Source organism: Ptychodera flava, chromosome 18, assembly GCF_041260155.1.
Source record: "Ptychodera flava strain L36383 chromosome 18, AS_Pfla_20210202, whole genome shotgun sequence".
Taxonomy (NCBI): Eukaryota; Metazoa; Hemichordata; class Enteropneusta; family Ptychoderidae; genus Ptychodera; species Ptychodera flava.
Genome location: NC_091945.1, coordinates 8,223,916 through 8,333,799, shown reverse-complemented (window position 1 = coordinate 8,333,799; position 109,884 = coordinate 8,223,916). Strand labels below are relative to the sequence as shown.

The following is a 109,884-nucleotide window of genomic DNA, read 5'->3' as shown; positions in this document are numbered from 1 at the left end:
CGAGCACACATTCTTCACTGAAAAAAATGATGGATGGAAAGCGAAAATATTGTGATTTTACGAATTCTGTATCTAATTTTACAAATATTTCAAAACTTTACAGAACAAGTCATTGACAATGACATAGTCCCCACTTGTAATAGGAGTATTAGTCTTGAGGGGGCAGGGAAATGAGGTCATTAAGAAGTATCACTAAAGTGTATATGTTCAGATCTATGGACACATAGGTCTATGTCATTGTTCCCAATTTGAAACAAGAGGCATGTCTAAGTTATGGTTCTAAATCGGGAAAAAAGATCAAACCTCTAGCTGTATTGGCCAGCCAAGAAATATATATGTGCATAATAAATGAGGTACAAGATGTGACATCTTAAGGTCTATTATCCTATCAAAATTGAAGCGTAAAGAACTTGTGATTACTGATTATGCATATATATGCATATTCAAGGTCAAAGGTCATCAAGGTCACGTGACATTTTGAAAAAAAACATTGTATTGCTAATTAATCCATATATGCCAAAATTCAGACCTCTAGCTCTATTGGCTTGCCCACAATTATATATGGGCATAATTAACGAGCCAAGGTCACGTGACATTTTGTCAAAAAAATTGTATTGCTAAGGTATCCCTATATACCAAAATCAGACCTCTAGCTCTATTCGCTCACTCAAAATTAGATATGTGCATAATTAATGAGGTACAATATGTGGCGTCATAAGGTGTCCCATCATACCGAATATGAGGGTGTAGCACTTGTGGTTCCTGAGTTATGCACAAATATGTATATTTGAGGTCAAAGGTCATTGACATCACTTGACATTTTGTCAAAAAAATTGTATTCCTAAGTTATCCCTATATACCAAAAATCAGACCTCTAGCTCTATTGGCTCGCTCAAAATTAGATATGCACATAATTAATGAGGTACAATATGTGGCGTCATAATGGCCCATCATACCAAATATGAAGGGTGTAGCATTAGTGATTACTGAGTTATGGACAAATATGTATATTTGAGGTTAAAGGTCACCAAGGTCATGTGACATTTTGTCAAAAAAATTGTATTGCTAAGTTATCCATATATACCAAAAATCTGACCTCTAGCTCTATTGGCTCGCTCAAAATTAGATATGCACATAATTAATGAGGTACAATATGTGGCGTCATAGGGTGTCCCATCATACCATATATGAAAGGTTTACCACTTGTGGTTACTGAGTTATGGACAAATATGTATATTCGAGGTCAAAGGTCACCAAGGTCACATGACATTTTGTCAAAGTGTCTGAGATATCTGCGTGAACGGATGGACTCACGGACTGACATGACCCAATCTATGAGCCCCCTGGACTTTATCTGTGGGGACTAAAAACTGTGTCACTGCATCCTTTTTGCAATATGAATACGATGAGAAACTAAATTTTTATTTATCTTGGGAGTCTATGGACTGCCTTATACATGGGAGTCTATGGACTGCCTTATACATGGGAGTCTATGGACTGCCTTATACATGGGAGTCTATGGACTGCCTTATACATGGGAGTCTATGGTCTGCCTTATACATGGGAGTCTATGGACTGCCTTATACATGGGGTCTATGGTCTGCCTTATACATGGGAGTCTATGGTCTGCCTTATACATGGGAGTCTACGGTCTGCCTTATACATGGGAGTCTATGGAGGTGAAAACTAAAAAGTCCTCTACCACGGCCAAATTTGATCGCATTGTGAAACAAATCGACGTGCATCTGTATGAGGTATGGTACTATCCTTGTACCAAGTTTGAACGAAATCGCTCCAGGCGTCTCTGAGATATCTGCGTGAACGGACGGACGCACGGACGCACGGACGCACGGACGCACGGACGGACGCACGGACATGACCAAACCTATAAGTCCCCCCGGACGGTGTCCGTGGGGACTAAAAATGATAGAGAAAACAGTGTGAAAATCTCAGTAATACTTTATGGGTTGCCTGTGCCAGTGTGAAAATCTCAGTAATACTTTATGGGTTGCCTGTGCTTATACATGGGAGTCTATGGACTGCCTTATACATGGGGGTCTATGGAGGTGAAAACTAAAAAGTTCTCTAACACGGCCAAATTTGATCGCATTGTGAAACAAATCGACGTGCATCTGTATGAGGTAGGTTACTATCCTTGTACCAAGTTTGAACGAAATCGCTCCAGGCGTCTCCGAGATATCTGGGTGAACGGACGGACGCACGCACGCACACACGGACGCACAGACGGACGCACAGACGGACGCACGGACATGACCAAACCTATAAGTCCCCCCGGACGGTGTCCGTGGGGACTAAAAAAGGAACAATGATCGACTTAGCAAAACGAACGTTTTCCTCAAAGTGGTGGAATGTTTAATCTTTGGTAAAATTATTGTAATTTGAGATGATTTGGGCGTGTTAATTTTGTTCCTATTGACCACTTTATGAAGTCTGTCGTCACCTCCTTGGAAATTAAAAGGCTTGCCATTTCCGGACACTATGGAAGAGTTGACCGTATAGGAGATCAGCCCATATTTAATTGTTAGGGACATGAAACCGGGTGAAATCAGTTCAAGGGGATCTTTGTGTTCATTCGCACCTTGAGAGACGGCGGAACGTTTGCGAGTACACATATCGACGTCTTAATATAATTGATCACCTCGGTAGGGATAAAAGGTGTTTCCGCTCACAATTATGCTTACCATCCCACTATAACAATTCAAAAAAAGAAGATAAACAAGTTTGAGTCGTCACTGTTGGTGTGACGTACACCTACGTCATGCCTTGTTTGTCCTCGCGTCGCACGAACGGTCTATACACCGTCCTTGATAGAGGGACCGTGGTGTAACCCTACCACTGAACACTTTCTATTGTCCTTTATTTGGTGTTTGTCGACGTTATGAACTTTCAAAAACGTCAGACAAATCTCTGTATAGGTATAATAGCGCGTTAATTCTTTGGCAAGCGAGGGTGTAAATTTACACGGACGATAAAATGTTTGCTCCGGAGACGGCGATAACAATATTATTTGGAGGAATAACTACCGTACACCTAACCGTGTCATTGCCTTTACAGACTTGCGGCATAACATGATGCGACATGACAAAATTTGGTCAAAGAAACTGTAGTAAGTTTATTACAACATGGAGAGACGCGACAGATTCCTTTATTGTTTCCGCCTGAGAATATAATATATGCCACAATTTGGAATCCACATTCGATTTCAATCGAGCAATTTAAACCTGGAATATTTTAACAGTTGAATTTAAATACTATTCTCAGTTATTTTTATTAAAGTTATAGAAGATAGTGAAAGCTGATCGCAGCTACCCTCTCGCTATAAATGGAAACCCATTTCACTCACAAGTTTTCAACTCCTACCAACACGAATACTCCCGGCCTTCTCTCGAACCCATAACAACATCAAAGCTCCTCACTAGGTACCCTTCCAACCCCGCACAATCTTGTTCCGCTTATGCACCTTCCAAAGAAACCACTTGCAAACACCTTTTCACAAGCTTTATTAGCTGCCCTTGAAATATAGATAAGTTGATGACGGGGCAGGAGACCGTGACCGTTTCTTTCAGAAATCGTTTCTGAAGTTCAAGTGTGTAAAAAGGACATTCGGTTTTCGGTAAATCTTTCTGACCGGGTTTATTGTATTCGGACATGAATAAGTTTGAGTTTTAACTCATGTCTCGTGCGAAGTGGAATTCTGTTGCGTTGTCGATTACATGACTTACACTATATTGCTTTCATCGTGAAAAATACACCGTTTGTTCAAGAGCAAATTTTCCGAAGTACAGTGATTATAGAAACACGTATTCCTTTTTTCCTATGATTTTGTCTTTCATTTCAGTCGTTGATTTGGTTTGATCCAATCACTTTTTCCGTTGGACATTGAATTTCAAGTTGTAATTAAAATCGTTCCACACAAACAATAATTTCCGTTTGCCATCCAGAGGCAAAGCAATGTAATAAATAGCTCCAGTGGACAGTACTTTTTAAAGATCAGGACTGAATAATGTTGCATGGGTTTCAAAGCCAAGAGAGCATGTTCGATTAAACCCAGAATGAATCGTGTTCAATTGTATGAGAAGAGCGATTGAACTAGTCCAATAAAAGCCACTTTCTAGCAAGTATTTGTTTACTTCACCCAAAACAAACAAACAAACAAAAACAAAACAAAACAAAAACAAAGCAAAACAAAAATAACATCCAAGTCTAATAATTTCAGAAAATGGAAAGTCCCACAGCATTATTTTGCGTTTGTTAGTAATGATAAGAAAAACGTGACTTCTTCAATTACAACAAGCTGTTGAATGCCAATGTCTTATTACCTGAATAATGTAATTCTTGATCTTAAAATACATATTGTATCGATTCTGCATCACCAATTTAGAATGACCTGTTGTATATTTTCATGGTTGTATACGAAATGGGGTTTTTATGGTATAGCGGTAGTTCAAAAACACATATAAAACGATACAACAATGGACAGTACAGTGTGAGTTTTATGACGAACGTACCACTGCTCTCAGGGTTGCTTCTCAAACACCTGTGTAGAAGTTATAGCCCCAGTGAAATTCAAATCAAGCCACTCAGAACACAAAACACTGTCTTGTTTGTGGCTGTTTACTCACGTTCCTATAACAACACCCAGGTAAGATGCTATTACGACCGCGTTGACTCCATCCACAATCGCCCACATGCTACCGTTTACAAATACATGACCCAGAGGTCATCGCGGTCGTCAAAGGGCCTACTGTTCATGATTTGCTAAGGAGTGGGAGTTTTCCGTTAAAACATTGCTTATAAGTCACATGTAAATGTCAGTAACAACACTATAGTTATGAAATGCTTAAGCTCTAACTTCTGAGACACGAGAGAGAGAGAGAGAGAGAGAGAGAGAGAGAGAGAGAGAGAGAGAGAGAGAGAGAGAGAGAGAGAATATTCATCTGCTCATGGAAAAAAGAAAAAAAACCGCTAATATTTGCCGAAAGTAAAAGTTAAGATTCAACGTGAATAAATCATTCAATTTCCATATACTGAACAAGCCATTCCGACAATCACTTCAAATTAAAAAAGTTAATGCAAACACATAAAATAACTCGATGGATCCAGTCGGTGACATTCATAGCACTTGTAAACTATTCGTAATCTTACCATATTTTTAAATTTATTCGTTTTGAGTGAAAGGGTTTATTTTAAAATCGCATATGATAAATATTGGTGAAAGAACTTCGCCGTGGCTGCTTCTCAGTTGCGTCCCTTCCCGTTTTTTTCTGAATTTGTCGAATATTGAGTACACCCGCATGTCTTGACCGCTATCAGTCCATAGCTTATTTGTTATCAAATGTGTACTTTAGACTTGTGGAGGAAAACAACACAGGACGGAGCCACTTAAGACTTATAGGTCTCAGACTGATGAAACAATGGACTAAGCTGTTCATTCTCGGGTCAAGGGGGTGCAAGTCCGTTAACGACGATAGTTGTCGTTCGCCTCCAAAATTACGCAACCCCAACAGGTATACTCACTGAAGCGTCCCTGTGTGTGATTTTCAAACAGGTAGACATTCGGTGAGAGTGAATTTCGAAAGCCTAATATATGTCAGACAAAAAATTGACCAGTAAGTGTACTTGATTAGCAGTAACGTTAAGCGGCCATTGTTTGATTCACCTCTATTAAGGTGAGCGACCTGCTGTCACTTGTTGTCGTGACGTCACAGGCTATTATGTCTACTATCGACCAATATATAGCGCGCATTTGCCGGCGATCTGCATTACAATTGGCACTGTGAAATATTAAACAGTCCGGCTTTGCCATCCTAAATAATCAGGCGCTGTCCATGTGAACAGACTGTCACCCAAAACAATTGTAAATAGTCCCGAAATAGCTGGTGCGTGTGAGAGAAGCCGTCTGAACCGTAAACAAGAATTAGGTTTGCGCTGTTTCTGGTGGATGCTTTCGGTAAGCAGTCACATCACAGTTTTCAAAACTTGGAAGCGACACTGGCTGTATGGTCTGTGGTTATCAAAAGTGAATTTCAACGGATTTTACCGTCAGGTATACTTTATCACTCGTCAGACCTGAAAACCGATAGCTGTCGGGACCCTGATCTAAGGTAAAGGACATTGGTCATATACAGTGAGCAATTGTCGACCGGGAGAATACGGTGTTTGGTTATAGGAGCCTGGCGTTCCGGTAAAACCAATTCTACCATCTCCGGTGTTCATCATTTTGCTACGTCTTTTGAAAAAAGTGGGACGTTACTCGGCAGAACCTACCGTTCACTTTCTGGTTGGTACCCGCTGACTGCCAATCCACACAGACTCTGTGAACAACAAGTCTATTGATGGATCAGTTGCTTAATAGGAAGTATACAAACGTGGCCACCGTTTGACACCGGGCACTGTAAGCAAAATTACGACTCTATTTTGCTACCCACAAAGTTTAATTCCGTCCGGATTTACTTCGGGTAAACCTTCCAACATTTCCCCCCGATTCCGTGGATTGTTACTGATTCCATCGACATTGTTTTGAGCGGGAAGGAGTACTAAAAAGGTTTCATCTGTTGTGTTCGGCGATCTCGATATCGATATGTCGAAATCCAAAACAAGTCGTGCAAAGCGGGGGACCGTGACGAGGAAAGATTCTTACGACGGCCAGACGTCGCCGATGGCGATTCCCTCCAGCAGCGGTAGCGACACCGACTCCGCCAGTGAGTCGAGTCTCTCCAGCGAGGACAGCGTCACGAAAATGATGTCGATGACGCAGATCGATTCTGACGACGATTGCGAGAGAAGGAACAATAACTATGACTACCGCAAAACTTACAGCATGCCCTGGAAGACGCAGTTACAGGTTTCGAACTCTGGACGCCTCAAGGAAAAGAAAAAATCCAAAAGTCCACGACACAGCGCTGTATTAGACAACCAGATATTCACTCCTCTCGAACATAACTCATGTAACAAGGAACACAGTAGAACTGTAACCTTTACTGTCTGAAGAATTCAAGACTATATTTTGGAACTCAGTTCCATCATTGAAAATCGATCAGCAACAGGTGCTAATATTTTATATGATCCCAGTTTTTGAGTGAAATATGAATATCTTAATGGTGTTTACAGTTATGTGATCGGCTTTGTCCAGGCACTAGATTTCGCAAACAGCAAACATGTCGGATTCTGAGAATTGATCATCGATAATGCTGATAACAAGTTTGGCGTCCAGCCACCTCAACATCTAACATGTGACGCTTACGCATGCTCCGTGTTATCAAAATAGGTTGTGCGTACCGTCAGAGTTTGAAGGTAACTGGTTTATTTGGTTAAGTTCAATCACCTCTGACGTTTTATTTTTCAATAATTTCGTGTGATTTTGACGGATTTGAGCAATTTTCAACCGCACTTGAACACGATGAGACCATTGTTGTGAAAGTAAACGCACCTAATTTCTTCGCATAACTCACCGCCAACGTGCTGTTCATTGGACAGTCGAAAAAATACTGATACAATTAACAGCATGGTTGTTAAGTACTTTGCTGCAAAACTTGCTTGTGGCGAACTCTTTTTCTCGCTGAACACAATCATGTTTTCGTGAAATCACGTCAAACGTATCAAAAGGTTAATTTATCGGAATTTTACATGTAAGAGGGTCAATCGCCTTGAGTTTCAGGGTCAATTGACCACAAAGGTAGATAAGTGAGAGCCAACCAAACCTGTAAACAACTGTAAACAGCGATCAAAGTGTACGTTTTTTCTGCAGGAATTACTGTAGAACCCTTCAGTTCTTGATTAAGAGAATATTATGGCTTCTTTTGTAGGTCTTTTGTTTTTGTTCAGTAGTGTTTTTGTAGTTTGAGTAAATCGAAAACGCAGCGGTGCACGCGCCCGACACCTGTGCTTGTGGAAACCTAAAAATTTCTATGGTTTCCCGCCAAGATTTTCTATGTTCAACGACCGACAAAACACACTAAGATAAATGTACAGCTTACTTTATACTAAAAGCTATTGAATAGCATAACAGACTAGGCAAGGTTTCAAGTATAGTCCAACTTCTGTGTCTATCACCATCGGAGAGTCAATGAAAAGACTGCGAAATTCCTTTACTTCAGAAAAATGTCACTCCGAAAAGTTATTTTCCAAATAGGGGGATACATTAACTCAATACGTAAGTACTAGACCGTAATTTAAAGACCAAGTTATCTATGATTTCAGAGAAATTTTAATTGACAGCAATCACTGGTGTTTTGAAGATTCTATTAAAGAATACTTTGTCGATTGTATTGTAAATTTGAATATCTCGGACGTTTTTATTTCTTGACTCTCCGAAATCAAAAATGGAAAATTATCCTAGAGATTTAGAGAATGTTTGGTCACATTGACATGTGTACGCACATTTTATGTCCTTCCTGATCAGTCTAGAATGTTCGCCATCAAGTTGAGCTGAACAACGCAGAATTTTGGCGGGAAACTACCTGTTTCTCTTCATGTAACTGACTTTGTCGTCGGCAGCCAACAAACGTATATGTAAATTAGGCAAATCGCGAAAGTTCATCCTCAAAGAGGTTTATATTTATATGTTTGCGACGTAAAACTATACCACCGGCAGACAACTGTCGAAATATGATTTTGTACAAAGAGAGTACTTATCAGAATATCAAAACTTAGAATAACTTCTACATTGTGGAATACATGGTTCAAAACTTACTTTTAGAGACATTTAAGACTGCTTTTCAAAAAGTTAATTTGGTTGTGTTTTTTGTGCAATGTATGACTATTTTGAGTTTTTAGACAACTCGTCATGCAGTATTTAGTGATATTTAAAATAGGATTAATGATTTGTTCGGTGCAAGCTTTTTTGCTTCGGTAATTCCTTTTCTGGATTCGCTGGCGAATATGATTAAATCAATTAAATTGTGCGTTAGAGCTAGAAAGTCAAAGAAATCTCATAAATAATTATAAGTTTTATAAAATCATGAAACTTATTTTGGTTTTTAATTTATATTTATGTGAAACATTGCGAGGGTATTAGTTGGAGCGCTTTTGTTAGCTGTCGCTAGTTGGCGCTGTTTGAATTTTACAGTAGCCAACAACAGCTTCATTGGTGTACAATTTCATATTAATTATTTAGTTAATTATAACGGTTGTTTAAAGATTAACAGACCTTCCAACCAATGTTTCAATATATCGCCCAACGAAAGAACAGTTTTTGCATTGTGATAATTCGGTTATCACGAAAACCATAGATGAAGGAACATTTTTATTTACATTTCACGTTTGGACCCAAAATACAAACACGGATGGCGTTGTTCGGATTAAACCTGGTTTACACACATATCACGTTGCCATGTGAAACAAACATAACAGCGTTTAAGTGACTGTATGCAATTATAAAAATGTCATTTTTTCTCCCTTTTTTGCTGACAAAACTGAACTACATGGTTCTATTCTTTCGGTGATTTAAGTACGCAATCACACATTTTCTGAAAATACCAAAAGGTTTAAATATTACGAATGATACGGAAACCAAAACATTTTAACGATGACCTACAAACAGTAGATAAAAAAGGATAAAATTGCTTCGAACGAGATGCGGTCATCGCTGTAATGTCTGTGTGTAAATTTCAGTTACAATTTGATGAAATTTCATTTTGTCTACAGTGTCTGTTTTCTCCGCAATATCATATCACGTTTTTTCTGTATTAACATGGCCATTTTACGAAAACTTTCTCAAAAGATATGTTTACGATGGTGATAATTTCACGTTAGCGTGAAAGGTGAAAAATAAACCGTCATGTGACACACGGTAAAGGCGCCAGTCTCTTTATCTTTGTTTTTTTTTATTAAAAATGATTGACAGACTTTTCACGTGATTCGTGCCTGATCTATGTCGGTCGGGTGACACAGATATCCCAATGTAGATGATAGGTACACGAAAATTACAAATGTAAATTATTTACATATGCAAATATGTTGATCTGCATCGGGGCACCTTACTTTGGAAGCTTCAAAATGTCAGACAAGTCCAACAATAAGTATAGCATCTATGAGCAGTATTGCATCGAAAACGTTTTACTAAGGTACAATGCGCCTCTAGGAGATATTCTAGGACTCTCAACTTTTTGCAGTACTTTTCTGGTCTATGACTTGTGTGAGCTCATTTTAAAGCTCTTCGGGCAAAAACCTTTCCCCTGTCTCAGTGTTTTGAAACTTTGAAGTGAAATCTCGGTAAATGTTATCGGTAAATGTTACGTTGGTAATTTGTTTCTCTAGTTCCAAACTTTGAACGCTGACCAATGATTTTTATTCAGCTCAATTTGTTGGCCGTTTCCGTATCATGAGCTTGTGATTCTTATTTATAAATGATGTTATCCACAGTCGTCGTGCAATTGAAAGGTGAGTACACAGTGATCCCAATTACAATATTGACTTTCTTTAGGTGTTGTCGTTTTGAAAAAAAGAGTCAAGGATACGGTACTGTACAGCGTTCCGGAAACAGCGAAACTTGTGAAAGTGTCTATTACTGAAATAAGGTGTTGATTAATTAATTAGTTGTTGGTTGTTGTAAGCTTTATGTCTTGGAGAAAATTATGACTGATTCTCAATGCAGATGCAAGCTTATGAAGAGGTTAAAAGTTCAGGTTGAACGCTGCATGAGAAAGCTCAGAATATAAAGCCCAAAATTTCTGATACGATGATATCATGAACGTTTTTTACGCATTCTTCATTCTTTGAATTTTTTTCTGTTTCTGAGCGCATAGACAGATGTAACATGATCAGATAAAATTTCTGTCAGCGTTTTTATTGTAGTCGTTATCGGTGGAAACAACTTGAACTTAAGGAAGAGTGCTGTTCACATCATGATTTTAACACAGAGGATAGCGGAGCAACAGAAAGCCGGGATTTGTCCAGTAGTCAGTCGTATCCAGGTGAGCGCTCCTCTTGCGCGCTCGCTCACGTTGTCTTGTTGAGGCGCTTCAGGGCTTTCAAGACAGATCGGGGATTAAACGATCGCCTCGAACTTACCCACTGGTAGACCTTTAGCTGAGGTGAGACTATTGGTGTGGTATATCTTAGTGACCTTCCTTCCTCTCCAAGACTATATGATTTGGTCTCCACCAACTCCTTTGGTTGGCGGAGACCCATACACTACTGATTCTTTCAGTGTACTCCCCTCCCTACCAGTAGTAAATTACGCCTATTGCGTTATCCTAAAATATATGAACTAATTGGCTAAGTCATCTCAACTGATCATCAACAGGAATAACAGGGACTGCATTCAGGTATAAATATTAATAAAAAGCAAAAAGTCTGAGTGAAACAATACGGTAAGGTGAGAAGAAGTAGTGTTCAAATTTAGAGTCAATAACTACGTCATCAAATGAACACGCCATGAAACACATAACATTTGGACATCAGCTCCATATTTTCCCGAAATTAGTCAGAAACCAAAATCTGCAAGCCATGATATTATAAAACTGTTTTTCTCTAACGAACTTATAGGGCAGATGACCCGGGTTAGCCCAAGTCAACCAAACTTGGAAACTAGTCAGTTGTTGTTGTTGGTTTATTTTTTATTTTTTTATTTTTTTTTATTTTATTTTATTTTATTTTATTTTATTTTATTTTATCTTATTTATTTATTTTTTTGGGGGGGGGGGGTGGAGTTTTCGTACTTTATTAAATGTCGAAAATGTCGGTGGAACCTTTCCGGGCATTTGTTCACTGTCCTGGAGTGCTTTGCTGACCCATGAAGATATATATAGTCCGTGAGAAACGTCGTACTTGAGTTCAGTTTTCCGATCTGCAGCCACGCTTGTGTAGCTTGAGCTTCAGATGTGAAAACTTGTGAGAAAACAGTTTTGTGCTGTGATGGAAGTGTAGAGTGAGGTGACGAGTCCTCGGAGTAGACTGAAACACCTGGCACTGCGCGGGCGGTCTTCGGCTGAGGACCTCAAACTGTGGCCGGAGCGCAAGAGCGGGAAAAGGCTGAATCCTTTCCGTCTTCAGTGAATGTAAGTATACAGCCTTTGCAGATTTTGCTTACATACAATCATATTATCGACCTGTTCCGACTACATAGCCGCCCAGCAGGTCAACTTTTTTGATGAAAAACCTCTACATATTGGTAGGCTTAAAATTACTCTAAAAGGGCTACATTCTTTGAAGAAAAACATCTGGTCACAAAAAAAATCAACCGTCGACTCAATACTATCCCGAAATAAGTCGGAAACAAAAACCGAAAACTATGATATGCATGTAATTGTTCCTTTCCAGTGATAGTGTGAGGTTGATGACTAAGGGAGACCCAACGTCAACACGACGTTGAGAGATTTCATGGTTTTGGTTTGTTTGTTTGTTTGTTCTTTTTTAGGGGGATTCGTACTTTTTCCTATGTCAGTGGAACCTTTCCGGAGATTTATTCACTGTCATGTGGAGTGTTTTGGTTACCCATGAAGGTATTCCGTAAGGGAAGAAGTACGTGAGTTCGGGTCCGTAAGGAAAGAAGTATTTGAGTGACAGTTTTTCGACTAGCAGCCACGCTTGTTTAGCTTGGGCTTCAGAATGATGTGAAAGCTTTTGTGAGAAAACAGGTTTTAGGTGCGATAGAAGTACGGAGTGAGGTGAACAATATGTAAAGATTTTTACTAGAAAAGTTATACTTGCTAGGTATACTTGCTATTTTCAAGAAAACCAAACGTTTTTTGTTTACACTGTTTGCAATTCATTGCAATTACATCGCAATATCGCTTCCGTTATGACGATTGCACAGGTAACTTTCACAAATCTATTGTAGCAATATTCATGCACTACAGTCAGTATAAGAACGCTTGGTGGTATTCTTTCTTTTTCGAATTTAAAATGCTGCAACATTTTCATTGAAACGCCTTCCATTATTCTTTATTGTTTGCGTTGAATTTTTCAGCGACAAGTATTCATTTCAATTGCAATTGTCTCTTTATTGACCAATCCCCACTTTTCAAATCAATATATCAACGTTGAAAACTAAATAAATGTTTCTGACATTTCCTGTCCTCATGTTTAATCTAAATGGTGTTGAAATATATAAAGAAACCAGCATTTTAAGCTGGCAAACGGTAATGAAAGTAAAACACAAATTTATGACGTCCAAGCTACAAACATTGAAATGTTGTATTGACATCTTCACTTTTGAAGAAAATACTATACATTGAAATATACTCAAGTCGAACAAAAGTGATATTAAAAGAAATGATCGTGCTAAGCAAACAAAATACAACAGAGCCTTCTTCGGTGACAGACAACGGTGAGAATATCATATCACAGTCCTTCCAACACTAGGGACTTTGATGATATCAATGACATTTCGCTGCGCTTGAAAACTGCTGCCTTGAAGCACGCGATTGATCACAAGAATTAAACTTTATCACACGACGTTTCTGGGATTGCAATTTTCCCAGCCTGATATCTATTTTTCTGTCAATCCTAGCACAAATATTTCGAAGTTGTAATCGCCCTCAGTCCGATTAAACTTGTATACTCTTGTAAACATTGCAAACACGTGATTTTTTGCAGTTAGTTGTTAAATACGTAAAGAAATATGAATTAAGACTGACGTATTGAATTAAAATGAATTGGACAGTAAGTTAGAGGGTTTGGTAATATTCCAATCGGATTAAGACATTCAGCCTGTTGTACATATAGTGCACCGTGCAAAGAAATCAGGGATCAAAATGAAACTCAGCTGCACGAGAAAACACTGTGAAAAACCCTGGGGAAAACCACAGATATGAATTCTCCCTGTAACTCTTCAAAGGGTCATGGCGTAATATAGTTTTCTCTTGGATCGACGTGCTATTGTTATTCAGTGAAAGCGGTAAGTGTGAATGGATGTGTTAATGACTTGCTTTTGATTTGAATCCTTTTTCTTTGTTTGTTTGCTTACAGAACAAAACAATGCGAAGAGATTTGCATTTTGATAATATTTGCATAAATTATAAATTGCGTTAATGGTTTGTTTTATTCTGTAGGTCGTAAATTTCGAGGAAACAGACCAGAATGCCTCTAAATTAAAGATATCATGACATAACGCTATTCTCTGTTTCGACAAAGGACGACCTGAGAAACTTTACCTTCCGTTGAAATCTAGTTGGTTCGTTTTTCCAGTTCCTATTTTTACTCTAATCGTAAGTAAAGTTTATAAGTTAGGGATGATCGATATAAAGGCACAAAATTCATAAGGTAAATGACAGCGGTGTCTTACCTGGGAGCGAGCCATAAGGCATTTTAAAGCCAGGGGCAGGAGTTTACCCGCTGTCTTGGAAATTACTCACTGGTAGGTTTTGGACTGAGGTGAGCCTCTATAGAGAGTTGTGGTCCATCCTTCCCTTACCGGACTAAGGCAGCGCTCATAATACCCCCTCCCCTCCCCCAGAAGTACGTGGTTTTTTTCAGGTGGCGTGGTAAAAACAAAAGTATCTTAAAGTTTTGTCAAAGCTGTCTACTGAGGGCGTCATCCCGTAAGCATCCAACGGGCCTCATGAATGAACAATTGTATGCGTTTCAAAGATTAGCATTGATTACTATCTATTCGTTACATAAGATAATTCCTTTGACTAACGCTTGTGTCACCAGACGTTGAATGAGTATATATTGGTGTCAAGGTCTTTTCTGCATCATATTCAATAAAAGTTTACCGAAGTTCATGATTTGTAAAATGAGGTTTCGACGGCTGCAAGAAAGGTTCTTTACTAAAAATAAATATCATTTTCATAAATGTTGTTGTATTCTAATATAGATAAACCACGGGAACGGATATGAAACTGTGATATCAGATGAGTACGAAAGATCTTATTGAAAAGGGATTTCATTTTCTTTTTTATGTCAGTGCTCAGGATTTCAAGCAACGAGAGGTTTGCATTAGAGGCGAAAAGCTACCCCCACGTAAACCATTCGTGAATCTCCGTTAAAAGTGACCTGCAAACACTTTCTATCCGAAACCCCTTTCACTGGTCAAATCGATGTCAATTTTGACCGTTTCAGCGGCGGCACCTGTCTTTTGTCTTCAGTCTCGGTCGAAACTCCACGATGTCGACACAACAGTCAACACTGCAGAGATACTAAGGAGCTGACTTCAACGCCACCTGGCGTAGCATCATAACTGGCAATTCGTGCCCCATCTCGACAGTTGAAGCTACCTCGCACAATTTGAGAGGAAGACCAGTTAGAATAATTCAGAAACCATTCATTACGCTGCCCATGAGGTGAGGGTGACACTTACGAAGTTCCGTAAACCATGCAACAGACCGTAGTTTGAGCACGAAGAGAGGGCATTTGATCACCTGGAAGTCTCTTTGTATGCAGTCTCCAAAGGGGAAAACGGAAAAGCAAAGAAGTCTCTGAAGTAAGGTATTTGTCTCGTTACTTATCGCATGAAATTATCTAAATTAGCAGACGAGCGAATTCGGCTGAAGGACCGTTTACGAATAGATGTCTGACGAATTAGCGTACGATACCGATGACGAGAAATGAATGCAACGCTCCGAGAGGAGAGGAGAACAAAAAATTAAGAAGATGAAACGGCGTCCCATTCCAATAGGTTTTTTCACATGAGCAGTTTATTTCAGCAACGTCAGATTCCGTGACTGTCAAAGAGTTTCTCGCAACCTTTACCGGGCATCCTGCGACCATATTTCGTCCAGTACTTCAGCTTCCAGCTTCGTATCGTTTTTTTTTTTTCAATTTCAATTCATTTTATTGCCTTTTTAAAAAAATCTTTGACAAGTTCATTATTACAAAAACTGAAAATAGGCAAAAGGCAAATATGGATCCAGAAAAATAGCTATATGCTAATCGAGTCTGGTCCCATTCTCTTAAATATTTACATTACATATTCCACCATGTGGCGCTCAGTGAAGTGAATAGTATTAAACTTTCTCAACTAGTTTCGTAACAACCACTGTTTTAATGATTTTATGAACTGATATCGTGATGTACTTATTTTAACAGTATTCGGTAAATTATTCCATAACTTTGCACCCATGTACGAAATTGCAAATTGACCAAAAGAGGTATGCATTCTAGGTTCGCTCCAAGTTTGAATCTAGTGTCATAACAATGATCTGCCATTTCATAATAATCTTGTATAGGAAAAGGAAAATTATGATGCAACAAGTCAAAAATAAATATCCCAACAAGAAGTTTGTGAAGTTTATAAACATCTAAAATTTCCAAGTTCTGGAATAAGGGTAAGGAAGGCTCTTGGAATCCAGAAAAAGTTATCGCACTTACACACATTTTTTTAGAGATATAAATAGTATTCTAGTATGATGAATATGTACTACCCCAGACTTCAAGACCGTACATTATAATAGGTAAAATGAAAGCATTGTATAATAAAACAAGTACATTTCTTGGAACATAATTTCTTAATTTGAATAAAATCCCTGCGTTTCTTCTTATGCATTTATTTATTGCGGCAATATGTTCTTTCCACGTTAGATGTTTATTAATTATCACTCCGACAAATGATGCCTCTGAAGCCTCGTTAATTACAATGTTTCTGACAGACAAAATGGGACAAACCAAATGACTACGTCACCGAGTGAACACGCTCGCAAGTGAGCTCTGCAAAGAACGTTTGTGTTATGGGCCTTCTACATCTATGTTGAGGTAATTTTTCAATTGGGCGCTTTAGTTTAGGCTTGTGAACAAGTACCCTGAAGATGAGCGTTGACATTGAGCAATACAGGGCAAAATTGGGATATTTGCCGGCGGAGACCCAGCCCGCCAACGGAAGTTACCAAAGATAGCCACCCTGCGAATTCCATTGTTCAACTGCAAGGTGTTACTCACAGTAAGGCTATGCTTATTGAGTATACTTGTGCTAGGCGGGAATGTTGAAAGGAATCCAGGCCCACCAAAGCTACGCTCAGTGACACAGGAGGCGGCAACGAAAGAAGACGAGGCAGGCATTCTGGAAAAATTGAATTTGCTGATCCGTGACACTCAAGCCATAAATGTTAAACTCGACTGTGTGCAAACTAGAATGAACAATATTGAGGACGAAATGCATGGACTCAAAGAGTTTGCAAACCAGAACAGGGACAAACTAAATTCATTGGAAGAGCAACAGAAATGTCTCGGCGATATTCAAGACTCCATAGAACAGTTGAAACGAGAAAATGAGAAACTTCGCAGAGATAAGGACGATTTAGAAAACAAGAGTCGGAGAAACAACCTTGTATTCTACGGAGTGAAACAGGATAGTCCAAACGAGACCTGGGAAGAGGCAGAAAAAAAGATAAAATCTCTTCTAGAAAATGAGCTAAATATGACAGAAGACATTGAATTTGAAAGATGCCACCGACTCAAGAATGCACGTGCTACCAGAGGACCCTTGCCAATTATTGCAATGCTGTCAAAATTCAAAGACAAAGGGAAAGTCCTGAAAAGTGCTCATAAACTACGTGGCACAGATATCAGTATCGGTGAAGATTTTTCAGAGAGAATTAGAAATGTACGTTCAAAACTAATCGCCTACCGCAAATCTCTAACAGACAGCAATAAATCTTTGAAATCTTCGTTCGCTACGATAAACTGATTTGTATTGATGAAAGTGGAAGAAGATCTGAGTTGATAGTGAACGAATCAACTGGCCAAGTAGTACAAGCTCATAACCAACAATTCTCTCCATAGGAGTGTGGCCGAAGCCCTGAGCTCGAGGAAAAAGAACTTTCATTGCTATTCTGGAACATTAGAGGTCTAAAGGCTTAGAGAAATGACAAGGATTTTATTTCTATTTGCAAAAACTACGACCTTGTTGGTTTGTTAGAAACGTTCTGTACAGCACGTGATAATATTGAGTTTTTAGAAAATTATAGTGTTAAGTTACCATGCTTCCAGACATAGCCATAGAGGACGCCCAAGTGGTAGTGTTGCTCTTTATATCAGAAATTAACTTGTTACGAAGGTTAAAAAATTGCCTAGTGACCTTGAAAATTGTATTTTCGTTCAACTTGACAAATCTCTTTTCAAACACCATAGGGATGTGATCCTTGGATGCTGCTATTTCAGACCCGACAGTTTGTTAGATAAATTTGATGCCTTAGAGTCGTTATTAATCATTTTTTGTAATTTGTATCCAGAATCACTATTTATGTTGGGTGGAGATTTTAATGCGCGTACAGGAACAAAAGATGACTACATTGCTGATGATTCTACGTGCTATCTGCCCTTTGATAACTTGCAATACATTTCAGATGATTTTACTGTCGTTGTAAAATGGATAGGAATTCGAAAAATGATGAGGTCAATGCAGCTGGGAGCGCTCTTTTGCAGTTGTGTAAATGCTTTGATATACATATTGCTAATGGTAGACTGTTCGATGACACAGCTGGTAACATTACATGACTGTAACTGCTAACGGTTGCAGTATTGTTGATTACGTTATTTTGTCATCTGAGTTATTCAAGCACATGACGTATTTCAATATCATTCCCAGAGCTGAATCGGACCACTTTCCACTCGCCGGCTGCGCGTTTCCACTGGACAGACAGCTGTAAAGATTCATTTCATCAGAATTTGCTGTCAAGAACTCCTCAGATATTGACCTCTGAGGCAAAGGATGCATTGCCGAATGTCAGTCTTGCCATTTCCAGATTAAATGATGCCTTGAAACTAGCTGGATCTGACGGTCAATGTAAAAACCGGGAATACAATCAAAGAGGTAGCCAACCTCCATGGTATGGGCAACGGTGCGTGGAGTTAAAACGTTGTTTGGTGGAGGGACTGTGGTTGTATGTATGAGAAACTCAAGCGTTTCAGAAATGTTGGTACAGATGTGGCGTTACAGGAATATAAACAGACCAAGAAAGAATTTAAAAATACCTGTAGAGAAAGTAAACTAAATTATCAAACAAGTATTAGAGCCCTATTGAATGAAGCATCGTTAAAGGGCCTAACGACTTCTGGTCAGTTCTTAAAAGAATTGTCCATAAACGTGAAAGTGTGAGTAACGAAATAGATATCCAAGACTGGTACAACCATTTTCGTAACTTATTCAATAGGTCCTGTGATTGTGCTTCGAATAGCCATGATGCAAGCTCAATAGATGAGAAGATTAGTACTTTCCTTGCCAATACTAACTGGCAAGTAGAAGAAGAAACCCCCGTAAGTGATCACAGTACACATATTAATTCTCCAATTACAGATCAGGAAATATTGCAGTCTAAAAAAACTTGAAAGAAGGGAAATCTCCGGGCCCAGATGGGATCCCAAATGAATTTTACAAATACTCAGGACGTATAATACACCCACTTTTGGTTGAGATCTTAAATTATATTTTTGATTCGGGTACATTTCCAACAGAATGGACTAGCGCCATCATAATACCACTTTTTAAAAAGGGTTTGAGTAGTGATGTAAACAATTACAGAGGGATTTCTCTCTTAAATTCATTAGGCAAAATTTTCACCACTGTTTTAAACAATCGTCTTACAAAATGGTCAGAGTCAAATAATGTAATTTCAGACTGTCAAGCTGGTTTCCGTAAAGGACATAGTACTTTGATAACATTTTCGCACTTCTGTTTGGTTTACAGAGGTGTTTGGTTTGTAGAGGTTCCATAAACATGGCATTCTATATGGGAGATGATGTTCTGTATAGACAGGTTTCCAGTTTAGACAGGGTTCACTGTACTATGTACGGCAGATGAGTAAGCCAAGTCTATAGTTTTACATATTGGGCTGGTTGAGATACACTGATAATAAGCTAATACCCAGATATACAAAGGCCGTACATACACAGAGTCAGCAGGAATAAAAGACAAAGTCATGGTCACATGGTTCAAACTAGATGTTAGAATTTTTATTGGTTGATTCAAAATGGAAACAACACAACAGTAACCATGGCATTAGGGAGAACACAATGGGATTGAAAATGTTGGCTGCTTAAGTTGACTTCACTAGTTTAAACTAAATGTAGTCCTGCTTAACCAAGTCTATAAGGTGTCTACAGTGGATTGACAGACTATACCAGCCAGACCCTTCTCACCCCTTCAAATCCAGATATAATACAACAGTCCCATGGTAAGTTTTGGCTGGATGGGCTAAACCATAGCAAAGTTGGGGGAGAGCCTTTCACGTTGAGGAGACTTATGAACTATGTTCTCTAAGTTGCAACTGCACTGTCATGGTGGTTTAACCCATTCATCAACTAAACTTTGGTTTCACCCCATTGTATGGTATGAAATTGGAAGGCTCTATGTACAGATAATGGGGGTGAGCGGGTTCAACTTGGTCCGCCAGCAAACTGGCCAAACAATTAATTTATTATAATACAAAAATAGAGCTGGGGCCATAGTTTGCCGTGTCCTATCCCCAACAAGACCGAACTCACTTGACATCGAATGCAGTGAGAAAACTGGAAGGAAATTTGTTTGAAATTATATCTTGAATCAACTTTTCTCAATGTAACTTGTAGAGTTGAGCAAATATCTGGTAGGTACTTTCATTGTTCATGGACTGAACAAAATCTGTTAGGGCATTTCATTGAATTTTACATTAATATCTCTTAACATTATATTGTTTCATGCTTTTTGTGCGACAATGATTAGAATGAAGATCAAAAAAATTCTACTGAAAAGGTTATTAAAGATATGAGGAACAAGTTATTTCAATTTTTTTTTACAGAAAATTCTACAAGAAAACACTTTTAAACCTCTCTAATGCTACTTTTGTGAGTAAATGACCATGCAAAAATCTCTATCTTGCTGTAAAACAGGAAATGTATTCTTTGAGAAAACGTTTTGAGAAAATGAAATGATTTCAATCAAACAGATGAAATTGTTTCATTTGACCATATTCATGTCTTCTGAAAATTCACAAAAATTTTCAAGAGTCATAAAATACCATCATGTTATAATCTTCACTGATGTCAAAAACATATGTTCATTAGCTAGATTTCAAATTTTTACCTTGTGGACAAAAATTCTGTCTTGAAAGTTGAAACACTGGCCAAGTTCGGCTGTCATAGACTTGTACTCTATATGGAGCCTTGCACTGGATGAAGTGAGAAATGTGACATAATCTCTAAATTTGGGGAGATTTTCTGAAATACATTCATGATAAATGCAAGTGAAACAGAATTATCGCAATGGAAGGGATTTTCATGGACTACTCCTACTGTTGATTTTTCACCTGGTATGCTTGGATGAATATGTCAGGTACAAAATTCCTCCCTAGTTGTTGGTAGAAAAGCCCATGGGTATTATGAATATTCAGTACTTATCTGATAGCTTTGATAACTACTAGACTTAACATCTACTTGCACCTCCCAAACTGCACTGTAATACTGGGTATTTCACAGTGGTCTTACTGATTGTACTTTTCAATTCAGGTGGCATATGAAAATGACTTATAAAATTCATAAAAATATTAATACTTGACAAAAATTCCCATTCAACGCAGACATACTTGCTTGCAAAACAAACATTATGGGTACCATGGTCCTTATATACAACATAGAAACCGGCAGACCAAATTGCACTGTCGTTTGCAAGCAAGCAAATTGTGACAAAACAAAAATGGACAACTTACAAAATATCACAACTTGCTGAGTACCTTTGACAAATTAAAATACAGATATCAGAAATCAGCAAAACGACCATGATTACTTTGATACAGACTTCATATTAAAGGTAGGAAAGAATACAGTACATCTTCAGAATTCTAAAAAAATCTTTTCTTTTTTCACCTGAGCCATTGAACATGTTCACCAGAGGAAAGTGTATATTGGGAACAGCAATGATAATCAGTAAAGAATACGAAAAATTATACATCAGCTGAAATTAGCTCATTTTTTCATGTGGGTGCACATGACAATTCAGGCATAAAAAAACCATCTTAATTTTCACAACAGTTTTGTAAACAATTCTTGTGACTGCAACCCACTTTCTTAATCCTCATCATATCTACAAAACATGTCCAATAAATCGGAAATCTATTTAATTCAGAAATCGCTGAACACAAAATGAAAAACCCTGTTAAAGTTTACTACAGTTTCCTATTGAAAACCCTCAAAACTTTCTTTTTTTATTTTGTTATCTTTCTGTATAAAATATTTCAAAGTTAAAAAGACTCTGCTATCAATACAATGTTACAACCTTCCAATAGTTTACAGAGAGAAGAATAAGTTATATCATCTGACCTTTGAACTTTGACCTGGGCAACGACCTCTACCATTTCAGACCTCTTTAAAACTGATAGTTTGCTAATATACACACCATCATCACAAGTCAAATATAGAAACATGAGATTTAGTAGAAAATGATAATATACATGCTTAGTCCATTGTAAAAGAGCTTGCATAACAGAATAGTTGGTAAGAGTTTTCAGTTCATTACGTCTAAATCAATTAATACTTTAAAAAGGCATTTAAAAATTTTCATTCGAAGAAAAAGGCAGTAGTCTTGATTTGGTTCTTTTCATCAAATCTAAAATGACAAAAAATGTCAAAATTTACCTATTTTCTAAGGGGACCTATACAAACACAATTTTATGGCATTAGTGGTGGGTATAATTGCCTTGATATCATCCTGAGTCATGACATCACACATATTACTTTATTATTTAACCCTTTGCACCTTGACCCCCTGGTGACCTATGACATCATGCCAACATTTTTGTCCAAGCCGGGTTCAAAGGGTTAATAGCCATATTTTGAACTGATAATCCTTCCTGAAATGGTACATGCAGATTTCATGTCAACTTTAAAAAAAAACTCTTTTCAAAGGGGACAAAAGATGTTATGTGGCTGTTCTGAGTACATTATGGGGGCATCTTGTCTTTTTCAGCACAATGATAAATACATGTTTTGCATACACTGTGTTTACACTGGTTTAGTTATGAAATACAACCACATTTCATTAAAGCTGACTTTAACTCTGGGACTGCTATGTGTTAAATGTACCATTCTTTCTTCTTTTCCACTTGCGGTTGTTGCCTGACTGCCGTGTCAGCATCTGGCGCCGATTCTGCTCCCTTGGCTTCGTTTGTGTTGTACGATCCCTTGTGCCTGGCGATGTATCGGCCAATCACAACCAGAAGAACTATAATTGCAAAGATGAGAACTGCAACAACACCTGTTAATATAAAAGGGAAATAAAAATATGAGTTTATTGTTCTTCACAAAGCACTGTGAGATGTTGTTGACTTTAATGATCTTAGTTATTACCTCAGTGAGCATGTTTAGATGATATTTAAAAACAAGAAAAAATCTCTAAAACATTACATTTTCAAAAGAACATATTGGGGCCATTTTATCATATGATACAAGTTACATGGTTCCACTACCAACAAATTGGTTGCCATTTTGAATAATGCATGATGGGTAACATTTCCATGAAGCAGACTTACAGCCAATGGCAACTCCATCATTGTTGAATGATTTCTGTGCCCCAGAAGCAGGTACAGGCATGAAAGAAACGTTCATAGAAGGCCATGCACTGCTTGGTGGGAAAGGCTCTCTGGTGGTGGGTGGCAGAGTTGATGGTTCAACGCCACACATTGACTCCTCTGCGTTTTCAAGGACAATGTTGTTTGGCCTGGGTTCCTCAAATGCTTTCTTCAAAGGATAGATGTCATTGAAGGACACTCTGGAGATGCAACCAACGAATCCAGGAGAGTTGTCATCTGCAATGTGATTGAAATGAAGATATTACTGGGAGGCATCATGGGCCAGTGGCTAGAGCAGTGGATGCACGATCACAGGATGGTGAGTTCGAGCCCCGGCATGGCCATGGTGTTTTGTCCTTGAGCAAGGCACTTTATTCCTCATTGCTTCTCCCCACCCAGGAGTGATGGGTACCTGGTAGGACAGTGGTTGTAATATGTGTGCGTTTAGCCCTGCTGCGCTTATTGGCTGCACATGTGAGCTGTTGTTTGTGCTCCAGGGAGTTGAGTGGTATCATATTAGGTCCTGTGACCAGGGGTAATAATAATTGTAAAGCGCCTTGATCACATGTACTTGTGGATATGTGCGCTATATAAGAACCCATTATTATTATTATTATTATTATTACTGTAAGGTACTTGCAGTGAAACATTTGACAACATGAGCAGAAACAGCAAGACCGCTTATTCTCATAGTATAGTGCCAGCAATCAGATCAAAATTTCTTCGACAAGATAACATTAGTCTGTCAATTCATATGAGATGATCCTCTTTGCATTAAAAAGTTATCGTGTGTAATGGCATCAGAGTAAACCAGCTTGAGGTTCAGAAACACTGTTATCATGGCAACTTGGAATACTCACCATAGCGACCAATGAAGAGAGTGCGTGGCGAGTTAAGTTGTGTCTGAGTGAGACCACTGAAGGTTTCGGTGACAATGCCGTACGTATCAACTCTAATGACAACTTGAGGGCCATCTCGGACAACTGTCAAATCATGATACAGTCCATCAGCGTAGTTTTGGGGGTCAATAAGCTCTCGGTCACCATCACCAAGATTAAAGGACACAACAATATTACCTGTAAATAATAAAATATAAATATTCATTCATTTTACATTGACAAACTCTGAAGGTTTGATCTCACAACACACACAAGATCAACCAAATGAGATAACTACTAATTCATTGACAATAATGATCAACTAACTTCAAAGAGGAAATACTACATTATGTACACTGTAGCTGTCACTTGAAGTAACATGACTTACAGTTCTTGTCAATGAGGAATTGGTTGCTTTTTGGTTCAAGTTATTCACAACCAGCGCTAAAATCAAAGTAGCCTAATTGAGATACCAAGTCAAAGAACCCACATCAAGGAATCCGGACATACGACTGTTATACTTATACTTCCAAGCTTGTTGGAAAGCTTTATATTGGAAACGTCATGTTTTACTGGTTCAGCCAACTTGACCTTATAGCTGCAGATGAACCACTTACATGTATGACTTCCTGCTACAAATGAAGGCTAACTGATTCATTTTATTGAAGGGTCGACTTTATTGAAGGGAATTTTGTAATTGCACACTCCATAGTCAGTAGTCATGTCTGGCTGTGGCTATAACCATATGCCTAATTTGTGATGACTAAACCTGTACATCCAGTGTGTCTATAAAGCAATAGTAACTCCCCTTTTCTAATTCGCTGATGAAAATTATGTCTCCTGGGATAATATATGTTCAGGCTTTCATCCCTATATCCTGACATATGGTACCAGTTACCACAGCAAGCATGGTGGTGTACCATATTAATGGGGTCAGAAGTCTGCACATTTCCACCGTATTGTGCATTGACCTAAAACTACACATCATAGGTTAATGTACCACACTGGACGGGTTAAAAGTTTGTATATTGAAAGTGATATTTACCCTGGTTATTCAAACTGATATCCAGATAATCATCAAAATCTCCACTCTGGATTCTGACCAGAGTTCCCTGTTTGACGTTGGTTACAAATCCCACACGGACTTCTTCCCTGCTGGAATCTATGGATTCGACAACCCGGAATGTGTAGCGAATTCTGCTTCCAGATGCCAGATTTGTACCAACCTCTGAAATTGGAATAAATGCGATAGTGAAGTTTAAAGGCACAATCCCTGCCTCTTGCCGTCAGAATTCAAAGAAAGCTATGGAATTCTTTTTCTAAAGTCTCCCCCTGGTGACTACTGTAGTTCTGTTGTCGCTAGGAAACACAATGGACATACAGTATTATTGTTGAAAGAGGTAATTATCAAAGAGTCAGCAGCTGTAACTTTTGAAGATATTTTCACTATTTTAAAACTCTTGTCCTACTCCTCCCAATAGCAACACTTAGCTTGTCAGACACCGTTTGTCTCTGTAAAATGCAATGTTATTGTTTACATTCAAATTCTAGTCCAGACCAGATTTCAGTGGTCATCAATAACAATGCAGTTTACATTATGTACAGGCTAAATTGACAAGCTCAATACCATGTATCTCATCATACTTTGGGGAGTACAGAAAGACCCTGTAGTTGACATTAAAAACAAAAACAGTGAAAAAAATTATCAAAAGTCACAGTTACACTTGCCCTTACACTGTCAGTAGGAATTCTCAAGTCATTTTATTCTCTTTTGGTGTTTCAAGACATGGACAGCAAAAGTGTTTCAGTTATTCCAATATTACTACATATGGTTTCTTTTTATTTTTTTTTCTGACCATAACAAAAACCAAGAACTTGAAAACAGTGCGAGGCAGTTTAAATTCATGGTATAGAATACACATAAAGAGTCTTGGGATCAAATCTTTGTTGGTAATATACAAATCTTATTTGAAACCATCATCTTCACAGTATGACATGCAAGTTTGGTTGCCTGTTTTCTTTGAGACTTGTCTGTACCCAAAGCACAAAAAGCTTTACAAGGCACTGTGCTAAAACAACTAAATCATGATGAATTGTCATTAGATTTTAGATTGAATATTGATGTGGTCTCTCTGTGACAGACCTTTTGGTACAGCAAATTTTTTACAATGTTTTACTGATATGTTGCTTGTGTGGACTTATTTCAATGCTTGTGGAGTAAATGAAGCTTTCACCACCTTAATTTTGTAAAAATCATAAATTTAATCTTTCCCCATATGGTAAACACAGGGATAGAAGCCATTTTATATCTAAATATCGGGCAGAATGCGCCTCGCGGATAGATGTTCAGACTCTCAAACTTTTACAATATTCTTTTGGCTTACCATTTGTAGGGGCTCATTTTGAAGATTATGGAGTAAATAAAGTTTTGACTAGTTCAGTCTTGTGACAATCAGGATTTTACTTTACTCATGGAGATAACACAGGGATGGCAGCCATTTTGAATTTCAAATATCGATAAATATTGGGTAATTTGTTTCTCTGGTTTTAGTCTTTCATTTTCAAGGTGTGATCTACCTTAATTGTTGGCGATTTTTTTTAAGTTTCAAATTTTGCATATTACCCCTGCTTTTTGTTCTTTACATTGTAAGAGAATGGTTTCAGCATCAAGATTTCGATGTCTTACCTGTAGAACAGATTGGACCACCAAACGCTGTGGCAGTACAGTTACACTTATATCCGGAGTATTCCTCGATGCAAATTCCGTCATTGAAGCATGGATCACTGTCACAGCGGCCAGTACATCCAGCACTCACTCCATAGGTATAGTAGGCCTTTCCAGCCAGGTCCATGACTTTGCCGTTGACCATCAAAGCACGCATGCACCCCACATACCCATCAGTGCTCAAATCAGTAGTACCTGTTGCATAAAACATCAAAGAAGTTTATTACTCTGGTTCTAAATGCTTTGCGAGGTAGAACCTAAATGGACACAAGCTGTGACTTTCATGAAAATTTTTATTATTTTTCTTTCAAAAAACAAATCAATTTTCATGTTTTCTCCCTTTTTAATGTTGAAATACATATTAGCCTGGTAAGTACAATGTCTTATGTATCATAATGCGACATTGTTGTTCACAAATTAATTCTTATTACGACTTTTATTCAGTTGTCTGCAGTCACGTTGGACATTAAAACCACACAAGCTGTATCTTGAGGATTTAAAACACACCATTCCCTGCTCCTTGGACCTGTTTTCACTCATGTTGATCATGGAATTGCCAATTTTAGTCACGGGACATGATTCTGTACATAGGTTACAATATGAAAAACAAGCCTCATTAAAATTGGCAGTTTCCATGCGTCCTTTCGTTGAATTGCCCTTGCTGCTTTACTACAATAGACAAGCAGGAATACCATCAGACATACTTTTGAGAATACTGTAACATCAGACTGTACTTACCAACATATAGGTGTCCACTTAGATTGAGTTTGTAATGGCCCTTCTGAGCAGCTATCACTGTTGGACTGCTGGTGTCAACCTGTAAAGACGCCTCTTTCATGTTTCGAGAGATTTTCACAGTGTGCCAGTCATTGTCGTTGAGTGGGGTGTTACTCTCGCTTTTCAGCTCAACTCGACCATTGCCGACATTGTAGCTGAACTGTACTACATTAGGTGCTGTACAAACCAAAGACACATACCAGCAGGATTAGGTGAAAGTAGAAAGCGCCTCGGGGACAAATATTCAGATTCTCAAAATTCCACAATTCTTTTCTGATCTACCACTTGTGGGGGCTCATTTGAAAGGTCTTGGAGAAACAAAACTTTTCACCATCTTAGGTTTTCGAAAATCCAAAATTTAATTTTTTCCCGTAAAGTTAACACAGGGATGGTTGCAATTTCAAATATCGGTAAATGTCAGGTAATATGTTTCCCTTGTAGCAAAAGTTGCATGGTAACCCCTGATTTTTATTCTTGATTTGGCAAGAGTATGGCTGAAAGTTTCATTTAGGAAAGTTTGAGCAAAAGTTTAAGTCATTCACTTTTAAGGCACATACTACCGGGTACCTAAAACCACACACATTAACTCAGCAACTTTACATAGAAGACAAAATGTGCTCAACTTTATCTCATGAATGATACCATGTTGGCCAGAAAAAAATATTTGTAGAATTGAAGAGACTCTAAGGGGTAACAAATCTTATAACAAGACTGAATCCCTGATATATCCCTGTATGACAATATCAGAACCGGCAAAGGTCCTTTAGCTTACAATATAAATACAACAGGTAGCCTACATAGTTTTCTTATGGTGCATACTTCACTGAACTTCTTTCAAAATAGGTCACTGCGACAGCATTGCCGGATGATGTTACCTCTGTCATACAACAAATAGTTATACTATATACAAGTATGAGCTGTCCTGGAAAAATTGGGAACGTTTGTGCAGACTAGACCAGGCTCATTTTTAAGGCATCTTTATAGAATGTCTGGTACATGTCCCATTACATGTCTAAAAGCCAAGACAAGGGGCCTAGCTATGTACTCCAGTACTTACAAAGAAGTTCAACTCTTATGTAGTCAACTTGTCCTCTATTGTACAGCAATACACCACTCTCTGCAGTCGTCTTGAAATCAAACGATGCATCCCCTGATACAACACCATCAAATGTTGGGAATCGAATGTGAGCTTGCTCTGTACGGAAAGTTGCCACATTGTCCAGAGTCACTGGAAATAGAGAGGTGAAATATTGTTCAATATCGATATAATTATATCACCATGGAAATGAGTTCATGCACCATCTGTATCATGAAACATGTCTTTAGCAAATGACCTACACAGCCGTACAATTCATAGATTTGATTATTTCAAGACTACACCTGGTCAGCCCTGGATTTTTTGTACGCTGAACCTTGTTTAGTTAGCATTGACAAATTTTCCTGATTTATTTAGGTACTTTTTCACTGCATAAGATGCCAATGTCAATGTCAATATCTTGATGATGAGAATCTCTCATATTGCTTCAGGAAAGTCATCTAATTTCAGAATGTTCAACATCAGTGTCCAATTGAAATCATAAATAACTGTGTCTACAGGGGTTGCATTTGAAAATTCTTCCAATATCTTTATTTCATTGGTGTTATAAATACATTAAAGGTAGTTTATTTGCTCCAAATCATTTGGTTTGAAAAACATATCCTTATTAAATTAGTTCTCAATTTTAAAGGTGTCTGTGCAAAGAAAGATTCCTCTGTATCATGTTGTGAAAAAGTGATAATTTTCATGTACCGGTACATTTCAGTTAGCGTCTGTCTCGTAATATATATCACTGTATCAAGTTGGTAAAAGCAATTACTGTATTTTCATGTTTACTTCAATCCTCTCTGTGCTCGTTCAAAATTATCAAATTGCAAGCACCTGTCCAAGTTTGGGTAAAACTGTACAATATCTGATCACATGGTTGGATCTATACTCACATAAAAGGGGGTGGGGGGAGTTACAATCGAATCAATAGGTGAAATTTGAAAAGACTAAGGTATAACAAAACCAAGTGCAGAAATATTACATAGAATTATACGTATTCCTCTGCAAGTATCTATACAAATGTATTTGTTTGCGCCACTTTAACATGATTTCTCCAGCATCTGCTTTCTGTAGAACACTGGAGAAGTCAGATTGTGACATTTCATTCTGGAGTATGGATATTGATGTGACATTCAGATTCAGTGTGACTCACCATCTCCTTTGCATTTCAGTTTTCCAAGTTCATGGTAACCAATTGAGTTAGCTCCTAGGGTGTCTCCAAATCTGAGCTGTACCACTGGCAGATATTCCTTGTCAATGAGATCACCAGAATCAACAGCCTCTATGTTGTCGTCTCTGTCACAGTTACACCAAAAATCCTTGGGTGTGCAGTCCAATTTAATACCACAGTCACACTACAATGATGGTGTAAAAAATTGCAATAAATTTTTCAGTGAGGCATAGATGAACAAGACTACAATTCAGATTGTGCTTGCTATAGAAATCCAAACTCTACTCATAATCTGCTTAAACACTACCAAAAAACTCTGAAAAACTTAGGTGAAGTCTGCTTCAATTCTTGAATCGGCTTACATATTACGAGAAAACAAAACAAAAAAAAAACATTGCATGTGTAAAATTTTCTGTGTGTTTTTGAACCTCTAACCTGCTTTATGTTTGAAAATTTTGAGTGGATGCAAAACATAGAGTTTAATTACTCTGGTCTGATCTTGACAAGCATAATGAGAGCTCTTACCTTCCTGGTTCCTGGCCCAGCTCCTCCCCAGTAGACCATCTTTTCATTGGTTCGTCCAACCCACCAACCATAAGGTTCTTCACCAGCTTGACAGAGAGGGAATAAAAAAGAAAATATTTATCTTCCCTGAGAATATCAATACAACTGTGTAAGAGGACAACATGAATGGCACTTCAGACAACCTTTAAACTGAAAATATATCTACTATTTCTGGAGGGTTTATCGAAACTGATCCTTGACCTTCAGTATTTCAAGGGTGTACCTTTCATCTTTTCTGAACTAACAGAACAAAATCATTCTCCTTTGGTATTATTTCATTCAGTTTCATTGCGGCGCTGATTGAAATTGTACGTTCATCACTAATTGTAGAAATGTGTGCACGACATTGCTGGTGCTGACAGAAATTTAGACAAAGTTGGTCTTTCTTACTGCAGCTTGTGGTTGGCACAGAACATCACAGAACCAATTTCTGAAAGTCTCTCCACAATTTTCGGAAAAATGTTCATTTTTGCATATTACTGATGGAACCCTAACATCAAGACGAATAAATCCTATGAGAAGTCAGCCACATCGTTTCAGGTTATGTTATATTTTGCATCCATGCTTTTCAGGCTATTAAACTTGACCTTTGTAATCTCTGACCACTGATTGCATTGCGATACATCTGTTTATTTCAACTTACACAAAGCATTGAGAAGTTTTGAGTTGCGACATCTGTAGGAGATGAACTGGGTACACTCCTCTGAATACTCAATCATGGCAGCAATTTGATCCACACTGGCTCCGTTGTAGTCTATGTCACGTTTGTAAGACCCTGGAGGTCCAAAGTTATTCACTTCTGTTTCTTGTTCGGTGTCATGGCTGACTTCAGTCTGGGCCAGGTCTTGGATGTCTGATACATTCAGAAGAAGAGGTGAAAACTTTATTGAAGTAAACAAGGCACATACTACCGTTTGACCTCTAGGTCCAGCATGAGGTCAATGGTAAATCAGCTGGCAGCATAAACTTCCTCAACTTTGATCTATGTCATCAGTGGGGATATATTTTGAAGTTTAAGGAGTGTATAAAGTTTTCACTGGCTTAATTTTGTGACAATGGGGAATTTATTTCCCAATAGAGATAACACAAGGAATTGGTGGCCATTTTGAATTTCAAATATTGGTAAATATTATGTAATTTGTTTCTCTGGTACCAAAGTTTGCGAGGTGACTCCTGATTCTTTATTTTTGACTTCGAAAGAGAATGGTTGAAAGTTTGCTTGAGGAAAGTTTGAGCAAGAGTTTAAGTCTTTCATTATAGAGGCAGGTACTACCCTGACTTAGCATAGGCGGATCAAAATATACACTGAGCATGTTCACAACCCTGAGGGAGCATACAGTAATACTTGCTGAAGTCAACCAGGTTGAAAGTTCATGTGAAATTGCATCCCAACATAAGTACATGTGTACCCACTCACAAATAAACACATACATACAATATGTATAAACAAGGGTTGTTGATGTGTTATCTCCTGAATCATAATTAAAGCTGTGCAAGTGTTAATTTCTGTATCTTTACCTCCGTCCATATTACAAGTCACCATAAATGGTGGCAAAGGGCCACTCAGATCTGGATCAATGTAATAGTTTCCAGTGTTCCTTCCAATCAGTTTGTACACTTCGCAAGATCTTTCATAGTTAGCTATAGAGAAAACAAAATAACCTCATGGATTGGGTTTTTCCAGCTATCATTAACATATTGCAACTTTCACGTCCAAGTAATCGCAGAGCTGCATTGTCTTTTTGTGTCATAGTTGGATGTGTTACTTGGAAGCATGGATGAAATATTTGATGTCGTAGAAAATGAAATATTAAGCCTAGCAGTAGCATCAAAGGAAAACCATTCATTTTGTCTAGACAGCACTGTATACGTAAGTAGCCTGGTCATATTGTTTGGGATTTCCTTTTGAAAGATAATTTGCTAATTCCACATATTTAATTTATATTCTGCATTGCCAGACTTTACTTTAAACACTGATAAAATTCAGAAATTCTTGCTTTTGTTCATTTATTTACACTGGAATAGCAAACTGACCTCGGTGATGTCTGATACATCTTTCTAGGTAATTTAGATTTATTTCTTCCTGATGAATACTTAGGAATAATTGACAGTGTCTTCATTAAGATGAAATATACTCACAAGTATGGCATGTGGAACCTCCATATCCAGTGTTTGAACAATCACAAGCAAAGTCATCCCAATTCTGACGACATATGCCATCGTGTTCACAGGGATCTGGGTTGCATCTGACAGACAAAACATTTTAAAACAAAGGATTGTAAAATATTTGCTCTTGAGGGCGCTAGTCCACAATAAGCACAGATTCAAATATCTTTGAGGATGCAATTTCATGAACAATATTTCTTTCTTTCAAACGCCGAAAACATTAAAAAATTCAGAAACATGCTGTCAACATGCTTTTATTTGGCAGAAACAATGCATGGAAATCAATAACTATACATGCACTAGTTAGAAAGATGAAATGAATTGTATAATGTAACACCCTCTACCACTGGTACAAGTTGAAATGAGGTCTGTCGACATGTAACAGCCAAGGCATGCCCGAGCAACATATCGGTAATAATTGCTCTATGAATCAACAATTGGAAGCAAACGAAAATCTGACAAGGATATTGAAGAAATACACAGGAAAGTAAAACTAGCATACATCTTTCAGAGGGTGCATGAAAGAAATTACACCTTTGAAGACATAGAGGGTAAATCTGACTGTCTCAGAATGAGAAATGGAAATTCTGCCAACCTGTCAACAATACCACATGTATCAATATTAACACCGCTGACTACCGCGCCAGTGATTCCACTCTGTCCCAGCTCCAAGAAATCCACTTTTTGTGGACCCATGTAAAGGTTCTTCATGCAGCCGCGGAAACCGCCCTCGTTGGTGACGTCATTGGCTGGAAGTGAATCGTCGAATGGAGGAATGTATTTGGAAAATGAGTCAATGAATGCTATGGGTGGTAAGTCAATGATTTTATAACAAAAACAGTTTGATCAATGAATGGTTCAATGAATGAAGAAACATATACAAATGAGGCAAATGAATGGATAAATGAATGAAATGAGTGAGTGCAGAAAGAGAGAAGACGAGAAATAACCGGTAAATAGATATAGAAAAGAATTTATCGAAGTCCCAAAGTCACCACACCAATTAGTTTGTTGTTAGGGGAGGGAGGGACAGAGCGAGGGAACATAAGTTTACAAGGAATGGATTAAAGTTGTGTGATTATATCCCATAATAGCACTCATGATTTGAGGGCCAGGTATGGATCATACGGCAATGTTCCATCGTTCAGGGAATCACAGAAAGTAAGAAGTTCAGTGCTCAGTGCTTCAATATTAAATGCTGATCTATAAAAAGATTATGTCAGTTTGATGTATCTTTATTAATATTTATGATTTGTAAGTGTTAAGGGAAAATGGTTTATAAAACCACATGATTTACAGCAGACAGAAGACAGTTTTGATACCAAAGTTTGAGCGCAGCAAAGTCCTTGTGCCAAGGAAGATATAAGTGTAGGTAGACAGTATTGAATTTGCTGCGCGATAGAAATACGTCAAAGGTACTGACTGAACAGCTTGAATGAAATTTGGAAGATCAAGGAGTTAGGACTGATTGAAAATGAGAAATGTCTTTAAATTGAAATGTTTGCCTGGCGATGATTTGTTGGTATGACTGATTTCAATCAAAAACATCAAAATAGACCTAACTACATTAAAATTACATACAACTACACAATTTCACCGACACAAAACATAACTTGTCATGCTTTCTAGTCAAAAATGCAAAATGCCATAACTGCAAATTATTTGAGTATAAACTTTGCAGACATGTCCATGTGTAAATCAAACCACTAGCCTTCTGGAAGTTTAAGCTGGTCAACTTTCAACCAGATTGAACTTAAGTGAGCTCAAGTATTTTGGTCTGCAAAATGCTTACCATGGCAACAGAAATGGTAACTTTGACAAATTCACAAAAAGAAAGATGACAAGTTAATTTGCACATTCACAAATTCAATTCACCATACATAGGGGATTGATATCTAGGGTTTTATGACAGTAACTATTGACCCTTTGAACCCTGACCTTTCAGTGACCCATGTCATTCTGGGATTCACCTCACACAGAGTTCAAAGGGTGAGAGACACCTAGTTACTCTTTGCCAAATACTTGACCTACCTTCAAAAATATTCCAGGACAGTGTGAGGGTTTGGGGTTTAAAAGTGTTAGTAATCAAACTTGGGAGAATGAACACACACTCAGGCATAGTTAGTAGTGTACACGCTTTGAAATCTCAAACAGACATGATTGGCACATTTTTGCTTCAGTAAACATTCCGTCACATTCAGTGAATTGAATTTCTGTATCTCCTGACTCTGCTTCATCTTTGCAACAATTCAAATTTCTGAATTTGAATTTTGCTCTCAACTGCACAACAAGGTGAGATATAATCTAGATATTAAACCTTCATTTGTGCAGAGCTGTTGTTAGAGGTTAATTCCTGATTCTTGTTCACATTGACTAATTATTTGCGTTACTGGAAGTATCATCACTCTGTTCATTAAATTTGTTTTGAGGCAAAGCTAGCAACAACCTGTGCCTTTAACCCCTTGACCACCGTGAATGCCAGAAATTCCAGGAACCACACTGAATTTATACACAATTGAGTGCTAGATTGCTGGCAAAATCCTGTATTATATTCACATTATCTTAACTTTACTTATTGGTATACGGGACAATATTGGCAATGATTGATAGTCAAGGGGTTACGAGCACTGGTATAAAAATGCCTGTAACACATTTGATAAGATGTTGTCAGTTTCTCTGATTTGGACTGAAGGACTGGCTGCTTACGTGCTCCGCCGATGTAGTTTTGTGATGTAGTCTGAATGTTGATAAGTCTGTCTGTGTTCCATTCCCTGCCGTCAATCTTCAGCTGTGCAAAGTTGTTACTGACTTCAACACGGATGGAATGCCACTGTCCATCATTCAGGCCGTCTCCAGCCTCCATCTCAACCTGGGCTGCAGTCGTGGTGATGATGTCCACGCGAAGACGGCCATCTTTTAAAGTGACAATGATCCAGCCTTTGTCTTGGAGTTCATTGTAGACGAGCAAACCATTCTGATCATATGCACGGAACTCAAATAGAACACTACAGGAAAAAGATATGCGTGTTTATGTTGCAAAAGTAATATCAACACCATATGAGACATGCCACTTAGTGTGAAGAAGTCTCATATCTTGTGAACTTTCAATGTGACATTTTTAAAAGTGGGAGAGAAGAACGAAAATGTAAATTTTTTATCAGTGTGTAATGTTAAATGACATATTTCCTTTTTCAGGTATAACATTTTGCCTTGAAACTCAACTAGTTTCCGGCACCAGCATCTGTCAATGAATATTTCATATAATGTTTTTAACTTCATCTTTCTGATACAAATTCCACCGAAGGGTGAACATGCTTGAGTTTAGCCTGGATTATACAGTCAGTAGTTGTGACACTTGATGATTGTTTTACTATTTTTGTTTTAGATATCAATTTCAAGTTCTTGTTCTACTCCTTAAAGCATATTGAAACACAAACTATTTGCCTTGTCAACACAGCATCTTTATGTGTAAAAAATGCACATGTCACTGTTTACATTTGAATTCTAGTACGGACCAGAATTCACTTGTCAACAATAGCAATACAGTCTACACATGTACAAGGCTGAGTTGACAAGCTGAATACTGTGTGTATCTCAACATGCTTAGGGGAGCAGAACAAGAAATGTAGCTGACATTAAAAACAGAAGTAGAGAAAAGAATCATATGAAGCTACAGCTACAGACCCTTTAATGTAATTTAGAGAATATGTTTATTTGAAGGCATTAAATGTGGGTGAAACATTTCATTTGATTTAAATACAACATGGACTTACGTGAAATTATTTGATGTTCTTCCAAGCATTCGTATGTATGACTCTGATGTTGGGAAGGTAATCGGAACAACCACTTCATCCTGGCAGGTGTAGTCTAGTTTACCGTGAGTTCTGAATGCCGGAACCCCTTCTGTGATGGATTTGATGATGTTATCATTGTTGTAGAAGACGTTCTCAAGACAGCCGATAAAGTTTTTCTTAACAGTTATGCCAGGTTCATCAAAGTCCACAGCTCCGCCAAAAGTTATCTGCCAAACAAGAGAGCAAATTGTGATTATATTTCTGGGTAAATGACACAGTTTTTTTGGATAATTTGTTGGCATGTTTGAACAGAAAAAATGAAAGACTTTGATACCACAAACACTGGCCTTTGTGTTCAAAGTTAAGATAAAATGGTACTTTTGTTAACAATTATGCGTCATTGTGATCAAAGTTTTCAAATATATAATCTTTAAAAAATACATGTATACAAACTTTACCAAAAAATACTGTTAAAACACGTGTTATTGCTTCAATTCATTATAGACAATGACGTTGAAATTGTATTTTAGGGAACAGTCAAACACTTTAATGACAGAAGTCATAAATCCAGCATGCATTTCCCAATGGCCAGTAATTTTAAATAGCGCCCTCAGTGTTGAAACATGCCATCATATCAACAAGGTCAATGACAACACTTACAAACTACATAAAGGAGTTTGTGGGTTACAGGGTGATATAAATCAGCAACACACACTATGACTAAAATAATATGTTTACAAACATTCATGATAATATGAAACACCCACCATTTTGTCAAGGTCAAGCCGCTCGAAGTCTCCCTCAGCTGTGCCATGTACTGTGTGTCTATCAACAGTCATGCTGATGTCCCGTTTGTCTCTTACAATTCTGATGTTATGCCAATGATTATCATCTAGCAGACTGCCAGCAGACAGCTGAGTGGACCCGCTCACCTTGGCACTGCTCCCTGAACATGAATAAATATTAAAACGATTTTACCACCATTGACTTTTCTGTGGTTCAAGAAAATTATACACTGTGTTTTAATAATAACAGTCAAGTATGACATTACTTTTTCATGTATTTTCATCGAACAAACAGTTTTTTTATATGTTGTACTGTAGTAGATTCTTCAAAACACTTACATCTATTTTTGAGTTTTTTTGAATGGTGGTTTCTGTTCTTTTCTGCACATTTTTTTGTATGTGACGCATTGTAGAGTTATCATGAGGGGAACGCTCCATTAACTTGTACGTACCCGAGTAACCCGAGTTGGTTATCAGAGGATTAATCTCTATGTCAACATATGCGAACAGATTATCTTTTAGTGTAAACAAAACATTAGCACTGCCGGAACTACTTTTAGCATGGCCCATGCCGTGACGGCTCTTGTCCGGCACTCATGATTTCCGACCAGCGTTAAAAGTGCCGTCCAGCACTTGCTGTTACTTTGAGGTCATCATTTAGTTCATAAAATTGCATGAAGAGTTTACAAAAACGATGGTACTATAGAATCCCTTTCAATAAAATGCTGTTTAAACAATACTAGCAGTTAATTAACGTACGCTGATTTTGCATCCGAAAAGCTATTTTTGTATGAGAAAGTACGGTAGCGAAAATCAGCACAACAAAACAGGACTTCAGCACAACAAAACAGGACTTTTACTAAAACGTACTCTTTCAATTTCAGTTCAGACTCACATTGCGGAAAGGTGCATGCAATGTAATGAAAGTCACGAGCAAACTTTGGTGTCAACGGATCCAGTCTTTGAATTATCAATGAACACTCACTTATTTTTCTGGTCAAAAGCCAAAGGCTACTTGTCCATCGCAACAAGCCTCTCTATTTGAATCCGCGTGTTCATTTTTAGCTGGATGCCGGCCAAATTGACCGGCTACTTCCGTATTTTGGCCGGCTACTTCTCAGCAATGTTTCGCTCTCTAGTCCCGAAATTCTGGTTTTGATAATAACATTTTGATATTTGTTGTCTTGCAAGCCGGAGATAACATTTCAGAAGTGCCTATGTGGCTATATGTAATCCGGTGAACTTGTTGCTATCTAGTATCAGCCTGTAGTACCGCGATCTGCGAACGTGTACTGTACTTGGAATCGCTCTCGAGGTCATCCTTGCTTTCCCGACTACAGCCCGAATTATTCCGACGTTCACATCGGGTGCAGCTTACCATTGCACTGACGTTACGCCCACCAATAGCCGGCCATTTCCGAATAAAGTCTACGTTTGTTTCTCTCAAACGCGAAAGAGAAGAAAGTCTCAAACGCGGAAGAGAAAGTCGACGCTTCAGAGCTTTTGTTTTCTACGTAAGAGTAGGGCCTTGTCTGATGGGTAGGTTTTTGATCAAATGTAAAGCGACCAAAAGTTACTGAGTCTCATTTGTCATACTTTTGAAACGCCACGTCAATCCATCCATAGTCGATCATAGATCTACATCGCGTTTTGTGGAGGGGCCTTGGTAAAGCGGAAGGGAAAGTCTACGCGGGAGTCTACGCTTGAAAACTTTGATTTTCTGCGTAAGAGTAGGACTTTGTCTGTTGGTTGCCGGAGGTTTTAGATCAAATCTAAATAAACAAACAATTACTTGGTCTCATTTTTCGCACTTTTGAAACGCTACGTCGATCACAGTGTAAACTTTCAGTCCCTCTATCCACCGGTCTGGAAACGCCTATTGTAAAAGGTGACAATCACCTGGATCGCACAGCCAAACCGCGATACGAGGGGCAGTCACTTGATAATGCGTAGCTTGGGTTTGTCCTGCATGCCACAGTCCCCGATTGTGCGTACGCTTTTCTCGAATTTTCGCTGTTTTTGGCCCTCTTAAGTGTTCTCTGCGTCTATCTACGACACGAAGACAGAAATTATCATATCCTGAAACCGGTGTTTGTTTTTCGTGATCCTTCTCCCATCGTAAATGATGATAGTGTGCGATAATTTCTGGGGTTGATCGCTGCGAGTGTGTTGACGCATGGATGTCTATTTTTTACATCCATGGTTGACGTAGCACAAGCAACGGCTGGAATCACACCGGAAAATTTGTCGTCGCTTTCTCTTGCAATGCTAATATTCAGTGCCTCCAAATATGATCTAAATATGTTTTCTGTGTAATATTCTGTGAAATCATGTCTGTTAACTGAGCAGAATAGGATAGACAACTGCAGAAATGCATGGATACAGCAGAGGACTGTGGGTCGACCGATATTGCATTATGTGTAAGCTTACTGTGTCACAATCGACTAATCGACTGCAGGTTGTGTTGTACACATACGGTGTCGTACAGGTTGACGTTGGGTGTCGTCAATTTGGAATTTTATCAAACATGAACACTGGAATTTAGCTCTCTTTTTCAATTATATTCAACATCACCAAAAATCAATGGTAAGCTCGCGAATTCGTTTTATTGTGAAATTAATACCGTGAATTAAATCACTGAAATTTGTGCCGTCCGCCGACCGGCCTCGTTAACTGCCTCTACTATATCTCCTTTCTTATAATATGTACGAGTGGCCATACTGTTTACAGACGGATCCGGCAAGCAATTCATTGACTTAAATTCGCTCTATAGGAGATGTAACGTCACAGGATACGCGCAGCTCTTGGAGTCCTTACTCAGTCCATGGAGGTAGCTACTACCTCCATGCTCAGTCATTACGTTTTTTGCAAGTGCAAGAAAAATCTCGTGGAAAGAACGTTCCATGCTGTTCTGATCACATTTGCATATATGATCAATGCGCGTTACTGAAGTGAAGCGTCCGAAAATAGGAAACTTGAATGAAAGTGAACGAAGAACGATATTTTGTTTCACCATATTTCTAAAACTTAGTTTAGAGCCTAAATTAAAGAATAAACTAGATTACTTGCATTGAAAAAAGGGCAGTTCACTTTTTCCTGTCAACATAGTTCCATGTGCAAGCATATGTGTGTGCCCGTGGTACTGAGTGAGTCGTTACAGCCCTGACGTTCCTATCATAGCACCAGCTCGATAAGATAATCGCAACAATGGAAAATTAACACCTTGGGGATTAAAAGTCTTCTGTTTGTCACCCGAGTTGGCAGGCAGCAACTCGGGTTTCAGGTACCATCAAAGTTAATGGAGCCTTCCCCTAATGTATTGATGGTGTCCTTTTCCTAATCAACTGACAGCCACCTTTGCCAAGGCTATTTACAGAAAGATCTTATACAGGAATTCTTAAGTGTTGATAGGAACTCCAAGTAGGGATGTGTACTTTGTATATACACTGTGCAAAAGTTCACCAGACAATGTTTAAAAATAGTTTAAGAAGGCCAAACTTTAATACTGATAAACTGATAAAATTTGAACTATTTCAAATAACCTTGTCTTGAGGGATATAAAGTTAGGGATTACAATATTTGCGCACTAAAAATATTTTTAGAAATTAGAGCTGTTACATGTCAACAAAACTTTTAAATCTTACCAAGGTTGAGATTTAAAATAAGATCACCCTCCTTGAGTTCTAAGACTATGTAGTCAGTCTGGGTACCGGATCCAGCCATCACGACTCCATCAGGGCGGTTGGTCTTCATTCTGAGTCTGATTTCGTCTCGAGTTGAAGCCAGGTGTTGTGCCCTGCTACTCACATCATAAATTGCATAGTTTGTTCCATCAAACGTAACAGTGTCAGCGTCTATTTAAGATAGAGTGATGAGAATGTAAGATATGGAGACAACATTAATGTTTTACCTTTTGTAAACACTAAAATGTTAAACAGAGAAATACATACCATATTTTTCAACTGAAGGAATACTTCCGATAGCTAAATACACATTTAGCAAATTTGATATAAAACAGTAAATTTGAATCTTTCAGTCTAGTTTGCCAGTCCTGCAGTCTGGTTTGTCAGTCCTACAGTTTGGTTTGTTAGTCCTGCAGTATAGTTTGCCAGTCCTGCAGTCTAGTTTGCCAGTCCTGCAGTCTGGTTTGTTAGTCCTACAGTTTGGTTTGCTAGTCCTGCAGTCTAGTTTGCCAGTCCTGCAGTCTGGTTTGTTAGTCCTACAGTTTGGTTTGCTAGTCCTGCAGTCTAGTTTGCTAGTCCTGCAGTCTGGTTTGTTAGTCCTACAGTTTGGTTTGCTAGTCCTGCAGTCTGGTTTGTTAGTCCTGCAGTCTGGTTTGCTAGTCCTGCAGTCTAGTTTGTTAGTCCTCTGATCCAGTTTGCTGGTCTGACAGAATAGTTTGTCAGTCCTGCAGTCTAGTTTGCTAGTCCTGCAGTCTAGTTTGCTAGTCCTGCAGTCTAGTTTGCTAGTCCTGCAGTCTAGTTTGCTTGTCCTGCAGTCTAGTTTGCTAGTCCTGCAGTCTAGTTTGCTTGTCCTGCAGTCTAGTTTGCTAGTCCTGCAGTCTAGTTTGCTAGTCCTGCAGTCTAGTTTGCTAGTCCTGCAGTCTAGTTTGCTAGTCCTGCAGTCTAGTTTGCTAGTCCTGCAGTCTAGTTTGCTAGTCCTGCAGTCTAGTTTGCTAGTCCTGCAGTCTAGTTTGCTTGTCCTGCAGTCTAGTTTGCTAGTCCTGCAGTCTAGTTTGCTAGTCCTGCAGTCTAGTTTGCTAGTCCTGCAGTCTAGTTTGCTTGTCCTGCAGTCCAGTTTATCAGCCCTGCAATCTAGTTTGTTAGTCTTGCAGTCTAGTTTGCTTGTCCTGCAGTCCAGTTTACCAGCCCTGTAATCTAGTTTGTTAGTCTTGCAGTCTAGTTTGCTAGTCCTCTGATCCAGTTTGCTGGTCTGACAGAATAGTTTGTCAGTTCTGCAGTCTAGGTTTCTAGTTCTAGTTTGCTAGTCTTGCAGTCTAGATTGCTGGTCCAGCTGTCTAGTTTATTCTGTATACATTGTCTATCATACCAGTGCATTAGAACCAACTGGTTTGTGGCAAACTCACTTTTCAGAGAAAAAACTGAATTTGCTCACACCTGATTGGTTTACTATGATGATGTCATTCCAAAATTAAAGAGAGTCATTTATTTACCATGAAGGGCACAGTTGGCTTATTACGTAAGGTTTCTTTCATGATTCAACCAAGGAACTTACTGTGAAGACATCCATAGACCTCAACTCTCATCGAAAGCTGTCTATTGAGTGCCTTTGGTCTGAAGCGGATGTGTCTTGCAATGATTGGAGCATCCAGGATGTTTTTCTTTGAAGTCCTGGCATCAGTATTGCCATCAAACACCTGAAAGAGAAAGGACACAAAAAGAGTTTTAATACCTAGTGAGGCAGATCAATTGCGATTGGTTGAAGTACTGGCCAATCAGGGAGCCTGTTAAGGTAGAAAGGTGGAGTTTGTCACCAGATGGGACTACTTCATCAGTACCCGTATAGGGAATCCAAACTTGTCTGTCATGGGAGAGGAATTACATTTACCTTCATTTTTAATCAATTTGAAATTAAATACAGGGCCTGATATCATCATTCTTTTCTCATTTGTCTCAGTAATACAACACTGCACAACAGCATGCAAAAATTGCAACAGTTCATAAACCTCACTCAACACACAACACCTGTCACCGGAAACAGCAATCAATAATATGTATGGCTCTACCCTGCTTTGGTGTTTGAATAATCACAATAACACACACTGCAGTGTTGCATAAAATAAAATACTGGATCACCTAATTTCATACAATGTTTTGGATAAAGGGCCAGTGGCTGTAATTTTGGATAATTTTTTCACTATTTTCGTTTGGTATGTCAAGAGTAAGTTCTTGTTCAACTCCCAAATCATGTTAAAACACCTACTATCTAGCTTGTTAACACAGAGTTTATACATATAAAATGCACTGTTCTTCTAGTCCAGACCAGAATTCAATTGTCAACAATAACAACACAGCTAGTTTACACATGTACAGGCTGAATTGATAAGCTGAATACTGCGCATCTCAACACATCTTGGGGAGTAGCACAAGAAACTGAAGTTGCCATTACCACAAAAGCAGTAAAAAAACATCAAAAGTTTAAAGCTACAGGCCCTAGAAATGATTTTGATACTGCCAGTGGAGTCACCTCTTTGCTATCATTCTAAATGTACGTACATTGATTAGGGTACCTCCAGATAAAACACAATTTAACAAATATTAATTTGATAAACCATACTCTGTTCACCAAATCAGAATGCGAGTAAGTGCAATAAGCCTGTGTATTCTACTGGGATACAAGTAACCCTAGCCCTGCCATTTTACCTAGTTTCCCCTACATTTAAGATCAGTACATATCAGAGATATCTCCAATCTACTGGGCTTCCACCTTCCTATGTTCCTTTCCTATGTGACACACAGTATACCATATCACATGACAGAGTATAATACCACACCCTGCTGCATTACACATCATCCTAGTATGTCTCAGTGCATCCCATCATGCAATACTGCACCAAGCCACACCTACAGCTTTATAGGCCAGATGCTGAAACTAACATACATGGGATGGATGCTACTGTATTTAGATAGTGTATTCTTAGTTTGTTTCTAAAAATCGCTCTGATCATCGATTTTTTATTATATATATAAATTTGCATATCATGTTTTAGGTGAAAGCTGTGACTGTATGATGCTTCCATATGGGGAAAAAATCAACAACAACAACAAGAAAAAAAAAAAAGCAAGAAAGAAGAAAAAATACTCACTTTACGTGAACCCCTCTCTGTGTAGTCATTCCATAGTTCGCCATCACTGCTGTATTCCAGCGAGTACTGTGTTACCCACTCTGAACTTCCACTGCGTCCCTGTGTAGCGACTGCTGTGATTTCAGTCTGTGCTCCCAAATCAATGCTGAGATACTGATCAGTGTTCTGTGTTGCTGCTGTCCAACCTCCTCCACCTAAAGTAAGGAAAATCATGATATATAAAGTAGAGTCCATTTTTTCGCTTTATTTACTCTTCGTTTTCTGGGAGTAGTAGATTCTCTGTATTAAGTAATCTCAATTTAAGTTTTGTCCTCACTTCTATAGGGAACAGTCACATTATGATAAATGTTTGCAGCAAAGTTCAATGGATTTTCGATGAGCAATGAAAGCTGTTTACTAAAAAGTCAATCAGGAAAAGACAGTGACCATGAGGTGTGCTTCATTTATAAGTGAACTTATATTCCACTTTCAACTTTCAGTTTGAAAAAGCTCTTTTATAAGGATGTCCTGACATTGACAAGACTGCTGATGTCCATAAGGACAGCTTTCACTGTACTACAGTACCGTACATTACTGCACTGGAAATGTTTTCTTCTGGATAGACAATCAGATGCTATGGGATTTGGTAAGTTTTCGCAATGGGATGAATGGCTCCCATGCACCATACATTGTACAACTGTTGATTTGTTCTTGCACAGACAAACTCACATTATGTGAATTAGGAAAATTTATATATCCATTATTTTACTTTTAAGACAAGGAAGAATGAAAAACAAAACACATTTATTTAAAACTTGTTTGTATCTTCTCAGAGGGGTAAAGTGCTCGATGCAGGGATGCAGAGCAATATTGCAATAAATATGAGAACACATCAAGTATGTTTGGTACCTATTACTAAAGTTTCACACATACGAGCGATCGTCAGATAGGTAGATTTTATTGTATTTTATTTTGATTTACAGTCTGATGGTTGCGTGTATGTGTGAAATTTGAGTATAGGTACCAAATATACTTGATGTGTCATACATACATACATGTGTGTGTATATATATATATATATATATATATATATATATATATATATAATATATATATATATATATATAATATATATATATATATATATATATATATATATTGTATTTTATTTTGATTTACAATCTGATGGTTGCGTTTATGTGTGAAATTTGAGTATAGGTACCAAATATACTTGATGTGTCATACATACATACACACATATATATATATATATATATATAATATATATATATATATATATATATATATATATTACTTCAAGTACAAAGTAATGGTATCTGTTACTTAAGTTCATGCATCCAGTAATTATCTGACAGATAAAGTTAAAGTCTGTCTGATGATTGCAGGATGCATGAACTTAAGTAACAGAATCCGTTACTTTGTACTTGAAGTAATTTTGTGTTATTATTTATAACGCTCTGCTTTAGCAGCAGCACTGTAATTTCCACAAGGACATCTGTATACTTTATATATATAAATATATATATATATATATATTATAATTATTTCTCGTCCTCTCTTTTATTTTGTTGCTGTTGTTTTGTTCTGTTGTAGTTGTTGAACCTTTATTGTACTGTATATTAAGTCCCAAATGGAGATTCAATTTCAAAAAAGGCTTTTCTTTTACTTTATATATTATTATTTGGGCCCATTCTAACTTTGTAATCCCATATCACCTTAGACAGGAACAAGGTATGCCCTGGAACACCCACAGAAAAATGACAATTTTTGGCCGATAGCAATAACGTTTATATTGGGGTTTTCACGAATGTCACATGTCAGTTCTGCAGAAGAATCTTGAGTGTTTTCCCTACAAATGGAAAATAACTACACAGTGAGATTGTGTGTATTAACAGGCATGACGATCCGTACTAAGCGTAGGAGTTAAATTTAACATGGGATTTCACAACAGCAGTAAATCATGGCCTAACACATGCCATACAAGTGTTTAAAAGAACATCAAACAGATCAAATGATGGTTTGCATTTCTGTTTTGATGGCCAAGCCTAATTCTATGGGTGTGTTCTGGTGTAGCATTACAGATGGATACGGTGTACATCTGTTTTGAACTATTCAGTTTGGATAAATACCAGAGATTTAAAAGTCACACCCAAGGAAGAAAATTCTCTCCCCTCTCTCTTGTTACAAGAAAAATACAAACACACAATGCTCTGAGGCTTTGAGCTCTATTTTTTAAGTACACTATTACTAAGTTTCTTGTTTCGATGACCCCGAAGTGATCTCTTGAGGGTATTAACAGAAATTATTTGGTAGTCCAATACACTTCGTAGTTTATCAGTGAGAATGATGAACATATAGAATAAAAATAACTGTAACCAGAATGACACAATTGACAGAAAAGGGTTCAGATTCCAGAATAGCCATAGTAAATGGAACAATTTGCAAATCCTTGCTTGAGCATATTAGACTTGGAAATTCCTAAGAGAGTTTGATAATCCTGATTGCTGATGGATTTTGAACTTACAACCACCCTGTACTCACTCTCTCCCGGCATTTAGTCCCAAGCACGAAAATTAAAAAAGTCACCATAACCTTGACCAGAAATAACACTACCAACGCTGCTACTTTCGGCAAAAGTTCCATTTTGTTACTATGTTTTATTCTTCTTGTCTTTAACACAAATACACATCAAATTTTACATTTGAAATATCACAAAATCCTCTTCAAAATAAATTTAACAGAAAGTTGTACATATCAATGCACAATAATGTTAAAGCAGATGATTATATAACAGGAAGGAAGTTTTTCTGTAAGTTAGACTATGTTAAATTTTTCATTCAGAATGCTTTCTATATTTAACCCCATTATCAACCGGAATTTTGACTACTGTAAGGTTTGACCACAGTATGGCGATCAGAAGTTTGATGTACATTTAAATAGCTGTACAAAATCATCAACACAATATCAAAAGGATAGACGAACATAAATACATTTCAGATTGATAATAATGTAAAGGCTTCATAACCTTCAATGGTTGAGTTTTTCAACAAAACTAGTGGTTACTAGTAGTATATGAAATGTGAGCTGTTTGTCTTGTAACTCAGCCTAGGTTGATCCATGATATGCGGCAAGACACAGGAATGTCTTGTGGTAAAACACAAGATGGGATCACAGTGGGAGACTTTCTCACTGGATAACTATCAAGGGAATCAACACTAGAGGTCGACCAAGGACAGCATAGCCAGAGGGGGCAGTAAAACAGCATATTGAATCCTGGTATGAGATTGTAATTTACAAGGATTAATTCACACTGTTTAATAAGCTACACGGGTCATTGCGGGTGAAATTACTACTAGGAATTCCAATTTGATCACTTTGAAATTGTCCAGTGCACTTGAAACCCCAGGCACCTGAACTTCTGCCACGGTTGATATCATGTGCATGTGTTTTGGACACATTCTCAGCATGGGGGACTTGCAAGCTAGCTACTCTATTCACCGCTGAATTTTCCGAACAAGCCATCATTCAAATAAGTGTTTGTATTCATCAGCAACTGTAGTGGCATGTATCTCATTTTGTACATTTAATGTTATCTCAATCTGAATGTGAAACGCTTTGATATTGATAAAGGCGTACTAAAATGGTCACATTTTAAGAGCTCGGTGATTCAACACACTTCAGTATCCACTCAAACGTAACTTGCGTCACTCAACAGAAAAATGTGAACTGTAATCAAGAATCTTAGCTTCTCAAAACCATGTACTGCTTTGTCAGCCTAACAGGGCACCTTTAATAAATGTAATTTTTGTGATCGTCATGGGGAATTATCATCAATATAACTAAAAATGTCAACTGAGGGTGTGCCATTTTACAAAATTGTCATGGTACTTTTCCCTCTGGTAAAATATTGTTACACAGTTACACTTTTCTCTGGTTGAGTCATTTATAAAATAATGGTACTTTCCACGTTGGGATTAATGGTTCTTCTTATCAGATTGGATTAGATAACAAAATAACAAAAGGTAATGGAAAATTACGAACAAATAAACACTAATTAAACTTAATCAAGCGATTATAATTCTTTGATGAAGGGTGTGGTTGAGGCTACCAGTAGGTTCAATAATTTGTCTGATGAATTATCTCAGCTTTGCCTGTATTGTGCAGTGTAGATGCCTGGATTTTAACATCCTGTTTCTCCCGAGAGAAATTTGTTTGAAGTATGCCTGACATGTGAAAAACTGCTGGTAGACTTTGTCTAGTCCTTGTTGGAGGTAAGGAAAATTTACCGTCACAATGTCAGGCATCTGTTGTACAGGGATTTTTTTAGGGACAAAACGGCTGGTTGGAGAAGACCCTGATAACGATATCAATACATAATGTAAAATATTTGCATATTTGGATGCTAATTAATCTTTGTACACACAAACCTTGTGTATCTGAATGTACAAAATCCACCGGCCAGCCCCTCTTGATTTGATAAGTCACTCAGTAGTACATGTACCTATCAAATTACCTCAAAGTTTACAATTAGTTTTGAATTATGCTGTAATTTGTTGTTTTTACATTGAATTTGTCCTATTATTTAAGATGTAACAGGACAAAGATATGACAAAGCAGAACAAATCACAAACTTTGTTAAAGTGGATTTTACATATTAAGTCTATACATATAATTACTTTCTTTTTTTCATGCAATCCACAGAAATAGTGGTCTGAAGTTTGCTTTATTTGTGTTAGGATGGGGGGAGGGGCCAAGCCTAATATGCAAATAGATATTGACAAATATGGGTGTTACGATTTCTGGAGGTTAACTGATGTTGCCATATGATAGCAGCGATGTAAGAAAGTCATTAAATTGACAACCAGACATCCCGGAAGGTAACTTCGAAAAGTCGTTTGTCTGAGCTGAGTATCACTTGTCCTGATAATTGTCTTTCATACTGTACAGTGTACATGTAGACCTAGTATACCTTACCTGCAATTCAAGTAGCCTGACTAATTATCAGAAGTTACTTCCGCCTTTCGATATTTTCATAAGGCTGGCAATTGTAAAAATTTATTTTACCTGCAAGTATAGGCAGGAACTTATGTACCACCAACAAACCAGGTCAACATTGCAAAAACATATTAATGACATTTCAGATGTTACACTTGTTCACTGTGTAATTTGACATTCCTTGTAACACTGCACATAGCAGCAGTTGGTAGCTATCAAACCCAGTGAGAATTGCAAGCTCCCTTTCTAGATAGGTTTGGGTCTTAACAATGACATACAGGGTCTTCCTCTACTTCAGTGGCTGCTGAACTGCATTTGATTACAACTCAGCATTTGCTTTTAACTGAGCAGTTGATAGCACAAGTGGCTTTTCGGAATGTACAGTTTGAGGTGATAGAGAAAAATATTTTGCACATTTTTCAGTTTGGCGTGCTTCACAAGTAGAAAGAATTACTTCTGAACCTTCAGGTACTGTTCATCTACCGGTATTATAGAATCCTTCTCAATACCATGGGTCAAAGGTCATGGGACAATCCGACTTCACCTACTCTAAAACTCCAATTTTAACTGCACAGAGTCTCTCTTAGTATTCCATGTTCATACCAAGACTCTAATAAAGATGGTCTTTTTTATTAGGGTCTATGGTCAATATAAAGGTTTGCTGTGTTGTTGTCAGGAAACTTGACATTTTGTCAATGGATTGGAGTTAACCACTGTGCATACACATACATGTATTGTAGTGGTATTGCTCCTTGTTTGAACACCGGACAAATTGCACGTGGAATGAGAGAAACAATAAACGATTCTCTAAAATTTCAGGAAAATTGAAGATTTATGAGGCTGATCAGGTTTGAACAAATATTTACTGAGCCATGGATATAAAATTTGATGAACAGGACACCTTTGAGGTGAATTTTGAGGTGTTTATCATCATGACATTCTGTACAGAAGACTGTGATGAGTGGGATTTGGTTCAGAAAGTCACGCCTTTATTGTAGCTGAAGGTGATTAAAAACACACACGTTCCCCCAACTCTTTGTATCTGCCCAAAGTAACATTAATTGAAACGTCAGAACTGACAAATTGCAAAGTCCTTCACTGAATGCAATTTTCTCAGAAACTGAAATCCTGGGATGAAAGTGAAGTGTTTTGATGAGTAAATGACACTGCTATGTACTTACAGTAATAACTGAAATTCCTCCGTTGATTGTACAAGACCTTTTCGGTATCAGTAACACTTCTCAAGGGAATGCAATTTACTGATGGACCAGCCTGACTGTAGACCATAACCTACATTCTCTCCTTGTGACACCGTTGTGTTTATGCACAGCTACTGAACATTTACCAAGCCTGACCCATTTACAGTGAATTTCAGAAAAATATAATTTCATATACAGTTGCAGATGTTACACACAAACTGTTTGCTATACAAAACTGATCTCTCTGTCCTCTCCCGTAGAGCATTTAATGTTAACCATATTATTTCCAGTATCTGTAGCCCTTTTGCTATATTTTACAGTATTTTTATTGTGTTTGTAAAATAAAGTGTCTTCTTCTCCCAAAATAATGTTGAAATCCTTAGTGCATTACTTGTCAACACGATCTCTCTGTGTGTAACATCCAACGAGATTGATGACACTTGAATTCATAGAATTGAATATAATTTGTTTGTCAACAATAACATTGGATATTGTCTGTGTAGTCTGTATGTGTGCTACATGTCCAATGTTATTGTTGACAACTGAATTTTAGTCAAGACTAGAATTCATTTGTCAACAATAACATTGCATATTGTATGTGTAGTCTGTATGTGTGCTACATGTCCAATGTTATTGTTGACAATTGAATTTTAGTCAAGACTAGAATTCATTTGTCAACAATAACATTGCATATTGTATGTGTTGTCTGTATGTGTGCTACATGTCCAATGTTATTGTTGACAATTGAATTTTAGTCAAGACTAGAATTCATTTGTCAACAATAACATTGCATATTGTCTGTGTAGTCTGTATGTGTGCTACATGTCCAATGTTATTGTTGACAACTGAATTTTAGTCAAGAGTAGAATTCATTTGTCAACAATAACATTGCATATTGTATGTGTAGTCTGTAAGTGTGCTACATGTCCAATGTTATTGTTGACAACTGAATTTTAGTCAAGACTAGAATTCATTTGTTAACAATAACATTGCATATTGTATTGTGTAGTCTGTGTCTATGCTACATGCCCAATGTTATTGTTGACAATTGAATTCCTAGAATTGAACAGAACTCATTTGTCAACAAAAACATTGCACATTGTGAATGCTGTGATGAAAAAACATATACATTACACTTTATTTTTCAACAAAGTTACCAGAAACAAACTTGCTATTTAGAACAAAAATAATGGATTTGAAATCTTATAAAATGTTATGTTATATAGAATGCAAGATGCAAGGTACATGAATACTAACATTGATAATGAATCATTAGGATAAAATTTTAATATAGAAACACTACTCATTTTTATATAATTTGCATAAATGAATACTGATCAACCTTGATCTTGCACTGCAAATGTTACAGCTACTCTCCCTTTAAATGAATTTTAATCGAGTTCAAATTATTGAATACATAATATTTCTCAATGTTCCATAATTTACATATGTACAGTTAATGTTTCGTATATCTGCAAACTTGTAAAACAGCCACAGAATGGCTTGCTAGATTGTAGCAGACTAGGTAGAATACATGTAGGAGTTAAACTACACTCAACCGAAGCTGTAGAGGAATTCCTACATGTAAGCCTACACTTACCTTCGTTTCTATTGAGTCGTGCAAAGTATGGCGACCTCTGGACACTGAATACTGAGCTAGCTGTGATCTTGTCATCCGTTATTGATCCGGCTTCCATTCCCAGTGGTGAATCACATGTCTGATCATCTTCCTCATCTGGTGGCAAAAGATAAGAAATCAATCAGAAAAATTATCACAAACTGTTGTTCTTTTTTATTCCAAATGCATCTATGTGTATATATGTAGATCAAGGTTTTTTTCATGTTTATCATTAATATTCAGTACATGTATCTCTGCAAAATCAACTTAAATGGATATTCTTTACAAGTACATGTATATTAGCAATATTCACATAGCTAAACTGTCTGATATTATTTGTACAGAAGGTAATTTGCCTGATCAGTTTTGCATTTGTTAAATATCAACCATGCAACATGTACATGCATGTAACAGTTTTTCTCAATGTACATTGCATTATATTATACACATTGTGAGATCTAAAACATTATTCCCTAGCCCAGGCAAACAGTTTTCATACAGTCACTCTGTTGTGGTTTTTAAATTAAGCTTTGTGTTGACATATACAGTACTAATATATCAGTGTATGAATGACCTGAAATAGTACAAGACATACGTCTTCTATATTTACTTTCAGTAATTTGATAATTGTGTAGTCTGACCTCAAACCTGGTCTCCAGCTCTTAACGAGAGCGATTTGTCATATTGTGCAATTTAAATCAGACAGGAACTTTACAAATTAAAAGGGCAGAATCTGATGGTTGGCTAGTTCTACTCAAAATTGTGAAAAATTACTTTCAACATAGAAACATTACATCATCATGCCATTTTTGTCGTCTAATATGACATACATCATATACTCAGTTGAAGCCAGCAGGCATACATGTATTGCAGTGAAAGATTTGCCATGGACAGCATATAATTTTTCCATGTCCAACTTTCCACATGTAATCTACGTAGGACTACATGTAATGTGTAGGTAAATTAATTGGGAAAGAGTTCTCCCTGGGAAATTTTATCTGAAGTTTGTAACATGACACTGATGTCATTCTGAGTAAATCATCCACTGACACATTGTAAATGCACTGTACTCCTACAGAACATTAAAATACATAAATTATATCTGACAGACGAAAATGGAATTGAGACTTGCACAACAAGTAAGGTTATCTATATATACTTCAAGTAGAAATTTTTTTATGCCACAAATCAGACTAGAAAATGAGTATAATTAAGTGAATTTTACAATTTTGTAACTTTGATGACAAGACAGTAAAAATCCTGTCAAAAACAATATTATTGACTGACCCTTGTATGTCACTTCCACAAGTTGAACAGTTCACTATCTTACTAAAAAGTACAATCATTGTCTCCTGGGAAAGTACACAGACTACTCAGAAATACGTTACATGCAACAAATCTGATATGGTAGGTACAGTATGCAAAAATATTCAGTGGATGAAAGTTTACCCTCTTGTATCAAATTTTTTTAGTGTAAACTGGACTTCCTGGATTTCTAGGCATATTCATCTAACAGTATTAAAATGTACATCTGTACGGAGAAAACGCATACTATCATAATGCTATACTTTGAAATTACTGCAGCCCAGATAATGACGGAGCTGAAGCAAAGATGAACTGCAGTTCTTTCAATATGAGAAGAAAATCGGCATAATTTCTTCAAATATGTGAAGGAAATCCAGTGTTCTCCCCAGAGCTATTATAGAATGGTGGCCGCCACTCTATAATTTTTGGTAAACAATTGAAACTCATTACCATAACGATTACATTTATTGTTATGCAAATTAGCCGCCACTCTATCAGAAAATCCTGGGGAGATCACTGGAAATCAAAGAAAACTGCTATAATTTGAAGAAGAAATTGTACATGTCTGACAGACTTCTAAGAATGGGAGCAGTGCACACAAGTGGATTTCTATCGTCGCCTGCCAAATGGCTCTCTCACCGGACTCTCAAGTAATCAACTTCACCTCTATCAGAGATGCTGGACAGATGGAAGAAGTTCCCATGGGTTACGAAGGCTACAGTTCTTGTTCCATCAAGAAGTCAACATGCCATCGAAGATGATGTTAAACATGTACATTGATGTGCAGAAAGAGGCCATACAAGTATATTGTGTTGTTGTCGCTGCAACTCACAGGCAATTAACACTTTAGGTACAGTACATTGCAAACCATTTCATGATTGTGTCTTTACTAGATCTCAGAGAATTGTCATTTCTCATGATATTTCTTCCATATCAGTTGTTTTGTATTAGAGGACAAGCTTTTATAGATGTCTTATTACGGTGAAAAGTTGCATCTTCCTGACATTTGAGGCTTACAATAAAGATTAATTAAAGAGATTAATCCCATGTCTTCCATGGGACTGAGCTTCAAATCACCAAAGTTTGAAATACAAGCCTGAGATGATACGCAGTGACAATTGCCAGTTCAAAGTATATCCTACAAGTTTTAATTGACTTGATCCATACGCAATCTGAATACGGTTACACATTTACTTTGAAATGATGAAGTTCACAGAATTATATGATTCAGTCACTTTGATATTGGATTTATAATATTTTGAGGCACTTTGAGCATTGACAGGTGTTCATAAGAACGACAGTATTGTACTTGTAACTTAGCATGTCTGCTATTCGAAAAACACTTTGCATTGATCTCAACTCTTCACTAGAATGTCATCTTACAGCTCAGCTGTTCCAACAAACTGACAGGAAAACATTGTCTGTTTTCACATCATACAAACTATATTGTTTTTGATGAAGAAGCTTTCAAACCACATTATTAAACATTAATTTTCTCCAGACAATCTCATTTGCCTGATGCCATTATACAGAATGCTCTCTAAACATGAACCCAATATTAGCGTGGATTGTTTTTACTCCGAGAATTCTAATATGTCCTTCAGTTACCCTAATCTACGTGGAGGCCATTGACCTCAGGATGAATGTACGTACAAATATGATCATGACACATTGACAGTCCAACAAACTGAGGCATCATCTGATTGTCAGGTGTGAGTTATACCATGGATGTAAAAAATAGATCTATTTTTTACATCCATGGTTATACTGAAAACATCATAGGATTAGATAAAGGATTAGAAAGGTCGGAGATGTACATATAGATAAACTAGTACAGGATGAAAACTGATGAAAATGATTCAGTCAAGTTGCTTCACAAACCCTACACAAGCAAACCTATCGGTATTTCATTAGTATTCTGTACAAGGCACTTAATCATCACAAATGTCACTTTTTTGTATTTTTTCCCCAGATTTTAAAATGAGGTCCCTGTTAGCATTGTATACATAATGGGAAATACTTCTAAGCCCTATTAAAATATTAAGTGAAAGTGTATTTGTTAATTTGACATGTAAACAGATATATATTGTAACATATAGCTGTTGCCGATACAGTGCTTCATCAAGAAGGAGAATGACACTTCATCCAATATGCAAAGTGCATTGCTCTAATGACAAAATTTAATTTCACTGGATTTCCCCACTGATATCATTCACACATCCGATGAAGTTCTGTATCACCTGATTTGAAAATCTGATGACTTGAAAAGATAAATTTTGCCTTTGGCCATACTTTAAAACACAATCCATGAAAAGCTGCATGTGTACTACATGAAAATAATAAATTCAATACGTATCTATATACTCTATGGTAAAATAAATTTCTACATCCCATTGATTTATTTCTAAAATTTACTTATATGGCAGTAATTTGAAGAAGAAGCCAGCTGCTCTGACACTGAATGATGTGTTCTTTGGTTATCTTGTAAATTACCACGTGAAGCCCTATAACTTTTCCAGTGCGTGGGCTAAAAGAATTTCCATGTCAGAGACAAACTGACATGAGAATGTCCAGAGTGAAAGAATTTACATGACAGGGTGAATTATCTTGTAAACTCAGCATTAACTATAGTGATACTGGGATATGTGAGGACTTACAGAAACTTCTCCATCCTAAGATACGAGAAATGTTCTATGAAATGTTCTACAAGATGGATCAATTTATATCATCCAAGGAGCATGAGAGTGATAAAGAAGATAAAAATAACTTCAAACTCTTTTAGCAGAATCTGAATATGGAACAGTTCCAATGGACACATTAAATGTGAAGTTTACCACTCAAGAAAAGTAACGTTGTACTTTTGATACAGATACTGTATCTCATTCAACTGAATTCACATATTTGTCTCTGCAATACCACGTAAAAACTAAGATATCCAAACAAATGTCTTGTTTCATCTGAGACAGAAAGGAACCAGCACACTGAGCATATATGAATATTGACATTTCACAAGACCTGCCCTATACCGTGGGTTTATTGACGTCTTACAGCGTGTCGATAAATTGAAGGAATATATTTCAGTGAAATCTGTCATGCCTTTATTGCATCAGTGGCGTAAACACAGAGAGAAGTAGAGATAGCATTAAACCTGCTCACTTTGTACACGCAATATGATGATTACATAGAGCACCATTTAGTATCTGTTTAACTAGTCTACCATTTAACCACATGTAAAACTAAACTTAATACTTTGATTTGAACTACATACAGTGTCACACCCACAATAATATTTGAGAAACATTACAAATTGACCCTAGCCAAGTTCAGGTCTCCAGTTCTTCAACTATCCTGTTTCTTAAATGGTACTCACAACTGCTGTAGTCATCAATTAGAATAAACCATTTCTGATTGAAAACTGATTGAAAAGACCTAATAAGCAATCATGACACATGCACAAAATGAGCGTAACTTTATTGCACGATTAATCTATACAATGTTTTAAATCACAGCTTCTGTATACAGATTTGGCATTTATTATAAACTGAATCACTGTTCAAAGGATGTTAAATTTTGTATGTGTCATAAATAATTTTTACATATCATTCAAAAAAGAATGTGACAATTTTCTAAAGCAATTTCCAAATGCTATGGGAATATGTAAATTATCACGTGGCATGTTTGCAAATGTCTGCGGTGTCTTCATGTAAATACAATGTGTGTACATTATGCACCTTTCGATTCAATTTCAAACCAAATACCGTCCAGTACAGAGCTATTATCATATTGGTATATTTCCACAGATACCAAACGTACCAAACAACTTATAATTCTTTTAAGTAGTGTGCTGTGGAGGCTTTCAGCTCCACCCAGCTCCTTGAGAATACTTGAAGGAGACCATACTGAATTACTCTGGTATGCAAAAACTTTGCCCACCTTTCTCTAAAGTGAAAGAGGGACCCTTAGTATCACTGGCATAGTCATTTGCAAAAAACAAGCCCTGCAGCTTTTCTTCTGAAGAGCAAAAATTTGTAAGGACCAGAACCTGAAAGTACAAAAAGGTTTGGACTGTACGTTTTTCAGATTGGCCTATGCAGTAATTTTTGTAGTTGCGGGTAAATTATGCAACCACTTTATCTGAACTTACTTGTCATGAGGACAATTTGCAAAACATAGGCTATTTGGGGAGAAATATGACAGCAATAACACGGATTGCTTTTGTACAGTAGGTTGGTTACTGAATATGGCAAATCTGAAAGTGACACTGGCTATTGCCAATATAAATTTTTACAAATTTTGTCTTTGCACACCGGTTTTTACAAAGTTGGATCCAGACCTTTGACGTGTGATTTTTGTACTTTAAATCAGAACATTTGTGGCATCAAACTACCTATTTCATCATTCCTGTGAGAATAATTTCTGAAAGTCTTGTCAAATTTTGTGCCAAATATGTATTTTTTGCAAATTTTTAACGATGGAAAAATCAGCCTTGCCTTCTTACTACAGCTGATACTATCAACATGTGCAACTGTTAGTTTGTGTAAATTAGGACTAACATCTGGCACTTATTTTTAAGCATACAGACAAACACAACAACTGTGATATAAATAAAGAGACTGATTTTGTACAGCAAAATATTGGGAGACTTTATAATATCTGATGACTGTTCCTGTGGGTTTTCATGTAAAATATAACCAAATGTTGTATCTTCCAGTCAAAAAATAGTTTCAGGTTTGACTGATCATTAAATTATGTGTATGTACACTGTGTATCATAAACTAAGGTATCCAGAAAACACGATATACATGTACGCAGCGCAAGGTTTTGTTATGGCATGTAGACAGTTCTATTAATTGTGATCGTTTTCAGGTATTGTTGCTGTGTTTGTAAAATAGTTTCTACTGGTGTGTTTACTCCCCAAATCATGTTGACAGACCCAGTAGTACTGAACCCAACACGATGGCCTATAAAGTATGTATGTACTATTATTATACAGGTAGACGGTACTACTACAGTACTACTGTCTATAATACTATCAAAGCTGAAATGCTACTGTTGGTATCCGAAGTCGGACTACAATTCATTTATCACAATCATGTTGTATATTGACTGTAGACAATACATGTGTTGGCTGGGCAACCACTTTACAACATACTTTAGAGTAGAGAATCAGAAAATGTATTAGTTCAGACGTAAAAAAAATATCAAAGTAACATGTGCAGCACTTTTCAAGTTATCGCAGTGGACGGACAGACACAAAGTTATACAGACAGACACAGGAAGTGGGAAAATACCCATATATACATGTACCATATATTCGTACTCTCTGTGCCCTAGTTCAGAGGTTGCCATAAAGCCATTATGGTGATAACCGGGAGGGCACATTGTACACATTTTATATATATATTATATATATATATATATATATATATATATATATATATATATATATATATATATATATATATATATATATAAAGCTACCTTGTCATGTATATGACAATGGTAGCTAAAAAGGCTGCAATATTATTGTAACAGCTACATGTACAGTATGTATATTTACTTTAGTAAGATATTTATTAGATTCTATTACTTTCTATAGAATATAAATCAAAATGAATGCTAAAAATGCTTAAAATTGAAAAATAGAAGTACGATGAAATAGTCATCTTTCACTCGAAAATTGTGAGTTATAACCTAGACAAGGTTGAAAACATTGTACACATTGGAAACTAGCTTATCTTGTTATTGTATAAGTTTTGACAGCTGTGTCCATTTACATTATGCTTGACCTCTTGACCTTCTGTAATTAGTAACCGAGGAATGACACAGCCATTAAAGCTGGCAAATTGATCACAAGAGTGTTTTAAAACGTATTAGGGAAAGTTTACTCGAGATAAATTTAAAGTATGCCCTCTTCTTTATGAGAAAGAAAACATTCAGGTATCCAACGTAAGCCTCCACAAATCTATTTGGTATTTGGTGGCCCATGAAAATATCAGTTTGTGTCTGTGATGGCTATATAAGTCTGTCATACACTCACAGCTTACTTTACATGTATTACAATACAGCAGAGCATACTTAAACATTTACAGTTTGACTGGATTGTTAGAACAACAATACTACTCCGTGCAAACTGGTGATACATGTACCACACCTTAATAGTCCACCGATTTGCTCACCCTGCGACTAATTCTGAGACACAAACAGCTTAGTAATTTGACAAAAAGGAATGTCACTTCTTAAATTCTAATGGTACGCTCTACATGACATAAAAATTCTGGGACTTCATTTTTTAATTTGGATGTCATTACCTTGAAATCTAGCTTTAAAATTAAAGATTTTTTCACTAAAAATTTGCAACTTAGTAGTTCATAGTACAGTAGTATATGCATATATGTATGTCTCCATATTTATTGGTTGTTTGACTTTGAATCTTCATGAGTTACCTTGAAACAGAATTTAGATCAACTTCATATGGTTGAATAAATCTGTGAATTGTTGAAAGCAATTATTACGAGTGGGCACTTATTCAACTTCTCCTTTCTGCATTGAAGTGTATTAAAATAAATGCACTGGTATCTGAAATGAATGCCACAGTATTATTTCTCTGATAATTTGAATGTTACAAAAATAATAGACAGGGATGCAAAGCAACATTCTTTTATTTGCCATTTTTACTACTACAGTTTGTATATAGGAAATTATTGATTCAATAAATAAAACAATAATTCCATTAACTTTCTCTGTTCAATGACATAGCATACAAATTCCAGTAGGACTGTCCTACAGATAATTTTATTACAGTCTGTGTGTATGATAGGTTTAAAATAGATGGCATACCAGTATGGCCACTTCACTTCACTCAGGGACAATCTCCCCTGGCTGCACACATAAAACAGAATAAAGGGCCTATCGGCTTACACTATACTGCCTGTACACATTTCATTTCTGAATTACTGTGTTCAAATTAACCTCCCCCTTAAAACTTTAATGAGTGATGATTCAGTTTAAGAGGTGGGATCCTGGAATGCCCAGATTCAATATGCTCTATAACCCTTGACCAGTAGATGCCCTCATTCTGCCTTCTCAAACCACAAATGGTTGTTTCTCACACCAATGATTTCATATAGTGAAAGTGATATGGTACACATGCTGACAATAACAAATCTTTAAAATTGACAACTCAAAGTTTCAGCGATATAAGTCTTCTGTACGTAACATTTTGTAATCTCAATTTCATTGTTTAACACTTTGCAAGGCATCGATATTGTTTTTTTGGCTATTTGATATGTGAAACTTATTGACTCCCTATAGATATGTTTCGACAAAACGAAGATGAATTTCAACTCAAATGCAAAAGCAAAGATATACCGGTATATATGGTATCTTCAGCACACAACTGAAAGAACATTTGATTTGGAAGGAGCATTTTGTACAAAAGTCAATTTTCAATGACAAATATTCGTCCAAGCAAAAATGTGGTATCTCATATTTTACCATTTCCTTTACATTTGTCAACTATTTGTATTGTTTTTGATAAATAGGAAGCAAAAGTATAGCCATTTGACAAAATATTGTTGTGTAATTATTGATGATAATTTTCATCTTCAATTTTTTACATAATGGCATCTGGAATTTGACACCACCAACATTACAACTGGCAAAATAAGCATTCCACATTCCTCTCTTCAGTCAAATATCATACTGTAACGATAGTACTACACTGGTAAGTGTTTGCCAATGACTACTTCAGCAAAATAGCTCACATACATGTAGGTACATGACATGACTGTCTGAGGTGGTACATACAAGTTTGAGGGTCACCTTCATCAAGCAGTTGGCATACATGTACCAGTACATTTCCATACGCATCAATGTTGGCATTTTGTTTTTGACAAAGTAAACAATGTAATGGTCGCAAATTAAAATTCAGTCACGGCATAAAAGATTTCATTTATACATATTATCTGTACGTGCACAAGTGAAAGAAAGCAAATACCCTACCATACTAAGTTCAGACAGCTTTGCACCATTCTCTGTATTGATACACATGATATATGCACAAAATACATGTAGTTGTCAAGTACCTGTCAACCCTTTGAGTGCTGTAATTTTTTCCCACCAAAATTTTGGTGCAACATTGAACAATTTTTATGGATTTTTCTGTAATTTTTTTTTATAATTTCAGACCAAGTTGACATCACATATCATTGGCCACATTTTTTTATCAGAACTTTTTCAAAAATCTAAAACAAATTGACTGGGAATAGTTTATAAAGGCAACAAACATTGACTTTGGAGCTCAAAGGGTTAAACTGATGACTCAATATATTAGCAAATTTTTTTTTCTTGTCATTTCATTTTGATGCATGTAAGCTGGATTTCAAGAACATGACATATCCTGAACTCAATTCTGCCAATGCCGGAAAAAATTCGTCTGGGGGACACTCCAGCCGTATCAGATCTGCAACACTGGCAGCTTCCAGCTGCAATTACTTCCTTCAAACTTTCCAAGAGGAAGTGAGTAACAAAGGTAATCAAATGTATCAGGAAGATAAAACTGTGAAGTGATTCTGACATTCTATTCTTCCATTCAGAGGGGGCACGCTACAGCGTCATCTTTCTCTCTATGTTACTGGTATTTACAGCTGGAATCATATATTGATGAATGTCACTATCAAAATTTAGCCGGACACAGGACAAATTGACTGCTGTTCACTGAGTTTGGCAAGCTATTTTTCCATTATGGAATTTCTTTTCCACAAAGGAACACACATCCAGACTGAATACATCTACTTCCCTTTTTGCTTGGTGTCTCTCAATGACAGTTTGATATCTCTATCTGAAAACCTTTTTAACATCCTGTTTATTCTTCCCTTTTTCACCAAATTAAATTTAGTAGACGGTCTTGTTTTTCAATGACATGTCATCAAATATATAATATTTCAAATTCAAATTTTAAAAAAAGCATCAGTACTCTGTGTAATATTGTTTGTTTCAAACATAACCACATTCACTTTTGATTGACATACAATCACACTGCATTATTATTAAATATACATTAAATACATGTACATGGACGTATGTTTTTGGAGTATGACAACCGACCATATTTTAACTTCTGCTGAGGAAGAAATCTACACATGATACAGGTATTCAACAATTTCAGATAGCACCGCTAGTTGTCTTGTTGATGTGTTCTCACATACACACATGTATTGAATTTCATCACCTGCACTGTCAGCAATGGATTTATAGAAGAATATTGTTCTAATGAATTTAACAGGTCCCCCAAAAAACAAAACAAAACAAAACAAAGCAAAACAAACAAATTAAAAAAACTGACAACTGGCAAAGCAAATACCAAGAAGATCAAAAACATTATATTTTACAAGAAATAAGTTCAAAACACATATACATGTAAGTTGATGGGAATCTTACACACACAATTTCAACAACATGCTTTGTGGACAAAGTTGCACAACTCTGTTTTGGTTTTTCCAGTATGGATTCTACACACATCGAGATGAAGTTTTGGTTGCCAGGTAATTGTGCTATGCAATAACAGCTATGTCACTTCACACACAGTAATACGCTGTATCTTGCAGCTGAATGGCATGGACCAGTACTCAGAGTAAATGAAAATTTAATTTACACATAGGTAAACAAGTACAGCAATATTGAGGATTTGAAACCAAATTTTTGTTTAGGTTGGACTTTATCCATATAATCTGTAATTGGTTATTTCATTGAAGATCTTGTATAACTGGATTTGTTATCACACCCTTAATATCAAGCTGGAACAGCACGCCATGGACTGTGTATAACCTGATGAAGTGAGTCAACTGAACATATAATATCTGTGAAACATTTTCTGAGTAACCACAATATTGATTTTATTGACCTAGGATTCAACTTTGATATTTCACCCTCTGCACTAGGGCATGCCTGTATTCCTAAATGGGAGTCAATCACCAAAATAAATGTGGGTGCAAAGACATTTTAACATTTCTCAGTACTTGAAAAGCGATATACAATTTATTCCGATTATTGCTTTTCCATCTGCTCATGCTCAGATCTGTCAGCCTTTTGCAAAGCAGTGGCACTACATTTGCATAAATTTGCATCATTTTGTAACAAGAACTGCAAAGTTTTATCCACTTTCTGCATCATTACTACTGCTGTAATTTCCCCTCAATCATTCATAACTTTTTTTACAAAAGACCAAAAAGTTATCGGTGACACCAAAACTATTTTTTCTCTGGTAAGAACAGAGCAAGCAGTCATATCATATCCTGTAATACTTGGACTCAGCGCGTTTCACTTGAACTTTGCAGAATAAAAGACATCAATATTCTTACGGTGATATAAAAACCTCACAAAATATTGGAAGATGATGACCTAGTGATGTGATACACTAATTTACATTGCCTACTACGTTGACATACATGTTTGTAGGATATAAGGTTATACAAGCACAGCTGAAATGAAATTGTACAAAACCTTTTAACAGCCAGCTTTGTCACAAAACAAGGCCACTTTACGCTAAAGTACACATCTGTCTTCAAATGTACAGTCATACAACTTTTACCGTTAAGGTGGTACAAAAGAACAATGAAAACCTAAAAATTTGTCCAAGGGGGTCATTATCATTTATTTACAGGATAAATTGCTCTTTATCACTTTGTTTTTGAATTCACTTTTGACTTTTTTCCATCTTTCAGACTCAAGGGCAACTGCCAGCTGGGAAAACTGAGGTAGTCATGATGACAATGATGTTATCACAACTGAGTGGATTACCTAGTCTGACTTAATTCGCTTAGTTTGCTTCATGGATAACAAGCCTGACATGTATTAAATGCCACTCCCTCATGAGGCAAATACAGGGACTTTGTAAATCCTGCCACTTTACTGATATGGTTTTATATTTCAATTTATTATAGAAGTTATGAAGGATGTGATTCGATACTGGTGTTTATATCAGCCTTTAAACAAAGCAGAAATGATTATGGATAGGAGAAAGAAATCTGATTCCGACAGAACGGTAGCATCATTAATTGAGAGAACGTAACAGTGACATCATTAATTAAGGAGAGGGAAAAAAAACAAAGAAAAATTGGATTTGCTCCAATCTCTCTATGAAATTACACCAATTAAATTACCACAGAATGAAACAGTAACTGTTTTCTGCTGAATTTTTTTGTGCAGACTAGCCTGATGTCATAGACGGTCCAGCATCACTTCCGTCAGCTCAGTACAAATACCCTCCCTTAGTATACACTGCATGTGGGTGTAGAATGAAAATTTTACAGAAATGCCATTGTCTAACCTTTTATCCTTTTCAGTGGATGCAAAAACAGCACTGCAACAATTGAGAGCAAGTATAACTAAATACTTGAAGTATAATTCTTTTGGAAACAAGTACCATGCTCAGAGCACACCAAAGAAAAGCTATAATCAAAATATAAGGCTTTTCACCGTATTCAGCAAAGCGTTATCGGGATTTAAGGGATAAATTAAGTCAAGGATACAGGTGATCAATTGTATTGTGCAAATATTGAAAGTATAGAAGGAATATATCACGCATAGTGAATACAGTTCATTGAACCAAGTTCAGCAAATGCATTACAGAAGTTCCGTTTTCCAGCAAACACAAGGTTAATCCTCTGATAAAAAAGACCTATTGTGTTACCTTCAGATATAATCTTAAAATAGAAAGCTACAAAAACTGTGCTTTTACCTTAAATGAACATATATATCAGGCAGTCTTTCAAGTGCTATTCCTCTTATTCTACAGTGACTGTCTTTTTACATATGGGACAGAAATATAGGCTTACTCAGTGGACAATTCCATAAGACAATTTTTTTTCAAACTTGGTCCAGAAATCAACATTTTACGAAATAATATTAACAAAATTACATTAACATACATGTGTATGTGTACACGGTAGAGTTTCATCTTCCAACCACAATATAAAGAAATTTTGAGAATCAATAAAGAGCATTATTTTTTCCCCCAAATTACACAATTAACCATGATTTTTTGTCCACATAGGTATTTATTACATCATTCTCAATTTCTGAAATTTCAAAGTTTACACTTCTAGAACCTTCTTAATAATAGTAGCTGCCGTGTACATGTAGCTGTTACATTACCACATCAATAACATGAACAATGTCCTAATATTTACTTTTTTGTAAGAAAATGTACAAAAATGTAGATGTTATTGGTGAGTTTCACAGCACCAGTGGTACAAATGGCTAAATGCGAACAAAGGTGCACAGGAAAGTACACATTATACTGCGAGTGACTTTTTTTGAAAAGCTCATAAATACTGTATGTTTACTTCCCTCACTATTTATTTCATGTCTACATGTTTCCGACAAGTCTGTCTGAAAGGCTAAATTTCTGAACCAGAACAATAGACTCAATGTTGATTCACACTGAATCAAGTTCAAAAACCTGAGTGGTGATTCACATATTTATTTATGCATGGGTTGGAATGTCTGTTACAACTGCGGAGACAATAGTGGGTGAGGTCTGATTGTCTTTGGTCCTAATTTGCCTGCAATCTCATTCTTATGCAAGCAAATAGCTCAGCGCAGACAGCCTGTCAGGGTCAAACCATACATATATGAAATGTATGCAGGAAATACTACATTTTAATAAAGAATGCATTCATGGACTAAGGGGCACCACCATTAAATTAATGGAGCTAGAGCATTACTGGCATTTTACTGTTTTTCAAGAAAATGAGAAAAGGAGCATTAAATGTATGCAGTGTCTTTACAAATACGGCATAGATATAATATTCAAACAAACTAGCTTCTATTTTAAGAAATGAACTGAGTTCCGTCAAGCTGCTGTTCATGTCAATTTAACACTGCACAGACTGAAAGACAGCATTGTTAATTTAATTAATGAAGCAGATTAATTAATCTTTTGTTTTTTAATGAAATGAGATATGTACCGGGTATGTGCCATCAAATACCAGCAACATCCAATATAAGCATGTATATTCAGAATTTTTCCATGACGTATACAGCAGGTGCAAAATTTCTAAACAAAACTGCCCACTGTTTTTTGTTATCTATTGATAAACAAAATTTTGTCACCGGGTAAATGAAATTTCATTCACAATTGAAAACCTTAATTATTTCAACAGTAAATATATCTTTCTTGGCAGTGTAATGCATAAACAATTGACTGTTTCACCTCATCTATATGCACAAAATTGTCATCATAAAGACATTTTGATTCTTAAGCACTATGTTACATAGATATCATATACTTTCTGCAATATTTTACAAATATTTGAACCAGAAACAAGATAACAGTATATAAAGTATATTATTCCCTAAGGTATATGTGTACCGGTATGCCACAAACATTTGTTCGTTCCAAAGTCAAAGCGCCCTACTTTTAACGGGAAATGGAATGGTCTGACCGTTTCATTAGTCACAAAAAAGGCTGTACCATTGTGAATTAGGTATGGCAAACAGTGATAATCCTTAAAAATTAGCAAGTATGCATGTTAGGAATTTTTACTTACATATATCTTACAACATAGCTTTTTACCTTAAGTTTTAGAATTGAATGCTTCAGTAAACAGCTGGGCCAGGTATCAGATGAGTTGGTCTTGCCAGTAAACAACATGTTGATTCATGTCAAACTCAGTCAAGTATAACAACTTACAGGCAGTTAAAAATTGTAATGTGCCTTCTATCTTATCAAATTTGACTTCTACACAACAATAACAAATCCATGAGGTAGAAAGTCGTCCAACATCAGAAAGATTTGATATGACTTGGATGTTTCAGAAGGTACAGATCCACTATGCAAATAAATCTATATACCAGTACTGCAAACAGGAACGAGCCTGGGGGTTCATTAAAATTACGGAACTCTTTCTTTGTATGTATCTAGGACACAACGTTCTTAAATACCTCCCTTCAAAACCTCTGTAAAACTTTCATTTTCTCGACAACTGAATATTACTGAAAAAAACTATTTGACATGGCACAAATATTAATCTGCTGCTTGATTTCACCCAAAACACGTATTAGTATAAAATACTGCTGACCCTCAGTACAAGCTCAACTATGATACAGAGAACATTTAGAAGTTAGACATACAGTACTACAGTACCATAGCTATTTGTGAAAGCTTTGCCAGTAGGAAAATTAACATTTAGCACTACATTGTAGATACAAAGTCACTCCATTCAGACGCATTAATATGACTTCAACACTCCAAATTGATTATTGGGACATGGTGATTTACGATAAACACGTCCCTTCAGTACAAAATATGTCACCATATTTTTTTAGAGTCTATCACTTTCTCAGTTTTAATCTGTTCGACCCCAATTCCCTGTAAACAGGCCCACAACATAGAACCTGTCCTCGAGAAAAACGTTTTCCCTGAGAAAACCATTTTTCTCCAGGGTCTATGCCTACAATAACCATTCATAACAATAGTTTTGGGCCAAACCATGGTGGTGAAAGGGTTATTAAAACAACAGAAATGATCATATTAGAACTAACAGAAGCATATATACAGAAACAATCACGATACATTTGACTGTTGATCCAAACCACATGCGATTTCATGACCTACACATATCAAAATTTAAGAGACACATTTGCACAAATGGAAAACCATGAGTGAAGTTGACCAGAGGTGACTGAAGGTACAATTTACACTAAAATTTCCATTTCAGACAGGGCTTGAAATTTACATCTTTTCCCTGGTAGTCAAATACCAAAATTCTAATCACAAAACTTGGTTAATAAATAATTTGGTTTCACAAAAGTCTTTTACTTCCTGCATGCCATCTCTCAGACAAGTTTCTCTGCCCATCACTCTGAATATCATCTACAATGTATCTAATTCCGTAATTTGTCTGAAAAAAGGAAACGCCATTCCTTAGCTTGACATTCTTTGACAAAAGTGTTGCCTGCTAACAAGACATGTAATCTGCATCCAGCTGAGTTAATCCCAACTTCCATGATGTTGCAGTGGCTTTATGGGTTGCACAATGTTCCTGTTTCCACTGTGACCCTACAGTGTAATGTACTCAAGCCAATCATTCTTTCCTTCAATCATTCTCTGGCCCAATCTAAGATTTCACATAAATTAAATGGAATCTACTGTATTCTACAATTTCTATACTGTCCTTGCACTGGGCTCATGAATTATTTTAAAAGGTTCAACAAAAAGGGACCCATCACCATCCTGTTTATTTACGCATTCTGGCAGGTAAATGCAAACCAAGTATAAAACCTCTCTACTGTTCCTATATTATCATAGTGATTATTTCAAAAGAAATATATCCGTACCATGAAGCTTGAAATCTCAACGTTTCGATATCTCTCAACCAGTGGCTGAAGAGCTGAGAAATAATCCTTACCTGTTCCATAGAAACTGAAATTTTCCATGTCTACACATATCTGCATGTACATAACATGTTTATTTCATTCTGTACAACACTGAGCAGCCTAACAATCAATGCCACTGTCATATACCAGTATCTCATGTTCAAACTTCAAAGTTGTATTAACCATTGCACTAAGTAGCCAATATGGCAGCAAGATTACTGGTAGTTGTCTGGAAGTTTCATTACGTACATTAATGTCACAATATCGCTACTGTTATTTCCTGGTACATTACAACAAATATTGCATTAAATTACATCATTACTAGTCTACTTTCTCTTCTTTGAAGACAAAACGACTTCCACCATCTGATGCAGTCACTGCTTTTTTTTTATGACTCACTATCTAAACATGACAAAGCAAATTTTGTAAAATATTGAAACCTTCAACATAAATTATAAGGATTATTCATTTCCAAACTACCAGATAAGCTTCATATTCATTTGCGATCTACAACAGTATCACTATCAGGGAACAAGATTTCAACTCTCTTTTATTCAAAGGCAGATATTAAGACTTTGATTCTTTGGACAATAATTATTACCCATTCTTTTGACAATAATTATTACCTGTACATACTGTACATGTATGAAAGTATTAAAATAAAATTTAGATGCTCAATATGTACTAAATAATTTTATAATTTAAGTTGCAGATAGTGTACAGCGCAGCTTGCAACCTGCTCTGTTGGGAAGGTTGTTGGTTCAAATGAATAGATTCAATGAGGTATGTGTGGTAAGATAATTTGCATACAATGGCATTGAGTTCATACCAGGTAGGTAGACAGTGCAGTGTGGCCATACAACTACACGTGTACACAATGAAATGCAAATTGGGCTTACTCCAATATTTTCATAGCATGGTGGCAACAAAGTATCAGATTTGGTACATGATAATGTACACACATTTGTCATACATATATCTACATATACATTCCTACGTACCTGTATGTGTATATATACATTTGTAAGAGGATTGCAAGATGCATGAGTTTTACTTACAAGTGTTTTGGACTGACGTTATAACACTGACATAACATTGCAAAAGCTCTAACACAGAAGTGTGGGTTGTCTTTGAAATTTGCAGACATCACACTCTGATCATAATTTGATTTTTTTAGACTCTACATAGCTTTGCAATTTTTCCAAGTATGTACTTTACACCCTTTGAAAGTTCGTATATACAAAATACATTTTACTGGGTATAAAAATCTATTTTTTAATCAATGCATGTGATGTCATGGTAAATATTTTAATATTCTGACGTGACTGATGCAAAATTATTTATTGCTGTTTGAGACATGTCACAATAGAAATCGATTTTACATGCAGTATCAGACCCAGTCTGTCAATGTTTAAAACTACAGTAGATGTGGAAAAAAAAGGGCAACACGGAAATAATAATGAATGTGTGCAGTTTCCTGAGATGAATTCAATAGTTATGCAGTACCGGTATACCCTGTGAATACAATATGATGACATCATAGAAATTGAGTGAATCAAAATTAAAGAAAACTGGACACATCAAAAAATGTTACAAATCATAACATTCCTAGGGGGTCCATTACTCTCAAACAGATGTAGTATGGCTCCCTGAGTAAACCTCACTGTTATCAGGATGAATTTGGACCCAGCATTCTTCAGGTACACCTCAGGTGTAGCAGAGAAGGGAACCTGTACAGTAAATGTTTTGAAGAGCATGGTTTGCTGATATCCTTTGACAGACAGATTATTCTGTTGTTGTCACCAAGATAATTAAAACCAAACACACATAAAATGATTAGTTTATGTAATGGTACATCTAAACTAAGTAATTGTTTACAGGACCAGTGTGGAGGAAAGCTCAGGTATCTTCATTAAGTTGATAAAATTTATCAAGCTTACATAATAGAATTCCTATTGTGAAAATTTATCTAAGCTGATCAGCTGAAAATAATTCACTTCATTGTGACTTCTTAAACTCACTGTAATAGATTACAGTGTATATGACAGTAGCACTTGTAAAAAGATCATTTTGCCTGGACATTGGTGTAAAAGTTTGAATTGCAAAGAATTGATACAATTAAATGATACTGCCTCTGAGAGAAATACAGTATACATCTTTAATACTATAACCTTTGACCCTTTCCATGATAACAGCCACACAATAGAAATATATGATAACCTTGCATTGTGTGATACCGGCCAACCAGCTGATTAATTTCTCTGTTTGTTTCTGTACAATGCAGATATATGTTCTGGTATTAAACAGTTAGGTTGATAGTGCCTTTGCTTGATAAAAGCATGACAACACATGTTATGCACGATGAGGACATCAAACTCGTTGATGTCAATTTTGTTTCTTTTGAAATCTTGAAGAGACATTTTGATAACGGAGACACCAGTTTGTTTGGCGACTTGGCTATATGTTGAATCCATATGAAAAATGATAGTTTGTCGATATGAACTAACTTCACCCAGCAGGTGCTGTTCATGTCAGATTATTGAAGCAATAAATATTATTCACCACACAACCAACTCATGCACATTATAGTTATAGCTATCGCAAAGCCGCAGGGATGGCATAACAGTTTTATGTATCACCAACTTTCTAATTATAACTACATCTACGACACTGTCATCTGACCTCCCAAACTGCCTGCCATTTGGCTTTTGACCTTGCTGATTTATCTGAGTATGGCAATGGCGTCACATTAACAGATGCACACTGCTGATTTTCAATGACGGTACTCAGTCTGCACTCTGTGATAAACTGGTACCACAGAATCTCTTTTCCAAACTTGGTAACTTGGTCATTGTTTCCTGTCACATGTAGTAAAGAAACCTCTGCACGTATTCAGTCTTGACAAGATGTTCAGTTTCCAATGTTAAAACTGAGATGCAATATGGTACTATGGCATTAAATTATTGTGTACGCAATGAAAACTGTATATTGAATACTATTCATGCAAAAATCACAAAAAATTGAATGGCCAATTTCATTGTTTGATTGAAATTTAGTACTAACGTAACAAATGTGTTGAAAAAAATTACAAACTTTTTTGAATTCTCCTACTCTGTGCATGGTCGAATTGTACCATTCAAAATGATATTATCATTGGGTTAAATCGTTTAAACAAGTCCAACAGAGATATGTCCTCTGCAATTCAAAAGAACAGAACCAACAATATGATTGTTATCAAAATTCAATCTCTTAACGCATAAATCTGATGCCATTAACCTTTCTGAAATAATCCAGTAGCTCTTAACAATATTTAATGAGGATTTGTTCCAAGAGAGTAATAAACAAATGAGTCAGATTTCTATTTTAAGAAACGTATGTATCCATGATAACACCATAATAAGTCATCCATATGGCAATTGGTGTCACTAATAGTTACGTATCTGACCATATCAAATTGTTATTTTTGAAACAATAATTTAAACTGTTCTATGTGATTTGTGATGATATTTTATTAGAGTAATCCCTGAATTTATCAGCTTGTCTACAATTTCTAGAAAACATCAATATTCATTCAGTAGATTTGGTGAACATAGACTTCAAAAATCTTCTTATAAATCCATTCAGTCACTATAACAGTATAATGACTGAAAACGGCTCAAGTATCAAGATTGTTTTTAATTTCATTTATGCTGAAAATATATATTTAATACATGAAATGTGATTTTAGATGGGAAACAAGAGCCTCGCGTAGAAATTTGGTATGAATGAGTTCTTAGAACTTTTTAGCTGAAAGATTTGTTATCAGAAAGTATGCACATGACAGTTTATGCTTCAAGCACAGAGTCACTTGCTCTTGTATGGCTTCCTTACAGGTATGACTGAAAAGTTGGAAAATGGTAAAGTTCATATGTACCCTGGTTCTACAAGCAACTAGTACTGGGTAAAGATGCTCAAATTATGATGAAAACATCTCTTAAGAAAGTCATGGTCACTGTACAGGCTTTACAGTAATTTCCGAAAGATACCGGATTTCTCAATGTCTGCCACAATTCGGCAAGAATTGCAAAACATCAACGTTGACAACTGCTGGTTACCAGTATTTTATCAGAAAGCTTATTAACAATTACCTGCTGCTCAATGTGAGTGAAATTATTACAGATGATGGCCTTTCATTCAATGTTGAAAACTCATGTCCTTCACAATTTTATCAGTACCAAGTAAACTTGCTGCATTTCAGCTATAAAACATTCTTGATGAGTTGGATATATGAATTGGTTTATCTTGGCGATGGTAATATTTTGGTTGTGCAACTATTTAAGCTCAAAACTAGATCACCTAGTTATATTTAAACTAGTAATTCCACTTATTTGGGGCATAGCTTCTACTATCTATGTTTAGGGTGACTGTAATGTCCGCCTAGATATTAGTTTGTAATCGGTGGAATCACAATTACTCGCACGGTATCACTGCATTTCTCACTGTGTGTGTACAGATGGATCCTCCCTTGATCATTTTGTCCGTAGTGATTTGAATTAAGTTGTGGGCATCCCTTATAAGTCTACTTAAAGTTACAACATCCTATTGTTAGAGCTTTCGTCTCATAAGTTGAAAGGTCAACACCGAACCGTTTTATAAAAACAAGAGTCGCCTGTCCATAGAATTGACAAGATGGTCTGACACAAGCACTGCATAGGTTGAACAGAAATGTTAATTCGGGATGATGAGATGGTTTCGAAATTGTTTCATCCGCTACGGAGTAAAATTGGCAACGCCTTTCAGCCGACAACTGGGCTACTGGATTAGTCATTTGCATAAGTCAAGTTTGAAGTTTAATCTGAATCGGGTTTTATAACTACTAGCCTCTGTATGTTGCGAAATTCGACAAAAAATATGTGAACGATACGCATCAAGGACATAGTACTTGGTACACTGGTAGTTGTCATGTACATGAATTCACGGGACATTGAGGTTGTCGAATTGATGAAGCCAGAAGCGCAAAGATTTTATTTTTACCCAAGCAGCTGGGGTTATTTTTTACGGACTTTGAGCGGGTGATTTCAAAATTTACAAGTGAAAGGGGGACGCTTCCACAATCGCCTTCTGTCATGCAAATAAGCGTTTACCTGCAACCCCTACCTGACCCGCTGCTGACAGTTACAAAATAAGTACCTCGTAAACTCGTATATCAAGTCGAAATGCCAGACACTTATACTAGATCGGAACTCCAAATAAACAGTGCCGATATACGTTACTTGCCTGATCAACAACTGTGACAGATGTCTGATTATGTTGATCGCGATTTTGAAATGAAATTAACTTGTTAGTCGGCCATTTTGTAAATTACACACGCCCTGGTGGGGAGATTTGGAGTACTGTATTACGGCACAAGGTGTACCTTGATTTGTCCACACCAAAAAACGAGCTTACACCTTTGACCTACTTGGACTGATAAATGCACACAAGATCGATATCACTTACCTGTTTGTCCATTTACGGCCAAACTTACGATAGCTACGAGCAACAAATACCTTACCACTGCCATGGTGGAGCACGCAAATTATTGCTGCACGCTCGGACTATATGTGATTCGCTATCACGTGACCCGCCTTACCTTTTCAACAGAGCTTCAGAGCGACCCAAGCTGAGCGACCAAAGCGAAATCCGCTGGCTAGCGTCCACGTTTGAGGGCGCGCTGCTATCACTCTCACTTTCGAATCGAAACGAAACTTTAAATGAATAAGATAAATTTCTGGCAATTTAGTTTGCGACTTTTTCGTCACAATATGTAAAGCTTCCTTTTATCAACCCCACTCGTAATAAATAACAACTCACAAGGGCTGCGTTCACAAAAACCTCTTGGGGTATAGAGGGGCGGGGGCGACATTTGATGGGCTTTAGCCTGGACCCCAGTCTCCGCTTTTTGCCGGAGTGAGGTCGGAGGCACGGTGGCCAAAGCGAAGAAATAGCGTCTAGGTTAGGAGGGCGTAGGACTGAAATGAAAGGGATGACTTGAAAATAAATAATGCTAGTGATTGGAAGTGTCCTAATGGACTCACGGTCCCTCCACTGATATCGAACAAAAAGTCACTCAAAATTAGATTTTACAGAATACGTTTTGCGGTTGCAAACTTATTGTATACATATCAAAAATAAGTGTACTAGTACTAGAACCAGTACTTTAGTAGTACAAATACTCTACTAGTACTCTCTCACATCCGTAAAACAACCCAGTCGGCTTCAGTAAGGTGGCGAGTGTGACTATCTCGCCACGGTCATCCCATGTTAGCTTTAACATAGAGGTTGAAAGGAGAGTTCTCCTTCCTACCTCCATGGCTTTTAATAATCCTAAAAAGTCATGAATAAACAAACTAATAGCAACAGATATGTTTGGGGTTTTGTTGGTTATAACAACACCGGTTTAGACGCATGTCTTGTCACACCACATAAAACTGAAACTTTTAAAATCGCCCCATCGAACTCACGCTGTGTCACCTAACCCTATCACGATCTATCGGCTGTTTGTTTGACTTGGGTACCCTGACGCTATGGTCAAAATTGAAATGAAAAACTTTCAGAGGAAAAGTATGAAAAATATTGCAGTTTTTCAATATGGATTAGTTTATTTCTCAGAGGAAAGGGGCCGCCGCCCATCATTCTACTGACGCCTACATAACTAAAAGAAAATTACAGACACGTGAAGATTAAATTTTTGAAAGTCGATAACGGGTCAGTGACATCTATTGCTCCTATTCCAAAGCTTCGTCCCTCCTCAACATCGCTTTATAAATGTAAACAGCTAAATTAAACAAGATACCATGATTCTGTGAAGATAACAATGACATGACTTTTACAATTGTAAGATAATCAGTTACATAGGCAAGTAAAAACGTATAACCAAGTTCAGTGTACAGTACGTAGAGAACACTAAAAAAGAACTCATCTTCGACCACTGATACATTTCTTTTTCGACAAAAATGACAAATACATGCACGCTGTGGTACATTTGTATTTGTATGTCTTCCTATTTCAGTTGCAAGGGAATTGTTTGAATATATATATATATATATATATATATATATATATATATATATATATATATATATATATATATATATATATATATATATACAGATTACTTCAAGTACAAAGTAATGAAATATGTACTTGTAATCTGTTTATTTATAACGCTCTGCTTGTGCATTGAGCACTGTAATTTCCCACGAGGACATCTGTACAGTATACTTCGAGATATATATATATATATATATATATATATATATATATATTATATATATATATATATATATATATATATATATATATATATATATATATATATGAGAGAGAGAGGCTTCAAGATTATTATGAGATTTTAAGGAAGTACTCGAAATTTTTTTTAGGTTGTCGTTGCTCGGGAATTCAAAAATTTGGAGAATACTTTCTTGATACTCCCATCCCTCATCAAAGGTGTTTGTAAATGCCGCGACTCCATCTTATACATATAGACTGTAGAGGGCGGTATACACTTACCTCCCTTTCTCGGCTCGGGCCTGCGTGCCTGGAGTCTTGCTCGACCACCGCGTCCACTTAGCCGTCTACTCATAAGTATATATTGCAACCCACCTCCGGGCTCAAAAATTATCCCCGTCCTGTGGCGGTGCAGGTCGGAAAATTCGCATAGTTCATTGCGCATGCGAAGTAGACGTTATCAATAATCTACAAGACTTTTTTTATCTTTAGGCTAATTTGTAAAAGGACTGAAAGGACCTTGTTTTACCATACCAACCTATAAGGAAGCTGAGGAAAACCCAGTTTGACCTCCTGATCAGAATGAACAAACAAAACCGCTTTTGTAACTAAATAGAAAGCTTCCCCTGAAAGGATTTTATCTATATATAAGCTTACCTCATCAGTGAACTCATCGTAACATTTTTTAGAATGCATTTGCTCACAAGTGATACTTCAAAAGCTGTAGTCAAAAGGCAGCGTGGAAATTCTTCCGTAGTGATATCCTGTATTATTATTATTATTATTAGTTGGTGGTTTCAAAAGCTTACATAAAACGAAAAAGACTAAGTGACAGGACAGGAAACGCCAGTTGAAAGCCGTATTAGAGGATTTAAGTGTTGCTACACACTTTTTCCGCTGCCATAAGTCTCGATATTTTATTAAAGCTCGGCCTACAGACACATTATGAAGTTTTCAATTTTAAACCCATCGTTCGCGATCCCAGGGTTTGGGAGTGGCAATAAATGATGAATGCCAATCAATGTTGACATCGTGTTGCAGCCAGTATCAGCTTAGATAAGAACCCACTTTTGCAGGAAATCCTAATCCAGACAGTTTTATTTCAATACGAATATATGTACTATAAGCTAACATAACAGACGAAATTGCAAAAAGATACAGTAGTTTTTACCGTCATGTTACTTTCGCTCAGAATTCGTTATGTACAGTATCCAGCTGTCAAAGGCCAACAGGGTACACTGTTGGCGTCACTTGAAGATGTCAGCTCAACAGTGCGTTTTGGTTTCAGTCCCAGCAGCACTTCAAATTTAGTTAATGTTGTAAGACACTGCTGTCTGAGACTGTTGTCTTGAAACGTTCGTATTAGAGCCTGTGGGTCACAGTCACGACTGTGCTGTGGATGAACAGTGCGGTCAGTTTCGTTCCGCCGGTCACGATCGATCATGCCGTGGTTCGTGAGTTCAACAGATTGACTTTGCCAAGGCCTTTGACACTGTCAACCACAAGCTGCTCTGTCATAAGCTCAGTTCCGATCGGTCTGTGTGGACCACTTCTTAAACTCTTTACTTCTTATCTCACAGACAGATATCAAAGTGTTATTATTCATGATAAATCATCCTTTAGCACCCATGTCCCATCAGGGATGCCTCAGGGTTCAATTTTAGGACCCCTGCTTTTTGTCTTATACATTAACGACCTTTCCAGTGTCCCTTGTTCACAGTCAAATCAACATGTATGCTGACGAGTCTCAATTCTTTCGCGAAATTCACTCTATAGGCAAGATGATTTGTTTAGGGTTGTTAAGTGGTACACTTTGTGGAAGCTTAACCTTAATATTCTGAAATGCAATGTTATTTCCAAAGAAATGTTATTTTGTACGATTATTCTATCGATAGTTGTCTGTTAAAGAGAGTGTGTGAGTTCAGAGATTTGGGTGTCATATTAGTTTCTGATTTATAATTTTAAAGGCATATTGAACAAATGTGTAAACGAGCTTTCAAAATGCTCGGTTTGATATAGAGATCCTGTAATACATTTTCTTCTCCGAGAGCTTTGACATCCTTGTATGTATCTTTAGTAAGGAGGAGATTAGAGTACTGTTCTGTGGTCTGGTCTCCAAACTGTCAATATTTGTATGACCATGTAGAGAAAGTTCAAAAAGCTTTCTATGTATCTGAATTTTTTTGGGTACTATAATTATAGTGATTACAAACAGTCCTGTATGCCTTTTAATCTTCTCTCTCTCTCTCGCTTCGACGGAAGGTTTTTAGATCTGACTTTTTTAAACGGACTAGTTTCAGGTAGATCTTCTTGCCCTACCTTTTATATTAATTGCCATTTTATGCACCACTAAGACGCCTCAGGGCCTCGTCTTTATTTCAAGTTCAACGTTGCAGGTTGAATCTTAGAAAATATGCTTTTATCCCAAGGTCTATTACACTATGTAATGACATTTCTGTGGATATTTTTTAACCTAGTACTGCTTTTAAGACGTTTGTGTCCAGATATTTTTATTCTTAGAGTCCTTTATCTGTGTTCATTCTGTGTATATTGCTTTTTAGTTAGGGGCCCAAGCCGACCGGCTGGGACCCTATTGTTATTGCTCAAGTTCTACTGACTTCCTCTTCTTCTTCTTCTGCCGTTTCTTTGCTCACCTAGATCTCTCGAACGACTGAACGAAAACTTCTCAAACTTGCAGGGCTAATAGGAGCCAATTAGTACTCGTGCACCTGACCCTTGAAATTTTGATTGGTCACGTGACCTAGCGGCCATATTGGATTTTCCAAAAACCTAAAGATGGCTTCTCCAGAAGACCTAGGGTCTAGTCGATTTGAAATTTTTTGTATAGCAAGCATGACCTAAGGTCTTTGGAATTTGCAAATAAAATCGCATGCAGTCACGTGGCCTTGGCCGCCATATTGGATATTCTAAAATACTCATTTAATCTTTAAAAATCTTCTTCTCAAGAACCAAAACACCAATTGAGCTCAAATTTTACTCATGTTATCATTACAGTGATCTCTTTCAAGTTTGCAAAAATCATTTTGATCGGTCACGTGGTTTGGCCGCCATATTGGATTTTGTGAAATCACAATTTAATCTTTAAAAATCTTCTTCTCAAGAACTGATTCACCGATTGAACTAAACTTTTACATTTATCATTTGAAGTGTGATCTCTTTCAAGTTTGCGAAAGGCGTTTGGATCGGTCATGTGGTTTGGCCGCCATATTTGATTTTGCAAAAAATCGTAATTTAATCTTTAAAAATCTTCTCCTCCAGAACCAAAACACTGATTAAGCTGAAATTTTACTCATGTCATTCTTACAGTGATCTCTTTCAAGTTTGCAAAAAGCATTTTGATCGGTCACGTGGTTTGGCCGCCATATTGGATTTTGCAAAATCACAATTTAATCTTTAAAAATCTTCTTCTCCAGAACCGATTCACCGATTGAACTAAAATTTTACGTCTATCATCTAAAGTGTGATCTCTTTCAAGTTTGCAAAAGGCGTTTGGATCGGTCACGTGGTTTGGCCGCCATATTGGATTTTGCAAAAAATCGTTATTTAATCTTTAAAAATATTCTTCTCCAGAACCACAACACCGATTAAGCTCAAATTTTACTCATGTCATCCTTACAGTGATCTCTTTCAAGTTTGCAAAAAAACATTTCGATCGGTCACGTGGTTTGGCCGCCATATTGGATTTTGTGAAATCACAATTTAATCTTTAAAAATCTTCTACTCCAGAACCAGTTCACTGATTGAACTAAAATTTTACACTCATAATCCCTAGTGGTAGTTCTTTTTAATTTCCGAAGGGCGTTTTGGTCAGTCAGAAGGTTTGTTTGCCGTAATGGATATAGCGAAAATCGCAATTTAATCATTAAAAATCTTCTTCTCAAAAACCAACACACAGATTCAACTGACATTTTACTCATGTCTTTCTTAGTACGAGCACTTTCAAGTTTGCGAAAGGCATTTGGATCGGTTAAGTCGCCTCAATGCTCATAAGGCTGCAGTTTAAAACATCGTCAGTCAGAAGATCGATAAGTGATGTATGTTAAATTGTACACTTGAAAGTCAAAGACGGCACAACAGACTGCAATGCCCGCTGTCAAATTCAGCTAGCAGTCACACGAACCCTAATCTCGGCCCTTGTGTAAGGCAACTTTGGCGACCAGCTTTTGTACGCCAGGTGACGTTGTCATGTATACTGCCACTGAAGTACTTAGAATGTGTGCCACTAGCTTTAAGGGGTGGCCAACTGGTGTGATGACTGAATAAGGGCGGGACAAGGTCCCACCAGGGCACAATTACTGGGGTCTACGCACAGCTGATATGTGAGTGTCAAGGATCATAAATGAAGCTATTCGGGTAATTTTATGTGTAGGTGTCTGAATGCACGCTCACTTATTCATCACGGATAAAAAAGAAAGGTACATGACATTGCAAGGTGTGGTGATTTGTTTATGATTATCTATCAGACATGCATGGAGTGGCCCTTGTGCGTTATGTAACTGAGAGCATGTAGCTGATTAAAGATGTAAACAAGACCACATCAAGCCAGCTGTTTATATCGTAAAGATCGCTGATACACATCGATTAAAACAACACCTTGTTTTATGAAGTTCTGTAGCTTGATCGTATTTCACTGTAATTGCTTTCTGCCAGTGCACGCCCGGTCTGTGAAATCGCCGAAATTTACCCGATATTTATCAGCAATTTAAGGGACTCTAATATCCGATACTAGACGATACTAGAATGACTTGCCCTGTGCCTCGGTACGCCGGATCTGTGAAATCTGTGATATTTACCCGATATTTATCGGCGATTTGGGGACTCTATATATCGATACTAGACGATAGTAGAATGACTTGCCCTGTGCTTCGGTACGCCAGATCTGTGAAATCGCCGATATTTACTCCATGTTTATAGGCAATTTGGGGACTCTATGCCGATAGTAGACGACACTAGAATGACTTGCCCTGTGCCTCGGCACGCAAGGTTTGTGAAATCGCCGATATTTAAGAGATATTTATCGGTGATTTGGGGACTCTAATACTGTGTTCCCACTAGCCAAACCAACGCCGCCGGTAACTAACGGTTTTGATTGGTAAACACCTGTGGATTAACCCTTAATCTCTACTTATGTCCATACACGGAATTTCCTCCGGTGTTTTGAGGAAAACACCGGTGTTTTGCGCCCTCTACGTTCAATATATGTCTATAGTACAGGTTGGATATAAACAACAATGGCGGATGTCCAGGACGCAACTGTAGCGGCGTGTCTCCTGTATTTTCACCTTCATATGCGATCCAGACGGATTCAACAGTTCAATCGTCGCCTCAGGAATGCATAAATGGACTCACAACGAGACCCAAACATTGATATTCTTGCCTCGCTATTCGATGAGCAAGATCACTAAAACCCATTAAAATAATTTTTCACAAACCAAACAAAGGAAAGAATCTACACTGCGACTGATGAGAAACCACACTCGGGTTTCGAACGCTAGCGTCAAAGGGCCACTCTATCAACTTTGTAACACCATAGGTCCGGCTGCGTCTCGCCATAAGCTTTCCCCACACAAACAAAAGTTTACCGTACACACTAATCCAAACTTCCCTACAAATATCCGAGGCGAAACAAACATTTTTTATTAACACAAACAATCGGATAAGAATGTAGGAACACATTTTTGAAACGAACCAAACACAAACTCGACACAAACACATTTTGGATAGTTAGGTGGGCAGCCTCTTTCACACTTTATAAATGGGAGCGAGAGATCTGTTGTCTTCCATGGTTCGTGTCGAGTCCAGCTATGCGTACTGTGCACTCGAGCTGATAGGTCAGAGGTAATGTTTTGGACAAAAGTCGTCGCGAGAGGGCGTTTACACCGTCGTTAACCGTTCTGACACACAATTTGCGTCGGCGCGCCGTTGCAGGTCTGACGAAATTCGACGCCGTAGATCGACGCCGTCGCAGCACCGTCGTTAGCTGTTCTCACACGTGGTTTTCGTCGTTGTTTACCATAACAACGGCGTTCACAACGTTGTTAAATGCTGTGTCAGAACGGCCCTTAATATCGAGGGTAAATATCCGATATATATCGGAGATTACACCACCTTACTGTTCTGGTCAAACCCGACTCCCAAGGACTGACTCTGACTTCGACACTAGGCGATACTAGATTCTGTCTAATCGCAGGTAAATATCCTATATCGGAGATTTCACCACCTAATAGATCTAGCCGAGCCAATCTAACTTCGATATTGTATAGTCTATTAGCCGTAACTATCGGATATCATGTAAAAGTGCAATGTCGCTGTGTCCTCCCCCTGACAGCCGGTGATAGACCAGTGCGAGAACGCACCAGAGTTGTCAACAACATTTTTAAAGGCGGCAGCCAAGGAAACACGAAATCATAAGAAAATTTCTTGATGACAATGTATCAGTGCAACGGGTGTCGATCATTCTGATGTGATCGTTGACCCACCAAACAGGTTGGAGTCACTGAACTGTTTCGAAGAGGCTGTTCAAGTTACAGATTAAAGTTTGGAAATCCGTGTTTGGCTGTAGGTGCCTGTGTGATTATGGATAATGGCGGTTTCCACCACGCATGATATATTGAACAAAATCTCCAACGACTATTGCGGAAAGTCTACCGTGAATTTGGAAAGTTAGGTCACGGCAAAAGCATACCGCTTTTTTTACAACGTAGAGCGAGTAAGGCATTCCTGAACGGCGAAATGTTGGTGGTGTATTGCTGCCAACAAGCATATATCCCTACTGACGTTACAAACTTGTGTGAATTGGCTTCCTTAATGATGAATTCGCAAGAATTTTCAGTGTACTGTGACGTGATATCGTAATCAGTTTTTAGAGAAGGCACTCGCTCATCTACCGAGTCGACGTACGATCCACATTCATGTCGTACAAATGCGCAAGTCTTGTCGCGATATTTGAGCATTTAACTTGATCGTCAGTGAAACAAAAAGATTTATTCCATATCAAAACATTATGTGTTTTATATTTAGGGTTCTGTTTACGTAATAGACATGAACATTTGGATTTATGATCCGTGATTTCCGCGATCCGTGGCATGATTCAAGCTGGCCGTGAATACGCACTGACGTTTTTGGTCATGACCCCTGACCCAAGTGTCATCGATACGCTGTGCGCTGTCCGAGCATCGCTTGCTAAATTCATGGAGCTTGAAAATTGTGCTCTACCTGTAGGGGGGCACTTGAAAATTTAGTGGTCCTTTTATGTTTTACATTTTCCGATTCCAAGTTTTTGTAGGTAATTTAATGAAAAATGAATACCATCTTTATGTCATTCAAATGTTGTAATGTTAGTAATAATTTAACAGAATCTACAACCATTTTGTCACATTCCATGACTTTTATCTCGAAAAAATCTAAACATGTGTGATTGTCGTAAAAAAATCAAACTTGAGCCTAGTAACAGGGCAGAAGCTGCAACCGTTGATGATTTTTGCAATCTCTATCCAATATATCAACTACAGTTTCTTGCGGTCTCCCTACAGCATGCTCAAACACACAATGTTCAGTTTGTCGACAAAGCCTGTATATATAAATATATATTAGGTGATAGTTTAATTAGAGTCCAGACTGACAGTCAGTTGTCAGCACTGATGCATGGTACACATACACACGCTGTGCTAGCAAGCTGTGGATACTGGACAGTTCAACATGCTGTTGAGAGTAGAACAAGAACACAGTTGTATAATAAACTGAACAAAAATATTGTCAAAATTATCAAAGTTAATACAGCTACTGCCTATTGGCAACTGTCACTATCAGATACCGCCCTGCTACTGCTACTGTAGTGTCACTGTTACTGCATACGTGAGCAGCGACAGAGAAAGCTCTGGCTCCGATATACATGGTAGTTGAAGAAGAGTTATGGAGTTTGTGTCAAATGACGTTCATGATAGTGAAACATTACCTAAACAAGATCAGGCCAGAGAGGAAGAACACATGGAAATTTTTGAATTCTGGCATATGAGAATAATCAAATATTAAAGACAAAAGATGGGGTCACCATGCTTGATTTTCTAAATTTTCACAGTCTTGTCATAAAATTATACAAAAGTAAAACTTTGAACAGTAAAGATGAAATGAAAAAATATATGACTAAATGGAATTATTTATTTTTTAACCAAATTTGCAATTATTACGGCCTAAATTTCAGAGATGAATACATTCATTTGATGGAATATTTTAAATTCCAGTATTGTCAATTTTGAGTAGCATCTAATTCTATATGTCTTGTACTTTTGAAACAAATTTTTGGTAGGTCACCGTGCTCAGTTTAAGACGCCATATTTGATTTCGCGAAAATCGCAATTTATCTCTAAAAATCGTCTCCAGAACCAAAACACTGATGGAAGTGAAATTCCACTTTTGTCATTCTTAGTGAGAGCTCTTTCAAGTTTGTGAAAGGCAATTGGATCGGTCACATGGTTTTGTCCCCATATCGTATTTTCCATGAAACAGACAAATAGGAGATGATGTTCAAAATTCTTCTTTACAAGAACTTGACTGTTTTCAAGCTAAAATTTTGCACATAATGTAATCAGTGAAAGAATTGGACACCATGTTAATCGCTTGGGCCCCGCCAATGCTGCTTGCAGCTTTAATTTTTATTATATTGTTGATATTGTACTGTTTACTTATTTGTTTGTTTGTATTTATTTTCTCGGAGTCTGTAATTGGGCATTTAGGGCTGTCGACCCGTCAAATAAATAAATAAATAAATAAATAAATAAATAAATAAATAAATAAATAGATAAATAAATAAATAATCTATTGAAGGCGATCACAGGTGGGAATCGTTCAGCGAGCCTTGGATGAGCCATCATAACGCAACTTGGGTCAAAAACGATAAGTATACCGACGAAGTTAGGGTTCTGCTCCTTTCGGAATCGGCGTTTCATTGATGCAGAAATGAGCGATTTTTTTTGCGAAAAAATAGAAGACTGGGATGGGCTTTTCACACTATGCGGACAGTGGGCAGCAAACATCGTCGTAAACCACGCGCCTCTTTACGGCAGCAGCTTATGATTTTTGATTTCTTGAATTTTGCGTAGGTCAGCGGAGCGGAAATTATGCTCTGAAATTATGCGTTTGAAATTAGGGTTGCTGGCTCTCCTCGGCCATCGAAATACACTGGCTGCAGTAAATTTTGGATTAATGGTCATAACTAGCCGCAATTTAGTAATTTCTGAAAACATTTCAGGAGAGCTTCTTACCGTCCAATTTTAGTAACTTTTCCTATCTTTCGCGATGTTGACCAACCCGTAAAATCCCTGATAAGTCAACGGATTACCATAATTAGTTGTGTTGACTAATTAATTACAACATGTGTGTTTGAGAGATATACGTCCTTGTAATGGGGTGTAAAATAAATAAAGAGTCACAGAGGCTAGGTTAATTTATATAACCATTTATTTTATTTACTCCGATCAGTCAGAGCATGAAGAAAAGGAGAGAAAATGATAGAGAAAACAGTGAGAAAAACTCAGTTATAGTTTTTGGGCCGCCTGTGGTTTTGGCTTCCGCAAGTGTGTCAGGTTCGTCAGGTCAGGTCATGTCATGCGCACGCACGTGGGACGAAGCTCTGTCTTCGAACGTCGTTAGCTGCCCGCGTCCAACAACAAAGAATATACGACAGATAGCAACTGAAACAAGTGGTTTTTGAGTTTACAGGTCGTCATCATACCCACGGTCACTCTACTAGTAATCGTGTCATACCGTATACATGCAAAGCGACGGGGCAATGCAGGGAGGGATGCATTAACCTATGGCTATGACGCACGTGATAAACACCGGTACCAATTGACAAGCATAATGGCAACGAGCTATCCCACTCTTCGACCGCTTGGCATTTTTGAAGATCATTCTAGTTGGTCGGGATCTCAAAGAGGTAATTTTCATGCTAATATACAAGCCTGCTGTAGGGTGTATATCTATGTTGACTGCTTATAAGCGCTGTTGAGTGCGTGAGTTTGTCATAGACAGTATAACTATACCGTTATAACCGATATTTTCATGACATCGTGCTTTATTGCCATCGGGGACGTACTGTAATCACCGTGCTCACAAATCTCATGATAAGATATACTCAGTCGCTACCATGACTTTTCCAGGGTTCATATAGGTAGAATGTTTGGAGTGACCCCACAGTTAACTGGAAAAAAACATGGGCGATATGACGATTGGCACATCAAAGCCTGAGAAAGTGAGATATGGAACTTTCCAGGTGTGACTACCCCGTGACCTGTATATCCCTGCACACATGCAATAGTACTTCTCTATTGCAAATTCTTTTGCAACTACTGCTAGGCTGTACACACAGAGCGAGCCGGGAGTTATGGCCGTGTTTTTAGTGCCCCAAGAATTGCCGAACGGTGTGTGATGTCTAAACGGAATATGAAATTTGAAAGTCAGCTTGCAACACAAATAAACTGACAGATATTGTAAAATCAGGTGCATATTCGCATATGCCCCACCCACATCAGTGGACTTCACCTCCAATGAGTAACAACAACAACAACAACAACAACATATTAAACATGAACAATCACATGTCAAGACCAAATCAACATTTTGGTAATGGGGTTGAAGTTGTGAAGTATATTTCATATAATCATATATTTCATATCCTATAAATTAAATCCCTGAACTTACAGTAGCATTTCCTCCCTGTAGTTGGGGGAAGTCATACACATGCAAATTATTTAAAGAATAATTTAATTTTTTTTTTATTCACATTCGCACGTGAGACGTCCTTATTAGCATATCTATAGAAGTCAAAGTTCGCTGCTGGAGTGAAAATCTTGAGTACCCCTTGGAAAATCAGCCAACTTACGTAAATGAACCAGAAATTTTGTTCACAAAAAGAGTTAGGGAATGAGCAATAATCAGAGTTCAGGCAGGTATAGGTCATTTTATTGAATTACGCTCACTTTGGTTTATTTTGCCGTTCAAAGATCCGATACATGTGGTGTCGTCGTAGTAGACCTGCGCTTTCGCTCGCAGTGGCCCGCAGCTATCCTTGGTGGGGTTGACCTTTGACCCACATAGCGACGCACGCTACCCTGCCAACAGATAGCTGCGTTTCCACACCTAGGACAGTGGTGAAGAGGCTATTGAACTAAAGTAAAATGAAAGTGCAAATGTTAGACCCCACCTTCAGGATGTTAAAAAGACAAATTGCAATTTTTGTCGTGCATTATTGTTACAGTTTTTGTTTTCTTACGGGAGCATGCAGAAATGATCAGAATTTACTGTCAACATTGCCTGTATATGCCTCTATTTTTGTGCTGCAGTTTGTATAATCTGGACTCAAGTCATCAGTAACTAGTGGGGATTTGCTGATTTAAAAAAAAACCAAACAAACAAACAAAAAAAACTGAAAAAACCCCATTTCACTTGCTGTCTCTGTACGCTTTGCCAAAAAATCAAACAAACAACATTTTTCCCATCTGCCCTCAGAGGCATATTTGTGATGACATTAAATCTACCTAAAATTCAAGGTTTTGCTATGAACCATGATACTACAATGTCAACTAATGTGTCCCTTTAATTATCATCCATTTGTTGATGGACTTTAACCCTTTCACCCCCAGTTCCCTGTGTACAGGTCCAACTTTACCATAGAAAACAATGGATTTGGGTCAAACTATGGTGGTGAAAGGGTTAACCCATATGCCCTCGCTAGAGGTCCAACTTTACCATAGAAAACAATAGGTGGTTCAAAGGAGGGCGGTAAAAAGGTTAAACTTTATACCTAGCTTAATAGTCAACAGCGCAATTATTTATACAGGTAAAATTGACAACATTTTAACTATGTAGATGTAGATGCATACTCATTTGGATTTCAAGGAGATTTATACATTGACCTGAAGAGCAATCTTGTGTAAATTATGCATGTTGTGTATTGCCATATTGGGTGAGGAATTAGTTGCTCTTGTCTGTATCCACAAGTATTGTAGTAAAGTACAGCAGTTACAGACACTGTTACGGAAGGCACTACATTACCATAAGCATTGCACATACACCCCTTTTTGGCAATGCTGGTTTCAAAGTTCTCTTGATAAAATACTGCATGATTGGTAAATATTGCTTTCTGATAGGCAAAGTGTCGTCGAACCTTTTCAGTTAATGAATTTCCAGAAACTTATGTTTTACATTGATTGGTATTGTCTGATATAAATTAGCATAACAGCAAAACTGCTCATAAAAAGCAGTTAACATGTACTAGATTCCAATAGCAACAGGGATCTAACAAAGCTTTCTTAATATTTGGCATACTGTAGAACACAGCTCGACGAAACTTTTTCTTGGCGTTTTTCGGGCATTTCTTGATTGTACAAGGTTGTCATTGCATACTGGTTTAGGGTGGTGAATAGGTACCATATCATGTCGGCAAAAAATGAAATATTTTCCATATGTGTGAATTTGATTCAAAAATAATTTACCATGAGGATATTTAGATATAAATTTTTATATTATTTGGCTTACCCAGACGTAAGGTGTTTGACCTGACCTATATTTATTAGCTCTGCTGTCACCAATATCAAGCTTATCAGATAGGTTGATTGTATGTCATTGTCCATCCGTCTTTCATCTATTGTAGTGACTGTTGTTAGGTTTTTTGTCAATTGTGATGGAATATGCAATATTGTATTTTTGGGGCCATTTTTGGTTTAAAATAATCCTCATTTAATCAGAATCTGTTTGTCTAATTGCTGTGAAATTTTGTTCGTAGATTCCTACTAGGATTGATCTTTAGAAGTCAGACTTGTTCAAATTGTAATGAAATCTGTAATTAATATCGGTGGGACAGTTTTTGCCATTTTAGTCAAGAAGGTCTTCTCAGAATATGCTTACAAGTCTGATTGCTCTGAAATTTGGTATGCCGGTTACCTTGGGCTGATCTTATAATAATAGTCAGATATGTTCAAAATGGGGTGAAATCTGCATTGTGGTATATTTTGGCATTTTTTGCCTTTGTTTTGGTAAAAGAGAGTCTTCAAAAACGTTCTTCTCATAGTGTTTTGGGATGTTTTGTCTTTTTTCAACCACATCTAAAAGAGTTGATGGTAATTAATATAATTTGTTAGGTCGATATCACTTGTTAGCATCCAAGATGGCAAATTGTCAGCAACACAAAAATCAGTGCATCTGTATCAACAACTTTTTCCTTTTTGTATTTATTACCATCTCAGAGTCCTTGCCCATTTGCCAGTCAGTGACAGTTAGTCAGCAAATTTTGGTTTAATAAGATGAACTTCAGGGAGAATGATTAAATTTTTTCTTACATATACCAAAGCTGGTAATCCCAACAATTTGCATGCTAATGCACATGATTGAGACAGAGAAATCAGTCACTGACTATTTATTTTGATGTGTGGTAAGTTGTTGGTAAACTCTTTGATCTTAGTCTACCAAAATAGCCAATAATCACAACAGCTTGCATGCTACACCTGATATAGAAAGGGAAATGGTGTCATCAGTATGTATGTGTAGGAAGGCCTGGAATAATGACCTGAGCTTGACCTCAGAATGCCACTCATTACTTTCTTGAACTTGAAGTTTGTAAGGATCCCTGATATACTGCAGTGCTGCATTTGTAACCCCCTTCTCCACCCCCACCCCACCCTACCACCCCTCCCCCTTCTCCACCCCCACCCCTATAACCCCTCCCCTTCTCCACCCCCACCCCTACCACCCCACCCCCTACCACCCCTCCCCTTCCCCACCCCACCCCCTAACCCCTCCCCACCCCTCCCCCTTTTCCATCCGCACCCATACCACCCCTACCACCCCTAAGCACACAGCTTTGTTTTGGGATATGATATTTTCTTTTGTGGTGTCACATACAGTATGCCATAAATTAAAATACACTATTTTTGCTGTCATCACATCAATAATGTGCAATTCTATTTCCTAACTTATAAGGATAGAATGTGCCTTGGGGACAGATATTTGGACTTTCAAACTTTTACAATATTTTTTTTAGCCTACCCTTAGTGTGTGCTCATTTTGAAGCTTATGGAGCAAATAAAGTTTTCACCATCTCAGTTTTGTGAAAACCAGGAATTTTATATTTCCCACAAAGAATGAACACAAGGTTGACAGCCATTTTGCATTTCAAAAATCTATACATATTGGGTATACTTGTTTCTCTAGTACCAAATTCCAACGGTGACACCTATTTTTATTCTTGATTTTGAAAGAGAGTGGTTGAAAGTTTGCCTTCAGGAAAGTTCACGCCTTCCTACACGTACATACTGATGAACCCATTTCCCTTTCTATATCATGTGTATACTGAGCATGCAAGCTGTTGTGGTTATTGGCTATTTTGGTAGACTAAGGTCAAAGAGTTTAGCAACAAGATGCAAACTACATGATGTAAAAGTACAGTACCATATGCTATTTTTTGCTGTCATTACATCAATAATTTGCAATTCTATTTGCATACATCTTTAACATACTGGAGAGAGGTTTCTCTCCAGTATCTTAAAGTGAAATAACTGACCAACCAAGTTAGCTGGCATTGTAGTAGTAATGTTCTAAAGATTTTGGTCCAGAGAACCATTAAATGACATTTAATTTGATAATTTACATAATTTACCTGTCATAATTTGGTGTTCCGTTAGGAGTCAAAATGTGGTTTAGTTTTGTTTAGTCATTGGATACAATTACCTGCAATATATTGATTTTCTTCTCTTTCCACCTTTTTGCCTTTTCCAAATTTTAAATTCAGTTTTATTTCTGTTCCAGTAGTACTTAAAAATCTGTTTTACAGATTCAGAGTCATTTATTTCATGTCCAATACATTTATTCAGGTCTACAATGATATACCCTTCTTGACACTTGTATTTTTTCAGATTCAGATTCAGACATTGCTCTCATTATTCTGAACCAGCCAGTTCCTGAAACAAAGACAAAGTTAGATATTCTGTGGAAAAAGTCAGTGTTTCAAGCATGTGCTGATGGCGGCGCCAATCAACTCTATGACAATACAGAAGGCAGACATGATAAGTAAGAATACAACTGATAAGTGTTTCTATTATGTCAGTTATTTTTGTTCCGTCAATTACATGTATGGTTCATGTATCTCCTTAAAGGTAAATCCGAAATAGCTGTTACCATTAAAATTATTTCATATGTTAAGAGAAAGATCTGATGATTGAATGGCCCACTGTGTAGTCATGACATCATCGCCAACTTGAAGCTTTTGAAATTCCCAGAAAATAATTATTAAGCACTATTGATCATTACATGTATGTATGACTTTCAGAAATCGTATGACTTTCAGAAATCTCAATGTGGATATTAATTCAGTGCTACAACTTGTTGTATGAGACAGACTCGTTGCATGTACAAAACCACAGTCAAGACTGTGACAAAACAAACGATTAGCATGGGTACACAACACATTAAACAGTAACCGCAACTCGATCATTGATTAATTACAGGAAACCAGCATGGGGCAGCTCTATCTAGATCAATAGCTGCTTAGTAGATTACATTTTATCTACAATGAAGCTATTTTTGCAGTATCAGTTGAAAGCATCATGGAAACAGTATGCTCAACATTGTATACTACACAGTGTACAGATGTACCTGTCTTTTTTCAAAAGTCATTTCTGGGTTTCACTGAACACATAAAGTTTGTATCTGCAGATTCATCCCTAAATTAATGAGTGGAGATGAAGACTCCTGGACGAAAGATATCACAGATTTCTATACCAGTAAGGTAAACAGAAATTTGAGAAACAAATTTTTTTCTGAGTCATCTACTCGTATAGGTTACTTTGGTGAAGCATTATATTGATAAAAGAACAGTAATCTTCCATATCACAGGCCAGTCAACGGTAACAAATTTAGGTTTGTTTGTGAATTTAGGAATGTTTTTCTGTTTGCTTTGTTCTTTATTATATATCGCAGTGCCATATCCACTATTCTATGTGGAGATATTTTTTGTTTGTACTTAGGCACACGATAAAACTTCTGTGACCAGAAACTAATTATCAACCAGTCGACTTTAATGTGATAGCTGCAGTCGAGATCATGACAGCGATCACCGTGATGCTTTGCCATAAAAGTTTTGAGATCAATTTAAAACTTTAATAAGATACTCACATAAGGAATTGACTAAAAGTGTTTGTGCCCATCAATAGAAATCTCTTTTCACTTACTAATCTGGTAAGATGAGCTTGTTCCCTACTGTCTCTTGTCAGGGATGTGAATTAATTCCCACACCATCACAAGATGAGACTGACTTCACAAAATGTCTTCGTATAGTTTGTCAGAAACTAAAAAGTACCGATGTGAAGGTAAGTCCAATTAACAGATGTATATTATACAACGTAAAGTCTTGCTAGAGACTTCCATTCTCATACAGGAATACTGTTTTGCCAGTTTTCCGAGACAAGAAAGAAAGAAAGAAAGAAGAGTGCAAAATTGGGCGGTGGTTTTCTTGGCAAACAAAACACTGTACAGTGTTCTCCCCAGGATTTTGAAATAGGGTGGCGGCTAATTTACATATCATTTGCATATCATTTGCATGATTTTTGCATATGTATCATGGGATCTCTACTTGCAACTGCAACTACACTGAAGACATCTTACTTTTAATACAAGACGCATTTGCTTTACATGATCAGTATTTTTATTAGCATTCTCAAACAGAGGACATCAAAAACTTAATGTTGAACTTCTGACATGCCCTGCATAGCATTCCTAAAAGAAAAGACGAAAAGGTCACTTTGTACAATAACAAAAGTATCCCGGACACTTCGATTTTACCCCCAAGTTTTTGCCTCCTTGGGTCTGGTTGTGACACGAAAGTTAATGTAATCTTACCAGCCACAAAAAAATGACACCGCGAATATAATTTTGTAGTTGTTATTTTCGGTTGATAGTGTGGCAATATTTGCCATAAAACGTAAAACGAAGGAATGCGACGATGATTTACAAAACGCTGTAGCCGTTCGTTCCAGTGAAAATTGTTATTGAACGTAAACAGACATGAAACAAAATGGCCGCCGCCCTGCACGATAGATTCTAGAGAGACATAGCAATTATCAACATTCACAAGTTACGGTGGCATTTGAAACTTAAAAATAACTTTCTAGAATAGGAGACCTACATTTGTTCCCCTGAAAGGATGAGAGATATCAGAAACCACGCCGAACCGAACGATCTCTGCGTTCTCACTTTGAACTGTTAGTTAGTACTCTCCAGTACTCTCCTCCAGTCATACAGTGCTCGGATCGGCACGAGCGCCCTCGAAACACACCGATCAATTTTGACAATACACGACGCAAGGTTTTGACGAAAGACATTTATCGAACCGATCTGACATTTAGTTTATTAAAATCGCGAAAAAAATCTCAAGACAACTAGTCCCATGACAGGACGAATGAATAAAACTCAAAACACGTCTCGAACGAAAAGTCTTTGAAGTACTTTACCCGTACCCTTACCGCCATCCTTGTCACCCCCCAGGCCAAGTAATCAGCGTTGCCGCTGGCCGCGGCGCCCGGTGACAACGTCTTTTATTGAACGTCTTTTACTTACGTCAGTAAACGGTTTACACCATCAAATTGCGTTTATAACACCTTCAAAATTAAGATTCTTTGAAATTGAACTTGACAAAACGAAGCGTAAACGTGATAATTAGGGCCTACAGAACGTAAACAAAAAAGAGGACAATGAACAGGACGTTCAAACAACGAATGTCGGTGAAAATGAAAAGATTTTACAAAGAACGGGGCCGTGATCACAGAGTGGCGGGCCAAGTGGTAAGCGTGGCGGCCTTGATTAAAGCGTGGCGGGTGTGGCCGTAAGCGTGGCGGCACCGCCGCGCTATTTGTCCGCTGGGGAGAACACTGCTGTATATCTTTGAGCTTAGATTACCACAATACGAAGTTGCCCACTACACTGACCCAAGTCTAACTATGTTCACAACCGTTAATTTTACAAATTTTGACGTCAAATTTTATGTGTCACTGAAATACAACAGTCAACAGTAGGTATGACAATCCTTACTGTTAAAAGTTTAATCCCTGATTGGGTTGAGTACAACTTAATCAAAGTTTTCGTTAGGGTTGGGAGCTGATATAAGATAATGATCAAGGTAGAATCTCTTTTACGCATTTTGCCAGTGTTTCCCTTGGTGCATGTACCGTATATTCTGTGCATTCACACTGGGGAACTGCAGAAATTTTGAACGATTGCATTGCTTTTCCTCAAGCCTGTGAAAACCATAGGTGTGATTTAGTACATATGGCAATACAGATGTTTCATCAAGGACAGCTTTTGTCCCCGTGACCACCATGGTTTGGTCTAATGCCATTGTTTTTGATGGTGATGTAGGACCTCATGATAGGGAAATAGGAGGTGAAGGATTATTGCACTGGTAATAAACATACCAACTTTATCATTAACAAGTCATCGTAGATGACACAGTCCCCACTTGTTAATGGGTACTTTGATTACAAGTCCTCAGAGAGGATAGAGTCCTCTTCATGAATTTGGTCTGTGATGTCCTTTTACTAAGTTTGAATAAAATCGGTGAATAAAATCGGTTGAGACGTGCCCGAGTTTTGGCTAAGGACATGAAAAAATTGTAACAAAATGGCTGCCATGCAGCCATATTGGATCATATCATGAAACAAATTGACTTACATATGTATGACATAGGTTAATGTCCTTGTACCAACTTTGAATAAAATCGGTTCAGATATGCCCGAGTTATGGCTCTGTACATGAAAAAATCATAACAAAATGGCCACACGGCAGCCATATTGGATCGTATCACAAAACAAATTGACGTGCATATGTATGACATAAGTCAATCTCCTGGTACCAACTTTGAATAAATTTGCTCGATACATGTCTGAGTTATGGTTCTGTACATGAAAAAAACGTAACAAAATGGCCACACAGCAACCATATTGGATCGTTTCACAAAACAAATCAATGTGCATATATATTACATAGGTCGATGTCCTTGTACCAACTTTGAATAAAATAGGTTGAGATATGCCTGAGTTATGGCTCTGTACATGAAAAAATCGTAACAAAATGGCCGCCTGGCGGCCATATTGGATTGTATCACAAACCAAATTGACGTGCATGTCTATGACATTGGTCAATGTCCTTGTACCAACTTTGAATAAAATCGGTTGAAACATGTCTGAGTTATGGCTCTGTACATGAAAAAATCATAACAAAATGGCCGCCTGGCGGCCATATTGGATCGTATCACAAAACAGATTACCGTGCATATGTATTACATAGGTCAATGTCCTTGTACCAACTTTGAATAAAATCAGTTGAGATATGCCTGAGTTATGGCTCTGTACATGAAAAAATCGTAATAAAATGGCCGCCTGGCAGCCATATTGGATCGTATCACAAAACAAATTGACGTGTATATGTATGACATAGGTCAATGTCCTTGTACCAACTTTGAATAAAATCAGTTGAGATATGCCTGAGTTATGGCTCTGTACATGAAAAAATCGTAATAAAATGGCCGCCTGGCGGCCATATTGGATCGTATCACAAAACAAATCGACGTGCATATGTATGACATAGGTCAATGTCCTTGTACCAAATTTGAATAAAATCGGTTTAGATATGCCTGAGTAATGGCTCTGTACATGAAAAAATCGTAATAAAATGGCCGCCTGGCGGCCATATTGGATCGTATCAAAAAACAAATCGACGTGCATATGTATGACATATGAAGTAATCTATGTACCAAGTTTGAATGAAATCGCTCCAGGCGTATCTGAGATATCTGCGTGAACGGACGGACGCACAGACGGACGCACGCACGCACGCACGGACGGACATGACCAAACCTATAAGTCCCCCCGGACGGTGTCCGTGGGGACTAACAAGTACAGGTGTTCCTGTGTGCATCCACTAGAACTGTAGGAACAGTGCATGGCCATGACACGCATGACTCAGAACCATACACTCTTGACAAGAAATTTTGTGCCAGTGGTTGTATTCCAAAGGTATATGTCACCGGAACTAAAATCCTCAAAACTGAATTCAAAATGTAGTATTTGAAAAGAAAGTCATCAGAAAATCTTTAAATATTCAGGTTTCTCATTAACAGAGGATATTGCTAAACAATATTATTCTAATACATACTTTACTCATTCTCTGGTTAACCCTTTGAGCGCCAAAGTCAATTTTCATCAGCTTTATAAAATAAATCCAGTTCAATTTTTTTCAGAATTCTGCCAATATTTTGATAAAAAGCTTCAGCCAACGAAATGTGATGTCCATCTGGTAAAAAATCATCCAAAAAATTGCAGAAAAATTCATAAAAATTTGTGAAATGTTGCACTCAAATTTTGGAGGGAAAAAATTACAGGGTTAATGCTTTATTCATTTTCTGGTTAATGCATACTTTATTCATTTTCTGTTTTTCCAGGTTAGTAGCATTGTTGTCCTTGGGGCATTTGGGGGTCGACTGGACCACATTTTTGCCAATGTAAACACTCTGTATGATGCCAGTGAAATGACAGATGTACCAGTATATTTGATTGGAGAAGGAAATCTGGCCTGCCTCTTGAAATCTGTGAGTATTCAAGCAAATTCTGTCATTATTTCATTGCTTAGAGATCTCAAATCATACTTCTCAGTTTACCATTTATATCTGGTCAACTGTATTCTTGTGAACAATGGAGCTGACATACATTATACAGGATAAAAAATTATATCTGAATAATAAACACTGCTTCATCAAATCTTAGATGTGTTTTTCTTTCTGCGTCGACTACAGTGAAACACACAACACTGATTCTCTGTCAGGTCAAAGGTTATCAGCGTTATAGTAAAAGTTTTATCTTGAAATATTCCAATAAGGTTTACAAACATATAACTAATTGTGTCACATCAGAATGAGGATATACCTGTATGTACAGAGGATGGTAGGTATAATGGCTATTTGAGGGATCTGCAAAAAGTGAAAAATACATTTCATTTGAGCATTGTTTCATTACAAACCATGTCTGCTTATGAACAAATTTGGTGTGCCCTCCGCACCACTTCTCAATTCTTTTAATCAATTTAGAAATTCTGATATTTTCCATAAGTCAGGTGTACCTGTAATTTCTGTAGTTGAATCACGATCAGGAAAAACACTGTAGAGTTAGTGGTGCATCAGATTTGCATAAGTTAAAGGATACAAGGTTCAGGGTGTAAAATGATGATAAATGTAATTCGATTTGTAGAAACAGGAAAAATGCACGGTCTGCCTATATACATTTGGTTTTAGGCAATAACATGGAAGAACACAAAGACAACCAAGATGGATCTTGCTTTGGGATACTTTTTATATTCTACTCCTTGCTTGCATTCATTTTGAAAGCTGTGGAGTCCATGAAATTTTTGCTGTCTGTTTTTTAACCGAAAAACAAAATTTAAATTTTTCTTTAGAGAATTAACAGGGATTGTGGCTATTTTGAATTTCAAACACTGCCTTAAAGACACTTTTTTCTCTAATTCCCAAGTTTGCATGGTGACCGTTAATTTTATTGTTGATATTTACGAGAGAAATGGTTTCAAAGTTTCGTTTAGGGAAGTTTATTCAAAACTTTAAAACCTATTTCAAGATACCTATTATCTTACTGTTGTCATTCATGTTCAGTGGAGCACTACCGTTGCAAAAAATTTGATATGAAAGCAGAGTGAACGGTATCAAACAGCAGGCTTTTGACAAAGAAATATGACACTGACCTTTTCTTACATTTTATCAGATTTTGAGTGATTTTCACTTTTTTGGGGGATCAAACTAACTCTATTTTGACATTTTAGGGGAAGCATAAGCTAGAAGTAAATACGGGTCTTGAGGAACACTGGTGTGGCCTAATACCTTTGGGAAAACCATGTTTAAATGTGACAACGACAGGACTTCAGTGGAACTTGAGTAAGTCGATCATCTAGTTCCATTACCCCTTATCCTGCCAAGTTCATCTGTCAGCATCAGGGCAAGTCAGTTAAAATAAGTGACACACACATATGTCCAATGTGGTGCATTTTTACAAAAAAATTGAATATTTTGAAGGCCTTGAATACCTAAATACTGTAAATTTGATTTTTACTGACCAAACCTGTTATACCATACCATGCCAAGAAAGTAGAAATGCATATACATTTAGCTCAATACCACTTCTTACATACTCGGCAGATGGAAAAATGTCATACTGTCTGGCAGGATGAGGATTACATTGCATTTAACATAAAACAGGGTATGAAAATTATATAGAATATGTGACTTGTGCTGTAGGTCAGATTATGCAACACAAGAGGGTGACAGCAGCATGAAAGGACTAGCTTTTTAGTCTGTAGGATTTCCTATTCCATGAAGTATTGCTTCATAAAAGACAATGTCAAAATCTATATCTACTGGTATGTTGGTGTACAAGTTGTTTTTGTGAAGGAAGTCGGCCAATATAGTGGAGGCTGTAAGACATTTCTTACCATGTCAAAGGTCACCACAGCACAATTGTATAATTGGTTGACAGCCAGTTAATCAAGCTGCCAATGGTCATAAGACAAGTTGTGTACAAGAGAGCACAGCAGAATCATATCACTCATACCATTCGTTTGCATCTCCCAAATATTGTCTCCCGTTTTCTCGTATATCTATCCTCTTATTATAAAATCTTGTAGAATAACTATTCCATGGATAATTTTGCAACAGACCAGGAAGGGATACAAGATTAAAAGACTGGACTTTACTGGAATGCTCTATAGTGAACAATTAGAAATCAGGCACCTTTTATCAACAGGGGAATAGTGTAAACGTAGTTGTAGTTTGTACCATCGAGGATTTGTAACAGCACAGAGAAATTAAAATTCTGTCAAATCTTGCTCTATGGGCCAGGTTTCACCATTACCAATCTGAAATATCTCAGATCTCTGAAAGATTTAACCTCAGTTCAAAATGCCATGGTCCAAAAATTTTGAGACGCTTAAGAATATGTGGCAGAGTTTTGACATACATTTAGTTTGTGTGTGTGTTTGGGTCCATAAATGTGTGCTTGCCTATATGGGAACTTACATATATTGTGTATTTTACTTGGTTTTTCATCATGGTTTTAGTCATGAAAAACAGTCAAAGGTAAAATAGTGTGAGATGCAGGTTAGTGCTGTTTTCTGTACTGTCATCAAGAAGTCTTCTATTCATTTGTACATCATTTTCTTTCATGATTTTATGCAGCAAATCACAAGATGAACATTGGTGGTCTCATCAGCACATCAAATCGATATGATCCAGACTGCAAAGATGGCAATGTTACCGTGGAAACAGATGAACCGCTTCTCTGGGTGATGGGATTCAAGCAGTAATAATCATAACTTGGTGCTGTTTTTACGATGTACATGTCAGAAAAAAATGATCTACAACTTTGCAAACTGCCACAGAAACTTATGAAAAGATTCAGTATCGTATTATATAGGGCTTCAAACACAGAAGTTGCAACATTTTGTTACCACGTAGAAAACAATGAAAAACAGACATGTAGCTCTAACAATGGTTATAAATGAGAAAAAGTGAATGTTTTAAAACTTAAAGTACTGTGATAGCTGTAACCTTCGTTTGCGCCAAGTCTAGGGTTCATAGAGTCATGAGGTGTCATTAAGCCGCAGTCACTGTGTGCAGCTGAAATTTGGAAAACAATGCAACAGGTTATAATTTCAAAGACTATAGATCTTCCAGTTTATTTTCAATGAAAAATTAATGTTTGAACTTCCTAGCAGTGGATGTGTGATGAGGTAATTTGTGGGAATGTACATGTAGCATAGGTTGGTTCCTTTTCCTATTTGTGCAGATGTACAGGATTTCAACTTTTCAAGTTCAATACACAAACCGAAATTATCATTGACCGCACAACAGGAAAAGTACAACCGAATCTATTTATTTAAGGCTCAAAGTTCAATTAGATAGATCTTGTTGTATGGTTTTTCAATAAGGTGGATTTAAATCAAGTACCGCTCTTGAAAAAATGTTATTACTGAAGTATGACCATAGAAATTAGTTGTTCAAATATTGGCGACGAGCTCTCAACTTAGAGTTTAACAACTGAATAATATATAAGTTGCAACTCAAATATGACTGCCAAAAATACACGCACAAGTACCTGAATTTAATCATCCAAAAGGTCAAGGACTGAAGTAGTGATATTTTCGAAGACAAAATGGATTAATAATGGGAATCCAAAACATCTCTCTGAACATTTAATGGGAGTTTGTGTATGGTAAAATGATAAAGCTACCGGGGCTTAACGCATTTTCATTTCTTAATATAATATTTATATTTCAGCATGGTTTTCTTATCTTATCAGCTTAAACAGCATAGGTCAAGGGGCATTGTTCTGAAAATATATTAATTATTTTAGAAAAATATAGTCTAACAAGTAGTTAAGTCTTTCATGTGGGATATTATAAATATTTATTTATTCACTGATTGGTGTAAGAGGAATGCCACGGAATATGTGTCTTTTGTGAACTTCTAAAGATTTTAACCAAGCTCTGTGTTAGTCAAATTGTCTCAAATTTCTACACATTGTTTTATTGTATCACCAATGAAAATACAATTTATTTTTTGTGATAGACTGCACACACTGAAACCCACTGGCAACCATGAATTCTATCAATGTTTAAAGGTATACTGTCACCTGTTCCAATTTTGCCACAGTTACCGTGGAAAGAGAAAATCTAACCAATTACAGATTTTAAGCAGGTGGCCGCTTTTTAAAAACAGCGCCTTCACATGGCATTTGAATACCAAGGAACGCCCCTTTGACCACATATTGGCGTATTTAGATTACAGGTGACTGTATACCTTAAGAGGGTCCATCTGTTGGGCGGTATTGCGTAACAATAATGATTAAAAAATGCTCATACATTCATACATTCGAAACTCTGAAAAATAAAAGGTGTCCGTTACTTTTGTCTTTTGTCTTTGAACAGCGCATGCATACATATGATTGAAGTGTTTAACCTTTACATCCCCAATTCCCTGTATAGAGGTCCAGACTTACCATTGGTAACAATGGGTTTGGACCAAACCATGGTGGTGAAAGGGTTAAGTGAAATGTGTCTGTTGTTCTGCTTCATATCCCAGTGTGAAATATAAAAAGAGTAGTGATAATTACAGTATCAGCTAGTGCCAATGCAGTGTTCTCCCCAGAGCTATTATAGAGTGGTGGCCGCCACTCTATAATTTTGGTAAACAATAGAAACTCATTACCATAACAATTACATTTATTGTTATGCAAATTAGCCGCCACTCTATCAGAAAATCCTGGGGAGATCACTGCAATGGCAATGCAAATTAACCCTTTGAGTGCTGTAATTTTTCCCTTCAAAATTTTAGTGTAACATTTTACCAATTTTTATGAATTTTTCTGTAATTTTTTCAATAATTTTGGACCAAATGCACATAACTTTTCAATGACTACAAGTTTTGGCCAAAATTTCGGGGGAAATCTGAAAAAATCGTCTAAATCTAAAAAGAGTTGCTGGCTATGTTGTATTCTGTAAAGGCGACAAAAGTTGACTTTGGCACTCAAAGGGTTAAGCTTAGTTTAACGTTTTTCCAAGGCTAATTTCTTTTGTATTTTAAAATTATGTGACAGTCAATTTCTTTTTAATAAAGAACTCAAAAGTGAATGTTAATTTGCAATTTGATTTGTCAAATAAAAGATAGGGATACTATCACTGATAAATAATGTTTTTTGTACTCATTATGCCATGACTGTACACTAAAAGGGTCAGTAGTTGTAACTTTCAATGACTTTTTCACGATTTTTGTTTTTATTGCCGACTATAGTTTTCCCAAAGCATGTTGAGATGCACAGTATATTCAGCCTGTCAACAGTGTCTGTACATGTGTAGACTGCATTGTTGTTATTTATGCAATGGATTCTGATCAGACCAAAAGTAAATTTCAACAATAGCACCGCTTTCTTCATGTGTAGACTCAGTGTTGACAAACTAAATAGAGGATGGTTCAATAATTGGCCTTTCGACTTGCTTTAGGGAATTACATGAATTTTCAATTGATCAAAAATCACAGCTATTGACGCTTTAATCAACAGTACAAGATGTGTCCTGCAGGTCACCCCATGCAGTCCATGCAGACTGGGTAACATACTGGTAGGGTGAACATTTATTTGCTGGTCATAAGGGCTGTACCAATACAACCGCCATGATATCGCCCATGATTTTGTGCAGTAAAATGAGATATACATTCTGTATTGACCCCAGGAAAAAGTAATATAACCCTGGTATTGGTAATGCACGACTGTAAGTGATGATAACATAGGGTGCTGTAGATTGAATAAAGACCTGTTAATAGATGCTTTACAACACAATACTTGAATGTTATTTAATGATTAAATACGTGGCTATCATTACCAGAGTAGAGTTAACGTTGAGAGTAATGCTTATTAAACTTTTATCAGAGCATTTAGCTTGCACATAGTCAAATCAGCGGCATCACTTTTTGTCGTCTGCGTTTCTTCCTCTGCCATTACCCTTGCTGTACATATGCTGTGTATCCTTTGTGTCAAGAATTCTGGGTCCTGAACTTCTTGTTGATCGTGAAGCCACAATGTTTGATTTTCTCTTGTCTCCCTTTTCTCATGCTGAAATTATGAAGAAAACTTTTAATGCCATAAAGACAAATGTTGATATCATGTAATAGTGATGACTGCCTGTGCAGGCAGGTATTCACTTAATTTTGGACAATTCACACCTTCTAGCATGAGCCCCACATTTCACGCATTGTACCCAAATTTTGTTGGTCTCACCTTTTCCAGGTGTTATGAAATAACCAATGATAATCTAGCAGGGTACAGCAGGATTGAATGATGCTGTATTTTTGTAAATTTTACAAATACAAGTATCAATAGTTACCTTTCCTAAGTGTATGTTTGGGGGGGGGGGGGTCAGTCAAAATTTCTGTGTTAGAGAGGGGGTGGTTACTCAAATTCACTGTGGTTGGCAGGAGAGGGTTACTCAAAATCTCAGACTTTCCAATGAAATTCCTCCGGCCCCCAGGCCGTAAATAATGACGGCTCCTTAATGCTCATTGTACTCCACCCATTTGCAAAATTTTGCCAAATATTGCAGATAATCTCTACGTATGGTCAGTATAAACCGAGTCTGTTTTCAGGAATTAGTTCCCCAAGGCATTACCATCAGTTCAGGCACCGTCCCTCCACATGTGGTTTGGGCCCTAGATACTATTTGCTCCCGTCACATCAGCGTGTTTAGACCTCAGTCTTGTAATGACGCCTAACGTAAGCATTTCGAAAGTGACAGACTTAAATTTTTTCTCAGATTTCCTCAAGGAATCTTTCAACAAATCTTTTTCAACATCAAGTATAAAAATCAGGGTCACCATGCAAATTTTTGGTTCTGGACAAACAAATCACTCACGATTTACCGATATTTGAAATTCAAAATGGCCGCCACCCCTGTGTTAACTCTAAGGAGAAAAATAATATTTTCGAAAAACTAAGATGGTAAAAGTTTTCCTACACCGAGAGCTTTAAAATGAACCCCCACAAGTGGTAGATGAGAAAAGAATTGTAGAAGGTCTTAGTCTGAATATCTGTCCCCGAGGCGCATTCTACCTTAAATGGCATTTTCCTTACATTACCCGTTTGTCACCCCATGACTTTCATGGATAGCATTGCAGAATGAGTCTGCGGTGGGCTTTTATTGTCCCTCATTATTTGAGAAAAATGTCAATCACTTCAGTCAAAATACCACCTAGTTTGAATTGGCCGTTAAGAAAATCCTCATAAAGTCTAAGACGTAGAAATAATGACACAATGGAAGAATTTCTTTCATGTATTGAGTGACTGTATTTTATCATGTTCCAAGAGTAATTTCAGTAATTGGAAACTGAACATCTCACTACCAAAGATTTCAATTCTTCCTTTTTCCAAAGCCATCCTTGTATGGTATTAACATACAAATGCTAATTAAGGGATTCATGCTGGGCTTCCAATAACCCCTGTTTGATTTTTCAAGTCACTTTTGTATATCATGTGAGATCACGAGATCTGACAAGGACTGCTGAAACTATTGCTATCACAAAGTCTCACTAGAGCTTATAGGCCCTCTACTGAACTAGGGCTATGTTTTCAGTTTTTTTTTTATTTTTATTTTTTGAACCATTCTTGTCGACAGCGTATAACCGTTGCCACTTTGCAGAAAAAATGAGTAGTAAAGTTGGCAAAAATTCAAAACACAATATGCACAAAACACAGCATAGAAAATGATCTAAAATTTGATATCAGAACCGGTATTTATAGATCCCTGTTTTATCATTTAGGCTTCTACGCCCATCCCTCAATCAAGTTTGGTTTTGGCTGACTGCCATAGTCTAAACCGCGCCCCCCCCCCCCCCCTGTTAAAGGGACCGTGGCTAAACTGCTGACCCTCGGGCCGCATCGGTTCCGTCGAGCACAGGTACGCGCAGCGTTGCTTGGATACTCGACCGGAGGCCCGGGCCGGGATCGAAGTGTGAGGCAGAAGGCCGAACCTCGCCACTAGTGCCAGGGTAAAGATGTACCGAAGTTTGGCCTTAGGTCTCAGATTTCCAATTCCACTCAAACGCTTCGCGCACCTGTGCTGTGGGGGATGGTTTTTCGCTTAAAACAGTCGAGTTTGGACCCAAACCTTGTGTCGATCTTTGTTTTCGAGCACATATACACCGTCTAGGTACTTGCCTTAGGCTGCGTTCACAAATAACGATTGGGGGGGGGGGCTGGAGGAATCGCGATTGAAATCTAATTTTTTTTCAGATCCTCCCCCTCAATACCCTAAAAAATTTTCAAATGCCCCCTCTATATGATCAAAATTTTTCAAGTCCCTCCCAAACTATCACAAGCCCGCATATTTGTAAAGGATGTACGCGCAGAAAAAATAAACACGTATTGCGCCGTTCCGCTCGCAGGTGTTCAACACTACCTGTTATTAGTAGTTATAGTAATATTTCTAAGGCAAGTTCTCAAATTGATACATTTTTAAACACATCGGTGAACATTTTGGATTTATCGGTCTAAGCCAACTTGAGTTAATCCAACTCTGGCCAGGTCAATTGCTCCTGCCGAAGAGCACACAATGACGATCATGAGAGAGTAGGCAAATTGTGAATTCTGGCTAATTGCCATATTGTAAAAAAAAACTGAGCACAGTGACCTACCAAAAATTTGTTTCAAAAGTACAAGACATATATGAATTAGATGCTACTCAAAATTGACAATACTAGAAGGTTAAAATATTCCATCAGATAAATGTTTTAATCTCTGAAATTTTGGGTGTAATAATGGCAAATTTAGTCACATATTTTTTCATTTAGTCTTTACTATTCAAAGTTTTACTTGTGTATTATTTTATGACAAGAATGTGAAAATTTAGAAAATCAAGCATGTTGATCTTTTTTCTTTAATATTTGATCATAGTCATATGTCAGAATTCAAAAATTCACGATAATTTTTCAAGTCTCCTGGTCTTCCATGTGTTAATCTCTAGCCTGATCTTGTGTACAAGTATGTTTCACTGTCATGAGCGTCATTTGACCAAAACTCTTTCTTCAACTACCATGTACATCAGGGTCAGAGCTATCTCTGTCACTGCTCAGGTATGCAGTGACAGTGACACTGCAGTAGCAGGGTAGTATCTGATAGTGACACTACCCGTAGGCAGTAGCTGTATTAACTTTGATAATTTTGGCAATATTTTTGTTCAGTTTATACAACTGCGTTCTTGTTCTACTCCCTACAGCATGTTGAACTGTCCAGTATTCAGCTTGCTATCACAGCCTGTGTATGTGTACCATGCATTTGTATCACTGACAACTGACTGTCAGTCTGGCCTCTAATTAAATTATCACCTAATACATATTTATATATACAGGCTTTGTCGACAAACTGAATATTTTGTGTTTGAGCATGCTGTAGGGAGACAGCAAGAAACTGTAGTTGATATATTGCATAGAAATATTGCAAAAATCATCAACAGTTGCAGCTTCTGCCTTGTTACTAGGCTCAAGTTTGTTTTTTTACAACAAATCACACGTTTAGATTTTTTCGAGATAAAAGTAATGAAATGTGGCAAAATGGTTCTAGATTTTTTAAATTATTACTAACATTACAACAATTGGATGACATAAAAATGGCATTCATTTTTCATTGAATTACCTACAAAAACTTGGAATTGGAAAATGTAAAACATAAAAGGGAACCAAAAAAATTTTCAAGTCCCCCCTACAGGTAGAGCAAAATTTTCAAGCCCCCCTCTACTACCCCCAAAATTTTCGAATCCCCCTGAATTCCTCCAGCCCCCCCCCCCCACCATTTTTTGTGAACGCAGCCTTAGCCACGCTTGTGAAAAATAATTTTCTGTTTCTATGCGCAGAAACTGTCCGGTCCGTATCCGCTGCGCAATACAATATAGGACATCGTTCTTTAAAGTGGTGCCAGACGCGGACTCAGACCCTGGCGGTTTCTTCGTATAAAACAGAAAAAAATTCCTAAATGAAATTTCGATCTAAGCCCTTACCAAATCACCTAAACACACCTAATTTAACTCTCACCGAAAGAGCTTTACATGTAAAATGTGTCCCCGCCAGTTGTAAACCAGAAAAGTATTAAACAAAACAGAGTCCGAATATCTCCCCGAAGAGCACTCTACCCTAAAGGGCAGGTCATTTCTAGCTAAATCAAGTTGAGGATATTGTTCTTATCTTGAGTGGCCAACTGTTTACAAAGAACTCATGCTTCCCCTTCGAAGTGATCCATTACTTCCTGGCAGCTCTTCCTGCCATACATCAAATACCATTGTATGTAAGTAAAATACACATATCCTAAAGTACATGGGTAATTAGTGAAAGGATAGAACTAATTGGATCGTGTCATTAATATTTTATTAGCCACTTTTTAATGTTTATCCATGGATTGTTCCGCAAGTCATCCACTTCCCCTCGTCATGATATAAAGCCAACAGATCTCCATGAAGATGTGTTTGTTTCATTCGTTGTCTTTTTCACTGTGTGTGTCTCATCATGGTGGAGTGTTGTGACAGGTACAGCAGACGTGACGGCTATGATATTGTTTGCTGAGTAGATGTTTGTACGACATCGCAAGACTTCTTTATCCTGTTTTGATGCCATCAGTCAATATCTCTCTCTGATATTGTGACAATGTCGCGAAGTGATCACGTGAGAAAAGACTTGCCCCTTGATGCCACCCACATATTCCGACGGTTAATGACCACTTCTCCCTCAACTTGCTGTGTTTTTAGAGCTGTATAAGTTGATGTCAATAAACCACAGCTTTATACTCTCAGACGGATGTTCCAGTCTTTCCAGTTGACTTTTTTTTTGCGAATGAATGCTGAAACGAAACAGAAAGAGAAATTTCATGGCTTTTTATGTCACTTACTCGGATACGAATGTTCTATTGTTAAAGATGCAAATCACCTGGTAAAATGGAATATTTGTTTGAAGTCACGTGACGCCATCAAATTTTTAGAATCTGAAACATTTCGATGATTGTTACGAAGCTCAGTCAACACCGACATCAGTCAATTTTCAGAAAACTTCGGCATCAAATGAAACAACATTTATCAAATGTTCATAAAACTTTATTATCAGGAGGTGGACACCCTATCTGATCTCCCCAAGCTGTTATATGAAAATATAACTTGTATAACATGTGGAAATACAGCAAAATGTTAGATTAAAGGGACATAAGCTGTAACTTGTGGCAAGTTTTTCAGTATTCTCGTTCTGCATATCAACTACCGTGTCTGACCCTAATCCGTTTGTCATGCTGAAATTTCGAGTATTCTTTTTGTCAACACAGCTTGTATATGTGTAGTGATCATTGTTTATTGTTTACAAATGAATTCTAGTGCGGGCTTGAATACAATTTTTCAACAATAACAATCTAGATTATACTCATATAGGTTGTGTTGATATGCTAAATACTTGGCATTAAATTACAGTTTAGGGATTCAATACAGAAAGTGTAGGGAAATCACTAAACAAAAGTTTTGAAAAAATAGCCAAAGATACAGCTTATGGAGATTTAAATTTGACAATTACTTTACAGCAAATTCTTAAATTCTCCTTAAATTAAATTATATAATTCTGAAATGATAAAATTAATATAACCGACCTGAGTGAGGTACATTAATCAGGAAATAGGCAAATAATCTATTAATTTGTAAATAATAATAATAATATTAATAATTATGATAATAATAATTGTTGCTTTGTGGTTGTAAGTATAAGTGATGGGGAGGGGGAGGGTCATGTTTCACGCACGGAGTTTGGGTTTGGGGAGGTTCATTATTTTCGTGCGAGAACTAAGGGGAGGATCACTGTTTTTCATCGACCAAGATTTCGAAAAACACCAGCCCCCCCCCCCCTACCCCCGTTACTTCTGTCCAGGCCCTAAACGAAAACTGTTAAGGCAAGAATCTTGCTGATCTGACAGTCTTGATGACAACGGAAAAACGAGGGCAAACATTTCTGAAAACTATACGATATTATATTATTGCTTTGTCAATAACCATGAAATTTTGTGAAGTCATCCCCCAGATTATTACTGACAATGTATTCGATTATCCAGCATTGTTGCCCCAGATGTTTTTTACTGATCCACTGGCATTGCCAAAACCATAAAATAATAGCAGTGATGTACCCCCTCCCGGCCCATAATGCAATCATTGGGCCTATGTCGTGCTTAGTTAGCTTTCGTCCATTATGGGCCGGGAGATTCTAGAGTAGTTAGTTTTAAAGAAGGACACGCCGACGTACTATCAACTAGTAAAACTGCTGGATTTGTTTCGCATAGACGGCTTCAACGCTGCAATCGAAAACGACGGGTCCCCACACCACGACGACATTGCTTTGCTTGCTGGCTTACAGCGGTCTGCTTTGATGTGTATCTATTGATTTGCAAACATGTGGAAATGAGGCTATGGTTGCGAATATCTTCAACGGAGGCAGTTTTGTGAAATCAATACTAAATAATAAAACGGTTTATGTAATACTTGGCTTTCATAACTTCAGAGATCACCGATCTGTGTACAATTCTGACACGCCTTCGGATCAAAATACATGTAGCAATACGTACAATTATAACAAAGGCACAGAGTAACATGGACAGAGTGGCAACACTTGCATGCCTTTTGTTCCATGGTCGTCTCGGTAGCTATTGGCTTTTCATATTAAAATGAGCTTCAAAGGTGTTAAACTTTTTGGAGGCTTTGTTTGTGGTTGATAATTACACGAGATTATGCGAAACATACGACGAGATGGCATCGTACTGCCAGTCGCGTAGCAACCATAGTTACTTTGTGAGCTCTCAGGCCAGAAACACTGCTTCACGCCAATCAAAACATAACACGGCAGCAGTTTCATAAACATGTCCTTTCTTGACGCACGTGTAAAAGACTGTATGACTGACGTAAACCATTGAGTAAACCAGACAGTAACGATAAAGACTTTCAAAGCTGGTTCAAAACACACTCATTATATATTCATAAAAATATGAGAGGAATTTTTAAAACGGTAAAACTCACTTTTCTGAAGCTCAAAACACTCCCGTTTTCGCCAGCACGTCAATTCTGCTCAGCACCACAGGACAACAACAAACACAAACTTTGCCGAACATACTTTCGCTTAACAATTGGCGAAAATCCGAAAATTACCGAAGGATTCATGGTCGGCACTCTTCGGAAAAGAGAGGCGAGAGCAACCTGAGGCAGGCGAACATGAATTGGTTACGTAACCGCTTCACGCCTTAAACAATACCCGTTGCCACT

General features: G+C 37.2%; 2 protein-coding genes across 3 annotated transcripts; one reads left to right on the top strand and one right to left on the bottom strand.

Moving 5' to 3' along the window:
• Window positions 1-19,829: 19,829 nt before the first annotated feature.
• LOC139116759 (contactin-associated protein-like 2) lies at window positions 19,830-74,324 on the bottom strand. Of its 2 annotated transcripts, none has more exons than XM_070679403.1 (21): window positions 74,185-74,324; window positions 52,003-52,137; window positions 44,209-44,402; window positions 42,618-42,759; window positions 41,027-41,236; window positions 37,365-37,543; window positions 36,577-36,824; window positions 35,510-35,808; window positions 33,399-33,606; window positions 32,777-32,883; window positions 32,156-32,278; window positions 31,281-31,490; window positions 30,599-30,684; window positions 30,056-30,257; window positions 28,876-29,046; window positions 27,780-27,995; window positions 27,003-27,236; window positions 25,362-25,544; window positions 24,299-24,514; window positions 23,400-23,675; window positions 19,830-23,125 (listed from the first exon to the last, which is right to left on the bottom strand). In XM_070679403.1, exons 1-21 carry the CDS (start codon window positions 74,246-74,248, stop codon window positions 22,944-22,946), a joined length of 3,885 nt encoding a protein of 1,294 aa, XP_070535504.1. In that variant the 5' UTR covers window positions 74,249-74,324; the 3' UTR covers window positions 19,830-22,943. The 2 variants fall into 2 exon arrangements, with proteins under 2 accessions (XP_070535504.1, XP_070535505.1); XM_070679404.1 differs by having other exon boundaries at window positions 33,399-33,552.
• An 11,249-nt stretch (window positions 74,325-85,573) lies between these two features.
• On the top strand, window positions 85,574-100,977 carry LOC139116773 (thiamine pyrophosphokinase 1-like). Its single transcript, XM_070679427.1, has 7 exons — window positions 85,574-85,909; window positions 90,882-91,035; window positions 91,681-91,753; window positions 92,238-92,333; window positions 96,458-96,604; window positions 97,843-97,954; window positions 99,251-100,977. The coding sequence occupies exons 1-7, from the start codon at window positions 85,834-85,836 to the stop codon at window positions 99,376-99,378; spliced, it is 786 nt and encodes a 261-aa protein (XP_070535528.1). The 5' UTR covers window positions 85,574-85,833; the 3' UTR covers window positions 99,379-100,977.
• The last annotated feature ends 8,907 nt before the right edge of the window (window positions 100,978-109,884 follow it).

Coding starts and splice junctions, on each gene's coding strand:
- LOC139116759 (XM_070679403.1), bottom strand. CDS start 74,248: ATGGCAGTGGTAAGGTATTTGTTGCTCGTAGCTATCGTAAGTTTGGCC. Junction 30,685..31,280: donor AAAACTTCTCAATGCTTTGT/GTAAGTTGAAAT, acceptor CTCTCTGTCAAG/CTGGTGAAGAACCTTATGGT. Junction 25,545..27,002: donor TGGTCCAATCTGTTCTACAG/GTAAGACATCGA, acceptor TTCCAATTTCAG/AGGTTGGTACAAATCTGGCA.
- LOC139116773 (XM_070679427.1), top strand. CDS start 85,834: ATGGCAACGAGCTATCCCACTCTTCGACCGCTTGGCATTTTTGAAGAT. Junction 91,754..92,237: donor CAGATTTCTATACCAGTAAG/GTAAACAGAAAT, acceptor GTCTCTTGTCAG/GGATGTGAATTAATTCCCAC. Junction 97,955..99,250: donor AGGACTTCAGTGGAACTTGA/GTAAGTCGATCA, acceptor GATTTTATGCAG/CAAATCACAAGATGAACATT.